The sequence below is a fragment of the Poromitra crassiceps genome (assembly GCF_964638095.1).
Source record: "Poromitra crassiceps genome assembly, chromosome: 10".
NCBI classification, from domain to species: Eukaryota; Metazoa; Chordata; class Actinopteri; order Beryciformes; family Melamphaidae; genus Poromitra; species Poromitra crassiceps.
In genome coordinates this window covers 41,776,868-41,921,046 of record NC_139631.1, presented here as the reverse complement: position 1 = coordinate 41,921,046, position 144,179 = coordinate 41,776,868, and the positions used below count along the sequence as shown (strand labels likewise).

Genomic DNA, 144,179 nt, shown 5'->3' with positions numbered 1-144,179 from the left:
CCTACATAACAGAACATGATAAAAACTAACTCTTTTAGACAGAGAAAGCACACATTCTATTAGTTCTTTTGAGATATTTTGTGTTCACAAAGTCCTAGCAGAAAATAATCCTCGGCTCTTGAAAGATGAGCCAGAATCCTCAAAAAAACCCATTGGCAGAAGCTACCTACTGTATTGGATAAACTGTTGGCAGTGAATGTGTTAATTGAGTACACCCATCTTCCTCCCACTGTTTCCTGCCCTCTGGCAATTTTGTCAGGGTAAATGTCTGGTTGTCCTCTAGGGACTTCATCTACTCATCCATCGCTTTTCCCCACTTTTCTGATTCGGTTGATGTCATGGCCTCTTTAAAGGTCAGAGGTACACCGCAAACCGCTCTGTAGCAATAATCTACGCTGGTGAGTGTACTATCATCCTCCTCACTATCTTCCTGAGCATAATCTCTCAGGTACCCCGGGGCTTTACGCTCCCTGTTGGGATATCTCCTACTGTCTGAGGCGTGTGGCGTCACCCTAGGGTGCTCCTCGCCATCATCCTCTGGTGCTGACTGTGGACCGTCAGTCTGTACATCTGTGCTCAGCACACTAGGCTGTGGGGTCTCTCCCCTCTCCTCACTGTCTCTCTCCGGGTCCAGCTCTAGCTCCTGTGTCTGAGTCTCGCTTTCACATGTTGTCACGGTGACAAACTTGACCAGTCTGTGCTTTTGCACCTTCTCTTTGTCGGGGTAATAGACTAGATACGCGGGACTGCCCTTGTCATGTCCTACAAAATGCCCTTTCTCACACCTAGAATCTAATTTACCCATGTCCTGCTGGTATGCATAGCACACTGCCCCAAATTTCTGCATCCTAGCTAAATCACACCTTTTTCCTGTTAGTGCTGAATATGGCGTAGTGCCCGTGTGCTTGTTAAAACAGCGGTTTCTGGTATGGGCTGCTTCCTGGATGGCATAGTGCCAAAGGCTCTTAGGTAGCTCACTGTCGATAAGCATACATCTGGCCATCTCGATGAGAGTGCACCCTTCTCTTTCAGCTGTCCCGTTCTGGTGAGGGGAATAAGGACAAGACGTCTCATGTTTAATCTTGTTCTTTCTCAGTAGTGTTTGAAACTTGTTACTGGTGAACTCGGTCCCGTTGTCTGATCTAATGCATTTCACAGTTCCATAAGGGGCTACATCTGCGGGATACTTCTCAGTGGCTTGAACTGCATCGCTCTTTGCTTTCAGGAAATAAACAAACACCGCCCCTGTACACACATCTGTAAATGACTGCATAGGGGAGAGTGGGGTGAGTTGTGCCAGGGGGGAAGTTGTGCCACCCCTTGTATCTAGAAAACCATAGAAGAAATTGGTCATGTGACCACACATTTTTGAAGAGGCATCCATTTTACTCACTCTGCAAAGAAGGGAGGCAGATGGCACAAGAGCTAAGCACATTTAAGTTAAAAAAACTGTGTTTTGCCTCTCAAAGTAAATTTTTTATGATCAAGGTTTATTGATTGTTGTGTCTGAACAATTATAGACACACTTGAAAACATTTCACACATGTTAGTGTTTTAGTAAGCTACAATATGAGGCTATACTGTTAGCATGATGTTAGCTATATGCTACAAGTTTTTTTAAATGGTGGGGATGGGGTGATTTGTGCCAAAAGGCCTGGGTTAAGTTGTGCCAGTGCAGTTGCAGTTGATTTAGTGAATTTTTATTTCATTTTGTTCTTAAATGTTTAAATAGACCTTGTTGAAGAATATTGCAGTATTGGCAAGTGCCTGGCTCTGTGATAGTTGATTTTGAACATAATTTTTATTTCTGAAAATGTTAAATATGTAGGTCAACTGCTGCTACCGTTTAGCCTTGTTTAACCCTGTTATAGTACACTGGACTTTAGTGTTATCTTTATTTTGTCTTGCTTTGATATAGCATTACAGTATATGAGATGAAAATGTTCTGTTTTACTTCAGTAATCAATGGCACAATTTACCCCAACGTATTCTCTCCAAAGGCACAACTTACCCCGCACCGGGGGCAAGTTGTGCCAAGAGACCACTTTTTTTTTGAAAAGCCATATTTTTTAAACTGTTTATTTAAGATCCAAAGGGAGTGTTCCCAGTGGTGCACAACATCCTGAAATATATTTACATATTCTAGTTGGAGGCATTACTGTGTCAAGCCCTCACTTTAAAGACACCTCAAGTAAAAACTGGCACAACTCACCCCACTCTCCCCTATACTTGAAGCCATCTATGGACTCATTGTTTACTGGACCAGCTAGATCAGTGTTCACCAGCTCAAGTGGTGTCTTTACTTTATCGGTCGGATCTCTGCTCCTTGTTTGTGTAAATTTTCCCTCAATACATACTGCACATTCTTTATCAGGCTTACACTTTTTACCCTTGATATGCATGCCTACAGTTACATCCTGCAGCTTTAAAATATCCTCATAATCAGGGCCGCTGGAAGTCACTGTAAGCAGGGGGTGCTGGGAGGAAGGGACTCTCGGTGGGGCCCTTGCCCACCGGGAAAAAAAAATACGTTTTTTTTTTACATTTTTTTGCCATATTTAGAGGAATATCTCATTTTAAATTAACATTAGGATACTTTTGTGATGTAATTATTCAGTATTTTCTCCTTTTCTCACTCATTCAGAGCAAAGATGGAGACATATAGCATGATGATAATGCTCTATATCTCCCTATTTGCTCTGAATACACCAGTTAACATGACACAGACTTAACATGATAGAAATATTATCAGCAAACTTAAAGGAGGACTAACCCCCTAGATATGTATTAGAACAGTGATTTGAAAATACCTATGGAAAAAACCAAGAAATGACATATGCTCTTGTCTATACTGGACTCTTTGGCTGTGTTCGAGTCGAGATTCTTTTTCGGAAATCGACGCCATTACAGTTTGCCTACTGCCTCAAAAATAATTTATTTGAGAGGGGCAATATCTCTATAAATATCAACAACTAGCCAACGCTGTTGGTCTGTATGGAAACAGAAAATCTGAAAATGGTTTTAAGTTATATCAATTTGGTAATTCAGTGGCGAACTAGAAATTTAATTATTTTTCTGCATCTATCTCTATGGAAACTACTCAAACTACGTTACGGGAGCAAAGTGACATGGGCTCGTTAACAGCAGCACACCCACAATAGGACAAACCTCTCGCTCTGGGGTAACACAATGCGAGATTTCTCCACGTAATTCCCTCGTCTAACTAGCGATAAACCGCGCAATGAAATCCGTTTTTAATTTGCGTTTTGGGGCTTTTCGTGATTCTTGTTGAAAGTTACAGCACCTATGATTTTTTCTCTCAGGGCGCAGAGCAGGACAGAGCTCTTCTCCTCCTCGGAGCACACACACACAGACAGAGCCAGTTGCTCTGCTCTGCTGACTGAAAGCCCCCGCCTCTCACTGCTGCTGTGTGCAGTGTGCGCGCGGGTGCATGAGCGAGCAGTCTCCCGTTTGACTGGCCGAGAGAAAGTGCTTCCAAGTCGGACTGATAGCCGCGGAAATGTCAGACTGTGCACAGAGAGCACTGGAGAAAGTGCTCCAGACAGCAAAACACACACACAGCGAGTCAACCCCCCCCCCCCCGTTGCTTGTACACAGTGACGATATTACAGTAGCCGATGTGTTTAGACCAGCTTTGTCACGTTGTCACGTCGTAGTATAGCGTTATATTTTACATGTGCGCTAAACTGCGACCATATTTGTTTGCGGAAATATCAGACTGCTCTCTCTGCTCTCAGAGAGCCCAGCTGCTGTTGGCCTGCTGCGCGCGCCCGCGGAGCTTGGGGCTCGTCCATGTTACAGTACGACTCTCTCCCGCCTGCCTCTGGGCTGGAGACAGTGCTTGCAACTCGGACTGATAATATAAACATCATCATTCGAGCTTATCCAGGTAAGATATCAATAAAGTAATGACACATTCAGCAGGAAACTAACTATAATTAAGACATGTGCCAACTTTGACGACGTTTGGTTCAGTATTTTAAGAGCAAACTTCAATAGAAATAGGCTTGGAGTTCTGAGGAGCCGAAAGGGTACAGGGGGGGTAGGGGAGTAATTATCTTGAAATCCCATAGTCTTTGGGTCACCGTGACGTCACGACGTGTCAAATATCCCATTCATTTGAGAAAAAAAAAAAAGGCAGTGTTTGACCTTAAGAGGGCGCTTATGCCAGGTATGCTGCTGAAAAATGATACAAATGGTAAAATGGCAACAGTTTGGTGTCAAATGTGGAAATTCTGACCAGAATTCTTCACACATCACCCCCAAAGTCATATATATTGGTTAAAAGCTGAAAAAAAGTGTTTTGGAGGTAAGTTCTCCTTTAATGACTAGACTAATTATTCTGATCTGAATGGCATATATCAAGAAACATTGACTCCTCTCTTTGCTGTAGTGGGAGGTGCATTTTTGAGTATAGGCTATTAAAATAGCATGTCAAGTTCACATTTCTTTATTGCCAGATTAAACAATTCGTATTGGTTGTTGGTTGGTTCAACACAACATGTGCGCGCATGCGCGCTTCTTCTTCTTCTCTAGCCTACAAGCATGTAACTTCCTTGATTGTTATTGTTGATAATTCTATTTAAATAGGCTACATTTTCAGTATATCAATAATGCAATCATTTCCCGAAACATTCTTAAACAAGAAAGGAACATAGTGCACTGCAAAATATTTTTAATTACATTTGTAAATATATATATATATATATATTAATCTACTTCCCGCGGGCCTGCTCATAATTGCAGTGACCCATGATCTCATGCCATGTTTGGATATCATGGCTGACATGACACACATTTGCAAATAGTACAACTTTTTACATACATAAATGTCAAACCTAGTACCATCCGGTAACACCATAACATCTTTACCGTCATCGAAGATCACCTTGGCGCCGTTAGTGGTAGCAGACTTCACAGAGAAGAGTTCTTGGGGGTACGATGGAATGTAAAGTGCGTTCTTTAGGGTCACATTACACCGTCGCCCCTCACTGTCTATCAGACATACCTGTGCGTCTCCCTTGCCTCGCGCCACCCCGAAGGTACGCTTCCCGTCGGCCAATTCCATGCTGTGTCTCTCCGGCTTGAAGGTGCTATCAAAGTTCTTGAATCGTCTCTTGTCGTTGATTATGTGAGACGACGCCCCCGTGTCGACGATCAATCCTTTTCTCGGGGGTCTGTCGGTGTTGTCTCGGTAGGCTGGTATCTTCTGTTTGGACTTTGAGGGTGTGGTCTTCTCCTCCCGCAGCTGCTCGGATGCCAGCTCGTCCACGACCCGCCTCACGGTCGCTGCTATCTTGTGCGTGCGCGCACCGAGCGCCATCAGCACGGTCTTTCTTTGTGCACGCCTTGTCTGTGTGCCCCTTGCTTTGACAGGAACTACACCACACTTTCTTTGTGCAGTCATCCTTTCGGTGGCCCTTCTCTCCGGATCGCCAACACACCAGCCCGTTGCGATCTCCTTCCCCTTCTAGGGGTGAATCGTTTGGCTGGCTTTCTCTTTGGCATCGCTTGGGCCTTCAGCACCCTTTCGCCCGTCTCGTCTGAGGCTGGGGCTGAATCTTCTGAGGCCTCGAAGTTCCTCAACTTCGCCTTGAACTGTCCCAATGTCAGCTCCGCGTCACCGTGTGTCACCATCAATGTGAATGGCTTGTACTTCTCCGGTAATCCCCACATGACCATCGCCATCATTAGCCCCTCACTCAGTGCTTCGCCCGCGCTCCTGAGCGCTGTAATGATCTGCTCAGCACGGATAATTTACTCCGTTACAGTCTCGTTATCAGCTTTCTTCAGCGCAGTCATTGTTATGTACACGGTGACAATTCGGGGTCTACCTTTTCCGATGTAGTGATCCCGTAATACTCTGAGACTTTCTCGGCCCTTGTCCTTTATGTCTCTGAATATCAGTCCCAAGCTCGTATTGTCGAGTAGCGGTGCTAACTCACAATAGGCATCTCCATTCAGCTTGTCATCTAAAGCCTTCCGTTCCGTGGTCATTTCTCCAGAGGGTGCTTTAAGGATTGTCTCTTTCAGTCCTATTCCGTGCATGCAACATAGCATCCTCTCTTCCCAGAGTTCATACTCCTCTGCGTTCCCGTCGAACGTGGGCCACTTGCTCTTGTGCCTATTCGCCATGGCTTATTTTTGTTTGTAGCTTTCGGTAGCTTAGCTTAGCTCTTGTTGTTAGCTTCTCTCGGTTCTCCCGATGCTAAACTAGCTCAACACTTGGCTAACTAGCTACTCCTATGCTACTGCGCGTGCGTCAAACTTTTGAATGATTCGTCGTAGTCTGGGCCCATAACCTGTTAGCATAGTAGACTTATACCTTTTGTCTACTTGCGCAGCGGGAATGTGAATATTCTATAAGTTCATAAAGATCGCACACAGATAGACGGTTGTCTTTCTTTAGCCAGCTCGGCATGGTTTATTTTGGGCAGAACAAATGACTGCTGCTCTCTCTAGAGTCAGTCAGCCAGAGAGAGAAAGGGGGAAGAGTCGCCTCCTCATATAACATGCATGACATCACAGTCATGCCACAGTAGTATGGGAAATGCCCAGCGTAACAGCGTCACCTCCTGGATAAAGTGAGTAGTCGCAGCTACTCACATAAACAAATGGTACACACAGTAACACACTAGTCATACAATACACATATCTCTATATGTCATATGTTAACACTTATTTTCATCAAACCAAGATTTAAGTTTAGCCATTTCATTTCCAATATTTTCAATTTTCAATAGCCATCAAGAAAAGCACAGCAGCTCACAGTATGAATGAATGAACTGCCCCTAATCAGACACACAGAGTGGTGGCATAACTAACAAGACCAACATCAGGACATCCAAACAAGTTCTGACAAAGAGCAATGTCATTGGACCACATTGGACAAATACATTTGCATATTTCTCCCCGCTTGTTCCTTCCAAACTTTTTACATGAAAGTAACTAACCAAAATAAATGAGTGGTGGGTGGAAATAATAATTAGCCTATTCTTATTTAAACATGCAGTTTTGAAACATTCAATAAAGAAAAATTAAAAATAGACTATGACTCGACACCCTAAGTGATACACACATGTTATGGGAGTGGTATATATACCCCTTACATCAATTTCCGTGTTAGTAGAATGGTTAGTTCCTTGCTCTGCTCTCCCCTAGGAGCGCTGGCTCCGCGGTAATGCGAGCAGTAAATCTCTGTTTTCTTATTTTTTTACATCAATTTATTGGGGGGGACACATTTTATCAGGCTTAAATATTGGGGGGGATTTGTCGTGACGGATCACGTGTGACAGACCACATGACCGACCACACACAGAGGAGAAGGAACACTGACGGACCACGTAGCCTATACTATACGTGACAGACCACACTGACCACCTGACCGACCACACACTAAATGGTCCGGACCATAGTCAGAGCGTCTGTACGCTGACTGACGATGCATTATGATTTTATGAACACTGACGGACCACGTAGTAGCGTACGTGACAGACCACACTGACCAGCTGACCGACCACACACTGATGGTCCGGACTATGGTCAGAGCGTCTGTACGCTGACTGCAATGCATTAATGAACACTGACGGACCACGTAGCCTACGTGACAGACCACACTGACCACTTGACCGACCACACACTAAGTGGTCCGGACCATGGTCAGAGCGTCTGTAGGTTGACTGATGCATTGTGATGAGAAGGAACACTGATGGACCACGTGACAGACCACACTGACCAGCTGACCGACCACACACTGATGGTCCGGACCATGGTCAGAGCGTCTGTACGCTGACTGAAGCATTAAGAGGAGAAGGAACACTGACGGACCACGTGACAGACCACACTGACCACCTGACCGACCACACACTAGCAGGCCCGTAGCTACCATTGAGGACACCGAGGTCATGACCTCGGTATTCCCGGTCCCCAGATCTATTAATCTGTCATTGATGTTTTAATGCGACAGTTGATCGGAAATGCAACAATTTGCTTCCTCTCTGTGTGCTATAGAAGGAAGAGAGATAACTCACAACATTCAGATTTTGCATTGAGGCTAGATTGGGGCTAGACTTTGGGGACAGTTCTATTGAAGTGAATGGGTAAGTAACTCCCCTGTAAGTGATGTTTGTGTAGATGGGCCATTGTATTTAATTGAGCAGTATTCTGCCATGTGACCTGTATGCAGAATATAAATTATATCATATGGGGAGACATTTATTTTTTGTATCATTTTAAAGCAACAGCACAGTAAAGAGGATATTAATCTAACATGATGTATGTAGTTCTTTATAGATCTAGCCTCTTAATTCTGCTCTCAAAGTGCACCAGATTGAAGCATTTTACTTTAAAATGGACAAAAGTTTCTATCCGGGGGCGCACAGCCCCCCCTGGGCCCCCCATGCCGCGCTAAAATGACCTCGGTATTTCTCAAACCCTGGCTACGGGCCTGCACACTAGTAGTCAGGACCATGGTCAGAGCGTCTATATGCTGACTGCAATGCATTAAGAGGAGAATGAACACTGACGGACCACGTAGCCTACGAGACAGACCACACACTGACCACCTGACCGACCACACGGTCCGGACCATGGTCAGAGCGTCTGTACGCTGACTGATGCATTGTGACGAGAAGGAACACTGACGGACCACGTGACAGACCACACTGACCACCTGACCGACCACACACTAGTGGCCCGTGGTACAGTGACGGACAACACCAACTGGTCCGGACTATTCGCTTTAGCACCCCCTAGTGGTACAGACCAATGGTCTGTACAGACCACTGAAATGTCTACAACCCCTGCTGGAGGCTAGTCTACCCAGTGTGGATATTCAATGTGTATTCCGTAAAAAAAACCAATAAAAATAAGCCCAAATAATTTGCAGTGCACAATAAATGTGTTTTCACAGCAATATAAAATTGAGAGAAGGAATTATGACCTGTTTAACTCCTAACAGCTTGCTATAGGCTATCAAGGTTATTCTTACTCTGTGGGAAACGTTGTTACAGTGTTATCCTGAGTCTTACCCATCATCACAGCTTAGACAACAATGCAAAGCTATGTTACAAGAGTAAGCATTGGTGTTCAGGTTCTTACTTCAAGGGTCACATTTTGTGTTCATGCTGCATTCGTTTATAATTCAGAGGTCACAAATTGCCACTTGCTACTAGGAAGGAGTTGCTACTCGCAAGCACATGATTTCTCAACCCCTAGTGGCTCGTATATGGCGAGTAGTGGACTTAAATGTTAACTATCACATACCTGCAATTGCTTCAGCTTCAACCATTTACCCATTATTATTATTAACACAAGCAAACACACAAACCTGAATTTGATCAGTTTTTGCATTTTTGCACATAGCCTATTCCTGCAAAACAAAAGTTTCTCATTCTTAATAAAACAGCTGTATGTTCAGAAAAAACAAACAGTAGTGCAAACGGTATTTTGATTTAGGCCTACCGGTAATACAACTTCACATTGGCATGTAGGCTTACTCATTCAATTTTCTTTCAAAAAAAGATAAAGAATGATTAAAAATAATCTTTGTCATCTGAGGGATGAAGAGCAGGTTTTGTTGGAGCTATGTATGTACATTTATGTTGTAAAAATTACATTTTTGAGTGTTTGTTGACTGATCTGAAAAGGTGCAATAATAAATCTTCAGAATGTAGCTTTGTATGTGTGTCTATATATAAAATGTAGTTAGTATGTGAGCTTTGTTTGTTTATTTCAAGTTCTGTGTTCAGCCACAGTTATGCCGTTTTACGTGCGATTGGGCTGAAAACTGGTAGGTGTGTAAAGGGCACCCATACGGGTGACCTGATGGAGCCGGATGTTTTAATGAGGCTAATTAGCGAATTATGTGATGTCATCAGTGATGATGTCATCAGTGATGATGTCAAAAGTAACAGCAGGAAACACCAGCACACAAAAAAGTATTTTTGAAGGTTTAATACCTGTAGTCTGGGTAGGGCAGCAGCACAGCACAAACAGTTTCGGCACACAGGCCTACCTCAGTGTTGGAGGAAGGCCTGTGTGACATCATCATCAGTCTTATGCCTCCTTGTGTGTGTGACATCACTGATAGTCTTGTCACAATGCCTCCTTGTATGTGTGTGTGTCACACAAGGAGGCATTGTGACATCACTGCTGCAATAAAGTGAGCAACACACACACACCTGCGCGTGCGCCAGAGGGCAGGCGAGGCCACGCAGCATCGAAGGCATCGAACGCACCTAGTGTGTATATCTATCTATCTAGATAGATCGATCTATCTATCTACTGTATCTATCTATCTATCTATATCTAGAGATACTGTATATATACATGTAGATATAGATCTAGATATATAGATAGATAGATTTCAGTCTACCCACTTCTCCAGGGACCACTACACCACTGTAAAGGACCCCTAATTCAGTCCACATCAGGGCAACAGACGCCATTTGATGAGATTTTGCCTCTCAAACTCAAATCTGAGAATATTTCTTGATGTGAATGTTGTCTGAATTTCCTTGACTATCTGTATTGTAATTAAATAAGAGTGAAACTATGATCGAAACCGCAATTCATCTACATTCTCTAATTGTTAACTTCATAATGAAATAATAGACCTCCAGGAACCCCCCCCCCTGCCGTGTGTGATAACAAATCTCACTCCAAGCTGAGACGTACAGTAAACCCACTACAATTAACTAGACTACATCACTGATTTCACCAACAAACGTTGCAACTTAACTATGTATTCTTTACTATAATTATTGTGCTTGCTGGTAGGCAAGCACAATCTTGGAATCTCTCATACTTCTCCTTTTTATTATTCAGATTTTCTTGTTCCCAAAAGTTGTGTTCACCATTTTCTGTTGTGTTAGACACTCAATATACAACATCATACATGTGCATAACTGTATAACCGGCTATTACTACATCTCCCTTTCTAAGGAACAAACAAACAGTCCCACAACTTCAACAAGCCTACACAGGCCTGGGTGGACTACCTGAGCCTGTGACTGAGGGTCTATGGCCTAGATCCTCGATCCTTTCTTCCACCTTTTCTATTGAGAGGAGTTTCCTATCTATCCATCTATCTGTCTCAGTGTCTGTCTCTTTATCTATCTGTCTATGTATCTATCTGTCTGTCTGTGTCTGGATTTGAGTGTGTTTGCTCGTGTGGCGCTTTCATAGACAGGTTAGGATTGCATCGCACTTCACAGAGACATACTGCCTGGTTTTGAACTGCCCGTGAGAACAATGAATGAACATCTAAGTCTGCCTGCTCCGGATTAAAACTAAATCTTTGTTTTTGCGGTCTACTCGTTTCTTTTGAGCACGCCATGTGAAATTACTTATATCTCACATTTCTCCGAGCCTCTCGCCTCTACTTTGTCCGTGTGTCAGACACTCTCTCGCCTGCAGCACTGGAACAGGCAGAATCGAATCGGATATTTGATTGGCTGAGTAGCATCACGTGTGATGATTTACAGCACATGCATTGGTCTGTGAGCTTCCTGACAGATAAACCAGTACCGTAAAGGCTAGAAAAGCATGTGCCGGTTAAAATAGAAAAGCTCCTTGAAATGTAACAATTCTCAATGATTTGTAGGTTATAGGGCTCGGTCCGGATAGGACGGCGTCTGGGTCCGGGTGCGGACCGGCGTCCGGACTTTGAGGATTGCTGTGCTAAGCTTATAGCTATGAATTGTGGTTACAGAAAAGGAGGCAAATACTTACCAGCCCTTTAGTGTCCAGGAGCCTTGGAAACACTGAGAGTACGGTGTCTGATTTTTCGGGATTGCGGATCAGGTTCTGTCGATACTCGAAGGTCTCCTTCATCTTCTGCAGGATGATGTCTCTGTCTCTGATGTGGTTCATCATGGATATTACTTCTTGGCAACGCTCTTCATCTAGCTGCCCACCAATCTCAGGCAGCTCCCTCTCCTGTCCCTGCCCACCACCTCCTTCCGACTGCTTTTTTGGTTCCTTGGAGACAATTTTAGTGCTTCTCTGTACTGTCTTGAGCCGCCACGTTATCCATCCAGAGCCCCCTCTGTGCCTGGCGGCAAAAAAGTGTTCCTTATCAAGGACAAGACATAGTCAAGTTAAACTTTTTACAATCAGCGAATAGCAGGAACCCCCTTTTAAACATCAAATTCAAGGACTTTTTAAGGACTTTCCAGGCCGATTTCCCTCAAATTCAAGGACCTAACACACACAGTAGATCAAGGTTAATTATTGTGCTTGCTGACAAGCAAGCCACAATCTTAAAGTCCGACATACTTATTATTATATCTGCCACAAAGTTTGTCGCGTAATAACTCCCACATCTTTCGCAACACATAGACATGCCAGACCTCAAATGAGCGGCTCATTGAGGACATGTATGCTATGACTTTTCTAAGGGTTTGGTCAAGCGGTTTGGGCGCTATTCGCCATTAAGTGCAATTTTTTTCCCCATTGACTTGCACACACACATATACAAGGAGGCATTGTGACAAGACTCTGTGATGTCACACACACAAGGAGGCATATGTGACAAGACTGATCAGTGATGTCATAGGGGGCACACACACACACACACACACACACTGATGATGTCAGTGATATAATGGGGCACACACACACACAAGGAGGCATTGTGACTGTGATCACTGCTGCAATAAAGTGAGCAACACACACACACCTGCGCGTGCGCCAGAGGGCAGGCGAGGCCACGCAGCAGCCAAGCTACGGGCGAGCCAAGGCATCGAGCGCACGTGTGTGTGTGTATATATATAGATATATATAGATATAAATAATAAATTTATAGATATAGATATATATGTATGTATGTATGTATATATATATAGATATAGGTGTGTGTGTGTGTGTGTGTGTGTGTCTGTTAGGGTTGGCACGATGGACGATGGCATCGACCATCGTGATTGGCCGACCCCCCATCGACCTCTGAGCCTTCTACATTGGATCATCGTGATTAATTATCTGTTCGAAATAAATGTGTGCCGTTTTAATAATAAAATATATCAAGTCCACTTACCGTGACGCGTGGGGGACGCGCCGGCAGCATTAAACGAGCGCCCCCAGTTCAGACTCAGAGAAGCCTCCCCTCCCCCTCCTCCGCTCTAGTGCTTCTCTGCACTGGGTGCGCTTGTTTAATGACGCCGGGGCGTCCCCCGTGCATGAGAAGTCAGTTATTTTGTTGTGATAACTTTTAAGACAAAGAAGAAACTTCACGTTCTTTCCTGTTTACAACCCAAAGTGAGTACAAGTCTTCAACTGTGAATTTAACTCACCTGTTTCCAAAGTGAAAGTTGAAGTTGATACAGCACTAGCAATATTGAACGGCGCAAAACAAATAGGCTAATGTTAATGTTACAGATCCTGACCAACAACATGTGCGTGTGTGTTGAATTTAACTAGCTGGCAGAAAACTGACAGAATTACTGGCAGATTTTTTTTATTTTATTTAACCTTTATTTATACAGGTGAATCACCTTGAGACCTGGATCTCATTTTCAAGTGCGACCTGTTCAAGCATAATCTGACGCTGCCAGATGGACGGTTTAGCTCCACATTACGTTTCACTAAACCAGTCGATCTGGGAATGCAGTAACCCGACCCGCTGACGGAGGCGGGCACTTTTTCCAAGCTACTTTTGGCAGGTGATTGGATGACCCATCTGTCTATCACCGCTGGTGCGTGTTAACACGTTCACTGCCGTCGACGAGTTAACTCGTCAAAAAAACAACAACGGTTGACTGCCGTCGACGAGTTAACTCGTCAAAAAAAAAAAAAAAAAAAAATTGATGGTGGGACGTGGATCAAACCCTTTTACATCTCCTATAAAAATATGGGAGCTATTGAATGTGTATAACCTATTTTACCGACCCACTAAGTGGCGACAGTGCTCTCCAGACTAGAGAAAGCCGAGCAAAAACAGCAGGAAAAAGCGTGAGGAATCCATTCTCATGAAAATGGTTTGGCGAAAACGCTTTCGCGCTGGCGCTGGGAGCTGGCGCACAACGGTGGGGGATTCCAAAAATAGACTCTGGGTGCAACACACTTTGAAACACACAGCAGAAAGCCCAGAATCGCACGCAGCTTCATCCCAGCTCACAACAAACGAACGAGCCAGATCGAGACTCGCCCGACGAGCGGCCGCCAGCAGCCAGGCAGCACAGACAGGCAGCAGAGACTCGCCTGTGACACACGCTGCAAAGCAGTGATGTAACAATATAGCAACAGTCCAATCAATAAGTTTGATACAGCACTTGATACAATGCGTACAGCTTCACAAACCCCATCCCCAGTCGTTAAACACCTGCCTGTTATGCCAAGTTTTGCACCCCTGCCGGCAAATGCATGCATCCCCACCTCACGGGAGCGCGCACATGTCTCCTCCTGGGATCGAACCAGAAATCCTTGGTATATGAGACAGATGCTCTACCAATGAGGCTAAAAACACATGAAGCCTCACTTCCTTGTCTCAAGTATGTAGGCATTGGGTAAGAGCAAGAGAGCGAGCAGGGGGGAGGGGAGAGAGACACAGCTCGCAATGTAAGCCAACATTACTGTTTAAAAACAATGTCATCTAATCTTTGTAGGCAAAAAAAATTATTATTATTATTGTTAGCTGTATGAAATTCCCCATGCCAAGTCAAAACAGCCTAATATGATCTGGTAACTGTGTTTGAACCTAAGTGTGTGAAAAGTAAATTAACAGGAGGATGCACTATTCAGCTCTGCCAAGTTTTGCATCCCCTCCTCGGACCAGGTGACTGTTAGCTCTTCACCACCTTGGCGTACACACACACTGTCTGACAGTCTTCATTATCGATCAATCTGTCGATTATTGTCTCATTTAATCGATTAGTCGTTTCGTCTATAAAATGACACAAAATGGTGAAAAATGTCGATCAGTGTTTCCATAGCCCAGAAGTCGTCCTCAAATCTCTTGTTTTGTCCACAACCCAAATACATTCAGTTTAATATCATAGAGTATCTTGGTAATCAAAATCTTGCTCATGTGGTTGATTTCATAACTGCTTTGCGTGCATATATTTTTTAGTTCTATTTTAACTAGACAAATAAATGTTGTATATTTTGTACTCTTAACTGTTGTGGTTATTTTGGGCTCCAGAGAGTGAATTGGTTCAGCCATTTATATAGCTTATATATATTACCCCGATCACAAAATGTACTACAATGAAAATTTGTGTGGCTGCTTTTCCAAGAATAACCTTCTGTCTGCATAGTGTGTGTGGTCTGAGAGAGTCAGAGTTATCACCTAGTTCACAAATATATCTCTATAGTTTCATATTCAATACATTAATATGGCACACATACAACCTTGTGAGTTGTGGCGGTCATTAATATTGCTGCTTTGTAAAAAGTGGATACAGATTGTGATATTAATCAATCCCCCCCACCTCCACCCCCCAGGTGTGGACACCTTCTGTGATGGGACCCAGGACGGAGCGCTGTGTTATGGCGCCGTCGGAGGGGCTGTGGATGTCGGACTGGTGATGACTGAAGATTTCACATTCGATTGGAAGAAAAATAAGAAATATACCATTCTCTCTGTGAGAAAGAAGAAGGTTAAGGCTGTGGGTCTAGATGATTCTGACAACAAATTCTCCTTTACTCTGAGTAATGGAACATTTAGGATAAGTAACCTCAACTATGCTGACAGTGGTGAATACGAGCTTATAAACTACGATCCCGAGTCATTTCATGTAAGGGGACGGCGAAAACTAAAACTGTCCATACAAGGTAAATGATGTTTGGAGAAATTAGTAATAATGATAGACCGCATATGCCAGTACCTCATTGTCACCTCATTGGTGCATTTGTTTGCGTACCGCAAACAAATGCACCCCAGCAAATAGCCTACTGAAATGCTACTGTAAAAAAAGAGAGAGAGAGAGAACTGCCATTACAAAAACACAGTTGTACATCACTGTTGTTTGAAAATCTTGTTAATCCAATGTTGGTGATTTTCACATTAATCAAAGGATTATCTGAGCGGGTAGAGATTTTTTTTAAATACCTTTAATGAAATGTTTTATGAAACCCTTTTAAAACACACTGGATACACTTAAAACTGTACGGTGGTCAGGATAGATAGATAGATGGATACAGTATACAGTACAGTACAGGATTCATCCCCGTAGGGAAATTCTGGCGTTACAGCAGCAGTAGCATCAATGACAGCAACAACTAATTAAACAATAAAAAGTTACACAAATTCCCGTAGGTAAGGTGCAGAGCAAAAACAGCAGTATCAACATATTGCTAGAAAGAAGCAAGGAACAATACAATACGTAAATATGCAAACTACAATATATACAACTTTACTTCCACCGCCGTTACATCTTTCGTTTCCCGGAAACTAAGTATATTAAATAATACTATTATTTCTATGACTAAAGCTGTACACTGTTTGATTATTTATATTATAATTGCAATGACTATGCCGTACCGTACCCTGTATGGCGTATTATATTACATGGTAATATAGCTATGACTATGCATTGTGAGTGTGCAAAGTGCAACGTGGGCATGAGTGTGCACTGTGCATGTGCAGTATGGATACAACATTCAGGAGGGTCATTATAGGAGGGTGGGAGGGGAGGGAGGGGAAGGGGGGGGGAGGGAGGGGTATAGGAGAGTAGGGCCCTCCTCTCTCGGCATGTCCAGGAGTTATTGTATATTGTTATTGCGGTGGGCACGAAATACCTCCTGTAACGGTCCTTGCTGCAGGGGAGCTGACGGAGCCTCTGACTGAAACTGCTCCGTTGTCCAGCGAGCAGGTCGTGTAGGGGGTGTGTCATGTCATCCATGATTTTGAGTATTTTTTGGAGCATCCTTCCCTCCACAACCACCTCCAGGGGCTCCAGAGTGGTCCCCAGCACAGAGCCTGCGCTCCTAAAAAGTTTGTTCAGCTTGTTAGAGTCGCCGGCTCTGATGCAGTTGCCCCAGCAGGTGGCTGCAAAGAGAATTGCACTTGCTACCACAGACTGGTAAAAGATATGCAGCATCTTGCTGCACACGTTGAAGGATCTGAGCCTCCTCAGGAAATAGTCTACTCTGCCCCTTCTTGTAGACAGCCTCGGTATTGCATCTCCAGTCCAGCTTTTTTGTCCAGGTGAATGCCCAGGTATAGTAGCTGTCCACACTCACCACCTCCTCACCCCCGATGGAAATAGGGTTCGGCTCCATGCTGGTCCTCCTGAAGTCCACAACCATCTCCCTGGTTTTGGACACGTTAAGGAGGAGGTGGTTTTCTCCGCACCAGTCCACAAAGCGGCCCACCAGTTCCCTGTACTCTGCCTCCTCTCCATCCCTGACACACCCCACAACTACAGAGTCATCTGAATATTTCTGCAGATGACAGGATACTGAGTTGTATTGGAAGTCAGAGGTGTATAGGGTGAAGCTAAAACAAGGCTGTTCCTGAAAAGTTGACATTTTGGAGACGTGGGGCTCTATCTTCCCCCTGGCCTTAAACGCTAATTTAACGCCTGGCACAGCGCTATTAGTGGGCGTGGTCAGGCGCATTCCCTAATTTGTCCTCGGCGATAAAGCCGGCGTTAACCATTTAACCACGCCTTTTAAGCGTAGAATTATTCACAACTGTAGCCATTGGCGAACTGCAGTAAACAAATCACACTCTTCTCTTTCAAGCTCCGATTCCACGGAGCGATCCAGTCCGGTCAGAAAACCCCGACCAAAGTGCTCTGAGCTCCCCCCTCCCTCTCTGCCCACCTCCATCGCCGTCTGTCCATTATGCTCCTTAAACAAATCTCACAGCAGTTTAAATACAGCAAGCATGTAAATACGCTACACTATAGCAAGATCAAAGTGAGAAGAATGTTCTAAACGCATCGGCTAGAGAAATATAGCCTATTCCTGGATGTCATGATGACATTAGATTGGTGAAAGTTTGGACAGAATCATTGCATCGTTTTCTCTCGCTGCCTTTTTCTTCTCCACCTCTGCACGGCAGACAGGTAGGATGATGCAACAGCCTCTGAATGACAGGGGCTCAAAACTACAGTATAACAACTTTTTTCATCGGCCATTGTGCCTGCCTAGTGCCTACATATAAATTAGTGGACTTTCCCCCAAAATAGTCATGGTTCTGTCATTCTGTGGTGTAGCCTACATTTCAGATCTGATGCTTGCAGTGCGCTATAGGGGCAGAAATTGATGTGCGAGAGAGAGGGAGTGAGAGAGAGGGGGAGAGAGAGCGTGAGATAGCGGCAGAAAGAGTGATTGAATAAGGCCGTGGGTGCATCCCCGGGGCGGCGCACTGAATAAGGCCTGGTTTTGAAAAGCGCTACGGTGGGGATGTGTTTGGCGGCGGGGGCCCAAAACTCGGCATAACACCGATATGCTATCGACGACTGCTATCATCCCGCAGAGATGATAGTATTCACCTTATGTAGCCACGCCCATTTGACCCGGTTCTGTGGCCGTCCTACGACTTCCGGCTAAAGATAATAATAAAATAAAATAAAAAATGGCTGCGCTGCTCCAATATCATCTAACTCTGAATTAACTAATAATTTAGCCAATTGTATGTAACATACCAAATAAAAGCAAACGGCAATGTCTAAGAATGCAACGCCATGTAACTGGCTCGTTAAGTCTCGCATTCCAGGGAATTACGTTAACGTCTGCGGGTCTTTATTAACGTTAATGGCTCGCGCTGCCTCGGAGGAGAGAAAACCATCCGAAACTTTCTTTGTTGGAGTCCAGGTATGTTTTACAAGAAAGTGCTCGTCATTGTCGACGATAACGTTATCTGACCTGGCTAACAGTGGATACTCCGCTTGCTTGCTGTGTACCGAGCTCAAAGTAGTAGGCTACGTTCTTTGTTTTACACCCTGCGCTGTCCACTACAAAAACGACTCTCTTCTTCATGACGTTCTTTCATATTTGGCGCCGTGACCGCCGGAAGTGTTAGGTGGACCCGGAAGAATTTGGCCCACTGTAAGGTCTGAACATAAGGGGCCCTATCGTTGCATCGGCGCAGTTTCTAGGCCGAGCGGCAGGCGCAGATCAAAGCAGTGGGCGTGGACAGGCGCACTTGATATCGTCGTGCTGGCGCTAGATGCAGCCCAAAGCATTACAACCACGCCTTTTAGGCGTAAAATTATGCACTGTCATGCTCATTGGATAAGTGCAATAAACGAATGGCACGCTTGCCTTTTTAGCTCCAATTCCACTGGTCCCGCAAAACCAGATGAAACCCAAGCCTCTGATCCCCCCCCCCCCCCCCCACCTCCCTTCATCCCGTTTGTCTCCATATATCGGCTATTATTCCATATTATGATGCTTCTCAAACCAATCTAACTGCAGTTTAAATACTGCAAGCATGTAAATACGCTACACTATAGCAATATCAAAGTGAAAATAATGTTCTATGCATCAGCTAGAAAAATATAGCCTATTAGATTGGTGAAAGTTTGTCCAGAAAGATATCATTTTCTCTCGCCTGCTGCAGGAAGGATGATGCACATAAATATAGCCTACATTATGTCAAGTCATTGCATAAATGTGTTTTTATTGTAAAACTAAATGTGAAATAGGGCCAAGTTATTGGAGGGACATCACAGTATAGCAGATGCCATTAGAAGCGCGTTCCGAAGCGCGTTCCGCTGTTACTTCTCTAAATCACGTTAACTCGACAAGGGGTATATATAGGCCCAGGAGGACATATATGTTTCACATAGGGTGGTGTTTTCATTTCGATGTTTTATTTGGTCCAATATTGAAATGTTGACAATGGCAGGCTGTGTTACCATTACACATTAATTTAGAACTACCTTTTATATCTATTTTGGCTCATTTGGTTGCTATTTAGTAGCGAAATGGAGAAACACAATGCATGCTGGGAACTCAGAGAGAGAGAGAGAGAGAAGGGTGACAGAGAAGAGGCAGTGAAGGCACAGAATAGGCCTGCTTTTCAAAAGCGCAAAGCGCTAAATGTACGCCAGGTCCCAAGATATCACTAGGCTGGTATTTAGCACCGACACGCCCACTTTGGGACTGCGCCACGCCCATTCGGCCTAAAGCGCATTTGGCAGCCTAAAGCCTATTGCTATCTTGCCGAAACAGGCGCAAGGCACGTTTTTTTGCGGTTAAGGCCCGTAATAGCGCCGATGGCCTGTGGGAGAATAGAGCCCAAGGTGAATAAGGCAGGCGCAAACAGGTGCGCAAAAAGCAAATAGCGCCTGTACCAAGATAGAGCCATAGGTTTTCACACTACACTGACAACATACTGACTTACACTATATGACTCAAAGAAATTGCCTTGACAAAAGATTCTGACAATGTCCAAACTCATCTGAGTCTATATTTCCCCCAGAACCTGTATCCACTGCCGAGCTGGTCTCTACCTGTCTGTCCCAGGGAGAAGCGAGCAGGCGGGTGCTTTGCTCCTCTAAGGCCGGGGACAGTCGTCAGTACAGCTGGACTCTGGACGGACGCACACTGAACAACAGTGAGCTTGTCTCTGGTGATAACACGGCAAACATCACTCTGAAACCAGGTCTGACCGGACGGCTTGTCTGCTTGGTCAAGAATAACGTCAATAATGCCACTGCAAGCATGTTAATGTGTAAAGGTGAGTCAGAACATATGAAAACATGTGATGTTGATGAGCCAGAACATATGAAAACGTGTGATGTTGATGAGACAGAACATACACTTGTGATGTTGAACGTGACACTGATTGATTAATATGGTAACCTGCGTGCTGCATTTGCCCACAGAACCATTGGATAAATGCACAGTGGTGGTGAATGACCAGTGTCCAGCTCTCAAATACACAGATGCATGGTACATTGGTGGTAAGTGATGAACAATTCACTGATCTCATTTTCTTTTTCTCCTGAGCACATTTAGCGATCAGCAGTCTAACACCGTATGTGATCTCTTGCCATTTGAACAGGACACATCGCGCCCATCGTCGCTGCTTCTCTGGCTGCGCTGATCATCATCTTAGTGGTTGTGGTGGGAGTCTGCTGTGTTCTGATTAAAAAGAAGAAAAATGAAGTCATCGCAAGTACGGAACAAGGTCCCAAAACCTTTTTTCCACTCGTCATCGCTGCATTCAGAGCGCATTAAGGATTTGCTCTTTTGAGAGCATGGCTTAACACTGAGCACATACAGCATCGTTGCTTGCTGTCACTGGGCCTTTGTGATCTCTGTTCCTCTTCTCCACAGGGCAGCGCCAGCCGAGATCACCGAGGCCTGCAGACGCCCAGGCAGAGTCCGGCGAGGTAGGGTGGGCCATACTCTGCATTTTTTTGTAAATCAATGGAGAGGGGTGTTCAAACTATGTATTTTGGTGTGTAGAACACAAATCTGAATGTATTTTCTTTTTTTTCTGATAAGCCTAACCTACATCAATTTGCAATTTATTGTTTATTAAGCCGACACATGGCAGGTGAATAGGGTACGATTTTTAACTAATAGATATAACTATGAAACTTCCCCTTTTGATTACTTACATTAAGACAGTTTAAGAAGTTTTTTGAACCAATGAACCTTCACCCTAACAGGAAGGGCACAAGCCTCCTGCAGTCTGGGCTTACTGCACACATCAGTAGTCCCTCATCTGATCGACTATCCAGGCACTCTTCCAGTTTTCACCTTAGTAGCAGGGGCGTAAACAGTACTTCCCTTACAAAATCCATCCCCGCGCTGCCCCCTCCCCCCAGCCACCTTTACTTAAGATGTCCCCCTTTAATGTAGGGCCCCTCTCCCCCCCCCACCCCACATATTCCACTAGTAGTGAGCTTATCTAATGGGTCCCCCTCGTACCATATTAGCTCCCAACCCACTCAACCTGCTTTTATCAATGAGTTTACTCTAGATCACTGGAATATTAATGGGTGGACCACCCGCAAGCGATCTGAGGAAAAATATTTTATTGGACCATAACCCCAATATCATTTCTCTTAAAGCAGCTACGAGCAAGATTTTCGATTGTTATTAAACAGTATAATTGCAAAATTGATGCATCACAAAATAACAGTTTGTGTTGTACTTTGAAAGGGTTTTTCATTCCTTGAATCAAATTGTACATTATCAGCTTTATTTTAGCATGCAAAAGTAGTGCGAGAGACCCATTCCTGGCTGTTCATTGGCTAATGAGTCTTGCATTTTGGTCCTCCGCTGACGCCACTCTCTCTCTAGAGGACACTAGCATGCATGGTCAGGTGTTGCACACAAAGATCATATATACGGAAGATGAACACTCCAACTAACTTTACCTGTGATTCTTTTTACATGTGTTGTCTGCGCAGCCCACCACACAACAGCTTTTAGCTATGTTTAATTCAAGGAAAATGACGATGGTGTGTGGAAGTGAACGGAGCTTTTCCCCCCTGATGGGCGTGGCCTATTTCATGCAGTGTCTCTATGGACACAGCCTAATACAGCATAGATGTAGGATACATGCAAGATGGAGGACTGTTTCCATGGCTACCGCTGGTGTGCTCTCCTGCCTTGTAACCTTACTGAACTTAATATTATTGTATTATTTTTTACAGAATGCCACCTATGCAAACATTCCTCCAGCCTCCAGATCTCAGCCAGACTCCATCTACCAGAGCCTCAATCTAGCCACCATGGACCAAGACCAAATATACTCTACTCTGCCGCAAGGCCAGTTTTAAGGTATTTTCAGACCAAATGGGAATAATCAGTGTGAATAAATTGCATGGCGATTAAAAACAAACAAACAAACATTTATCTCTATGGGACTATTCACACCAAATCAAAATGCTGTGCAGATTTTTTTTCTTTTTTTTGCCATGGAATTTATTCACATGTATTATTCTCTTTTGTTCTAAAAAGACCTTGAGCCTGCTATATTAGGGTGGGCTGGTACTTGGATGGTAGGTAGCCCAGAGGTTTGAGAAGCGGACTATCCTGAAGTTTGCCGGGGAGGGGGATTAATAAAGTAGTATTCTATTCTGGATCAAAAAACAAACTCATCAGGATAAGTCTATTAGCCTATTTCACATCCCACCCAAATCAGCCTTTTTGTGTCTAAAACGCAGGTGCAAAGAAGGTCCTGTTTGCTGTTCCTCCGCTACAGGGACAGCTGGCCCTGTCCCGGGGCTCTAATAGTCGTAGTAGTCAGACTAATGGGGATCCATAAAAAACAATAAACAATAAACAATACATTTCAAAGATACATAATTTATTGGCAACAAATGTCAGAACAATGCGTTTCACAGATGCGTTTCATCAAATTCATTCATAAAATGAGGGTGATCTCACACACCTTTGTAGCGGCCGTGTGATAGAACGGCCCGCCCCTAAACGCATAACTCAATCAATCAATTAGCACTGGTAGAGAATCTAAACATGTACAACATGTATTAAAATTTTTACAAATATTTGCCAATATAGGCTATATTAAAAACATAAATGTGACAAATCATCTCTATATATAGAAACATAGCTACATCTTGTGTGTGTGTACATATATGTACATATATATGATAATATATGTATGTATGTGTGTATATGTATGTATATATATGTGTATGTGTATATATATATATATATATATATATATATATATAAACACATATATACATACATATATATTTATATAATATATATATATATATATATAATGTATGTATATATATATATATATATATATATATATATATAGTGTCACTCTGCTCTGTGTACAGTATACAGTAACTAAGGAATCTAACAAAAAGAGAAAACATTTTGAAAAACATTTTACATATAAAAAAAATATTGTATGTATATATATATTCAGTGTTTCCCCTACCATTCTACATGCCTGGCGGGCCCATCAGGCCAACGGCGCCCCCGCCAGGCCAGAAAAGAATTGGAAAAAAAATCCTGCTCTCCCCAAAATCTCAATAAACCTTTATGGCATACTATTACTACTGGTATTGACAGTGTTGACAGTAATAGAAGATGCGAAATCATTCAAAACAATAAGCATTTTGCTTTTAGGAGCATTGCGCCAGCGTGCAGCGCTTTTCCAAAACGTTGTTGCCTGGGAAACGCACATCCCATAATACAACTGTTCACATCCCATCACTTAATAGTATGATGATACTTGGGATGCCATTGCGAACATAGATGCGAACAGGTTAGCTAAAAGTTTAGCGTCGCCAGCGAGGGCCCCGACCGTTGCGGTCGGGGTACGTTTCGAAATCCCTCCAGGCCTGAAAATGTTTCTAGGGGAAACACTGTAAGTGTCACTCCGCTCTGTGTACAGTATAACTAGGGAGTGTCACTCTGCTCTGTGTGTACAGTATGTGACTGTAGGGATTGTGACTGGGTCCATGTCTAGGGGAGTGAAGGAATAACCACTTTACAACACACCTGTTCTGGGCTCTGTGATGAAAGGAGTCTACTTTTTTTGCCATGAATCTCATCACTCCTATTTAATTTGTAATAAAGGACAAAGTAAAGAAAGAGAAAAAAACTCTCCTCGAGGTACAACACCCTCAAACTGTGATCAGCTGTGCTGCTTTTGTGTTGGAGAAGCAGAAGCACACGTGTGACAGAAATGTGATTTATTTTGTGAGTGAAAATCTGGACAGAGGAAAGTGCATTAGTGATGCATCTGCATGACTCAAAAATCATTGAGGTGGCAAATGCTTCACTCCCTCAAGCTTTGACTTTTGAATTTAAAATATATGTACATATTATTCTTTGTGTAGGCTAAATGTTTTTATTTGATATTTGATATTATTGATATTTGTCCAGAATACCTGTTTCGAAATACCCCTTTCCACAAAAGTACATGTCGTGGTGGTCGCAGTAATAATGGTTGTTTGTTTGCACCAGTTTCCAGTTTTGGCATTTTGTTTCCAACAAGATGCCAAATGAAAGCTGCATCCAGAGATTCCAATAATATCATTCTGATCACTCTATGACCAAAACTCACTGAACTAGCATCCGAAGAACAACACTTACTGTCACGACAGGCGGCGGGCGGTACTGTAATAGCGTACTTTGAACATCTGTATTTTAGATTTCAAGCTTCTTGACTTGCGGTACTTGCCTTTTTAATGTACTCTCCTAAGTTATCTTAATATGTTTATTGATGTTATGCACTGAACACCAAAGTAAATGTAGCCTATGTGTAAACTTAAGCCCAATTTATGCTTCGTCTGCCGACACTTTTGAAATGGTCGCAGACAGAAATGAGGACTTGAGTCGACACTTTCAAGTGTCTGCGAGCAGTGTCTGCTACCTGGTGAAATGTCTAGTGTCGCTGACTACGTCACATAATGTCGCGCAAGTCTGATTGGCTATATAGACGGGCACGCGCGACTTCCTTGTTTTAGTTTTCGCTTAAATGAAATTAATGAGCGTGTCCCCGGTATTTTTATCAGCCTGTCCTTGATGTATGACTTCGTGAAAATCACAAAGAACACCGTGACCAACTTCCCAGAGAGAGAGGAGGTGATTGAGTGGTTGTGTGTCGTTATATGCGGCTGCAGTTACATCTTGCCTCCGACGTGGGTTCACTGACAGCATTCCCTCTCTTGCCTGTCTGCACTGCACTAGTTCTCTGCCTCCCTCTGTCTCTAGCGTCACGTGACCGTTGCGCCGTGGAGAGAAGCATAAATGCAGCAACATGAGCGACACTTTATTTTTCGTCTGCGACCATGTGCTGAGCGACACTTTATAATAAGTATAAATTAAGCTTTACTTTGCAATAAAGACAATTCTGATTCAGGGGGGGGGGGGGGGGGGGCAGCTTGTCACTCAAACGTGAAGGATTTTGTTTTCACCACGCATCACGCAACCACTTGTCCTCAGGAAATAGTAATCCAGTTCCGACCTAAACTCTTGACGCCGTGTAAATTGCAGCCAGTAGATTGCTCCTGACATACAGTAGCCTACACAGACAACCAGTCGTCCCCCCACGCACCGGGCTTCCCTCTCTCAATAGCGGGGTGAATCTTTCTCACACCAATGTTACAGTAAAAGCTGTGCCCAAGTTTGACTGGAAGGGGAAATAAAATCATTATGGGGTTCATAGTTGAGTGTAACACTGCCAGTATCCGCCATCAAAGGCATTTATTCGGGCCAGGAGCCATGAAGATGACTTAATTTACGCCTTCTGGTCAGAGACTGCTGTTTTTGGTGAAAACGACCTACATTAATAATAATAATAATGGATTTTATTTGTATAGCACACTTTCAAATCAAAACTGACATCTCAAGGTGCTTCACAAGACAAAGTACAAGCACACACAATAAAAATAAAAATAAAAACACTTAAACTTCAGAGGATTTAAAAACAGGCCCTAGTCGAACACACCGTGAAAAAGGTGGGTCTTTAGGCTGCTTTTGAAGGCAGCAAGGGAGTCCGAGGCCCGGATGGATCCTGGGAGCAGATTCCACAGGCGTGGCCCCAGTGCACAAAAGGCACGATTTCCCATGGTTGAGAGCCTTGTGCGTGGGATTGCAAGCAGATTTGAGGTGTCGATAACTAAAGAACGGATGAAGGTAGAATCAAACTTTTTTTTTCATAAAGGTCGAGGCTCTCTTCTTTCTTTTGGGATATTCATTCTTTATGTAGTCATAGAAGAAAATATTCTGTGGGTCTTGGAAAATTAATGAAAATTATCAAAAACCCTGGCTAGTGACTTTTTCTGAAAAACGTGGCAGAGAATGGTTAAGCACCTTATACGGCTGGTAATCACCTTGTAATATTGAATGTTGATTATATAAGTATACTTTGCTTTTTGTTTCCATTCCTGTGTCTGAGCGTGTTTGTTTGTTTTATCTGTGCATTGTTCAGAAAAATTTAAAATAAAATATATCGCCTAAAAAAAAAGAATAAATCTTTGTTTCTTCAACGCTGGTTCGATAACATCTTATCCCAATTGTTCAATCCTGAAGGTTTTCTTCTCACTTATGAAGAATTCCTTACTGTGTTTATGTTTCCTTCACTCCTAAAGAATATGCAATGGTGTTTGGAGCTATTCCATCAGGTGTTCTAATGCTTAGGAAAGGATTCTCATCCCCTATACAGGGGCCTCGGCTCCTATGGACCTACTTAGCTCCCCTGTTGGGAAAACCTGTGGTGCCGTGTCTATGTGCGGACAGGCCGCAGTGCCGACAGGTCGCAATGCCGATAGCCCACAAGCAGAACCAGCTGAGCGAGGCGGCGTGCAGCGTGTCGGTGGAGCTAACCTCTCCCAGCCCCCACGCCAAACCTAACCTCCCCCCATGCCTAAACCTAACCTCCCCCAGACCCTAACCCAAAACCTAACCTCTCCCACCCCCACGCCTAAACCTAAGGTCGGCATAGCGGGTGGACACCAAACCTGTTTCTCATCGCTCTCTAAAAATAATAACAGAGCTATCCGCTCTCTGTTCCAAGAAGATGTTGCTTCGACCTCTTATGTTTGTGTTTATTGGAATAATTTAGTCACCGGTATTACAGTAGTTGGTCTGAGGTGTGGTCAGTGCCCCATAAAATTCTACTAACCAATCAAGTTAAAGAGGTTTCATTTCGTATAATTCACAAATACTATCCAACCAACTGCTTCCTGAACAAGTTTATGCCTGATATTGATGTAAACTGCCCATTCTACAAAGATCAACCAGAGAATATTTTTCACCTGTTGTATTGTTGTGTTGTATTGCGGGCGAGTCTAGGAATCGAGCGCGCCTATAGCGCGTGAGATTGCTAGTATACAAAAAAGCTGTGGAAAGATATCTCCAGATTAATTATTGACAATGTTTGTGAAGACTTTTCTCTTTTATTTGAAAATGTTTTATTTGGTTTTACGGACAAATATATTAAGTGTAAGAAGTTAGAACCAATCCTACATAATCAATATGATAATGATCCACAACAGACAGACGCGTGATTTCTATTCGCACATAGGATAAGCAATAACCACTCCCTGTGGAGCCGGGATTGGCCAGGAGCATTGAAGCTTGGGACTAAAGCACCTGGGGTTTTTCATCTTTTAAAATAAAGATGTTTTAAAAACTATTGCTTGTTACATTTTCAGTGCTGTACCTTTTCTCTGGGTAAGAATTGAGCTTAACTATGAACGTGAACACAACACCGTTTATATTATTGCATGTTTTTTTAGATTGTGTACATTGTGTAGATTACAAGTATTATGCTTATTATTATTATTATTATTACTATGCTAAGGAAGGTAGGTGACCATAATTCATTTCAATGTCCACTCTCAATGTCCGCTCTCGAAATCGCTGTCCGTTCTCAAGAGCTATTCAGTTGGTTCATGAAATCGCTGGGCTGCGTGCCCTCCAGTGTTTGTGGTGTGGGAGATTCCAGCTGTCAAAAGAAGAAGACAAAAGACTTGCTCCTGGCCAATCCCGGCGCCACAGGGCGTGGTTATTGCTTATCCTATGTGCGAATAGAAATCACGCCTGACATGCAGGCTGACATGAAGTGAAGTCTGTACTACCGATATGGAGCTCGCATTAGGAGCACGCTGATAGGCTTAGCTTGTAAACATCTACGGTGGCTCGTAGTGGACAAACATCATGACATTGCGTAACGTTATAGCCCCCACATGTCCGTCAATTCGTGTGCCTGTTGATGAGCGATTTAAACAGAGCGACAGAGCGATCCAAAGGGTTGAATCAAGCGACAGAGCGAAAAATAAATATCTCGGTGTGAACACAGCTTAAATCTGGCTTCCAACCCCCCATATTTTTTGGGGGGGAAAAAACCCGCCAAAATCAAGAGTTCGCCCCCTCAGATTGTTGGCTTGCATGACGCCCCTGGTTTTAACCAGTGGAGGCTAAACTCACCTAAGCTCGGTTTACCCTATATAGACTGATATAAATCATTATAAGGTGAATTCAGATTATACATCATAGGAAGTAGCATCAAATGTAAGTTATATGAGGATATCTTCAGGGGGAAAAAGCTTAAATTATTGAATAAGATTTTGTTTATATTGTGAACTGTTTTCCTTATGATGATCAACAGTCTAAAGGTCACAGCTTAGCCACTTTATTTTCACTACATCCCTGACTGTGACACCAGTCGTCCCCTAGAGGGCAACCTCTACCCAAATGCGCCCTCATCCCCATTCTCCCGACAGCCAAACTGAGGCAGCCTTACTTACCCTGCTGCCCTAGGACATGATACACACTCATTAAAGCAATAGTCAGTCATTTTCTTTGCCTAATTGATCCAACTGCTGCCCAGCAATGTGTGCTGTGACCTCTTGTATTGCAGTGGCGACAGCAGCAGCAGTGCCTCAGAGAAAGACAAGCTATTTGCCATCATGCTGTAGCTGTGTCCCTGCCTTGACCGGCCGTCTGTGGCCAGCATGGAGTACACCTGTTGGCCAGCGGTGGAGGTCAGGGGCTCAGCGGTGCTGAGGTGCGGCTGTAATCACACTGTCCCGGGCGCGCGGTACTGGGCCTCGTTGCAAGACATCTTAAAAAAATCAATGCAGCGTTTGTATCTAATCAGGAAATTGGATTCATACAAAATAAGCAAAGCTATTCTGGAGACTGTCTAGAGGAGTCTTATTGAAAGTGTTTTGACCTTTGACATGTGCACATGGTACTGTATGGGAATCTAGGAGGAACTAAGAACAGAAATAGACTGTCCCGAATTACAAACATGGTGATTAAAATTATTGGGAAAGAACAGGAATAACTGGGATGTATCTATAAAACACGGGTGGCACGAAAAGCCAGACAAATTGTGTGTGACCCTGTACATCCTCTTTTTAATGAGTTCACAAAACTGCCCTGCAGGAAGACGCTACAGATTTCCTGCAGCAACCAAGAACATCTACAAACAATCTTTCATACCAAACGCAATAAATCTGCTAAATTCATAAACGTCAGACTCATCCACATCAGAGCCATGTCCGCTATCGCTGTCTGTATTGTGCTGTTGTCCTGTTCTATGTTGTATTATGTATCCTTTTGAAGAGAAACTCCGCACATCTCTCAGGACAGGTGCGCCGGGCAAAGACAAAAAGTCCGTAATTAGTGAAAAAAGAGTCCCGCACACTGTTAAGTTGCAATCAAATTTGTTTTAATGTGACGTTTCGGTCACCGACCTTTTTCAAACAAACATTTAGCAGAGGTGAGAAACCCAGCTTAAATAGGGGCTGGCTGTTTAGTTGCAGCCAATCCAAGCTCCCCACGGAGACTGGTGTTCAGCTCTGACAAGACAAGTCAATTAACTAAAAGGTACAACACTGAGTGATCTGTACAAATATAAACATTTTACAAATACACTTCAATAGGTGAATAAGTTAATAAGGTGAAGCTCCACAGGGAAATAGACAGAAAGACAACGATAATAAATAGACAAAAAGGCATAATAATACAGTGGTTAATTTAGGCCAGACTGTCTTCAATTAGGTCCTGAGCAACAGGGACCCCGCAGTGAAAGGTTAGAAGGGGAGACCTATGCACAGATAGCCTATACACATGTGAGTGAGCTTCACAGTAAACAAGAAAAAAACATGAATAATCACAAGAGATAAATAGACAATAAATGTAAGGGAGAACACACAGAGACTTTTATAAATAATCCATAGTGTATTTCCATACATGTGTGGAAGTGGACACAGTCGACAGGGGTTATGGGGAAAGAGCCTGACTGTTCTGTGCCCAGCACACACATGTAGGGTTTAGGCTCCTTGGCTCCTTGAGGAGGAATGGAAAATATTTAAAATATATAGTAGAAAAATATAGAAAAATACAATATAGATATAAAGACAGGGATCACAGAAACATGTTAAATAACAGTTCATCATTCAGTCCTTTTGGTGCCAGTGTTTGTAATGTGTGGATCCAGAAAGATTCTCTTTGTTTTAGCAGTTTGTCGTGGTCACCGCCTCGAGGTGGCAAGGTGACCTGCTCCACACCGCAGAAGCGCAACGTAGAAATGTCATGGTGAGTAGTCATTGAAATGCACAGAGATGGGATAGTCCCGGCGGTCATCTCTCCGTATAGTGCTTTTGTGCTCACTTATTCTTTGTTTAAGTTTTCTAGTCGTTTTCCCAATGTAGCTCAGTCCACACTCATAACCCCTGTCGACTGTGTCCACCTCCACACTTGTATGGAAATACACTATGTTAGGAGAAGTCTCTGTGTGTTCTCCCTTAAATGTATTGTCTATTTATCTCTATTTACCCATGAGAGTTCGCTGATACACTACGTCAGGGATACTCAACTTGCTTTGCCCGGGGGCCACTTTCGTGAAATGATAGAAGGCCAGGGGCCAGTTAATAAACAAACAATATACATTTTTCTGTAGCGGATTGTAGGTTTTTGGGGTGTCAGCCAGAGTTTAGTCTGACAATGTTGTGCACACCGGATAGTTAGTTAGGTTAAGTTAGTACATACATAAGTGCCTGGGTAGCAAGCAGGCGGCGGTATTTGACAATTCATATTCCAGACTGAAATGCTATAACAGAAGTGGAGTATTGGCCAGAATGACATGAACATTTGGACACTTATTCAGCGGGTATCTTGTATGTTGTATGTTCAGGTGCACTGTAATTTTTTTTTTTTTTTTGCAATTCCATCGCGGGCCACACAGGGGGCGCGGCCCGCGGGCCGCCAGTTGAGTATCACTGCACTACGTTACTGTATGCTGCAGATGTCTCTCTGGGTCTGGGACACGTTCCCTCAGCCAGCTAGGGTAGGAAGCGAACCGTTCACTTGGCCAGTGATTGGCCAGTGGTGGATTCAGTGTTCCCCAATTGGTAACGACTTTGCGATCAGACGACAGGGGAGAGGCCCAGCCCATTTTTCTAACCGCTCTCTCATTGGCGCTACGAGCTTCAGTTTCAACCCCCCTAGACCCGCCCTCAAACCACAGAAGTGGCTGTGAAGTGGCACAGACTAATTTATGTAGTATGTGGAGCGCAGAGATTCAACGTTATATTTGAGTCTGGGGAGAGACGACCAAAGTAGTTACCTCCATCAAGGAGGTTATGTTTTCACACTGCCGTTTGTCTGTTTGTTAGCAGGAAAAAGTACTGGGCTGATTTTCATGAAACTTGGTGGAAGGGTGTATGTAGTAGCATGGGCCAAGGAAGAAACCATTACATTTTGGAAGAAACCATTACATTTTGGAGAGGATCTGACTCACGCAAGTATAGATACCAGGGGTTCATCAAGCCTTGAACAAATGCTTAAGAAAGAAGAAAAACGGGGGTACGGTGGTGCAGTGGTAAGCGCTGTCGCCTCACAGCTCGAAGGTCCTGGGTTCGATTCCCACCTGGGACGCTGTGAGCGCTGAAGGAATGCGTGCCCGTCCGCATGTCCTCGAGTGCCCACCGCCCGGGTGGGGTCGTCAAAAGGGCCTTTCTGTGTGGAGTTTGCATGTTCTCCCCGTGCCTCCCGGGGGTTTCCTTCATACAGGAACCCCCTTCACCAAAACATGCAATATCCTGGTTGCTAATGTGGTTCCTCTGGTCGTTAAGGGCGCCTGTTCAGAGGGAGGGGAACTGGTTGGAATAGCGTGAACCTCCCACGTGCTATGTCCTACCGGTGAAGCTTCCTCTGTCAGGTGAAAAGAAGCGGCTGGCTAACTGCCCATGTCTCGGAGGAAGCATGGAGCCAGTTTCGGCTCTCCCCAGATCGGCAGAGGGTGGAGTAGCAACCAGGATAAATAAATTAAATTAGCACTAATGGGGGATAAAAAATCGGGGGGGGGGAAATATATATAAAAAAAAGAAAGACGAAAAACACTCATGCAACTGATGACATCATAGTCGGGCAATTGCGTGACATCACTTCCAGTTGAGTGACATCACTCGCCAGGGATGTCACATGGCATTGTAACATCATCAGTGGCTATGACATCATCTCTGCTCTTTGGCATGCGCAGCTCACATTTGCCCAACTTTGCATCACAATGATGTCACAACGTCTATGACATCATCAGTGATATCACAATTGCTCGAGGGTAGCCAAAAACCGCAATTGCTCAAGTGACATCACTGATGATGTCACAATGCATATGACACATAGACTGTATAATATGACATCATCAGTGCCTATGACATCATCAGTGAGGGCATAAGATGATTTTGGTCAATACTGATGATGTCACAATGTCTATGACATCATCAAGACTTTGAACGTCATCAAGAGCCCTCCACATTAACAACGCCGCTGCGTGCTACAACAGGAACGCTTTATCGCGCTGGCTATCGTTATGATCTTATGATGTCACTGATGATGTCGTAGGCACTGATACACGAGATGGATTCAGCTAGGTGAGCTTTCTGGATATTCATCAAAATGGAACAATTGCAAATAATGTACATTGAACACACACAGCCACACACACACACACACACACACACACACACACACACACACACACACACAGCTTGACCTACAGGTGACACTTTTTACATAAGATGGATTTCACCACTCAGCCATTCAGTCACAACACCTATGACAGGACACACACAACACACATTGTTTTACATTCAATGGATTTGCCCACCTCAACTGCTGAACTAAGGCGACTACACTTTTTAACACCACATGGATTCGCCCAGGTCAACTACTGACCTCCAAGTGCCTACGAGCAAAATCACGCATAGAAGCGACTGCAGCACTTAGAAAGTATCAGAATGAAAACAATATTTCTCGGGCATCTAGTTCTGTTCCAAGTAAGGGTGGAGGAAGGAGGCCTGGAGGACTGTGTTCTCCCATATTATTTTAACATCGTCCCAATAGAGAGGCAAGGTGAATGCCTAACAGAAAACAGAAGGAGATTGGAACATGGAATGGAAGGCCACTGGCTCCAGAAACCTAACCTACCACACATTGGTATTATTTATGCCCTCCAAAGACAAAGCCATCTCTGTCATGGGTTTCTTTGTTCTTTTTTTGTGTAAAATAGTCAGTAGCAACAAAATGATACTTATTCAATCAACATTCATCAGCATTAAACATGTTCTCAGGTGCTGATGCTTGTTTTCACATTGAAATACTTTGACTGTCGACTACGGGCTGTCAGAGCCATAGATATAAACACCTGTTTACATCTATGGTCAGAGCGCTGTCCATGGTTCTGATGTCTTGCTCTATGACCTCTCTATTTCCCACATATACAATAAATAGCCTAATACTCAACTGTAAAAACCAACACATGGTGGTCAAATATAGCCATATGCCTAATGGTGTGTGTGTGTGTGTGTGTGTGTGTGTGTGTGTGTGTGGTTTGTATCTATCATGCATGAGGATTCTAGGCTCACAGGAATATGTCCTTACAGCTGTTGCCAGAACACTGTAACTCTGTGTTAGAAAGTCAGTAGTGACTCACTTGTTCAATGTGATGATCCACAGAGTCACCAGGAGGAATGGCTTGCTTGTTTGTGTCGACCCAGGGGCACAATGGATTCAAGAATTATTCAGATCGCCCCCCAAAATACAGAGGTAATGTTTTTCTGTTGCTTTTGATAAATCATTGCAGGGTTTGTTTGTTTTTTACCACGGCGCTGGGCCAGCAGCCCGCCGGGTCATAAGGTGGAAGAGTCAGGATAGTCAGTCAGTGAGTCGGTCAGTCATGGGTGTATAGTGAGAAAAGGGCCGTAGGGATAGGAAGGTGCTAGAGAGTCAGGAGTCGAGGGGTGGGTAGGTGGAGTGGCTAAGGGGATATGGGTGATGTTGGTGGGGGAGGGGTCATAGGGATAGGAAGGTGCTAGAGAGTCAGGATTGGAGGGGTGGGTAGGTGGAGTGGCTAAGGGGATATGGGTGATGTTGGTGGGGGAGGGGCCATAGGGATAGGAAGGTGCTAGAGAGTCAGGATTCGAGGGGTGGGTAGGTGGAGTGGCTAAGGGGATATGGGTGATGTTGGTGGGGGAGGGGCCATAGGGATAGGAAGGTGCTAGAGAGTCAGGATTCGAGGGGCGGGTAGGTGGAGTGGCTAAGGGGATATGGGTGATGTTGGTGGGGGAGGGGCCATAGGGATAGGAAGGTGCTAGAGAGTCAGGAGTCGAGGGGTGGGTAGGTGGAGTGGCTAAGGGGATATGGGTGATTCATGCAGGATGTAGTTAAGTGCGCCTCAACCTCTGCAGCCAAGCAGGCTGGTCTGGTGCTTCTCAGAAAAGGCAACTTCAGATACTTAGATATTTGGATGTAATCCAAAAGGTACTGGAGCACACAGATCAAGTGTATAATGAAGTTTGTTTTATTAAACTAACGTTTCGACACTACTGTGTCTTCATCAGAGTTATACAACAGCACTTTACATTTGTCTTTTTATAACCTCCTCCCATAATCAGAAGTGATCCAGCTCAGGCTGGAGGGAGGGGGAGGAGGTGATAAGTGGAAGATTGCATTATTGCCATGTAAACATTATTAACATGACAGAGATATAATTCATGTACATATAAGAAATCACATCAATGCAATCCACAATGGATAAGTCAAAACAAAAAGATAGTTTTAGAAATACAACATACAATACAACAATGCATCCCCATAGAACATCCCTCAATAGAACATTTAGGAGGAGGGGGGGGGGGGGGGTGTACGAGGAACCAATCAAAGCAATTCAGTCAAATCGCTGCGTCTCAATGAAGAATTGAATCTTACTTGTTTTTTGTAAATTCCTAACCATGTTTCAATGTCTTTTATTAACACTAACCATTCCTGTAGCAATTTTTTTAATTTTCTACTTTTCTACTATTTAAAATGTTCTATTATTGTTATTTATAATTAATTGTTGATGAATTTTTCATTGTTACAAAGCTTGAGATATATGTATGGGTAACTCACAACAGGGCAGGGACTTTTATTGGAAACTGATGGTTGTCATTTCCCTCCCTCTCCTTGCCCACTAGATGGAGACATGGCCGGCTTTGATTGGTTCCTCGTACACCCCCCCCCCCCTCCTCCTAAATGTTCTATTGAGGGATGTTCTATGGGGATGCATTGTTGTATGTTGTATTTCTAAAACTATCTTTTTGTTTTGACTTATCCATTGTGGATTGCATTGATGTGATTTCTTATATGTACATGAATTCTATCTCTGTCATGTTAATAACGTTTACATGGCAATAATGCAATCTTCCACTTATCACCTCCTCCCCCCCCCTCCAGCCTGAGCTGGATCAGTTCTGATTATGGGAGGTTATAAAAAGACAAATGTAAAGGGATATGGGTGATGTTGGTGGGGGAGGGGTCATAGGGAGAGTGGCGCTGTATGTCTTAAAGCAGTGATTCCCAACCTGTGGGCCGCGGCCCCCTGGTGGGCCGCGAAGGTATTGCAAGTGGGCCGCCAAATCATTTCCAAAAAAGTATGATTTTTGAAAAAAAAAAAAAAAAACAATTTTTTTTTGAAAGATTTTGAAAAATCATACTTGAAAAAGTATGATTTTTGTTTCTTTGATGTTATTGCTTTTGCTTGAATTGAAGTTTCATCTTTACATCATCTTTATATTGGGTTTGTGTTTATTTGTAACCGTATCGATTTAATGGGCTTTCTTCTGATATTTGGATTTTGTTTGGATCTGATATTGGATGTCAAATTGTTATGAGAATGCATTTTTCCATTGTTGAAGGATACCGTTATTTATTAATCATTTGTTAATTAGCCTGTTACAGACAGCCCCTTGCTTGTCATTTCTGACATCTGTGTGGTGCTGATGGACAGCTCCTTGAATGATTGGTGTGTGTGTGTGTGTGTGTGTGTGTGTGTGTGTGTGTGTGTGTGTGGACAGCTCCTTGAAAACTGTAATACTGAAGGTGTTGCAACATGTTACAGGTGCTGTGTTAGTGACTGTGGAGCTTCCAACATGTTTCTCCTGTATTCAGTTCAGTCCTTTATGTTCAATTTTCAATAAAAAAGTGCTCTGAGAACGCATTATATGGCCTTTGTATTTATGGGGTCGGAGGTGGGCCGCGAACATTTTTGAGACATAAAAGTGAGCCCTGAGTTGGAAAAGGTTGGGAACCACTGTCTTAAAGGTTTGCACTTGTTTATCCAGAACCCCGGTAAGAACAGCAGTGCCACACAGTTAAGATGTTTTTTTCTTTTTTTTTACAGGAGCCGTCAAACTCCACCACTGTGACACCCACTGCTACCTGCAAGTCCAAATATTAACATTTACTTGATGTCTTTTGCAATGTTAACCTGTGGAAACACTTCATAAGTACATCCTGTATATAATATATTGGCTTAGTGCTTCATCAAAATCACCCTGCAAGTGCTCAATGTATTAGAGAGATTCTCATCATGTACTTACCCTGCATTACTGTGGTCTTATAATCAACAACTAAGGTGTGCGTTTGTCCTTCATGAAGTTCTTAATAAAAAAAAACACAAAAGACTGTATTTTATCCTTATCTTATCTGTATCAAATTACATAATCCCCCTTTATTTCTGAGGTAGGGTATAACTGCAAAACACAAACTTAGCAATGAATGCATATTTCCTCTTTATTTGTAAACGAAAAACTGAAAAAGAGCATTGCGATTCATTTTTCATCTCACCGATTCGAATCTTCACACATTTGTATCGATTTCTAACTGTCTTGCAATGTATTGTTACATCCATACAAAGTGCTTTCCAGTATTATTTTTTACTTTAGTTTACACACAAAATATGCATCTAACTGTATCCATGATGTTGAATACATGTATTGCTGCAGACATGAGTTGTATTTCATCGCTGTGTCGTATTCATCATTTGTCTTCATGGCACAAGAAAATAAAAGCTCACAAACAAGAGGACTCTTCAAAAAGGTCCTTTTATTGTGTACAGGAGGTGGGAGAGTGGAGGTGTGGAGAGACCATGATACAATACAGGAGGTGGCAGAGTGGAGGTGTGGAGAGACCATGATACAAGTGCTGTTGCGTGTTGAGCATGCATGGTTTCAACTGAGGTGTACAATAACTGCTGAGAAAACAAATACAACTGAGGTGTACAATAACTGCTGAGAAAACAAATACAACTGAGGTGTACAATAACTGTTGAAGTATGTCGTGGGCGCCTAACAGCACAGACACACTGGAAATGGATCCGACGCGGAAGCGAGGCCAAGCAAGAGAAGAGAGCGCCAGTTTGACTACTGAGCGACGTATGTTGTGTTTCTACTTTCGGTTTTAACCCCAACCATAACCCCAACCATAACCAAGTTACCTTGTTGCCTAAACCCAACCAAGTTGGTTTACTTGCCTAAACATAACCAACATTGTTTGATTAACGTGAAGAGAGGATTCCCATGTGCACAGCCAGTAGAAAGATCAGGTGCTGGTCGGTTGCAGGAAAAACATAAATTGAAAAATTAAAGGAACCACCGCAACACTGAGAATGACTTAGTGATATTTATTTATTGTGAACTATAAATAAATATCAGTAAGTCATTCTCAGTGTTGCGATTGTTTGATTAACGTTAGAAAAGGCAGCGAGGCAACTTTTTGTTTCAAATTTGCTTTCGAGATTGTAGCCACGTTTTCAGACATCCGACGTATTTTCGTTCAGAAATGTTCATATTTTACATTTCTGCGGATTCCAAAAAACATACAAAGCCGACATTTTATTCTGGTGATTGAGTTGATCAACTCCACCCAAAAGGTTTCTCCTCTTCCACTGACCTGAGAGGTAACTTGATGGCGATGTAGCGGTCGATGGCGATGGCCAGCAGGCTGAAGATGGAGCTCTGGGTGAGCACCAGCACAAAGCAGGCGATGAACAGGCAGCCGTAGAAGTTGGAGCAGAAGCCCGTGCTGATGGCCATGGCGAAGGGGATGGCCAGCACGCCCACGGCGATGTCGGCCACCGCCAGCGACACCACGAAGAAGTTGGTGATGCTCTGCAGGTTGCTGTTGAGGCCCACGGCCCAGCACACCAGCACATTGCCCAGCACGGAGAAGGCAGCGATCAGCAGCTCCAGCAGCATGTACAGGGCAGACCAGGGGTCAGAGTGCATGGTGACGCTGACGAGGAGGAGGGAGCACGCCTCGCCTCGCCTCAACCACCATCGCTGCAGCCCGGCAGCCGCTGCTCACACGGTTCCTACGCAGGAGAGAGGAGAGAGGGGTGGGGAGGAGATGATCATTATAAAGTAAAGTTGGTTGTTTCTGTGCATTCTTGCTTTTAGCTCAAATAGAGACTGAGGACAATCTCCCAGCCTTTGTTGTTAAAACTGAGTGAAACTATACGACCGCCCCACCAATATATGCCTCCGTCAACAAGTGAGCAGTCGACATCCACGTCTGTCAAGATTTTTGAACCCAATGTGAAGGAATTCCGTCAAGGTGTTAATGAGATATTGCGTTAACGAGCTTGGGAATGGCGTTCGTGAGGTCACAGTGACCTTGACCTTTGACCACCAAAATATAATTAGTTCATCTTCTTTCACAAAGAAGGTCATCATGAACAATGTGATTTGTCCAAACACACCAAGTCAGAAAGAAGCAATAGAAATGATGACATTAGAAAAGGTAGCCTTTGGATTGCAAGATGAGACAGAATATACTGAAACTTGGGCACCACTGGAAAGATACTTAAAAGTTATGAGTATTTTAATCTGTGATGTGTCTAAAAGAAAAAATGTATGAAAAAGTTATAATAATGATTCATCATGATGTACTACTGCAGAGATGAAAGTAACCAAATCACTCAAAATATCTGCAAAACTCATTTTCAACTTTCTTTGGCTCATTACCAACAATGTGTAGCAGCGACATGTGAAGGTTTCTGCCAGACCACCACACACATTCAGAGAGAGAGAAGACCACCACACATATTCAGAGAGAGAGAGTAGGAAGAGAGAGAGAGAGAGAGAGATAGTGAGTGCAGGGAGAGAGAGAGAAAAGAGTGAGTTCCATCACCATGTTGATCAAATCAGAGAGAGAGAGACACTGAAGGTTAGTGCAGAGAGAGAGAGAGAGAGAGACTGAAGGTTAGTGCAAGAAGAGAGAGAGAGACTGAAGGTTAGTGCAGGAAGAGAGAGAGAGAGAGAGAGAGAGAGAGAGACTGAAGGTTAGTGCAGGAAGAGAGAGAGACACTGAAGGTTAGTGCAGGAAGAGAGAGAGAGAGAGACACTGAAGGTTAGTGCAGAGAGAGAGAGAGAGAGAGAGAGAGAGAGAGAGAGAGAGAGAGAGAGAGAGAGAGAGAGAGAGAAAACATTACATTATACATTGTAATATAATGAAGACATTGCTGTGATAGTGTGGAGAACATCAGTAGCTTGGTAGCGTTGCTTTACAGTTCATCATTCACCATGATACAGTCAGCTTGAGCCTCTTTGCAGGTCACATGACTACTGATGTGTCAGGAGGAGGAGCCTGTGGAGCCACAGAGGATGCCTGAGAGAAGGGGGGGGAGAGAGAGGAGAGAGAGAGGGGGAGAGAGAGAGGGGGGGAGAGAGAGAGGGGGGGAGAGAGAGGGGGAGAGAGAGGGGGGGAGAGAGAGGGGGAGAGAGAGAGGGGGGGAGAGAGAGGGGGAGAGAGAGAGGGGGGGAGGGGAGAGAGAGAGGGAAGGAGTAGTCTCTTAGAACAGACGAGTTGGCTTCCGCAATTTTCAAATGCTTCCGCCATACCGTCTGTACTTCGTAGGGGAGAATCATGCACCAACCGGAATGGGAAGTAGAAAGGCGGGTCTTCCGCTCATTAGTCCAATCAGAATCCAATATGCCGCATTTTTCGTGGACCCACGTGTCGTGATTGGTCGGATTCTGTCGAACTTCTTTCCTGTCTGAAGGTTTTTTTCCCAACTTCCTTGTGCATGTTCTGGGGGTGTAACGTCCAGACTGTATATAGCTGCATTCGCCGGATGTAGATGAGACAGTCTGTTTTAAGAGACTAGGGAAGGAGGGGAGCGAGAGGGAGAGGGGGGAGAGAGGGGAGAGAGAGAGAGGGGAGAGAGAGGGAGGGGAGAGGGAGGGGGAGAAAGAGGGGGAGGGGAGAGAGAGAGAGGGAGAGGGAAAGAGGCTTGTTTTGGGTCTGTGTATACACTTTATGATTAGCAATACAAAACAGGTTTTAGCCTTTTTCCCCCAATATTGTATTTTAATTTGTCAGAACAGTGCATAGACAAGACAAACGAACATGCTCAGACACAGGGGGGGACATACATACAGTATATACAGTATATTATCAACATTCAATATTACAACATGATTACCAGCTGCATAAGCTGCTTATGTGCTTGTGAGAGATATTGTGCCTGATGGGATCCCACACAAGAGTCACCCCATCAAGGTACTGTAGGCTAGAAACAGCTGTCATAGACTTTGATACAAACCTGGGAAGCTGTTCTATGAACATTCAGCTTTGGTTTTGCTGCTGCAACATGGGAGTCACCAAACTGAATTAGATGAGATAGATAGAGAGATAGAGAGATAGAGAGAGAGAGAGAGAGAGAGAGAGAGAGAGAGAGAGAGAGAGAGAGAGAGAGAGAGAGAGAGAGAGAGAGAGAGAATGGACAAGAGGCTGTAGGACCGGTTGTATGATTGGTAACACCTGGCAAGTTTTTCTCCCTTAGCAGTGCTAGGTTTCAACAGCTACTGAATATATGTTGTGTTCATGGTGTGAAATGTGATGTTAAATACAATGCTAAAAAGAGTGTTGTTACTGTATGAGGTAGAACAAAAGGAGACAGGGATCTGACTTCTCCTGCTTTATATTTGTCAGAGGCTCAGAGCATGCTCTATCTGTGATCAAACTAAATGTCTGGGACACTTCATCACAGATCACATGTCTGATGATGATGATGATGATGACGACATGTGTAAACAATGCCATGTGTTTATGTACAAGCAAACATGGTAAGGAAATTCCACTCATGTTCTGATACTGCCCCCTTGTGGGTGAAGCATAACAAAGCAAGCATCCACAAACTTCAAGTTGCTTATAATGTCTGACTGTAATGCAGGAGTCAACACTTTTCAGCTGCTCATGAGAAATCTGATGATGTACAAGTTTATTTACAGGGAAAAGTCAAAAGTTTTAGAATGGGGATTTCACTTAAATGAATAAAATAAGGTCTGTGGTTAACAAACGTTTCTGGGAGCGATAATTTGAGGTCAGCAGGATAATCTTCACCAACTTGAATCACTTTTAGGACTTTTGAAACGTAAATGCGTTTTTTAACGCAATTTTTAGAAGACGCTTCAAATTCACGTTTGTGAAGATTATCCTGCTGAACCCAAATTACCACTCCCATAAACTTTTGTTATTCATATTCTCAAATACACTACTGCCGCATGCGCTGGGACGCGTCATCAGTGATGTTATCTGGGGTCGTAAGGTGTTTCGGGTCTGTCAACATCATACACCCTCGCCCAGTAGACCCAGCCGAGGCCAATTAAGACCCCGACTCGCATCCCAGAAGCCGCTCACGGATCAGCCTTACTACTCTGTCTGCAACGTTGCCCGCGGGGCGTGATTTCTAACCCCACATAAGATAGGCAATAACCACGCCCTGTGCCCGCCTACGCAGCACAGTTCTTTACACTGTAAAGAACTTTCCGGCCCGTTGCTGGACGCGTGCGGTTCACCCTCCAGGTGACTCTGTGAGATTTCAGCCATGCCATCAACTCATCCTTTGTTGACAAGGCCATCCGAAGAGTGGCCCTGAAGTTAACGTGGTCAGCTGTCTCACTAAGGGTGTCATAACAGCACACATGGTATGAATAGCCGTCTGGCATAGAGGCCTATCAAACACAAGAGTAAAAAAAAAAAAAATTATTTTTACATACCTATAGCCTATAATATAGCTACCATTAGCCTTTTCCAGTTCACACCCAATTGACCCATTTTGTGTCTAAGATGCAAGCAAAACTAAAATGGCAAAAATGAAAGAAGTTTACTATGGTATTTATTTTATAGGCTACTATTCAAAGCAGACCTTCAAAACAGGAAACCCAGAGATATTACTCTTGGGGTTGATGCAGGTTGATAGGATTTTCTCACAGGGCTTTCTGAGGAGAAAGATAATTATTGCCTCAAATATCAGATTAAGACGAGATGAAAAAAGTTGTGCTATAAGAACAATCTAACTGTGTTAGTTTTGCTAAGAAGTTTTGATGGAGAAAAATTAGTTAAAACATTGTTAATTTACCCTTTTACCGAAATCATGTTGTAGCGGCACGCTGAGCTGCATGCAGGCTGAAGCCTTGTCAGTCTGCTTGTCACGCACCAGGAGCTTGTCAAGTAATCACCGTCCCATTGGCTCACGTGAGCGGCCAATCCCGGCGCTTGACTGCTGCGTAGGCGGGCACAGGGCGTGGTTATTGCCTATCTTATGTGGGGTTAGAAATCACGCGCCCGCGGGAGGGGTAAGAGAGAACGCCCAATCCGCTGCAATAGAGCTAGTGCTACGCCGCAGTATTGGACCTTCGGTGCATGGAGGATCTAGGCTCTGTGGGTTTCTCCCGGCCGTGCTCCTCCTTCGTCTCACCAGACCCTCCCGTGGCAAAGGCAATCCAGAGGCTGAGAGGATGCCTCAAGGACGCCTCAAGAGGGCCTGTGCGCTGCACGTCATTTACCTGCGTCGAGCACCTCGCTCTAGCCTGAAGGACCCCAGGCCGCGCCGATCTTTGCGCAGATTTTCAGGAGGCTGATCCGTAGCGTTTGTGGATTTCTCCCTCACGAGAGAGCCAAGATGGGGTGCTAATCCCATCCCGTACCGGTTGCCGTCTCTCCGGCCGTCAACTGTCTCTCCAGCTCGTCACCAAACTATACTTGGTTGTCACCTAGTCTTTCCTAGGTGTCACTGGCCAGAGGCAAGCCAGGATTCTATATTCTCAAATACACTACTGCCGCATGCGCTGGGACGCGTCATCAGTGATGTTATCTGGGGTCGTAAGGTGTTTTGGGTCTGTCAACATCATACACCCTCGCCCAGTAGACCCAGCCGAGGCCAATTAAGACCCCGACTCGCGTCCCAGAAGCCGCTCACGGATCAGCCTTACTACTCTGTCTGCAACGTTGCCCGCGGGAGGGGTAAACGAGAACGCCCAATCCGCTGCAATAGAGCTAGTGCTACGCCGCAGTATTGGACCTTCGGTGCATGGAGGATCTAGGCTCTGTGGGTTTCTCCCGGCCGTGCTCCTCCTTCGTCTCACCAGACCCTCCCGTGGCAAAGGCAATCCAGAGGCTGAGAGGATGCCTCAAGGACGCCTCAAGAGGGCCTGTGCGCTGCACGTCATTTACCTGCGTCGAGCACCTCGCTCTAGCCTGAACCACACACCACCTTATTTTATGCACTTAACACGTTGAGTGCCAAGGACGAGATATCTCGGCTTACATAAACATTTTTTTTTTTGACGGTGGGACATCGATCAACCCCTTTTACGTCTCCTATACCAGAATTGGAGGAAGAGAATGTGTATAATCTATTTTACCGACCAGCTAGGTGGCGACAGTGCTCTCCAGACAGAGAGAAAGCACAGCCGCGGGTCCGCGGGAGAAAGCCATTCTAATTTTCAAGGAAATAGCTGGGCGAAAACGCTTTCGATTTCACACACACACACACACACACACACACACACACACACGCGCGCGCACACACACACACTCGAGTACCTTTGAGCATAAATATGACCAGAATCGCAAAAGCTTGATCAAAGCTCTCAACCAAAACTCCAAGAAGCGAGCGAGTCCAACCAGACTTCCTCAAAGAGCGGCCGCTCAGACAGGCACAGCCGCACAGCAGCTGCAAAGCAGTGAGACTAGAGCTGTCGCGATTCCTCGAGTACCTCGAATAACTCGAATAATTAAATTGATCGAGGCCAAAATGATTCGCCTCGACAGGGCATTTAGAGAGACTGTTTCTCACGGACGCTTACTGGTGTGGCACAGCGCTCTTCCTGTGTAAACACGTGAGGACACATGGCAGACAGACCAGAGAGCAGCTATAGCGACTAGCGAGCGGACCCCGCAAAATGGAACGATGCGACGGAGAAAGCAGACAGGAGGAGCCGGGAAGGGAAGAACCAGGGCCGAAAAAGCGACCGAAACTGTCTAAAGTGTGGGATCATTTCACGCTGAAAAAGGACACGAACTCAGTGGTGTGCAAGTACTGTAAGACGATCCTTGCATATCACAACAGTCAATGCTTCAGCACCTGAACCGTAAACATCCAGTCTACGCATCCACCACCGCATCTACGTCGAGCGGAGCAAGGTAACGTAACGTTAACTATACACAACGCTAATGTAAATGTATGCTAATGATTGCTACTTGATATTAAGACTAGTAGTAGTTGTGCTGCTGGCTTGCCACGTTGCCAATATGACTATTAGTAACTGCATTCACGCTGCATTTTTTTGATGTGGCTTGCCGTTTTCTGTGAGAAATACAAAGCTCAACCTAACGTTAACCTAACGTTAGCGGCTAATTTAACAGCGTTGTGTGTGTGTGTGTGTGTGTGTGTGATCACACTAGCCTGTTGGTGTGTGAGAGAGAGAGAGTGAGTGTGTGTGTGTGAGAGAGAAAGAGTGTGTATGTGGAGAATGTACATGGGACATTTTGAAAAGACTGAGGGACTGCAGCTGGTGCGGCTAGGTGAGCTAACGTTAGCTGCCACACCGCACGTGTAGTGAAAAGCTAGCCTGTTGCTCAGGCTAGCCGCCGTGGAGTTTTCCCCAGCGTAGAGGAGCATGGGGAAAAGCGTCGGAGAATGACGGAGGAGCAAGCCAGAGAGAAGCGGTCGGCCATGCGGCGCTGTCCGGTGGAGAAGGGGGAGCTGGTCGGTGAAGGAGCCCAGGGGCAGGCGCTACAGGAGCGGGCCCAGGGTGAGCGCGTCGCCGGAGGTGCTCTGGAGCTACGTGCGGGAGAGCCGGCGTCCCTGGAGTTCAGCTGGGTCGCCATGGACTGAGTTCGGGTTAAACGTGCCCTGTTGTTCTGAACTGTTCCGGGTCTATTATTTGTTTCACCATACTGTTGACTTGTTTTATTTTGTTTTTATGTAATGAGCATGTTTCACTGTAAAGATGATTGAATTGACTGTGTGGCTTCCTGACTGGAGAGCTGAGAAACGTACTGCAGATCCCTGACCTTGGTGTGGGAGCCTCCGATCACCTCTTCATACTTTTCCCTCGGAGAGCGACGAGGATGTAGGTGGAGAGTAGCTGGACGAGGAGCCGCTGCTCACGGGGACACTGGGACTGTTCAGGTGTTGCGGGGTCGGGCCGGGGAGCCACAGCGGAGTGTTGGAAGGAGTATGAAAATGCTGTATAGTGTATAATATGTGTTTGATTTGTAATGTTTATTCCAGGCTTAATATAGAGTATACTGTACAGGAGCTCGTTACATTTGGTATGTTGGCGAAGCGCTGGGAATGGTGTAGCATAAAGCTAAAGTAGCTATTAGATAGCTAGGATGGTTTGGATGTGTGTTAAGGTGGACACGGTCGCATGAGCCCAAAGGGACCACGTGTAGTGGGGTGTAGGCTGCACCCCTATGTTCTGAAAGGGTTGGGGGTCTGATCAACCTGTGATTCCTTTTAATCTGTTTTACAGATAGTTCTCAAACTGAACTCAAAGATTAGATCTTTGTTAGCTGGTCCAGGGGGCAAGATTGGGGAGTGTCTTACGGAAGCACTGTACTTAGTGTGAAGTGGAGCTTTGATGCAGGATGATTTTGGTGAAATTCAGGGGGGGTGAATGTAACGGGTTTAATCTGGTTACGTATGAATTTAACCAAAAACACCACCATTTCCTCGTTTTGTAGGCTATGTGAATGTCTTGTTTGAGTGTTCTGTTGTTGTTGCGTGTGAACACACCCCAAGTGGTGTGTCGCTTAGTGCACATGCGCACAGCTCCAGGAAGAGAGTCGTATGGGAAGATGGCAACAAGACCAGGTGTGTCGACGATATCTCCGCCTGAGTGAACGTTATTATTTATAGTTTATTGTTGATTTTGTATCAGTGTATGCAGCAGTTTATTGTTTTATTTATTTTGTGATCAGTAAAGAGTTTGAGACCCACTACAGCTGCCTCCTGCCTCATGAATGTCGCCACACAGTATGTAAAAGCCAGAACACAACGCAGACGAAACACACCGGCTACACGTAGACTTTGACTGCTATTTACACTGACAGATAGGATTCTTCCAAGACCCACATAGAGGCCATTTACACCTGGCACTAACATGTGTTTTCTGTGATCAGATTGCAATCGGATAGTGCTTGACCACTTGAAAGTACAGGTGTAAACGCCCGCAAGACCCTGAAGACGGATTGCGATCTGATCGGCCAAACCACCTCCGGAGGTGGTCAGGGATGCATTGTGACCACATTGAACACAAGTGTAAATGCAATGTGTCCTCTCAATCCGCATACAGCAACTGTATGTGCAGTGCTGGTTCTGACCTCCTTGGTGCCCTAAGCAAGAGGGGCCCCTCCTAGCTGCCCTTTGCCATCGCCACACAGTCACACCTGACCCCTCAGTGCTTCCATTACAATCCTCCCTCCTGTACTGTACAAATACATCGCCTGCTGTTGCATCCGGCCCTTTTCAAACTGCTCTCCCCCAGATCTCCTGTTATACATGTTCAAATATAAAACACTTTTATACTCTGGCTTAGCTGAATACTTGATGGTCATTATTTAATGAGCAATGTGCATCCATATTGCCCAGTATGCCCATTAAACATTTTTAATTTAATATGTAATCAATAGCTATTTAGTCAATGTCACTCCCTTGCTTTCCATCTTGAATTAGTCCAGACTTTTAACTAAACCTTGACTGAGTCTGATAGACTAAATAAATAGTGTTTTTGTTATTGTTTGTGTTTTCCAGTTATTTTGTATTGTGTCTTGATTTTTTTGTGTGCACCACCACCAACTGTGAATATAATTTCTTCTCTCGAGAATATTTTCCATCATACATCTGTCTATCTATCTATCTGTCTGTCTGTCTGTCTGTCTGTCTGTCTGTCTGTCTGTCTGCCTGTCTATCTATCTATCTATCTATCTATCTATCTATCTATCTATCTATCTATCTGTCTATCTGTCTGTCTGTCTGTCTGTCTGTCTGTCTGTCTGTCTGTCTGTCTGTCTGTCTGTCTGTCTGTCTGTCTATCTATCTGTCTGTCTGTCTGTCTGTCTGTCTGTCTGCCTGCCTGTGCCTGTCTGTCTGCCTGCCTGCCTACCTGCCTGCCTGCCTGTCTGCCTGCCTGCCGGCCTGTGCCTGTCTGTCTGCCTGCCTACCTGCCTGCCTGTTTGCCTGGCCGTCTGTGCCTGTCTGCCTGCCTGCCTACCTGCCTGTCTGCCTGTCTGCCTGCCTGCCTGTGCCTGCCTGTGCCTGTCTGCCTGTCTGCCTGCCTGCCTGCCTGGCCGTCTGTGTCTGTCTGCTTGCCTGCCTGATTGCCTGCCTGCCTGAGAGCAGCCAAAGAGTGTTCAAGGCAAGAATTGACATTTACTTTTTGAGAGTGCCGCTTTGGCACAATGGGACAACAGGCCAAAATGGCAGGTCTGCTATGCGCTGGTGTTCCAATGGATGATGTATTAGTTGTCACTTCTTATCAATGTAAGTTCTTTTGTGCAATTTTACAGTGTTGGGGGTCTTATGCTAGATGTGTAGTGAGCGTAGAGGGCGGACTGGCTCTGTCTATGTGGATTGAGAGGACACCTGTTTTGGGTGATCAGATTGCCATCAATCTGATCACCCAAAACGCATGTTAACGCCAGGTGTAAATGAAATCAGGCTAATGTGGTCAAGATCTATATAATGCAATCTGATCAGAGAAAATGCATGTTAGTGCCTATTCAATTGAAGCCAGTTGAGGTCTTGTAATTGAAGGAGGAACTCACTGTGAGCCACAAGGTGAAGGCTTTTTGCCACTGATATGATGTCTGTAATGACTGGTCACTGTGAAGCCAGTCTGATATGATGTCTGTAATGACTGGTCACTGTGAAGCCAGTCTGATATGATGTCTGTAATGACTGGTCACTGTGAAGCTAGTCTGATATGATGTCTGTAATGACTGGTCACTGTGAAGCCAGTCTGATATGATGTCTGTAATGACTGGTCACTGTGAAGCCAATCTGATATGATGTCTGTAATGACTGGTCACTGTGAAGCCAATCTGATATGTCTGTAATGACTGGTCACTGTGAAGCCAGCCTGATATGATGTCTGTAATGACTGGTCACTGTGAAGCCAGTCTGATATGATGTCTGTAATGACTGGTCACTGTGAAGCCAATCTGATATGTCTGTAATGACTGGTCACTGTGAAGCCAGTCTGATATGATGTATGTAATGACTGGTCACTGTGAAGCCAGTCTGATATGATGTCTGTAATGACTGGTCACTGTGAAGCTAGTCTGATATGATGTCTGTAATGACTGGTCACTGTGAAGCCAGTCTGATATGATGTCTGTAATGACTGGTCACTGTGAAGCCAGTCTGATATGATGTCTGTAATGACTGGTCACTGTGAAGCCAGTCTGATATGATGTCTGTAATGACTGGTCACTGTGAAGCCAGTCTGATATGATGTCTGTAATGACTGGTCACTGTGAAGCTAGTCTGATATGATGTCTGTAATGACTGGTCACTGTGAAGCTAGTCTGATATGATGTATGTAATGACTGGTCACTGTGAAGCCAGCCTTCTGTATATAATGTTTTCTATTCCCCCTGTCAGCATATACTTGAAAAAGGTCTTGTACCCAAACGTTGTATACTAAATCCCTGTTTGAGCAAGTGAAGACAGTGCGCAGGTGTCCCTTCCTCTTCTATGTAATAAAACATCTAAAAGCAAAAATCTGTCTGTGGTCTAATTTGTGTCAGTCTACGGGTCCTTGCTGTGAAAAGGTTTGAGAACCACTGACACACTGTAAAGAACTTAACAGTAAAATATATAAACATTTATTTTTATTGTTGGTAACTGTAAAACTCAACCTCAAAGTCAGATGAAGGAAGCATTTCATGTTTTCCAGGAGATATAAAACTACTAGCTACATGCTAACTACGCTGCACAGCCCAGTTGCTAGACTAAAACAACAACAGCAACTTGACATGATTGTAACCACCAGTTCAGATGTAACTGAAGTTACCTTGTGAGTGAAATCCACAACTGCATTTATACGATTGTGTCACCAAGGCCATTCTGTCCCCCTCAGCTGCAGAGACACTTTCTGTAATAAAGTGATGCAACACAGTCACTGCCCAACGTTATGAACACATTATACTGCTATAGTGCCACTACGTTATAAACACATAGCCTACAATGCTAACTGCCACCACATACGTTATCTGATTAGTCTGCATGATTGAAAACAGTAAAGTGTATTGTGTCAGTCAGGGTCATGCTGTTAATTTGAACATGGATGTGCCATAATTATTATTCTACCTTAAGATAGAGGCCATGCCATCTTTTTGGCGAACAGATGGCCCAAACACATGCAAATGCCTTGTGCGTTTTCTTACTACTAGACGCTATGATCTGAAATCATGTACAGTATTACAGTTACAGTAATAAACAGACGCCAGTGCGTGCAAATGGCCGTGTCATCATCAACATTAGCTTGTGTGTTTTCTGACTAGCCTAGCATTAGCATTAGCTATAGCATTACTACCCAGACCAGACACCATGATCTAAAAGAAACAGCCAACTTTAGTCGTTAGCTAGCGATTGACGTTACAGAGCTATTTACATTTAACGTCACGTCAAAGACTGTGGTCAAAGATGCGCCCAATTTTATCACCGATAAAAATGCAGATAGCCAAAACTTCGCTTCAGTTCAATGTTAACGTTAATTCAATTCCAGCAGATTAGCATGAAAACGAACATGTAGAAACGTGTTACCTGAAATTGACCTCCGCACTTGCCTTATTGATGAAATATTGAGGTCGCATGTGATTGGCCGACTTGTGCAGCGCATCCCTTCTCGAACGTTGATTGGTTCTGACAGAGAGGCGGGGATTTGGACAAGTTTAAAACGGCGACACTGCCGTTTGAGAGATCAGTCGGTCGCTAGTTCTCTCTCGAACAAGAAGTATTTCAGTTGTCTCTTGAGCACCCGTTGAAAAGCTGAAATCTGAAACGATGTATGTCACCACCACTGATGACTATCATGAGGTTGTCTGGAGCAGCACCTGCAGCTCCAGCAGCCCAACACATCTCCATGCCCCGGTCGACTCTGGGTTCGACCCAGATGGCTCTAGCGGCAACAGCAGCGCTATGCGCCATTGGAGCCTCCCGGACGTGCTCTGCAGCGCCTCCACTGATTACTGGCTGCAGGCCGTTATGGGCGAGGGCTGCTTTGGTAAAGTTGCCCGGTACTGCAAGAGCGACACACAGACGGACGTGGCTGTGAAGGTCCTGGGGAGGGGGGCTCATGCCTTAAAGGACTATAACAGAGAGGTACGTATTTTATTATTGTGATGATCAATTTCGCATGATGACTTAAATTGTTTAAAATCAGTTGTATATACCCAGCTGTCAGTAAGCAGAGTTAGTTGTTGTTGTTTAAAATAGTTTAATTTTAGTTTAGTTAATCATGCTTTTTGACCTGTAAACTAAATTATATGGCTGGCTATGATGAAACACCTCAATGCTGACTTTGACATATAAATGTATACATTAAGAAAATCTGCATTTCATGGGTTGAAATGGCTCACTGTGTCATCTGCTGTAAAAAAAGAAAAGAAAAGACAAATATTGTTGTTTATTTCAGTTATGCAATGCAATGAACCTGGCTATCTTCTCATCTTCTCTCCCCAGCGGGCGATGCTGGAGACCATCAGCATGTTGAACACAGACATGTGTCACCTGGTGAAATGGCATGACTGCTTTGTTCACCAGGGACACCCCTGTCTCGTGTTCGAGATGCTGGACCGGACCCTGGACAGCCTGATCAGAGAGAGAGCGTTCCAGCCCCTCACTCTCACTGAGATCAGGCCCATCATGAAGCAGCTGGTCCAGGCTCTGGCAGGCCTGAAGTCAGTAGGGCTGATCCACGGGGACATTAAACCAGACAACATCATGCTGGTGAATGCCGTGGATCAGCCCTACAAAGTCAAGCTCATCGACTTTGGCCTGGCCGCTCCTGTCGCCTCAGTCAGCCCTGGAGACACATTCTCTGCTCTGATTTTCAGGTATGTTCTATTGAGAGTTTTGTAGCACTACTGTTCATGAATAGTTGGGGTTCTTCTATCATTCCTCTAGCTTCTAGGATTTGTTTTTTTTACATTTGACTACAATTCACAGTTGGTGTCAACATTTTGTTTATTTGTTTGTCTTATGTTTTGTCTCTGGTCTTCCACCTTCAGGGCTCCAGAGGTCATCTTGGGCCTCCAGCCTACTGAGGCCATAGACATGTGGGCCCTGGGTTGTGTCGTGGCCTACATGATCCTGGGTACCCCCATGTTCATGTACAATAATGAATATGATGCCGTAAGTACATACCTATGCCTATATTTGACTGTGCAGTTACTCATAAGACCACCAGGTGGCTTCCTCCACAGAGCCATATGGAGATGTGATGTAGAATCTATGCTAATGTGCTGCTGTATTGTCTTTCCAGATGAGATGCATCGTGGACACACGGGGGGTTCCAGAGAACAAGATGCTGGATGCTGGAGTCTACACCTCCATGTTCTTCAGGCAGGATGAGGGCATCTGGACACTGAAGGTATTGTAACACCCTCCTGCTTTGGCTCTGCCTGTTTTTTCTTTTTCCATAATTCTTTGAAGATTGTTCAAACATGTGTGAAGAAGTATCTCATAGGCCTACATTCTGTTTCTTTAGTCACCTGAGGAGTTCACCGGGCATGGCGGGCAGAGGCGCACAATAGACATCCTGTCCCCATGGAAGATGCGCTTCAGGCAAGAGTTGCTATATGTAAGTGCCCCCTGTTTTCTTAAGAAAGTGTGTGTGTGTGTGTGTGTGTGTGTTTCAGCTTGAAAGGTTAACATTCAAATGGAGTTTAATGTGTTTAGAATCTTTACTGCTCCTAAAGTTGGTGTAGTAGTAGTCCAGTATTACTGTATGTGTGTATGTGAGCCACATATCAAGACCAGCATTGATTTGGTTTTCATTGTTTAAATTAAAGACGTGTCAAGTGCCAAATAGAAGGAAGGAAGGACAGACTGACAGACACAGACTGACTGACTGACACAGACTGACTGACTGACTCACAGACAGACAGACTGACAGACACAGACTGACTGACTGACTCACAGACAGACTGACTGACTCACAGACAGACTGACTGACTCACTGACAGACACAGACTGACTGACTGACTCACAGACTGACTGACTGTCTCACAGACAGACAGACAGACTGACTGACTGTCTCACAGACAGACTGACTGACTCACATACAGACAGACTGACTCACAGACTGACTGACTGTCTCACAGACAGACTGACTGACTCACATACAGACAGACTGACTCACTGACTGACTGACTGACTCACAGACTGACTGACTGACTCACATACAGACAGACTGACTCACTGACTGACTGACTGACTCACAGACTGACTGACTGTCTCACAGACAGACTGACAGACTGAACCTCCCTTCCTTGCTTGCATTTGGCACTGACAAGTCTTGTAACAATTGCTATGACTACCAATTAGACAGACAGACAGACTTGAATATAAATAGTGTTCATTTGCTGCTTTTCAAATGAGCTGTGAGGTGAATTTGACTGAACTGTCATTGACTGTGTTTTTAAATGCAGCGGAACCCAGAGGCAGCAGGTCCAATTGAAGTATGGGACAAGATGATGTTTCTCAACCTCCTGGAAACCATGCTGGAAGTGGACGTGAGGCAGAGAGCAACACCCGCTGAGGCTCTGCGGGATCCATTCCTCCACCTGGGACACCTGGAGGACCTCTACACCAGGCACAGCTCTTAGTAAGTGTGTGTGCCTGTTGTGTGTCTTGGTGTGAACGCTGCCTGTTGTGTGTCTTGGTGTGAACGCTGCAGTGTGTATGCCTGTTGTGTGTCTTGGTGTGAACGCTGTTAACAGACAAAACACATGGTTGGACAGGGGCTTGATGGATGGAGGGATGGATGATAGGAATGATGGATTGATTGAGTGATTGATTGATTAATTGATTGATTGATGGATGAATTGATTGACTGTCATATTTCTTACAGTGTGAGAGAGGCCTTCCTGACGATGGATGTTGCCATGACAACTGCCACCACTGGCCCAGCTGACGGGGCTTCCACCGCTGCCCCCACTGTGGTCAAGCCAAAAAGTAAGATCCAAATTTGATCTGTACAAATGTATTATTTCTGCCTCATAGTATGTTTCCTCATGTTGAGCAGGGTGACCATTTGACTCAACTTCAAATGACTTTTCTTGCAGAATTCAGACCTGTTAAGAAGCTGCGCAGATTCGGCTCCAGGGTGTTGAGGGCCCTCTGTTGCTGCTTTCCCCAGGCTGAGGAGTGAGGAGGAGTGAGGACCGTGCCACGCTCATCGCCTTCAAAGAGATCACCGCCATGGCCGACCGCATCAACCTACCTAGCAATCCCATCGACAGAACAAACAAGGTCTTCAAACAAGTTTTACCAACAGAAGAGCCTGAAAGGGCGAGCCAACGACGCCATCGCATCTTCCTGCCTCTACATCGTGCCTGTAGACAAGAAGGGGTTCCAAGGACAGGCGCTGGAGACGAGCATGGACCGCATCACCAGGAAGGCGGTGGAGCTGGACCTGCTGCACGGCAGGAGCCCCAACTCTGAGGCCATCTCCATGACCTCACAGGCCTCGGCTGACGACAAGACCCAGGACCAGATGGGAGAAATAGCTGGAAATAGCTGGTGTGGCGGAGGTGACCATTAGATAGTCGTACTGACTCATGTAGCCGCGCACCACAGACCTCTTCCCTCCAGACTCCAGATTTGACCAGGGGCGGCTCTAGGCACAGGCCATATACTGTAGCTCTAGGCACAGGCCATATACTGTAGCTCTAGGCACAGGCCATATACTGTAGCTCTAGGCACAGGCCATATACTGTAGCTCTAGGCACAGGCCATATACTGTAGCTCTAGGCACAGGCCATATAGCTCTAGGCACTCGCCTAGGGCGCTGCGGTCACCAGGGGGCGCTGCACTGGTTGGATGCGTAACGGACGATATTACTGTCTCTCAGAGGCTAGGCTGCTCGTTTTTAAAGCTACAGTGAAGCTACTGGTGTCATATGAAACTAGAAGTCCTAATGCATCCAGTGGTTAAATGTTATGCTAGCTTGTCAGGAAGGAGGCTAAATAGTCCTCCAAAGTTATGCTAAATTTTGGCGAGGGAAAAACTGGCATGGCCATTTCAAAGGGGTCAAACCCCCCCCCCCCTCCAATCAATTCTCGAGTTGTCAAAAATGGTTAAATCTTGCACCAAATCTGTGTAACAAATGGTATCAACCCAGATATTGCTGCAAAAAATGTGACATGGCTGTCGACAAACTGCCCCAACTGTGAAGATGCTCTGCATACAGTGACCTCTGCTGTACTTATAGGATTATATTATTTTGTCTTTTTCTTTATTTCCCTCCTAACTTCAGCTTTTGTTGAGTCACTCTTGCAGGAATACAGAGGACACATTCCAATGCTTAAACATTTGACAGATTGCAGACTGTACTTACAGTATTTCATTTGAGTGTATATATATATCTCTCTCATGTATATATGTCAAAGTGAGAAAATGTAATTGGTGTTTGCAATTCTAGGCTGGTTCTCATACTGTATTCACTGTATATATATTTCCTTTTGTAGAAAAAATGGCCAGGTTATATTTTGTTCTGTATACACGATATTATTTCTTATATTTATAAGATTATATTCACATTATTTCTGTATATATTTTGTTCTGTATACATTATAGTTTATTTTTGTTGGAAAAAATGGCCAGGTTATATTTTGTTCTGTATACATTGTGTATATATTATTTCTCACATTATATTCATATTATTTCTGTATATATTTTGTTCTGTATACACAATGTATATATATTGTTTAAGATTAAATCTTTGGTTACTTAAAATATTTGTCTCTACTTTGATCTTTGATAGACTTCAATATCCCTTGAGAGAAGACCTCCTTTACAAACAAAGGCCTTCTTGTCTTCTGCTAGATATTTGGATGTATAAAGACTGATGTTTGACATAAAGAAGTGGTTCATCCTCTGGGTTACCTCTGATCATCAAGGTGTAGCCGAGGCCAAAAGCCAAATATGATTCAAAATGCTGAAGTATCCCATAACGATGTGTTCATTGGCAACAGCAGCCTACAAATAAAAACAATCCCAGATTTAATATTTGCCCTATAACTTCTAGGAATGGGACAAACATTGCAAATTAGCTTTAGGCTAGAAATGTGATATATGACAGAAGACCATTTCCTGTGAAATCATAGAATCTAGTTCTATGTTTGTGCCCTGAATAGATTTTTTCCCTAATTTAAATTTCATTTAGTGTTTATTTGTATAGGGACTCCCCATACAAATAAACACTAAATTAAATTATATATATATATATATATATACACATAGATACATATGTATACTGTACATACACAAGTTGTGGAGGTTGGGTACTCCCTCAGAAGAAGCCTACCAGTCTACAGTGACCTGAAACCTTCTTACTACCTATTGTCTATCTTCTTACCTGTTTACCCCTGACATGACTTTTAACCAGTTCAACCAGCATCTCCAGCAGATGACCATCACATTGCCTGTAGTAGCAGGGGTGTCCCACATCTCACACAAACACTTTTCACGTTATTTTCCAGAATAAGTTTCTTAATGTCTTTCTTCACTGTGCAGCTCATGAGAAAGCCAGCGGTGAAGAAGTTACCCAGAGAGCCACTCAACCGCAGCCTTGAAACTCAAGTCTCTCCTGGGTCCAGAGTTCCTCAAACTGCAGCCTGACTCCAAGCTGGAGAAAGCAGACATCCCCAGGGCCCGGTTGATCAAAAGGGTTCATCCGGATAAGACTGATCCGGATTTGGAAATCCTATTTTTTGCTATCCAGGATCACGTAATCCATCTTATTTTTGTGCTGGTTTTCTCAAAGCAACGTCGGATTGGATTACTCTGATCCGGATACAAACTTTTCAGGATTACCAAATCCAGATAACCAGTGCTCGAAATGGGATCGGCTATCACAATGTAGGCTACTAGCTATGTAAAGAACAGGTAGAATAGCCAGCTTGGATTTTGGGGGGGGGGGGGGGGGGCATTTCTGCCTTTATTTTAGATAGGCCAGTAGGCAGACAGGAAAGGTGAGGATAGAGAGAGGGGATGACATCTGGTAAAGGACCTTGGGTCGGATTCGTGAAGAAACCTAGATATTTAAAAGTCAAAACATTTTGAAGTTGCGAGGTGTGAATAGAGGTAAAACTATGCGTTTGTTTTATATTTAGTAAAAAAAAATCATCAACTTCGTTTTCTCCGGATTTAAAACTAGTTTTAGTTGCTGAAGTTGTTTCTATTTCCTTAAAGGGATACTCTACTTTTTTGGAAGTTTAGCTCATTTGCCACATCCCCCCCCACATAACCAAGATACACCATATGCCTTACCGGCACTGTCCGCTCAGTTTACAGTGAGCTACAGTTGTGAAGTTAGTAATTATCGCCATAGAATGGAGGCTAATGGTACAGCTGTTAAAAATCGGCCAAAACACACATCTCACGGCGCCAAAATACATGTTGTGCTTCGGGTACTCGCGCAGTCAGCGCCGGCGATTTCGCTCGAGCATAATTTGCGTTTTAGGCCATGTTCACATTACAGGCAAATCTGATTTGCTGCTAAAGTCATTAATCATCATTCTCTTGATTGGTTTCCCAAATCGGATTTGGGAGTGTGTCCGCACTGCCACAAATCTGATTTGGGCAAGTGTTCCAAGTCGGATTTGTGTGTCCAGTGTCAGACTTCCATATGTGGTTTGCGACAAGTGACACAAATCAGACTTGGAGCGTCCAGACTCATAAAACCAATCTGGATAGAATCATTAATAGTTCATTAAAGTTCACAAATCAGATTTGGCCTCCTAGTCTGAACATGGCCAAGTGTTTGTTGAAAAGGCAGCTATGCCACCGCCGTTTAGGACGATCAGTACGATTTAGATTATAGCCATCAATTGAAATGTCATTATCACAAATAGATTTGTTTAACCAAGTCTCGGAAATTACAATTACATCGGCATCGGTTGTCTGCGCCCAGATTCGAACAAAATCTATTTTTGGCAAGAGACTTCGGACATTTAGATGAATAATGCCAAGACCAGATCTGGCATTGAAGTCAGAAGGTGTCCGAATCAAATCAGAACCAGAACCAGGGTTCGGGTGGACATTACCAGATAACAGCAGCAACACAATCATGCATCTTAATTTTGCCATTTTAGGGGGAAAATACACTTTGAATTAACATCGGAGCATAGGGTGGAGTAGAACAGTGAGTCCGTGGTTGTAGTGAAATATGTTTATGAAATATGAATGAGAGCTTAGTCAGAAGAGTCAGTTCAAGGCTCCTCCCCTCTGAACTTCCTCACAGCTCTTCCCGTTTCTTTTTCCGTTTGACTTTGGCCTGTGTGCTGCTCCCCTCCTCTGAGAGCACATTGTCACCATTACACCTTTCAGAGTGCATCTTCCTCAACGCCTGTTCACTCTCCTCTGGATTCCGCTTCCTCTTCTTCTTTCTCTTAGGAACAGCATTCTCCTCTTGCTCTTCTTCTGCACGTCTCTTCTTCTTCTTCTTCTTGGGCGCCTCGTGCGAGCGGGGAGGCTCTGTGGAGGCAGAGCAGAGCTTGGGCACCTCGTGCGAGCGGGGAGGCTCTGTGGAGGCAGAGCAGAGCGTGCTGGGCAGCAGAGACGAGGCTAAGAGATCTCTGACCGACACCGCCGCTTCCCTCAGCCGGCTCTCCTGCTCACTGTCGCTGTCACTGTGAGCAGTGGACAAAATGGACAAGATGGGACAAAAAAGCACACAAAAATACAGTTAAACGGATATAATATTGGATTGTTTTTTGCAGATATCCGATATGCCGATATTTTCCAGCTCTTGGCTTCGGATTGCCGATGCCGATTTATACACAAATGTTTTTCCACCTAAATTTCCGAGAACAACTGGTCTCTCCTGTACAAGTTATTTGTATAGTCAAGTTAAAGTTGCATTCAGCAATGTTTTTGTGTTAAAATAAGTGTTAAATGGTAAGTGTTTGGTCAGTGACTTGAAACCACCAACCCCCCCGCTGTCCTCTATCTCTCACGGATGGCGGTATTGGATTCGGGGTGAAAAAATACATATAGTCCTATAGAGGCATCGCGATTGGACCTTCCGTTTCTCAGAAAATGTCAACTTTACTCTGATTGGATCAAAATTGGCGCCGACCTCAAACTATCCAATCAGAGAAAAGTTGACATTTTCTTGGAAACGGAAGGTCAGATCTCGATCCCTGTAAACTCTACGAGTTACGGTTGTGGAGATACGTCCGCCCTGCCTGCAGGACTACAGGAGAGAGATAGAGGACAGTGGGGGGTTGGGGGTTCCAACTTACTGACCAAACACTCTATTTCAGTGATTGCTGTCAGAATATATAGAGCCATTTAACACTTATTTGAACACAAAAACATCGCTGAATGCAGCTTTAAGTCAAGTCAAGTTGTATAGCCCTAATCCACAAGCATGTCACAAGCCATTTCTAAACATGAAGTCTGGAACATGGCCGGTATATCAGGGCAGGGTAGTTACAGTTTGACCCTTCTAGACATGAGTGATCGTTGTTTCTATACATAAGGTAGGACAGGGATGGGGATGTGTGCTGCACGCACAGGTCTCCATTTTGTTTTGTAACTCCTTTGTTACATCGCCCAAATGCCGCCGGTCAAAATAGTGGTCGCTCTAACGTTAAACGGTGGATGATTTTACAAGTGGCATTCAAGTCATATCTGACTGGTTTTCAATTTTTCTCTCCCCACAAAAGTTAGGCTGTATGTCTGGAATATATAATGCAACACCATCGCCCTCTTACATTTTCATATAAAAGACAGACAGGTCGGGAGGAAAATAAACCATTCAAGCCGTTTGCAGCACTTGAGGAAACCGTGAGTTTGCTCGTTTGATTTATTGATATGTGTGATTGCGTGAACGATTAATGAATACGTTAACATTAATAGCAGGCACTTATCACACAATAGCCTAATGCAGTAGTAGGCTATCATCTCCTTGTTGCATTTTTAAACTGGCAGATGGGGGGAAAGAAATGATTATTAAACTTTTACTTGTTTACTCACTAATTTGGCTCTCTTCCAAATAATCCAGCCACGTACTGTAACTACGTCCATTCATGAAATTATTCAATAGCAGCACGGGGACATTAATGGTCTGTAAAGTGCCATTTAACCACCCGCCCGCTCACGGCATGATCCGGAACATGAGCTGGGAGCTGCTAAACTACATGGCTCTGCCAGCCATGTGGACCTTGTACTCGGCCACTAGGGGCTCTGCCAGTGATGTGGACCTTGTACTCGGCCACTAGGGGCTCTGCCAGTGATGTGGACCTTGTACTCGGCCACTAGGGGCTCTGCCAGTGATGTGGACCTTGTACTCGGCCACTAGGGGCTCGGGTGGTAATGATCCGCGCGCTCACAGCAGATAATTGGTGCTAAACATGCAATTGGAGTAAGTTCTGGTTCTGATCAGGAGTTCACTGCATGTTTACAAATGGCTTCAGAGGGCTTTACAGAGAACATGTGAGGTGGTCTGCAAAAACCCTTCACATGGTGGCAATTTGACTTTTTCTTTTTGACATTTCCATTTATTAGAAACTCTCCTTGATATATAACGTTTTGAATGAGTGAAATAGCTCTCTCGCATCAAAAGTTATGACTATTTTAATCTGTTATGTGTCTAAAAGTAAAACGTGAGGAAAAATGGCTAAACAAATGGTTAAACACTCCACGACGTTGTATTTTATACAGTGGCATTCCACCAAAACCATGAAAATAAATATGTACTTTCTCTTTTGTTTTATGAAAACAATTATTCACCAAGATGTACTACAGAGTTGAAAGTCCCCTATACAGTGCCTGCACCTATACAGTGCCTTCCTCTTCAGTGCCTACTGCCCAGGTGGGGTATCTCGTCGTAAGGGCCTTTCTGTCTGTGTGGAGTTTGCATGTTCTCCCCGTGCTCCCCCAGGGGGGTTCCTCCGTATATAACCCCCCCCCCCCCCCCATTAAAAACATGCAGAAGATCAGATCGCCATCGTCATCCGACCAGTGACGACAACATCCGAAGTTGGTCCGCGGGCGCTGTACGAGAAAAGCGACCACTGCTCCTGGCCTGCCCCCCGGAGGAAAGGACAAGCCAGGATGGGTTAAATGCAGAGGACAAATTTCACCGGCCACCGTCAGCATGTGTGTGTTTGTGGCCCTCCGTGCATGTGTTGATGTGTAACCGTGTGACAATAAAGACGGGCTTGTCCGTCTGAAATCGTGTTTATCGTGTTTAAAAGAAACCAAATCACTCAAAATATCTGCAAAACTAATTTTCAACCTTCTTTGGCTCATTACCAACAATGTGTAGCAGTAACATGTGAAGGTTTCTGCAGGCACACCACACACGTCTAGCTACATCCAGCTAAGCACTAACAATAACCAGGGTGGACCAACCTTATATTAGAGAGAGGGAGGGAGGGGGGAGAGAAGGGGACAGAGTGGGGGGGGGGGGGAGAGAGAGAGGGGGAGAGAAGGGAGAGAGCAGGGGGAGGGATTCAACGCAATATTTGAGTCTGGGGAGAGACTAAAGCCCAATTTATGCTTCGTCTGCCGACACTTTTGAAACGGTCGCCGACAGAAATGAGGACTTGAGTCGACACTTTCTAATAAATATAAATTAAGCTTAACTCATCTAATCTAATCTCTGTAGTGGAATTAACAGATTATTATGCCTACTCTTATCATGATGGCCCACTGGCAGATGCAGACAATGATTTTCAAAATACGGTCTACACAAAAGAAGCAGAACCTTGAGCTGGGAATGGGCCGGCGCTTCACAGGGGGTGGAGGATCATCAGCTGTCTGTCCTGGGACCGATGTCGAAAACAGACGAAATCCTGAAAGAAAAACAAAACAAAATGGCCATTAAAGGAACAGCTCACCCTAAAATCCAAAATACATATATTCCCTCTCACCTGTAGTGCTATTTTATCCATCTATATCATTTTGTGTTAGTTGCCTCAGTTTTGGAGATATCGGCCGCAGAGTTTCTGCCTTCTCTCAAATACAATGGAACTGGATGGCACTCGGCTTGTGGTGCTCAAAGTGCCAAAGAAATACATTTGAAAAACTCAACAGCAATGTCTCTTTCCAGAAATCATGACCCTGTTAAACCACAGACCTTGTTATGAGCAGTTTCATGGAGGAACTATTTTCTTTTGACTGAACTACACCCGCTAGCTGCTAGCTAGTTCCTACATGAGACTGCAAAAGAAAATAGTTCCTACATGAAACTGCTCACTACAAAGTCTGTGCATTATATTGAGTAAGAAGGTCATGATTTCTGGAAAGAGACAATGTTGAGTTTTTCAAATGTATTTTTTTGGCACTTCGAGCACTACAAGCCAAGTGCCATCCAGTTCCATTGTATTCAAGAGAAGGCAGACATCTCTGCAGCCGATATCTCCAAAACTCAGGCAACTATCCCAAAACGATATAGACGGATAAATAGCACTACAGGTGAGAGGAAAAATATGTATTTTGGATTTTAGGGTGAGCTGTCCCTTTAAGCAACGAATGACAGCATCTTCTTTGACTGTATAGAGAGCCAAAGTGAAACATCACCTCCTGCTTTTCTCCCTGTACCAGCGCTGCAAAAAATATAAATGGCGGTGAACGGAGAATAAGGTTACTTTTTTGATCCCGTTTGAATTGTGCCACGTGGTGCCTACGTTAATTTTGTAAATTTAAAACATAACTTTGCATGGCAAGAAAGTCAGTTTGTCGTCAAACTGAAACGTAGGGGTTAGTTTCATATGAAAACTACATAGCTCGTGGAAGCTCGTGGCATGTCGCCGGTCTTTAGCTTTGCCGGTAGAGAAAGTGACATCACTTAAGCGACAGTGTATGTAGTCTTTCTGATTTATAACTTCTAGTGCAACAGTTTGGCGACAAACTGCAACTTTCTTGACATGCAAAGTTACGTTTTAAATTGACAAAATTGGCGTTGGCACCCCGTGGCCCAACGGGATAAAAAAAGTAACGTTATTCTCCGTCCACCGCCATTCATATTTTTCGCAGCACAGGTACAGGGAGAAAAGCAGGAAGTGACGTTACACTTTGGCTCTCTAATAAGAGCAGCAAGTACCAGCACAATTAGACACTTTACCTTCAACATCATCATCATCATCGCCACCGCGTGTTGATTCTGCGTGGGATGAAGTTCCCGGTTGCATCTCTGAAATGCAACTGCCGGTGCAGGTTAGAAGGATTTATCCATACATCAGCTGTGATTGTATGTGTGTCTATTCCAAACTTCATGACGAGACGATCATTTTGAAAGACTAAACATTCCAAAGTTAAAAAAAAAAAAGAAAAAAGGTACCTGTCAAGGAAATGTCCCAGCTTCTTGGCGACGTGTGAGCGAAACCCTTGGCTGACCTGCAGCTCATTGCCATCGTGTTCATGCTCGGACACAACAAGGCTGGTTTCACATGGACAGCATCATGACAACATTAAAAAACATCTTCCATGTCTCATATTCACATCATAATATCAAGCAGAGGGTTTCAAAGTAGGAGGCGGGCCTCCCCACGGGGGCTCCAAGCTCCACGTTTCAGGGGAGGCTCAGTGAATGGAAGTGAAGGAAAAAAATACATTAGTTATCACAAGGAGATCACATAGAATAGCCTAAATGTGTGTGATTTGGTTATAGTGATAGTTCAGAGATATGTCATTTGGGGGAATTTTACTGTTTTTCTCGTTTTTCTCACTTTCAGAGTCAGAAACTAATAAATGCCATCATCAGACAGACCTTCTTATGTATTTGGTGTAATCTGGAGTCAAACAGTAATATCAGGCTATCTTGGCTCATTTGTTGAGTGTCTGTGGGTCATGTGACTCATGTCAAATAACAATCATGATCCAATCGGCATCCAAGAATTGAGCGAGGGAGGCACCTTTTTCCAAGCTTTGTCTACGGGGAGGCCCACAGTCTGAGACTTTGAAAACCCCTGATATAAAGTATACATCTGATGCATCAATAACATTGTCAGTCTTTTACATGTTGTGATGGCTTGCTACATCATGTCGGCTTCCACATCCATTAAAAGATTGTGTGTGTGTGTGAGTGCGTGCTTGCTTGCGTGCGCGTGTGTATAGATCCTTTCCAAAAATTTGAAGATCATGGAAATACCATGGATGACCGTGGGCTTCACCGGATTGTCAAGCAAAGACAATTAAAAAATCTGGTGGAGATTCAGAGGGAGTGGACTGAGGCTGGAGTCAGTCATAACTGACAAGTAACTGCTGATTTTCTTCACACTATTCTAATTTCTTGAAATACTGTTTTGGGTGTTTTCTGGAGCTGTAGGCCAAAATTATGAAAAAGTGAAACAAATAAAGGCTAGAAATATTTCACTTTGTGTGTAATGAATCTATAATCTATGACAGTTTCACTTTTTGAAAGGAATTATGGAAAAAAACTAACTTTTCCATGATATTCAAATTTTTTGGAAAGGATCTGTATGGATCTGTATGGATATATATATATATATCCATAATCGTATCCTTAATCGGCCTCGGCTGGGTCTACTGGGCGAGGGTGTATGATGTTGATAGACCCGAAACACCCCACGACCCCAGTTAACATCACTGATGACGCGTCCCAGCGCATGCTGAAGCATTGTATCTTGAACCGTATGAGTATGGCTCCCATGGCCAGTGACACTTAGGAATAGTCTAGGTGACAACCAAGTATAGATTGGTGACAAGCTGGAGAGACAGTTGACGGCCGGAGAGACGGCACCCGGTACGGGATGGGTTTAGCACCCCAGCCTGGCTCTCTCGTGAGGGAGAAATCCACAAACGCTACGGATCAGCCTCCTGAAAAGCTGTATAAAGATCGGCGCGGCCTGGGGTCCTTCAGGCTAGAGCGAGGTGCTCGGCGCAGGTGAATGACGTGCAGCGCACAGGCCTCCCTGAGGCATCCTCTTTGTCTAGGCTGCGGCATAGTAGGATTGCCTTTTGGGAGGGTCTGGTGAGACGAAGGAGGAGCGCGGCCTGGATTAACCCACAGAGCCTTAGCCCTCCATGCACAGAAGGGTCTTTCAATGCTGCGGTGTAGCACTAGCTCTATTGCAGCGGATTGGGCATGATCAACCCTTCCGCGGGCAACGTTGCAGACAGAGTAGGAAGGCTGATCCGTGAGCGGCTGCTTCCGGGACGCGGGTCGGGGTCTTAATCGGCTGGGTCTACTGGGCGAGGGTGTATGATGTTGATAGACCCGAAACACCCCACGACCCCAGTTAACATCACTGATGACGTGTCCCAGCGCATGCTGAAGCATTGTATCTTGAACCGTATGTATATATATATATATATATATATATATATATATATATATATATATATAAGATTTGAGCTTTTGCGACAACCCTCCCACTCTCCTGGCCCCGTCTTGCAGGATCCCAGCCCCAACGTGACCCTACTACTGTACTTTGTGTATATATAAAATATATACACTCGTGCAGTAGTTAGGGTCACATAGCGTTCTCATAGGCAATAAGGGGGAAAGGCTGTTCAAAACACTCTCCTACCCGTCTCCGACGTCCGATTGCCGATCCGAAGATATATGATAGTCCTCCTACGGAAGCCAGTAATTTAGCCGGTGCTGTTAAAAATGATACTGCTGCGTGAAACAACTGTTTAAAAGCAGTCTTTCCACAGCTTGTGCTGAATTTACAGCAGGGTGTGTTTGATCTCACTATCATGGTGCACCGCTTACACGCGGCGAGCAAACAACACATGCAGTCACACGGAGACGGCGGCTCAGTCAGTGATCAACGCAAATCCAGCGCACCTGGGAAGCAAAACATGTCATGAAATACTCAAACTCCCAATGTTCTCCTCTCCTAAATACGGCAATCGGACGTCGGAGACGGGTAGGAGAGCGTTTTTAACAGCCTTTCCCCCTTATTGAGTATGAGAACGCTATGTGACCCTAACTACTGCACGAGTGTATATATTTTATATATACACAAAGTACAGTAGTAGGGTCACGTTGGGGCTAGCAGGAGCCTGGTGTTGGGGTTGTTAGGCTGATTGGGTGCACCTGGGCCCAGTGCACTCAGAGACTTCAGACCATTCAGTTTCTCCCTCCTCACTGAGGCATCTTTTGTTCTGTTGGTTTAATGTAGTTTGTGTTGTCTAGTTATTATTTTTAGTTCATAAAATATTGTTTCAGGTGTGTGTTAACTTACAACCTGGCTCAAGGAAGTAACAACTACACAACACAAACTACATTAAACAAATGGACAGAATAAAAGGTGCATACATCGGTGAGGACTGGATGGAGAGAGACTGAATGTTCTTTATAGGTCTTCTTAAGCCCAGTGAGTACACCAGGCCCAGGTGTTCCCAATCAGACCCCAACACCACCAGGCTCCTGGAAGACAGGGCCAGGAGAGAGGGAGGGTCATCACAAAAGATGAAATCTTCAGATGGGGAGCCTGGGACAAAATATTACCAAGCGGGGGTCTATGGTCTAATTGTGTCAGTTTAGGCCAGGGGTCGTTGACGTGAAAAAGTTTGAGAAGCACTGATCTAGATCAGTGCTTCTCAAATGGGGGTCCGGGGACCCCCAGGGGTCCGTGGCACTTTGCCAGGGGGGCCGGGGAAAGTTTTCAGGAAAATACAAATAAAAACATTTTTGTTTTGTTTTGCGAAAGCTTCATAATTCAATGAAAATATGTTATGCTTTAAATCTAAAATGGTTCATGGATTACATTATAATCTAACAAACCGATTAATTTAGAAGTCAAGCACGTTACCGTGGAAACAATTAAGCTTAGCCCAAAATCACAAATCAGAATGAGGGGGTCCCCGGTATATTTTCTATCTTGTAAGGGGTCCTTGGCTGAAAAACATTTGAGAACCACTGATCTAGATACTGTGAGGGCAACTCACAATACAAGATGATGTTATTGATGAAGATCTGTGGATGAAGCTACCTTTAGATTAGAAGGGATCAAGATGTGATTAGTTAACTCACCGTCGTGATTGTGTGCCGTTGGTCTTCCTGTCTGAAATGAACACATAGAACAGCAGTCAATTTAAAATGCAGAGTTTAATTGTATGCTTAATAAGGAATGTTATTTGCACCTGTATGTCAAATACGCAGAATTTTAAATGTTTAAGCACGTCTAAAGTATGCACACGACATGTGCACCTATGTGCAGTGAATATGCCACTGTCTCTGACTTGTCTTATCACTATACTGCCTTATTGCTTGTTGTGTCTCTTGTTGTTTTTGCACTCATATGCCTTGTTATATTTGTACTATTTGCACTATGTTGTAAACGGAGTCCACAGCACACGAATTTCACACGTGATACTTGTACCATGGAGTGACAATAAAAATCTTGAATCTTGAATCATGGTGGAGTGTAGTTACTGGAGTGTATTTTTTAATACTTGAATGGACTAGCTAATTCCTTTACAGGCAACATTTATGCTGGTTTTGTTAGGTTTGGTTACATTAAGAATATGTAGTAATTCAGTTAAAATAATGCATTTTATTATGTTTGAGTGAGCCAGACAGTCAATATGCAGCACCAACCAACCAGTTACACACTTATGTACATGGAGGCTGAGTCTCGCGACGAGGCTAGCGTAGCGCTAGCTATTGCTTGCTAATATTGTGTCTATCGAGGCTATTTGCTATTTCTACTGTAGTGAAACGTTGACTTCAAAACGTTGTAGCCTACCTGTCGCCTTGTCAGGCCGTGTGTCCCAAACTGCCTCCTTACATCTCTGAAGAGCTTCATCCTCACTGCTGCTGCTGCTGGAGTCACAAACAGCAGCCATCCTTCCAGCGGGGGCCGCCATGACACACACACGTGCCGCGTTGGTGTTTCCTGTTTTTCAGCTAAGGATTGTGGGTAATGTAGTCTGCCCGCCAGGGCGAAGTAGATTTAAAGGCATATCCCACCCAAATAGGCTAGCTACTACTTCTGCCCAAATAATCATGTGCAGGAACCCTGACTGCTGCAAGAGGCTGAAACACTGCTGTTCTCTTTCAGGCACCAGAACAGTTCAATTCATTACATCAATTATCATATTAATCAATGTTATTATATCACTAATTAATTAATTTCAAGTAATAAATAAAGTGATCTCTGAAATAGCAGTGTAGCCTCACATTTGTATCCAATTTCAGTAAAGGCAGTGATTGGTCTTTTCGAACCATTCAATATGTCTTCTTCAAATGTGATACTGTCTTGTAATGCTAACCCTGATAATGTTTCACCCATTGAAAATGGGAATAATTCACTTTGAAATAAATGTTTGAAATAAATGTTGACTTCACCCTATGGGGACAGACTGAAACGATTGGACAAAGTCATCTAAATAATTTGGCGAAATTCAGATCAAGTGCATCGAACTATTCCTCATTTTGTTGTGGGCCCCTTGGAGATCATTAAAGCAGTGGTTCTCAAATGGGGGTCCGGGGGACGGGTCCTTGAGGGGGTTCCAGGGGGTCCCCAGCCAAAAGGGGGGTCATTTATTTTAGCTATAATTCCATTCATAAGTAACACAATGACTATTTTGGTCATGGGTTTTATACACTTTCTGTAATAAAACATCTAAAAGCATCAATCTTATCATATGGGGGACCATGGGACAAAATCCTATCAAATGGGGGTCCGTGGTTTAATTTTGGTCAGTTTAGGGGTCCTTCACGTGAAAAAAATGTGAGAACCACTGCATTAAAGCAGTGGTTCTCAAATGGGGGTCCGTGGCACTTTGCCAGGGGGTCCGTGAAAAGTTTTCAAGTAATTTATTTTTTAATTAAAAAATAAAATGCTACATGTGAATTATTCTTTCTCAAACTACTTTCTACATGGTGCTAGTCTATCAAAATATCTTGGCTGTCATTGATTGTGTTGCATAGTGGTTTTCTGTACTGTTGACAAATTGTGATATTGTAAGTCGCTTTGGACAAAACAAAAGTGTCTGCTAAATGACGTAATGTAAATGTAATGTAATAAAAAAATATATATATATGTTTTTTTTTGCAAAATCTTCATAGTTCAATGAAAATAGTTTATGCTTTAAATCTAAAATGGTTCATGGATTACATTCTAATAACAAACCTATCAAATTAAAAGTCAAGCACGTTACCATGGAAACAATTAAGCTTAGCCCAAAATCACAAATCAGAATGAGGGGGTCCCCAGTATATTTTCTATCTTGTAAGGGGTCCTTGGCTGAAAAACATTTGAGAACCTCTGCATTAAAGGACCTGTTGGCCCCAGACCCAACTTTGAGAACCACTGGCCTGCCTTTACTGGCACAAGCCTACTGTCTGGACAAATGAAGGCGGCCAGACTCTGGTCTTTCTCATTCGGCCAAACAGCCCTGGATGCCTGATTGAATGTGCAAACGGATGAACACAGATCACACTTTGGTACCAAAACAGAATTTATTTGCGTAATCAGACTAGAAGTGAGGAAGCTCACTAGTCATAACTATAGACATTTGAACTGAAAAAAGAAAAACGTGAACGGACACAAAAAGGGACCATTTTAAAAGAAATTATGGCTTTGGTTAAATAACATTCTACTAAAATGATTTGAAAAGACAATTGTTACAAGATCTCTTAAATAGAAGGAGAAAAGATCGAAGGCTCTGGAATTCCCTGAACAAGACAAAGGCCCAATACCTATTACATGACACGATTAACAATGTACTAAAGCTGTATAGAGACCCAAGCCCGGTGGTCATACAGTAGGTGTTACTCAGACCCAAGCCCGGTGGTCATACAGTAGGTGTTACTCAGACCCAAGCCCGGTGGTCATACAGTAGGTGTTACTCAGATGCTGAGGGAAATGACTCTTCTTAGTCCTTGGATTGATTCTAAAAGACCACCAGGCTTTCATTTCAACATTTCTTCAGTGGACAGACTACAAATATGAAAAGATCATCCTGGACTAACTAATGTGTCATCAGTATTATGCTGGTTTTGCCAGTGTTAAAAAAAGACGTTGCATTGATACAATGGCCCAGACAGCCTGTTACTTAGAAAAAGACGCTGAAATACAAAGTTGAACTTTGTTCATCCACAATTGCATAGTATTCATGGGATCACACATACAAATGCACATTTTATGGGTTTTCTTTGTGCATTATAGATTATAGAACATTCATCAGCTTCTCAATACAGTAATGACAGACTTGAAAAACACCAAAGTATCTTAGCGATGTCTTACCAGAGGACCCCTCTCTCTCTCTCTCTGAATGAGTGGTTATTAAACAGATGCAATGCTTTGCTTACAATGTGGTTGCATCAAATATTTACAAGAAGGTTTCAGGATGTAGTCAGTGGGGAATTATGCTGGTGGCAACCTCAGGGACAGTAAAGCTAGTGTGATCTGTGTGAGGTTCTTCTTACTACAATACACTCCCAATGTCATATAAAGATGTAGCGACACATGTTAGGTTTCTCACAGTAGCAGCACTCCTTTTGCTTGTCCAATCCACGTTAAGAGGATTTGCGCACTGAACTTGTGATGCACGACAGCCAATCAGGGTGAGCCGTTTGATGGCAGAGTGCATATAAGCAGCAGCTGCCTGCAGGTAAAAAAAACAGGTAACGTCTCGTTTGTAACTAGTAACTTTGCTTTAGTAAGCGTTTGCGCTGATATGCTGGCACTATTTGTTAAAACACAGACTCTTTATGTGGGAGTGTTTACTGTCTGTTTCGAGGCTGAATGAGTGATTCAGTTCGTAAAAGTCTGAAGACACCACCATACACTTCACACGTACAAAAATACATGTGAATGCTGACTCAGCCCATTTCCAGTCAATGCTACAATGACATCATGAGTTTATTTGTTCTGCTTTACAAAATGATGTCATGAGTTCATCTTATCTGTTCTACTTTACAATGACGTCATGAGTTTATCTGTTTCTGCTTTACAAAATTACATGAGTTCATCTTATCTGTTCTACTTTAAAATGATGTCATGAGTTTATCTGTTCTGCTTTACAAAATTACATGATGAGTTCATCTATCTGTTCAACTTTACAATGACGTCATGAGTTTATCTGTTCTGCTTTACAAAATGACGTCATATCATGAGTTCATCTATCTGTTCTACTGCTTTACTAAATGACGTCATGAGTTCATCTTATCTGTTCTACTTTACAATGAGGTCATGAGTTTATCTGTTCTGCTTTACAAAATGATGTCATATCTGTTCTGCTTTACAAAATGATGTCATATCTGTTCTGCTTTACAAAATGATGTCATATCTGTTCTGCTTTACAAAAAAAAAGTCTCCAAAGCCTTTCCCCTTCAGCAGTTGTAAAAAGGCTTTTCATTGTATGGTTCAAAAACAACAGGTCACCTGCTCCCTGCTATATTCTTTTGAATTCTATATGGTTTCCTACAGACACACTCAACCAGTGAGCAACAACCTCAAAACACACATAGTATTTCATGTGTTCCTACAGTGTTCAGTAAGATTTTACCCCCATTCATAAAGCAAAGATCAACTAATAATTTTTAAAAACACAATGTTGTGAGAATCAGAGAAAAGCACGACAGGTTTTGGCCTGTAGAAACTGATTGGGGGGGAAAAGCGTCATCTGCATGTCGCTGCTGTTGTGGACAAACCTTGTAGCTTCAGTTTTTGGTGATTTTCATGTTTTGACTAGAACTGCAGATTGTCATGGTCCTTTCAAAGTTTGAACAATGTGCACCAGCCTTGGGCCCATAAAGCCATTCCAAATGCCTAAATCCCATGGCACACCAATCAAATACTCTGTTTGTTTGGTGTGCCACAGCTGTCTGTCCTTGTTTGGAGAGGTTTGGTCAGATTCCACATGGTCAATCCTTTAGCCCATGGCACATCCAACATTATCCTATGGCCATGGTGGCACAGGATAATGTTGGATCGATGTGCCATGGGCGCAAGAGTTTCACAAACAAATGGTTTTCACTCTGAATATAGGGACGTTGTTCCAAATTCCTAAAGCTGAACTTTTTGAAGATACAGGATTATCCTGACAACAACAACAACAACGGCATGCTGCCTTAACTACACGCACATTCTTAAACCATACACACTTCCATCGTCGTCATCAGAACACAGACAACCTTCTTAGATACAAACACAATCCGTCCGATTCCCACTCTAGCTGTGCCAAAGATTGCTTTCACCTCAGACACGTATCCAAGCCCTGCTCCACATCTCCTCCCTAGATGCTTTCACCTCAGACACGTATGCAAGCCCTGCTCCATACCTCCTCCCTAGCTGAACAGCTTGACGAAGCAGCCCTGGCAGTAGGGCTTGTCGTTTTGCTCCTTGAAGGTGCCCTTGTTCAGTTGCTTGAGGCAGAAGGCGCAGACAAAGTGCTCCGGGTGGAACTTCTTGGACATGGCGGTGATACAGCGGCCGGTGATGGGCTTCTGACAGCCGGAGCAGAGGGAGCCCCGGCGCTCGTGGTAGTGCACTTCACAGTAGGGCTGGCCGTCGTGCTCGAAGAAACTTCCGTTCACAAATGGGGTGAAGCACTCCTGCAGGGCCAGAAGAGGGCGATGAGAAGGTGAAAACTGTGCTGTGTCTGACTGTTTGAACAGAACGGACATAAATATATCTCTTCATGCCTTTTAGACCAGTGGTTCCCAAACGGAGGTAGGTGTATTTTTGACTTTATTGTATAGGACAGTGGGCAGACAGGAAAGGTGGGGAGAGAGAGAGGGGATTCAATTGTTCAATGTGTTATCATTACTACTGTAATTTGCTACTGTTGTGTCAGCTAGAATTAGCTAGACGTATTTTCTGTGAAGCCCTCTGGGACATGCTTGTGAATTAGGGCTATACAAATAAACTTGACTTGACTTGATGACATGCAGCAAAGGACCATGGGTCGCATTCGAACCCGGGTCGGCCACACTAACGACTGAGCCTTAAGTGCCCGGCATGGTTATGCGCAGCCACGACTTGGAGCCTTGCCGACGAGCGGCGACAGCGAGACTGTGGATACTCGAACGTACCTCGTCCAAAACGTTATCTTGTCGTTTACCAAGAGCTTGCAATCATGTCGGTGGGGGAACATTTTATTGTCCCTCCATTTCAAAACGCATTCCGGTGAGCCTGCAGAAGGCTTTGCTAGATGAGGGACAAGCACTGTTAAATGAGGAAATGGCATTTCCTCATTCCTCACAACAATGACTTGACGCCGCGGAGTCACATTTTCGAGGAGCTGCACGCCCCCTACGCCCAGCTGCGGCGACCCGCTCGGCAAAGTTGGCACGTCTTCATAACAGTCAGTTTCTTGCTGGATGTGTCATTACATTATTAATATCTTACCTGAATAAGCTCAAATGCTGTTACAGGATTATCAGTCCGAGTTTGAGGCACTTTCTCAGGAGCCGCTGCTCCTCCGGCGGCGGCCCACTTGGGGGCGCTGTCTCGGGGGCACAGAGCCTCTCACTAACACTAACATTACTCTGGTCAGAAACCACCTGGATCTGCATAGTTTAAATCCGTTTGCAGCCTAGAGATCATTTGAAAACATTTTATTGGTCTATTTACGTCAGACGAAACAAACAACAAAGTCAGAAATACACGGCTCGTCTGCCCGCGTCTCTTTTCCGGGTATATACTCTTTGCCTGGGGGGATGGAGATGGAGGTAGGGGGTTCGAGGTTTGAGCGACAGTTTGGGGGCGAATGGAATTACGAGACTTAGTCACAAGATCGTTTTAATGCTTTTCCACTCGTTAAATTTTGTAAAACCCACACAGACGTGAAGGGTGAGCAAGCAACGGCATTGATTCATGACAAAAAATAAAAATGTGGAAAAAATGGACATACGTTAGACAGCGACGATATTATGTTTGGTCGCAATGGATGACTTAGGTCTCCTAGTTTCTTCTGATAACAGGATCTCCACTGTAGCTTTAAAACTGACCCTGCTACAGCCATTTGATTACCCGCGGAAATCGCCCACCTGCAGTACCTCCACAGCCCAGTTTGGGAATCACTGTTTTTAGACCACGTGACACTAAAAATATACAACATATGAACAGCAGCATGGTAGAAACACATATATACATATAGATATATATTATAGATATAGATATATAGATACAGACCCTGCAAACAAAACACTCAGGATGCCAAAGGCAGTTGAGCGCTGAGATGTAGTTCTCCAGAATGGCTCTGGCACAGCCGCCACATTTAGGTGCAAACATGTCAAAGTAATCCTTCCTGCAATAAGCCTTTCCGTCCTTCTCATGGAAACCTTCATAGAAAACACAGGAGAGAGAGAAAGAGTCACCACGAGATGATGGAAATATTAAATTTTTTATTACATAATATTACAAATATTATCTGTCATTTTATTGAAGATTGGGTACATATTAGGGTTGAGGTATTACGGTTGAGTTTATGTAAATAGAAAATATAATTCATTTGAAAACTAGAACGACCGCACCGCGGATATATGCCTCTGCCAACAAGTGAGCAGTCGACATGCATGTCTGTCCAGACAGTTCATCCTTGAGTCCAAGTGGATGTTTGAGGCAAATTAGATGAAATTCCGTCAAGGCGTTCCTGAGATATCACAAGCATGAAACGAGCAGTCATGATGTCACAGTAACCTTGAACTTTGACCACTAAATCTAATCAGTTCATCCTTGAGTCCAAGTGGATGTTTGAGGCAAATTAGAAGAAATGCCATCAAGGCGTTCCTGAGATATGGCGTTAACGAGCTTGAAAATGGTGTTCGAGTGGTCAGTGACCTTGACCTTTGATCACCAAAATCGAATCAGTTCATCCTTGTGTCCAAGCCGACGTTTGAGCCAGATTGGAAGAAATTCCGTCAGCCGTCCCTGAGATATCACGCTAACGAACTTGGGAATGGTGTTTGTGAGGTCACAGTGACCTTGAACTTTGACCACCAAAATCTAATCATCTAATCATCATCTAATCACAAACAAAGACCACTTTTATTACTTTTGATGCGTTTTCTGAAAATCGCATAAAGAAAAACACATTTACACTTCAAAAGTCATAAAAGTGCTCCTCGTTTGTGAAGATGATCTTGCTGAACACAAACTTTGCTGTTTTATAAACTTTACTTAACGACAGACCTTATTTCAAGCATTTAACCGAAATCCCCACACAAAAATCCCATTGCCTTCAACACGTACAAGGCGGAAGTGCTACTTCCAGACTCATTCCTGCGATACTCTATTGCAAACATACTTAACCCATTGACACCTGATGCAGCGTTTGTGTGTGTATCCCTTTAAGATGCGGTTCGCGGTCTTAAAGGGATACACACACAAATGGGGGATATACACGCAAATGCTGCATCAGGTATCAATGGGTGAATGCAGAAAGAACACAGTACCTTCTGGGCCGAAGAAGGATCCACACTGAGCACAGAAGAAGTGCTCCGGATGCCATGTCCTATCCAACGCCGTCACAACTTTCTGAACACACAACATGAGAAGGTTTAGTGCTGGCTGATTGTGAGCTATAATGAACATAATTACATCTGTAAAACAGCTAGAGAGACTATGTATACTGTGCAGTAAAAATATATGAATACTATCTTCTTTATTGACAGAAAACTATTGATCAACATGCAATGTGAACCTGTTCTATGCAAAAACTGAAACTTAATAAACATCAAAGTGTAAAAAATACATGTATATATGTGAATACTACGTGTTCATGTGTTTCACTAACATCCAGTATAGGTCCATTGCAGTAGTAGCATCGTGGGGAGAACAGGTTGTGGTAGTCTTTCTCACAGTAGGGCTGTCCGTCGCGCTCAAAGAAGTTCCTGGAGCCGATCTCCTCTTGACAGTGTGTGCACACAAAGTGCTCAGGGTGCCATGTGCGTCCCATGGCAGTCACCACCTTTATAAGTACAGTGTAAATACGAGAACTGTGTGAAACTGGATCTTTTTTTTAACCCTTATTTTACCAGGAAAGTTGATTCAAAGGATATTCTTAAAGACTCTAACGGCCCAGGGGAGAACACGTTACATAGACAATCACAGCTTAGGGCTTCCCAGTGTTAGCACAGTCTTCTACTATTATATTGTCTACTGTGCAGGTCTGCTAGAGCAGCTGGGGATTGAGTGCCTTGCTCAGGGGCGCATCAACAGCAGTTGAAGGAGGGGACACATTTGCCATTCAGTTAACGTCACCCAGATTTGCCCAATTGGGGTTGAAAACCAGTGATCTTACAATCTGACTTGCTTCTAAAAACCATTTGGCCATCAATCAACCAATGAAAACCATATCTGGCCCCATATCTACTGTATTTGTATAACTGACCTTTATAAATAAAGGTTAAATAAAAAAAAAAAAAATTGTACAGATATGATGTTAAGAGGAGCTAAATGAGCGTAGCCTCTCACCTGGCCCACAATGGGCTTACAGCAGGCCCCACACACTCCTCTCACCTGGCCCATAATGGGCTTACAGCAGGCCCCACACACTCCTCTCACCTGGCCCATAATGGGCTTACAGCAGGCCCCACACACTCCTCTCACCTGGCCCATAATGGGCTTACAGCAGGCCCCACACACTCCTCTCACCTGGCCCATAATGGGCTTACAGCAGGCCCCACACACTCCTCTCACCTGGCCCATAATGGGCTTACAGCAGGCCCCACACACTCCTCTCACCTGGCCCATAATGGGCTTACAGCAGGCCCCACACACTCCTCTCACCTGGCCCACAATGGGCTTACAGCAGGCCCCACACACTCCTCTCACCTGGCCCACAATGGGCTTACAGCAGGCCCCACACACTCCTTTGGCCACCGTCTGCACGCCCAGCTTGTTGAGGTCAGACTGCAGGCTACCCAGCATGTTGTCCAGCTTGTTGACCTGTGTCGGGGGGCCACCAGGAACTCCACCCTTCCCTTGGGCCATAATCTGCAAACGGTCGAACGGTGAAAAGGGTTGAAAGTGTCCAAGTCTGTCGCACAGAATAAAATATTTGAAAACACAAAAAAAGCACTACTTCGTTATATCAGAGGTCAAGAAGAGGTCAAAAGGAAAAATGAATGAATCAGAAAACAGGGTAATGTTTAGGTATGCGAGAAACAGAGAGGAGAAGAGACAGCGGTTCCTGCCTGCATTGGAGGGAAGATGGGGTCGTACTCTGTTTGGCAGCCAACTGACACCAGGACTTTGGGGGCCACTGGTGGCGGCATTGGCTCCACGGGCGGAGGTCGGGTTGGGACTTTGAGGACGGGGGGAGGGGGCTCTGCTTTGGGGGGAGGAGGTCGCTGCACTGGGGCCGGTGGAGGCGAGGGTTTGACAGTCTGCCGAGGTGGAGGGGGAACGTGCTCGTGGACATGGGGGGGCAGTCGAGGGGGGGAGGGAGGAGGCGGAGGAGGAGGTGGAGGTATGGGAATAGGGAGTTGCCTTATGGGGAGCGGCCTCTTGGGCTCCTCTACGACCGGGGGGCGGCGAGGGGGAGGGGGGGACGGAGGGGGGAGCACCTTCCTCTGAGGGACAGGCGACTCTGGGGGGATGATGATCTGAGGAGGACAGAGGAGAGAAGAACAGAGACACAGAAGAGAAGAACTGTGCAGGATAGAAAACCACAGATGAATGAAGCCAACCAATAAACCTTTGGGAAGACTCAGTAACAGTGCTGCACACTGAAGCCAACCTTGTCGACCTCGCCGCCGGGCCCCTCGGGGCGGAAGCGCTGGGGTTTGGACGTGACGATGACGCCCTCGGTCAGCCAGTCGTCGGGCTGTTTGCGGCGCCGCTCCGCGCGGCCGATCCCCAGTTTGCCTTGCAGCTCCTCTATGAGGCGATCCTGGGAATTGCTCTTGTTGACGATGATGGGTCCCATTTTCCTCCGCAGGTGAGCGTCTCGGTACATGGGATGCACGTTGGGAGTCTCCTTAGTGCGCCTAATCACTGATTTGATCTAAAGGGAACCGTGAGGCACCTCATCATATATGCTCTTGTCAACCCGGTACCCATTGAACCAACCATCACATCCAAACTGTTGACAGGCCAGAATGCAGTGGGAGGTTAGGGGACGTCCTGTGAGGGTCAGTGGGCTAAGAGTAACACTCCATGCACTTCTTACATGCTGAGGTCGAAAGCTTTCAAAGCCTTGCCACCCCCCACCCCCTCTAGACACGCCCCCTGCCCCCTCTAGACACCCCCCCACCCCCTCTAGACACGCCCCGTGCCCCATCTAGACACGCCCCCACCCCCTCTAGACACGCCCCCCACCCCCTCTAGACACGCCCCCTACCCCCTCTAGACACCCCCCCACCCCCTCTAGACACGCCCCGTGCCCCATCTAGACACGCCCCCACCCCCTCTAGACACGCCCCCACCCCCTCTAGACACGCCCCCCACCCCATCTAGACACGGCCCCCACCCCCTCTAGACATGCCCCCACCCCCTCTAGACACGCCCCCCACCCCATCTAGACACGCCCCCCACCCCCTCTAGATACAGCCCCCACCCCCTCTAGACACCCCCCCCACCCCCTCTAGACACGCCCCCCACCCCCTCTAGACACACCCCCCACCCCATCTAGACACGCCCCCCACCCCCTCTAGACACACCCCCCCACCCCATCTAGACACGCCCCCCACCCCCTCTAGATACAGCCCCCACCCCCTCTAGACACCCCCCCCACCCCCTCTAGACACGCCCCCCACCCCCTCTAGACACACCCCCCACCCCATCTAGACACGCCCCCCACCCCCTCTAGACACACCCCCCCACCCCATCTAGACACGCCCCCCCACCCCCTCTAGACACGCCTGTAAAGACCTCTAGGGTCCTTTACGGGCTTCATGCCAAACTGGTGCAACAGGTGATTGGGGTTCGGGAAATTCTGGCCGAGAATCCCATTTGAACAACATATAGGACATGCTGCTGAAGACCAACACGACCAATCAGTGAGTCATTTGTTACAGCGATACGGTCATGTGACTACTCTGAAGGGATGGTGCGTAAGCAGAAACTCTTGATTAATAGCCAGCTGGACTCAATCTTATAAACCAGTGGGTGCAGAAGCAAAACTCTAGCAAAGCACCCCGTGTCAGTGTCAAGCAGGCCAAGGCATGGAGACAAGACGCATACATGTCCAGATGCTGAGACTCTGTCCAAGGTGGCGGGCTGCAGAAGGGGCAGGTCCAGGGCGATGTCGGGGGTCCCGGGACACGAAGACGTGGGGGTCATGGACTCGTCCATCCAGCTGGCCTCGGTCAGCGGGGTCATGCTGCCGTCTGTGTACGGCCTCTCGGTGTAAGGTGTCAGGGTGCCGTCCAGCCCGTCGCGGAGGGACACGGACAGCTCCTCGTCGGCCCAGTCCAGGTCCCCGTTCCCGTCGGGGCCTCCGTCCACGGAGCCGTCCGTGGTGGTGGTGGTGCTGGCGAACATGTCGGGCTGCATGCTGCTTCTGTCCACAGGCAGGACGGGCTCCTCCTGCACCTCCCTGCCCAGCAGACACGCGGCGTCCAGGCTCAGCCGCGGTTCCTGCTCCGCGCGCGCTGCTGCTGCTGCGGCGTTGTTCTGCGCAAAGCTCATAGCCAGCAACTTGTCCAGAGCTTCATTCAGAGAGGGCTCCATCGCGGTGGAATGGTGCCGAGCGAAGGGGCTGGCTCTGTGGGTCGGGGGAGCCGGCTCCATCAGCTCTCTGCTCCCGGAGATCCTGGGGCTGCCGAAAGACGGCGAAGAGGGCGCCTTCGCCGAGGAGACCGGGGAGGGTGAGGACGTTTTCGAGGCAGCGAGAGCAGGGGACGGAGACATAGAGACGGCAGCGGGCAGAGGCGAAGGAGTCTTAGGGGCAGAGACAGGAGGAGTGAGCTTTTTGGTAGAAGGTGGAGTGGAGAAATTCAAATTGAAGGACATAGTCTCCGGTGCATAGGAGAATTGACCAGCAGCGGTTGAGGGTGAAACCCGTTCCATCGAGGGACTAGGCGACGTGGAGGACTTGTGGTCCAGGACGGTGTTAACCGAGGTCAGCGAGGGGGTGGTGGTATTGGAAGGACTTGAGCTATTTGGCAGCAGGTTGGAGTTAGGGCTAGCACAATGAGAGAGGACTATCAGAGACTTGAGTTGCGATGACAGCAGGGTGGCAGAGACATCTATGACAGAGTCCAGGTCCGGCTCGCTGGCTGCAGAGAGGGAGGACACAGGGCTCTGGGCAGGCAGAGGGTTTGGACGGGCCACTGACATGCCAGCGTCCCCTCCGTCCTCGTCTATGTGCAGCTCCAGACCAGCAGGCAGAGAGAAGAGAGGGGAGTCACAGGCAGGCGGCTGGGACAGCCTGAGGAAGGGGGAAGCCACAGGCGTGACGCCAGAAGAGACTGGAGGATGAGGAGAGGTGGAAGGGGCTCCTGCTTGGTCTAGCAGAGAACCCAAAGAACTGGGCTAGAAAAGAGAGAAAGGGCAGAGTAAGAGAAACCACAGGAAGAGGGCAGAGAAAGGAGCAGGATATGAAAGTATTGTCGGGGAAACAGACAGAACAAGAGGAAAAGGCTAGAGGAGACCTCTTAGCTTGAGATGTGTTGAGAACGTGGAGGCTTTTGTACCTTGAAGTCCGACAGAGACGCCATGAGCTCATCAAGCTCTCTTGTGGCGCAGGACGCTGAAATTCGGGCTTGTTGCTGAGAGGGCGTGTCCAAATCAGTGTGGAGAGCGGAGGGGGTGGGGCTGCAACATACACATTCAGATGATGTAATCACATGTCAACCACTGAGGCCTTACAGAGGGACTCAGTCTATAGTGTGTTTTACAGCCATTCCCAAACTTAAAGTCCCTGGAAACCAGAAATATTTCTTTATTATTTAGCATTTTGAGTTCATCACATCACAGGACCCTATGTTAATAAGCCACCAGCCAAATTTGAACGATGATGAACGTCGCAAAGTATATAAATTTAGGTTTGACAGGTGTGGCAAAACGCATGAGAATCGATAATTTTTTAGAGTGTATTTTCTCCCGCGGAATGTGTGGGCGTGTCCCGTCTGCAGCAGGTTTTCCGAGAGAGAGAGAGCGCGAGACAGAGGGGGGGAGGGAAAGAGAGAAAGAGAGATCGACGTGTGTGTGTGTGTGTGTGTGTGTGTGTGTTTGTGTGTGTGAGAGAGAGTAACCTCGCGTCAGCAGCCTGTGTGTCTCTCTCTGTGCTCTCTCTCTCACTAGTCCCGAGAGAGAGAGAGAGAGAGAGAGAGAGAGAGGGAGAGAAGCATAGCGCTCGCACACAGAGTGGGAGGGAGACGGACAGCGAGGGAGCGCTGTCACTGGGGGCAAAGAACGGACAAAAGGAGGGTGGGTGCGGATTGCGCGCGTGTACAAAGGTTATATAGAGCTTATGACGTCATAAGCTCCTGCGTTTTAGCACCTCGCGCACTGCTGTCTTCAATGAGGAAGTACTTTGTAGAATCTTGTAGAAAAGTGTCGATTTTAAGGCTTTGGGTTGAAAGTAATGTATAATAATTTCGGAGGCACAAAATTACTAACATAAGACCCTAAATAACATACCGTAGTTAGAACGTTTTTGTGGATTTTGGTTTCCAGGGACTTTAAGAATGCCTTGGACCTAGGGATGCACCGATCCACTTTTTTCACTTCCGATCCGATTCCGATACCTGAATTGGGATATCTGCCGATACCAATATTTTTCTTGAATATACAGTATAGGCAAAGATTTGGCCAATTAAAGATTTTTTTTTTAAATATACCTTGCAAAAAGCAGACAAAACTAAGAAAATATACAAGGCAAAGAAGGATACTATTATACATTATGGCCATAAATTATGGCCAGCGGCCCCCTGTGCGGCCCGCGCTGGAATTGCAAAAAAAAAAAAAAAAAAATCCAATTCCGATCCGATCCGTGAATTAGTGCCAAATCGGCAGCCGATACCGATATTGGATCGGACCCGCCCCATCCCTACTTGGCCCACTTTGAAATGTGAATCTCTTCCTCCTCCCAACCCTTTAATCCCAACTCTGATCAACACACCAGAATAAGATCAAATATTTCCCTATATGTTTTTTTTATTTCATTAACGGAGCATGTGAACGTGGTCATCCAGTGCAGATTAATCATCCACGAGCATCATAGCAATGTTTATGGTTTCTTCACTTTTGGAAGAAAGAAAGTCACATATCTGACCCAGGCACATCACACACTGCACAAGCAGGATGAAAAAGAGCCATCACAGAATTAGTGACACTCCCAGTAAGCAATAACACACTGTACCTCTCTCTAACACACTGTACCTCTCTCTACCACACTGTACCTCTCTCTAACACACTGTACCTCTCTCTAACACACTGTACCTCTCTCTAACACACTGTACCTCTCTCTAACACACTGTACCTCTCTCTAACACACTGTACCTCTCTCTAACACACTGTACCTCTCTCTACCACACTGTACCTCTCTCTAACACACTGTACCTCTCTCTAACACACTGTACCTCTCTCTACCACACTGTACCTCTCTCTAACACACTGTACCTCTCTCTAACACACTGTACCTCTCTCTAACACACTGTACCTCTCTTTAACACACTGTACCTCTCTCTAACACACTGTACCTCTCTCTACCAGTATAACACACTGTACCTCTCTCTAACACACTGTACCTCTCTCTAACACACTGTACCTCTCTCTAACACACTGTACCTCTCTCTAACACACTGTACCTCTCTCTAACACACTGTACCTCTCTCTACCACACTGTACCTCTCTCTACCACACTGTACCTCTCTCTAACACACTGTACCTCTCTCTAACACACTGTACCTCTCTCTAACACACTGTACCTCTCTCTAACACACTGTACCTCTCTCTACCAGTATAACACACTGTACCTCTCTCTACCAGTATAACACACTGTACCTCTCTCTACCAGTATAACACACTGTACCTCTCTCTAACACACTGTACCTCTCTCTACCAGTATAACACACTGTACCTCTCTCTAACACACTGTACCTCTCTCTACCACACTGTACCTCTCTCTAACACACTGTACCTCTCTCTAACACACTGTACCTCTCTCTAACACACTGTACCTCTCTCTAACACACTGTACCTCTCTCTAACACACTGTACCTCTCTCTAACACACTGTACCTCTCTCTAACACACTGTACCTCTCTCTAACACACTGTAGCTCTCTCTAACACACTGTACCTCTCTCTAACACACTGTACCTCTCTCTAACACACTGTACCTCTCTCTAACACACTGTACCTCTCTCTACCACACTGTACCTCTCTCTAACACACTGTACCTCTCTCTAACACACTGTACCTCTCTCTACCAGTATTTCCCTCCCTCCCTGTGTCTGTGTGTCAAAAACGGACAACTTTGGAGTTATATTACACCCACTTCCCAGCTAGCTAGCATAACATGGCTGGCCTGGTACCTACGTATTCGTCTGGACGTCTGCCCACCAGGGGGCCGTGAAGGTACTCACACTTTGGGAATCACTGGTCTATGATTTGGGTTCAAAAATAGATTGCAGGAGGGGTGCGGTGGTGCAGTGGTAAGCGCTGTCGCCTCACACCTTGAAGGTCCTGGGTTCGATTCCCACCTGGGACGCTGTGAGCGCTGAAGGAATGCGTGCCCGTCCGCATGTCCTCGAGTGCCCACCGCCCGGGTGGGGTCGTCAAAAGGGCCTTTCTGTGTGGAGTTTGCATGTTCTCCCCGTGCCTCCCGGGGGTTTCCTTCATATAGGAACCCCTTCACCAAAACATGCAATATCCTGGTTGCTAATGTGGTTGCTCCTCTGGACGTTAAGGGCGCCTGTTCAGAGGGAGGGGAACTGGTTGGAATAGCGTGAACCTCCCACGTGCTATGTCCTACCGGTGAAGCTTCCCCTGTCAGGTGAAAAGAAGCGGCTGGCTAACTGCCCATGTCTCGGAGGAAGCATGGAGCCAGTTTCGGCTCTCCCCAGATCGGCAGAGGGTGGAGCAGCAACCAGGATAAATAAATTAAATTAGCACTAATGGGGGATAAAAATGGGATAAAACATTGTGCCGTTCTGGTATTCTTCTTTCTTTTTAGCTTACAAAGAGGTCTACAACCGCAGGGTTATTTATATAAATGTCAGTTGAGAGCTCAGGTGTGGTGGACAGACGCTCTTTACCTGGGTGAAGGCACAGAGCTGTGGTGGACAGACGCTCTTTACCTGGGTGAAGGCACAGAGCCTTCCAGCTCGTCCAGCAGGCTCTCCACAGTGGGGCGGCCCTCGTCCAGTCTGGTTCCGTTCCTCTTGGGTTTGTCCAGAGGAGGGGGACTCACCATGATGTCAGGCCCACTGCCGTTCTCATAGTGGGTGATGCTGCAGGACGGTAGGGGCGGAGCCGTCTCCTCTGTGGGCACATACATAACACTTCTTTCCTTTAACTCAAAGTTTTGAACCGGGCGTCCGGGGTAGTGCAGCATTAGAATCCCTGCCTGCCAACATGAGGGTCGCAGGTTCGAGCCCTCGTGTTACCTCTTGGTTTGGTCGGGCGTCCGTACAGAGCTGTCTGCTGTGCTGAGTGTGAACAGGGTCATGAGCAAAAATGTAAAAAATAATAGCTGACTGGTGGAATGAACTCTCAAGTTACCATACGTCTATTAGAAGAGTAAAGGCAGATACTCAGACTTAAAATCTGGCTTTGCGGTGGTGGTTTTAGCGTAACCTATGTGGGGTTTGGCATAACCTTCGTTATTTTGAATCCCACATAGGTTACGCCAAACCCCACATAGGTTACGCTAAAACCACCACCGCAAAGCGTCCTACCTGTAGTTGGCCAGTCGGCAGGAAAGTATCGCGGGACTTTACGAGACTTGGTGACCGAGATCACGTTTGAGGCAATTTGATCCCTGGGAGACTCCAGGAAATGGCCTGTGGCGAAATATCACTCTGGTGGATGTTGAGGGATCACATTACGACCATATGTGGCGAAAACGGGAATAAAAATAGCTATTTAGATGCAGGAAAGACAGGCTCACACTTGGCCCCAAATCAGCTCCATTTTACAACTGACTTGGACGCTATTGATCTCAAAACAACGCTAGGACGGCCAGAAACGCCGCGGACATCGCTGGGTGAGTGGCCAAATCATAATTATTGCCAGGAGATGGGTCCAGGTAAAAAAAAAACGAAATTCTCCTTTAAGCTACAAACTCAAACTTTAAATGGGTCACCACCTTTAACACTGTATTACTCTTATTCAACTTTTAGATATCTTTTGTGATATCTCTTGAGAAATTGCAGTTTACATTTTATGATTTTTTTTTCAACCTTTTTAATGGCAGCCTATGGAGCCAGCGTACAGTGTGTGTACCTGTGTGGTAGTAACAGGGCAGCAGGCCTTGTGTGTACAGTACCTGTGGTGGGAAAGGAAGGGGAGTTTTGTTGCACGGCGTTGAGCTCCAGCAGCAGTCTGTCCAGCTCTGATAGGTTACTGCCCAGGGCCGAGGTCATGGCTGCCGTCGACGAGTCTGACGACTTCTGTTTGTTTGGAAAACTGAAGGAGAGACAGAAAGAGACTGGCAAATGTCAGTGGATTGCAGTGGGGGAAAAATGACTATGTTCACATGGATCGCAATATGTTCCGATATTAACCTGATTAAGACAATACTCTGAATAAGACAATGCCATGGAAACAGCATGTTCTGATGACCTTAACCAGAAGAATAAGGCCATAGTCAGAGTAAGAAATAATCAAATTAAGACATGTGGAGTAGGGAGTAGCATAATCGAAAATCGATAATTGATCGTTACGGAATCACGTCGATCATGTGGAATTTTTATCGATTTTTTTTTTTTTAGCACATCTATTTAATAGATGTGCTGTGGATTTGATTTCACTACGTGGTCGCAACCAGGTGAGGGCGCAATCTAACTAGTTTTAGGAGTACGGGCCGGGTGGAGCTGCACTCCGCACTCAGCGGAAATGAAGCAGAAGCAGAAATGAAGACACTGAACAACTTAACCCATTGATACCTGATGCAGCATTTGCATGTATATCCCTCATGTGTGTGTGTATCCCTTTAACACCGCGAACCACGTGTCTTAAAGGGATACACACACAAATGCTGCATCAGGTATCAATGGATTTGGGATTACAATTTATTTCCAAAATGATGAGGAAAAAAATCTTTTGAAAAAAGTCATTTCATAAGCCCATTGTTAAAATGGCACGTGCACGCTGCAACTAGTTCCTCCCGACAGGTGTCAACTGTTACATGACTGATAAATGGCTCAAAAACAGCAGTTCAGTGACAAATCTATTTTGTATGGATTTACTTGTACGTCTGCATATGACACTAAAAGTGATAGAACACATTTAGGAGCATCATCAACAGGCATGAGTGAGGGGGACTATTGGCAAAACAGCTCAAGATGGACATGAGACAAAAAAGGTTGGGAAATGGGAACCACTGATAGGCTATGCTCTGTAGTCCTGACAGGAATTTGAATGGGATATTCTATAAGCAACTCATGTAAACATCTTAATCTAAATATTGTCTTATTTAGATTACGGTCAATAGTCAGATTATTGCAGTCCATGTAAACATAGTAGGGGTGTCACGATATTTCGTCGCACGATATATCGCGATATCGAAACGTCACGATATGCGTATCGTCAGAAAAAAATTATATCGTAATTTTTTTTTTTTTTTTTTTTTGCTCCTGAATAATAATAGAACTAATTTAGCAGAATCAACACGCATGAGTGAGGGGGTAGACTACTACTGGCATGGCAAAACAGCTCAAGGGGTACATAAGATCACATAAGTTTAGGGACCATTGAGCATGAGTTATTTAAGAAATAGATTGTATACTTTATTTTTCTTTCACCATGCAACAAACATTTAGTTTGTGACAGAGTGACACATTCTATTGCAAGAGAAGCATTATCTTCCATGTTGTTTTACAGTTATTATAATAACAATTTCCAAAAACAGCATTTGTTTTGTATTTTGTGTATTTCAAATGAAAGACTATTCTTCCAGTATTTTCCCAGGGCTCCCTTGAAAAGAGGTTTCGATTTCAACGGGACTCACATGGTTAAATAAATGATAAATAAATAGATAAAAATTATTTACTTTTGTTAAAAAGAATATTGTTAAAATATCGTATCGTATCGTTATCGTGAACCCAATATCGTGTATCGTATCGTATCGTGAAATTAGTGTATCGTGACACCCCTAAAACATAGTCAATGACAGGTGATGCGATCAGCTGAATACCATGATGATGATATGAGTCACCTGTAGACGTGGTCCTCTTCAATGTGACACAATGGAGGGCTGCTACTGTCTCTGGACCATGAGCTCTTCTGGGCTGAACCTAAAGACTGCAGAGATACCATCCAGTTACACTGACCCACTGAGAGACAGCAGAGTGCAGAGATACCATCCAGTTAAGCTGTGTTCACACCGAGATATTTATTTTTCTCTCTGTCGCTCGATTCAACCCTTTGGAATCGCTCTGTCGCTGTGTTTAAATCGCTCGTCAACAGGCACAAGAATTGACGGACATCTGGGGGCTAGAACGTTACGCAATGTCATGATGTTTGTCCACTACGAGCCACCGTAGTTGTTTACAAGCTAAGCCTATCAGCGTGCTCCGCCTAACGCAAGCTTGTGTAGCCTATCTATTAGGGGTGGGGGAAAAAATCGATTCACCTAAGTATCGCGATTTTTAATGTCACGATTTTTTGGATCGATCTTTTATTCCAGAATCGATAATCGCAAATTAAAAAAAAAAAAAAAAAAATTTTTTTTTTTTTTTTTTTTTTTGGGTGCTTGCAGTCAGGCCACTCACTGAACAGCAGGCCAGGCGCCGCCTACTGGTTTACTAGTGGTTTTATTACTTTATTAGTTAGTCTGAAGTAATAATTACACTTCAGGGTTAAAGTGGGTGCATCTCATTGTAAAATTGGACCCAAATCTGGCTTCAAACGGCCCAAATTTCACGCGCGTTGGCCCATATCGGCCTGGCCTGCTTGGTATCTAATGCCCGGCCTGAATTATGATCCCAGTCCGCCCCTGTTTTTAACTATATCGCCCAGCCCTACTCATGATATATAATATACAGTCTCTAGTGTATGATTCAACTTTTCCCATGTTCTAATCTAGTGTAAAAAAGCAAACAAACTGAAAAAATAAAAGAAAAAAATAAACAAAAATCGCAATAAATCGTAATATCGAATCGCAATAATCGTAGAATCGCAATAATCGTGAATCGCAATATATATCGAATCGGCACCAAAGTATCGTGATAGTATCGAATCGGGAGATAAGTGAATCGGCACAGCCCTACTATCTATACCGGTAGTACAGACTTCACTTCATGTCAGCTGTCAGCCTGTCAACGCGGTTTGTTGCCACGCTAATAAACCAGCGGTTTGTTCCAAGCCAGTGTGATCCTTGACTCACACGGCAGCCAATCAGCGTTTAGCAGCAAGTGACTTTTGCCAGCGAAATTTCGCTCGAGTTGGGATATTTCATCTCGGGCGACGAGCAAATTTTCGCCCTATCGCTGTCGCTCGGACGCCCAGCGATTTTTCTCCCGGGCGAATATGCGCTCAATCGCTCGTTTGCATTGACTTTGTATGTAAACTGGATGCCAGCGAAAAACTTGAATAGGTCGGTGTGAACGCAGCTTTACACTGACCCACTGAGAGACAGCAGACTGCAGAGGTACATGCAGTTACACTGAGAGACAGCATCACAAACAGGAAGAAATAGATCATGTGACTTTATCATGCCAGGAGTTTGTCTTACTAAAGCACTTCATGACCAAGCTGTTTGTTAAAGGGCTTCACAGAGAAATGTCACTTGACTAAGGTGAGTTGAGCGTAATTTATGCTTCGTCGCTCGACACTTTTGAACACGTCTCTCGACAGATATGATGTCAGAAGAGACAGAAAAAAGTGTCTCTCCACACTTTTCTTTGGTGTCGCCTACCTGGAGGATGTTGTTATGTTGTGCACACAGTCATATTTTGTCATGCAATGTGATTGGCTAGAGAGAGCGTTCTGTCAGTGTAGTGGTGCACTGTGATTGGCTAGAGAGAGCGTTCTGTCAGTGTAGTGGTGTGTTTGACAGCCAGCCTTCCCGGGAGGCATGCATTTTTTTGGCTAACTAGTTTTAGATGAAACCACGCCCCAAACTCATTTCATTGGTCGTTACAACTGCTTCTTCCTGGAAATATGCGCCAAGTAATTTTTTGGGGGTTAAGAAGATTAGGGTTAGGGTGGGGGGAAGTTCAGTTCAGGTTGTGCTTGTGGCTTAATGCGTAAGGCGCTTGCCTTCCAATCCGACGACTGGGGTTCGATTCCTGGTCAAACCATAAACTTTTTTAACAAGTATTTTTCTTATTTTCAAACATTAGGGTTAGACATTAGGTTTAGGCAAGTACAACAATTTGGTTAGGGTTAGGGTCTGGTCGTGGTTAAATAAGAAAACCCTAATCTTAACCACATATTTTTTTACTTGCCACACGTTTTTAGGAAGGAGCAGTTGCGGCGACCAATGAAATGAGTCCAGGGCGGGGTTTCATCTAAAACTAGGTTGACAAAAAAAATAGACGCGCCCGGCGTAGCAGCTTCCCCCCCCGGGGGAAAAGCGACAGGGCTCGGGGTGTGGAGGTCTGGAGGAGAGCGGAGTGATTCTCTGAAAAGAGGACGTCTGTCAAAAGCGATGCGGGGAGATACAGACACGAGGAGCGGCCGTTACGTTTGCATTCAGGACTCGTTTGACAGTCATCTGAACTCAGAGGAAGGAGAAGATATTACAGCAGTTAACAAACCGTTTGTCCTCGGAGTGAAGCTGTTGCTGAAAGTTGGGGGGCGGGAGGGGCCGGCTCGCTGTTACCGCGGAGACGACTGAAAACCTTTCGCCTAAGTATAAATTAAAAATGTTGTGCGACTCGTTTACTTGTCGAGAGACACTTATGAGAAATGTTGAGCGCTCTGTCATAAACCCCCTTTAGGTGTGTGGTGGGGCAGAGATGTCATGTGACTGACCTGCTGAGAGGAGTGGTGGGAGTCCAGGATATGTAAGGTCATGTCTACATTACCCCGTATTTGATGGGTCGGCACTTCGTTTGCACATTATTGTCCACACTACCTCTATTGTTCTGAGCCGTTTGATGAAACGTAGGCTTTGGTGTCCGGCTATCTCACCCGTCTGCGGGGAAAACGCAGACGTTTGGAATTCCCCATTGTAGGCTATATAGGCCTAGAGATTTTCATATTCTGAAATAGAAGTGTTGTCAGGATTATATGGGCTGCTCCCTGAAACGATGGACATTCAACCTTTCAACTATAGGAATTTGAAATAGGCTACTGGCACTCATATGGGCCTACTGTAAATATGGCTGGCAGCTAAATAAAAAAGGTCGTTTTTAGCCTTATTTCGCCTATTTTATGTTTAAGAGAAATAAATACAGTAGCCATCCTGTTAACGAGATGTCCGTTATTTCAAAATGCCGTGATGTCTGCATCAAATAGCCTATTCATAGCTTTCAAGGGGCGTTACGTGCTGCCGGGAACGCCCACCTGACGGTAAAAAAAAAAAACTTGTTCATTCCGCTGCCAGCCGAGTCGACTAGTTTCTCACGCTGTGTTTGTTCAGCCGTTTGTACACACGTCTTTGTGGCCAACATTTCATCAAAGGTAAGCTCAAGTAATGTTACAATAATGATTAAAATACCCCGTTAACGTTACTTGAGCTTACCTTTGATGAAATGTTGGCCGCAAAAACGTGTGTACTTTGATGGTAGAAAAAAAGCCATTTGCCCTCCCCAGCGACTGAACCACGTCTAATCGCACAAATCCACAACCTCCTCCTGTCTGAGTTTTCTTTCTCCGACGGGATTCTGTAAAAGCACAAGCCAGGCGTGTCTCCTTGTCGGTTAGTGCAACCGATAGCACAACAGGTATCCGGCATTTTGGCTGAACAAACACAGCGTGAGAAACTAGTTGACTCGGCGGGCAGCGGAATGAACAAGTTTTTTTTTTGACCGTCAGGTGGGCGTTCCCGGCAGCACGTAACGCCCCTTGAAAGCTATGAATAGCCTGACAAACGCACAACTTGATTTAAAAATGAAAATTTGTTTGTTCTGATTTTATTCCAAATATTCCGACACTTTACTTTCACTTCCGTTCCGGAGAGGAGAAAGGATTGTCGGCGAGTGGTCATACACTCATCTCAACAAGCCATGCGCTTGATGCATCTCGTCGCCTTTGATCTACTATAAGCGTGGTTGACACAGCCGAAATTAAGGGCCGCAATCCGGAAATTAGGCTAGGGTTAGGGTCCACGCGAGCCAGCAAGCAACAGGTTATGGTTTGTTTTGTTCATTTTGAATTAGCTTTAACTCGGTTTTGTGCCTTGATTAAGCCATTCTATAGGCCCGCCTATTGATGAAAGGAATGTGGGCGTGTGTTATAGACTATAGACTAAAGTAGTGTGGGCGTGTGTTATAGACTATAGACTAGAACTCCTTTGATGTCCAACAGCGGTGCGCAACGAGATGAAAGCCTATCTGCCCGTCACCAGCACAATTTTGATATATAGGCCTATTGAAATAGAGTGGATTGCTATCTACCTCTATGTTCTATTTTGACTGTTAGGCGCATTGTATATGTTGTATCTTGCTAATAGTATAATTTTTTGTCATGTATCTTGATTGTTTAGACATTAGGATTTTCCTTTAATTGCTGTATTTGATATGTACTGTGTGCGCACAGGACTCTGTGTGCCCAGGGACTACAGATGCAAATTAGCTTTTAGCTATCTCTGGTGCAATATATTTATTGTGTACTGTCCCTGCTTCAATAAACAATAAAGAGAAAGAGAAAGAGAAAGAACTAAAATTTTCACACATCATCTATTAAATAAGCACATTTTCTTTGTGATGTGTAGGCTTGCTATATATATATATATATCGTGACGAATGAATGAATTTGCAAAAGCGCGGATTGGCTGCACAAGCACAGTGCGCTTCTCGTCACCTCACTTCACAACATGGGAATAATATTTGCTTTTATGGAAGTCGCAGTTTGTCGTCAAACTGAAATGTAGGGGTTAGTCTCGTATAAAAACTACATAGCCCGTGGAAGCTCGTGTCATGTCGCCCGTCTTCAGCTTTGTTGGTAGAGAAAGTGACGTCACTTAGGCGACAGTGTGTATGTAGTCTTTCTGATTTATAACCTCTAGTGCAACAGTTTGGCGACAAACTGCGACTTTCTTGACATGCAAAGTTATGTTTTAAATTGACAAAATTTACGTTGGCACCCCTGTGGCACAATTCAAACGGAATCAAAAAAGTAACCTTATTCTCCGTTCACCGCCATTCATATTTTTTCAGCGCTTGGTACAGGGAGAAAAGCAGGAAGTGACGTTCACTTTGCCTCTCTATAATAGGTGTTGCCCCACGCCCTTATATGCACGTGAGTCTCATTTATTATAGAGTTAATATAATGTAGGCTATAACTATAGTCTACTTTACTTTTCAATTAAAAAAATATATATAGCCTAAATATATGCCTTATGTTATTTAGCCTATAGCCGTTTTCAGAGGAGCTGTGTGGACATAGAGAAGGATCAGTGTAGATAGAACGCTTCAATTGACATATTCTGCCCGTTTTCTGGAAAACGGCCGAGTGAAGACTTGACCTGACAGAGAGATGTCATGTGACTTACCTGCTGAGAGGAGTGGGAGGAGTCCGGGGTATCTAACAGGGAACCGTTCAGAGCCTCGGCTGAGGGAGGGGGAGGCACCGGGGGCGGGGCCGACACATCCTGGTAGGAGTGTCCTCCGGTAGGGATGGAGTAGGGCGTCTCGTCAGGCAAGAACACCGGTCGCTTTGAGATGTGTGACGTCGTCGATTCCAGGTCCGCCAACAACGCGTCTGAAAGAGAAGAGACGACAGATCCAAAGTTCAACTACATTTAGCTGCAGAGAGCACAGAAAGCTTATGGCTCGTACACACGACCCCATCAAGCTGTGTTCACACCGAGATATTTATTTTTCGCTCTGTCGCTCAAGTCAACCTTTTGGAATCTCTCTGTCGCTCTGTTTAAATCGCTCATCAACAGGCACACGAAATGACGGACATGTGGGGGATATAACGTTACGCAATGTCATGCTGTTTGTCCACTACGAGCCACCGTCATTGTTTACAAGCTAAGCCTATCAGCGTGCTCCTAATGCGAGCTGCATACCGGTAGTACAGACTTCACTTCATGTCAGCTGTCAGCCTGTCAATGCGGTTTGTTGCCACACAATAAACCAGCGGTTTGTTCCAAGCGAGAGTGATCCTTGACTCGCTCTCACACGGCAGCCAATCAGCGTTGAACAGCGAGCGACTGATGCCAGCGTATTTTCGCTCGAGTTGGAATATTTCATCTTGAGCAACGAGCTTTTTTTTTCTCCCTGTCGCTCTGTCTCTGCCGCTCGGACGCCCAGCGATTATTCTCCCAGGCGAATATACGCTCAATCGCTCGTTTGCATTGACTTTGTATGTAAACTCGACGCCAGCGACAAACTTTAATAGGTCGGTGTGAACGCACCTTCAGTATTTAGCTGCAGAGAGCACAGAAAGCTTATGGCTCGTACACACGACCCCGTCAGTCATCAGTCTGTTCTTTTCACACCACACAACTTGCTGTGTCTTGTCACTTTATGACCTCACATGAGTCTTCTTCTTCTTCTGTGGTGTTTTATGGCAGTTGGCAGTGTCTGCCTCACTACGCTCTGCTCTCTCGACACGACCAGATATTTAGCAGGCTAGATATCCGTCGGACCTCTGTGACACGGCGTGCGCCCATTTGCAAGCGGCGAGCCGACGCCATTTGCCTCCGATCTGGGGGGGAGGGTTTGTCGTAAAGCTCGCCGAGGGCTCGGAGCACCTAATCTGAACTCAGCATATTAACTCATTGAGTGCCAATGATGTCGATCGGCGTCAAATCAAATAGTAACGTAGAGTGCCAATGACGTCGATCGGCGTCAATTACGTTTTTTGACGGTGGGACGTGGATCAAAGCCTCATGCATCTCCTGTAAAAATATTGTAGCTATTGAAGGTGTATAACCTATTTTACGGACCCATTAGGTGGCGACAGTGCTCTCCAGATTAGAGAAAGTTGAGGAAAAACAGCAGAAAAAGCCGTGATGAAAGAGAAACCGATGCATGAGCCAGAGCGGCACAGATTGCTCTGGCTGGAGCCAACGTTAGCTGCGAACAGCAGCCAATCCGCTCCCACAACTGAGCCCCTCTGTCTCTGCTGCATAGTTTCTCCACACGATTAGCCGCCAGAAAATAAAACCAAAGCCAAACCATTCTCATGAGAGGCGGAGCGCTCCGAAAATAGACTGGGTGCAGCGCACTTTGAAACGCGCAGCAGAAAGCCTAGAATCGGACGCAGCTTCATCCCAGCTCACAACCGAAACCCCAGAAACGCAGACGAACTCAGCGAGCCCGATCCAGACTCCCCCGACGAGCGGCCGCCATCCGAACGTGGATCCGCAGGCAGCAGAGACTCGCCTGACACACGCAGCAGAGCGAGCAGAGCCACCAGAGACACTCCCACGGAGGAGGAGTTTGGAGTTGAGGGGGGTGGGGGTGCTGTTTATTGAAGGAAATTACTGTTCAGATGTTTCAGGTCAGAAAATATTAGCTTCAGAGTCAGTGATTTGCTTGAAATGCTTCATTTCACAAAAGGCTCATTATCTCAGCTTCTAGATGGAAACGTCTGTTTTTGCTGAAATCAACCTATCTTCTCTGGCTGATAACTAAAGAACGGAAAATGATATCAATAAACTTTTTTTTGCTGATGATAGAAGAGAGTCTCATCGTTCTTTGGGCGTGTTCGGTGTTTACATAGTAATATCACACAATATTCTGTGGGCCTCGAGAAATCACTGAAAACGCTCTGAAACTGGCACTGGGAGCGTCCGTTCTCCAAAAGTGGCTGGCACTCAATGAGTTAAGAGAAAAGCGTCATCTCCATAGAAATGCATGAGAGGTGTATGTCAAAAAGAAATGGGGGGGATATTGCTGCAGTTGGCCTTGGTCAGTGTTGATTAGCCAATCTTTCACATCCTTTTAAATAACAAGCAATATGTGACAGTACTGACACACTAGTTCATCATCATGTCATGTCTTCCCGTCACAACCAACACTTGACAGAGACATGCGTGACCTGTTTTTACAGGGGGTTTGACCTGTGACCTGAAACATGGCTGGCTTTAGGACCTCGAAATACTTTGCCGGGGTTTATGGGGGCTCTGAGGCGACGGCTGACTGTCAGTCTGTAAACTGACAATGCCTGTGTGTGTGTGTGTGTGTGTGTGTGTGTGTGTGTGTGTGTGTGTGTGTGTGTGTGTGTGTGTGTGTGTGTGTCAGTCTCTCGTTCCAACCTGTCACTCAACCTCCTCCTACCCTTCCCAGGGCCCTTTCTCAGAAAGGCTCCAGCACCGAGGTTACTTCTCTGTCATCGTCACAGCACCGAGGTTACTTCTCTGTCATCGTCTTCTCATGTCGTCACAGCACCGAGGTTACTTCTCTGTCATCGTCTTCTCATGTCGTCACAGCACGGCAGCACACTCAAACCCACCTGTCACGCCTAAAGCCATTAGGCCTGGCTAACATATCCCTCTGAAATCCCCAACTTGACTTTCCAGCAGTCCTCTATAAATACACCTCTGCTGTCACTAAGTTGCTACCTGTCGGTCTATAGGCCCCCCCCCATCTGTCATTCTAGTTGTCACCTCCGTGAAGAATCCATTCACCTCTTTGGCTCCATCTCTGCTTTATGAGCGTGAGTGCGAACATCATAACAAGACGGACAAACACACAGAGACAGCCAGGCAGGAAGCAGCCAGGCGGAGGGAGCGCGTGTCCCAGCCAGGCCGGGGTGAGGGGGTCCAGCGTTACCCTGCAGAGTGAGTGGCCACTGGAGGAACGCAGCAACAAAATAGACTCTGACATCACACAATCCATCCATCCTCAGCCGGTCCAGAATAGCCTGCCGCACAGACGGCCTGCATACTGTTACACTACAGTAGCCTGGAACCATGACAATCTGCTTCAAGCAAACACTTGACTTGGCCTTTCAACTCAGGAGACCACAGAGCAGAGCAACGGTTGACATTATCAAGCTGGCACTTTTCATTGTAGACGATGTGTGAAAGTTGCCTCGTCTCTAACTCCACCCCCCAACCCACCCCCAACCTCTTCTAAAAAAACCATTTTGTAAAACAGTCGAGTAGCTGTTGAATTTTGGAATGCGCCGCCAATGGATGCAAATTGTATTTCCCGTCATGTCGGGGAGGTATTTCAACAAGCAGAATGACTGAAAAATAAGTGTATGATTGACGCATTGAAGAAAAAATAACGAGCTTAATCATGTTCAGTTTAAAGTTCTTCATTCATGATCATTGAGTGACTTCAGTCATGTATTTCATGACCACTTTAATAACAGTCATCTGGCTAACTGAGTACTACGGGCTAATCCTGATTCCCCAAAATACTCCACTGTTTTTTCAAACAATAAATTATCAATCAATCCTAAACGAGAAACAAGGTAAACTCAGACTACGAGATTAATCTTAACCTACAGTCCCACATGTCCTTAGAGGCAGAATCCACTGTAACTTCCAGTATGGACTGAGTGGACTGAGTGGACTACCCTTAAGGCTTGTTGAAAATGGTACACTGCCTCCTCAATCAAAAAGCATGAACACAAAATATCAAGTCATTGTTTAGGCGTGGGACAGACTATACAACTTGCTTCTTCGTCTGGATCAAGACTCTGATAACAATAAGACCAAGGTCGCCTTAACAACACAATGCTTATAATTAGACCAAAAACGTTCAGCATTCAAAACATTCAGGATTGGGTCTTTACATAGAAAGTCCAATGTCTGTACTCACATTTATCCCCCCTGACGTATATCTGTATCCACTGGCCAGCGTGCATGAGAGTGTGTGAAGCACACGGCAGCTACAGACACAGAGAGATAACACACTGCTGGTCTGTAGGGGGCGTGGTCTGAGGGCCAAACCTGGGTGACAATATAAGAACTCACTCCTTTCAACATACCATCTAACAACAAACTCACTGGAATCTACCTCACTGACACTTAGGCTATTCTAGCTCTTTCAACATACCATCTAACAACATACTCACTGGAATCTACATCACTGACACTTAGGCTATTCTAGCTCTTTCAACATACCATCTAACAACAAACTCACTGGAATCTACATCACTGACACTTAGGCTATTCTAGCTCTTTCAACATACCATCTAACATATTCACTGGAATCTACATCAGTGACACTTAGGCTATTCTAGCTCTTTCAACATACCATCTAACAACAAACTCACTGGAATCTACATCACTGACACTTAGGCTATTCTAGCTCTTTCAACATGCCATCTAACAACATACTCACTGGAATCTACCTCACTGACACTTAGGCTATTCTAGCTCTTTCAACATACCATCTAACAACATACTCACTGGAATCTACCTCACTGACACTTAGGCTATTCTAGCTCTTGAGCACTACTAGAGCACCTTCACCCTACAACTCCCCATTAGCACTATGAATGCAGCATAAAGGCTTGTATCTCATCTGTTAAACCATCTTGAGATGGTAGCTTAAATTGCTGAAAGACAATATAAAGTTATAAGTTTATAATATATATTATAAACTTATATTATAATATAACTTTGAAAGATCAAATCAAATAAGATAATAATGAGTAGTGATGTACGCATATGAATATTTTGAATATGTCGATAGTATAAAAACAAGTATGTCTATGATAATAAAATGTTGTACATACTAAAAACACATGTAAATGCTGTGAATTTGAAAACGTAATGTTCTTCCTTATTTCCAAAACATTTGGAAAAGCCCATAAATCATAGATTCAGCTTACAGGGCCCCCATAAAATCACAAGTAGCTAACAGTGTTAGCTTTAAGCTATTTTTAGAACTTGTAGCAAGTGTGTAAAGTCCGGATTAACTCACATCTGTGAAAAAGTTTGGATCATAAATCAATGGGCGATAACCAATATTTACTTTTGCTCATCGGTCCAATTCCGATGTATTAAAAAATGACCGATACCAATATGATTGCTGATGTATCATGCATACCTATAATAAGCGTAAGAAATGTATCCAATAAAAGTGTCCATTAAACTAGTGTGTCACAACTTCCTACAGGTTCATCACTTCAACAACCTAAAGCAGTGGTTCCCAAACTTGGGGTTGCCTGGAATTCAAATAGGGTCGCCAGATTATTTTTTTTACACCACACACAATTTAATATTACCGAATATGATTAGGGTCACTTGCGATTTTGTTTTGTTTTGTTTTCAGTTCAAAGTGATAATCTCTTAAGATTTCAGTTTTGTTCTCTTGGGTGACACCTATGGCGGTGGGTGGTAATTGCAGGTGAGATACAAACCGTGTAATGTCACATAATGGACATAGCCTCAATCAATCAACATTGTGAGTGACTTTTTTTTTATTAAAATCTTTTAGAGATTATAACTTTAATTCAGGATTAGGAGAATGAAGTCAGAATTCTGAGATTAAAGTCAGAATTCGAAGTTATTGTCAGAATTCGGAGAAAAAAGTCAGAATTTTGACTGATGATATTATCGATGGTCTACTGGAATTTGAAATGTCTCGGGGTCCCTAGATTTTTGTGACGTCAAATTAGGGTCACAAGCCAAAAAAGTTTGGGAACCCCTGAAACATATTCTTTCAGACCGCACAGAGACCCTGTCCAGGAGACCCTGTCCAGGAGACGCTGTCCAGGAGACCCTGTCCAGGAGACACTGTCCAGGAGGTAAATGTGTAAGTCATGCAGTTTGACATAAACCACATGGGAGCAGGAGCCTATTTAAAGCTGTAAGCTCAGCAAGTAGCCCAAGACTGTGCAAATGTGCAGAAATATCACGAGCAGCTGAAAATAATCTGCACCTGGTGCCGACATGCTGAACAAGGCCTTACCGAAGTGGACTTTGTCACTCATAAAACAAAGCCTCCAGAAAGACAAATAGCACAACTGTCTTGGGACAAAGGAATAGATTACATTTAGATTTAGACTGACTTTTGCTCATGTAATTCATCTGGGCAAAATGCAATACAATAAATTACATTACATTCCAAGACTGACTAATTATGGTGATGTATTCCTGGAAAGAAGGCGACTTGATGGCCCGACTCCAGTGAAGACAGCTGTAATGCCTGTGCACGTCCTAAACACGTGTAGACAGAGAGGAGGATCTCTCCACTTATTATAGCCCCGCCCCCACGACCCCCCCACTGATGACATAGGCACAGGCCCACAGACAGACAGGGGACTTCCATCAACAACATGAGATGAAGTGTTTCAATAAAACCATTAATGACCAATAATGCAATATGCCTGTATTCATTCCCTGGTGGGAAATAGACTGTGGAGGACGCACCAACATCACTTCAGCTTATTATAGTTTGGGATAATAAAAGCGACAACTGAGCATCAGAAAAATAGAATGGGGGGGGGGGGGGGGGGGGGATAAAAAACAAAAACAGGGTGGCACGGTGGAGCAGTGGTAGCGCTGTCGCCTCACAGCTAGCCTAGAAGGTCCTGGGTTCGATTCCCACCTGGGACGCTGTGAGCGCTGAAGGAGTGCGTGCCCATCCGCATGTCCTCGAGTGCCCACCGCCCGGGTGGGGTCGTCAAAAAGGGCCCTTCTGTGTGGAGTTTGCATGTTCTCCCCGTGCCTCCCGGGGGTTTCCTTCATATAGGAACCCCCTCACCAAAAACATGCAATATTCTGGTCGCTGAAGAGGTGCCTCCTCTGGTCGTTCGGGGCGCCTGTTCAGAGGGAGGGGAACTCGTTGGAATAGCGTGAACCTCCCACGTCCTACCAGTGAAGCTTCCCCTGTCAGGTGAAAAGAAGCGGCTGGCTAACTGCCCATGTCTCGGAGGAAGCATGGAGCCAGCTCTCCCCAGATCAGCAGAGGGTGGAGCAGCAACCAGGATAAATATCGGGGGTCGGGTATTACTAGAAAAATAAAAAAAATAAAACAGAATTTGGAAAAAATAACACGGTAACAGATTTATTATGGCCATAAATGTGTACATGTGTATGTTTCAGACATCAAATCAAAGTGACTTTTGATTTTTTTAATGAATTTGTTTTCTAGATCAAATATCTGTTAAAGTCAATATTGTATGTAGTTGCATTTAGTACTCAGAAGTTCAGAACTGGTATCAGGAAAAAAAACTGCATTGCTGAATCTCTTGTGTGGCTTTGACTATGCAGCCTGAACGAAACACAGAGCATTGGTTAAGTGCATCACTTTGACATCATGTACTGCCTGCAGGGCACAAAGTGAAATGTTCCTGGCTGATGTGTTGGCCTGAGGAGGGCAGTGTTGAGTCTGACATGAGGATGGCCGAGGGGCCGTGGTCTGAGGCAAGTGAAAAGCATTAAGAATGCAAACAAGCACTCAGTGTAAGCCAAGCAACAGGCACATCTTTTCCATTGCAGAGGGGGGGTCAGAGCTGTGAGGGGGGGTCAGAGCTGTGAGGGGGGGTCAGAGCTGTGAGGGGGGCTGTGAGGGGGGTTGGAGCTGTGAGGGGGGGTCAGAGCTGTGAGGGGGGGTCAGAGCTGTGAGGGGGGCTGTGAGGGGGGTTGGAGCTGTGAGGGGGGGTCAGAGCTGTGAGGGGGGGGGGGGGGTCAGAGCTGTGAGGCGGGGTCAGAGCTGTGAGGGGGGCTGTGAGGGGGGTTGGAGCTGTGAGGGGGGGTCAGAGCTGTGAGGGGGGGTCAGAGCTGTGAGGGGGGGTCAGAGGGGGGGTCAGAGCTGTGAGGGGGGGTCAGAGCTGTGAGGGGGGGGGTCAGAGCTGTGAGGGGGGTTCAGAGCTGTGAGGGGGGGGTCAGAGCTGTGAGGGGGGGGGTCAGAGCTGTGAGGGGGGGTCAGAGCTGTGAGGGGGGGTCAGAGCTGTGAGGGGGGGTCAGAGCTGTGAGGGGGGGGGGGGGTCAGAGCTGTGAGGGGGGGTCAGAGCTGTGAGGGGGGGGTCAGAGCTGTGAGGGGGGGTCAGAGCTGTGAGGGGGGGGGTCAGAGCTGTGAGGGGGGGGGTCAGAGCTGTGAGGGGGGGGGGGTCAGAGCTGTGAGGGGGGGGGGTCAGAGCTGTGAGGGGGGGTCAGAGCTGTGAGGGGGGGTCAGAGCTGTGAGGGGAGGGTCAGAGCTGTGAGGGAGGGTCAGAGCTGTGAGGGGCAAAGTCCAGTTGTGCTCCTCTGACAGCATCCTGACTCAACGGTCTATTTTTATACCATATTTAGAGGAATAAAAACGGTCATCAAAAAGGACAGACCGGCCTCGACGCTAATAATTCAGAGACACATTGATAAAACTATAGTGACTCTTTGACAGGCAAACAGTAACAGAAACCTCCCTCTCAGGGCATAAACAACATGGATGCTGTTGAATAAACAGCCATGGAGTTGTGTGGATACTGTACACATTCTTGTGGTAGTGGGTACATGTTGTGTCCTGCCTGTGTGGCCCCTCCCCTCCAGGCCCTGCCTGTGTGGCCCCTCCCCTCCAGGCCCTGCCTGTGTGGCCCCTCCCCTCCAGGCCCTGCCTGTGTGGCCCCTCCCCTCCAGGCCCTGCCTGTGTGGCCCCTCCCCTCCAGGCCCTGCCTGCCATAGGCCTGCAGTCTTTATCAGATGGGCGGGAAGGTGCAGGGGGAATTCCACACATTCCTCTGTCCGCCTCGGAGAAACAAAGCAGCCAGACATGAGGATGGTGGCATAGAGGAGGGGGGACATGAGGATGGTGGCATAGAGGAGGGGGGACATGAGGATGGTGGCATAGAGGAGGGGAGAGGGAGGGACATGAGGATGGTGGCATAGAGGAGGGGGGACATGAGGATGGTGGCATAGAGGAGGGGAGAGGGAGGGACATGAGGATGGTGGCATAGAGGAGGGGGGACATGAGGATGGTGGCATAGAGGAGGGGAGAGGGAGGGACATGAGGATGGTGGCATAGAGGAGGAGAGACATGAGGATGGTGGCATAGAGGAGGGGGGACATGAGGATGGTGGCATAGAGGAGGGGGGACATGAGGATGGTGGCATAGAGGAGGGGGGACATGAGGATGGTGGCATAGAGGAGGGGAGACATGAGGAGGGGAGAGAGAGGGGGGACATGAGGATGGTGGCATAGAGGAGGGGGGAGAGGGGGGACATGATGATGGTGGCATAGAGGAGGGGAGAGAGGGGGGGACATGAGGATGGTGGCATAGAGGAGGGGAGAGAGGGGGGACATGAGGATGGTGGCATAGAGGAGGGGGGACATGAGGATGGTGGCATAGAGGAGGGGAGAGAGGGGACATGAGGATGGTGGCATAGAGGAGGGGAGAGAGGGGACATGAGGATGGTGGCATAGAGGAGGGGAGAGAGGGGGGGACATGAGGATGGTGGCATAGAGGAGGGGAGAGAGGGGGGGACATGAGGATGGTGGCATAGAGGAGGGGGGACATGAGGATGGTGGCATAGAGGAGGGGAGAGAGGGGGGGACATGAGGATGGTGGCATAGAGGAGGGGAGAGAGGGGAGGACATGAGGATGGTGGCATAGAGGAGGGGAGAGAGGGGGGACATGAGGATGGTGGCATAGAGGAGGGGAGAGAGGGGGGGACATGAGGATGGTGGCATAGAGGAGGGGAGAGAGGGGGGGACATGAGGATGGTGGCATAGAGGAGGGGAGAGAGGGGGGGACATGAGGATGGTGGCATAGAGGAGGGGAGAGGGAGGGACATGAGGATGGTGGCATAGAGGAGGGGAGAGAGGGGGGGACATGAGGATGGTGGCATAGAGGAGGGGAGAGAGGGGGGACATGAGGATGGTGGCATAGAGGAGGGGAGAGGGTGGGACATGAGGATGGTGGCATAGAGGAGGGGAGAGAGGGGGGGACATGAGGATGGTGGCATAGAGGAGGGGAGAGGGAGGGACATGAGGATGGTGGCATAGAGGAGGAGAGACATGAGGATGGTGGCATAGAGGAGGGGGGACATGAGGATGGTGGCATAGAGGAGGGGGGACATGAGGATGGTGGCATAGAGGAGGGGGGACATGAGGATGGTGGCATAGAGGAGGGGAGACATGAGGAGGGGAGAGAGAGGGGGGACATGAGGATGGTGGCATAGAGGAGGGGGGAGAGGGGGGACATGATGATGGTGGCATAGAGGAGGGGAGAGAGGGGGGGACATGAGGATGGTGGCATAGAGGAGGGGAGAGAGGGGGGACATGAGGATGGTGGCATAGAGGAGGGGGGACATGAGGATGGTGGCATAGAGGAGGGGAGAGAGGGGACATGAGGATGGTGGCATAGAGGAGGGGAGAGAGGGGACATGAGGATGGTGGCATAGAGGAGGGGAGAGAGGGGGGGACATGAGGATGGTGGCATAGAGGAGGGGAGAGAGGGGGGGACATGAGGATGGTGGCATAGAGGAGGGGGGACATGAGGATGGTGGCATAGAGGAGGGGAGAGAGGGGGGGACATGAGGATGGTGGCATAGAGGAGGGGAGAGAGGGGAGGACATGAGGATGGTGGCATAGAGGAGGGGAGAGAGGGGGGACATGAGGATGGTGGCATAGAGGAGGGGAGAGAGGGGGGGACATGAGGATGGTGGCATAGAGGAGGGGAGAGAGGGGGGGACATGAGGATGGTGGCATAGAGGAGGGGAGAGAGGGGGGGACATGAGGATGGTGGCATAGAGGAGGGGAGAGGGAGGGACATGAGGATGGTGGCATAGAGGAGGGGAGAGAGGGGGGGACATGAGGATGGTGGCATAGAGGAGGGGAGAGAGGGGGGACATGAGGATGGTGGCATAGAGGAGGGGAGAGGGTGGGACATGAGGATGGTGGCATAGAGGAGGGGAGAGAGGGGGGGACATGAGGATGGTGGCATAGAGGAGGGGAGAGGGTGGGACATGAGGATGGTGGCATAGAGGAGGGGGGACATGAGGATGGTGGCATAGAGGAGGGGGGACATGAGGATGGTGGCATAGAGGAGGGGGAGGGGGGACATGAGGATGGTGGCATATAGGGCTGTGGCGATTCACTTATCTCCCGATTCGATACTATCACGATTCTTGGGTGCCGATTCGATTTATATTGCGATTCTTAAGTATTGCGATTCTACGATTATTGCGATTCGATATTACGATTTATTGCGATTTTTGTTTATTTTTTTCTTTTATTTTTTCAGTTTGTTTGCTTTTTTTACACTAGATTAGAACATGGGAAAAGTTGAATCATACACTAGAGACTGTATATTATATATCATGAGTAGGGCTGGGCGATATAATTAAAAACAGGGGCGGACTGGGATCATAATTCAGGCCGGGCATTAGATACCAAGCAGGCCAGGCCGATATGGGCCAACGCGCGTGAAATTTGGGCCGTTTGAAGCCAGATTTGGGCCGTTTGAAGTCCAATTTTACAATGAGATGCACCCACTTTAACCCTGAAGTGTAATTATTACTTCAGACTAACTAATAAAGTAATAAAACCACTAGTAAACCAGTAGGCGGCGCCTGGCCTGCTGTTCAGTGAGTGGCCTGACTGCAAGCACCCAAATTTTTTTTTTTTTTTTTTTTTTTTTTTTTTTTTGCGATTATCGATTCTGGAATAAAAGATCGATCCAAAAAATCGTGACATTAAAAATCGCGATACTTAGGTGAATCGATTTTTTTCCCCACCCCTAGTGGCATAGAGCAGGGGGGAGGGTGGGACTAATTATTGTAAATGATGTCATAATTTTCAAATAGGCCTTGGGGTGTCGGTCTTGCGTGGGGCGCTTACGTGACATCAACCCACAACTTAGGTTTCACTTTGAGAAACATGTGGAAGAGGCCGTCTGAGAGAGAGACAAGTCATCATAAAATAAAATAAAATAAAAATATTTCATGTATATGGCTACTAGCCTCCTCAGCCACTGCATGTAACAGATCCCTTCACATCCAACCTGTCCTGAAACTGGAGAACACACAGCGAAAACGTTCAAAACAACGCTGTGATCAGATGTACTGGAGCAGAACACATTCCACCAGAGAGAGAGAGATAGCACAGGGTTCTAAGGTAGAACACATTCCACCAGAGAGAGAGAGATAGCACAGAGTTCTAAGGTAGAACACATTCCACCAGAGAGAGAGAGATAGCACAGGGTTCTAAGGTAGAACACATTCCACCAGAGAGAGAGAGAGATAGCACAGGGTTCTAAGGTAGAACACATTCCACCAGAGAGAGAGATAGCACAGGGTTCTAAGGTAGAACACATTCCACCAGAGAGAGAGAGATAGCACAGGGTTCTAAGGTAGAACACATTCCACCAGAGAGAGAGAGATAGCACAGGGTTCTAAGGTAGAACACATTCCACCAGAGAGAGAGAGATAGCACAGGGTTCTAAGGTAGAACACATTCCACCAGAGAGAGAGAGATAGCACAGGGTTCTAAGGTAGAACACATTCCACCAGAGAGAGAGTGATAGCACAGGGTTCTAAGGTAGAACACATTCCACCAGAGAGAGAGATAGCACAGGGTTCTAAGGTAGAACACATTCCACCAGAGAGAGAGAGATAGCACAGGGTTCTAAGGTAGAACACATTCCACCAGAGAGAGAGAGAGAGAGATAGCACAGGGTTCTAAGGTAGAACACATTCCACCAGAGAGATAGCACAGGGTTCTAAGGTAGAACACATTCCACCAGAGAGAGAGAGATAGCACAGGGTTCTAAGGTAGAACACATTCCACCAGAGAGATAGCACAGGGTTCTAAGGTAGAACACATTCCACCAGAGAGAGAGAGATAGCACAGGGTTCTAAGGTAGAACACATTCCACCAGAGAGAGAGAGATAGCACAGGGTTCTAAGGTAGAACACATTCCACCAGAGAGAGAGAGATAGCACAGGGTTCTAAGGTAGAACACATTCCACCAGAGAGAGAGTGATAGCACAGGGTTCTAAGGTAGAACACATTCCACCAGAGAGAGAGATAGCACAGGGTTCTAAGGTAGAACACATTCCACCAGAGAGAGAGAGATAGCACAGGGTTCTAAGGTAGAACACATTCCACCAGAGAGAGAGAGATAGCACAGGGTTCTAAGGTAGAACACATTCCACCAGAGAGATAGCACAGGGTTCTAAGGTAGAACACATTCCACCAGAGAGAGAGAGATAGCACAGGGTTCTAAGGTAGAACACATTCCACCAGAGAGAGATAGCACAGGGTTCTAAGGTAGAACACATTCCACCAGAGAGAGAGAGATAGCACAGGGTTCTAAGGTAGAACACATTCCACCAGAGAGAGAGAGATAGCACAGGGTTCTAACGTAGAACACATTCCACCAGAGAGAGATAGCACAGGGTTCTAAGGTAGAACACATTCCACCAGAGAGAGAGAGATAGCACAGGGTTCTAAGGTAGAACACATTCCACCAGAGAGAGATAGCACAGGGTTCTAAGGTAGAACACATTCCACCAGAGAGAGAGAGATAGCACAGGGTTCTAAGGTAGAACACATTCCACCAGAGAGAGAGAGATAGCACAGGGTTCTAAGGTAGAACACATTCCACCAGAGAGAGAGAGATAGCACAGGGTTCTAAGGTAGAACACATTCCACCAGAGAGAGAGAGATAGCACAGGGTTCTAAGGTAGAACACATTCCACCAGAGAGAGAGAGATAGCACAGGGTTCTAAGGTAGAACACATTCCACCAGAGAGAGAGAGATAGCACAGGGTTCTAAGGTAGAACACATTCCACCAGAGAGAGAGAGATAGCACAGGGTTCTAAGGTAGAACACATTCCACCAGAGAGAGAGAGATAGCACAGGGTTCTAAGGTAGAACACATTCCACCAGAGAGAGATAGCACAGGGTTCTAAGGTAGAACACATTCCACCAGAGAGAGAGATAGCACAGGGTTCTAGGGTAGAACACATTCCACCAGAGAGAGAGAGAGATAGCACAGGGTTCTAAGGTAGAACACATTCCACCAGAGAGAGATAGCACAGGGTTCTAAGGTAGAACACATTCCACCAGCGAGAGAGAGATAGCACAGGGTTCTAAGGTAGAACACATTCCACCAGAGAGAGAGAGAGAGCACAGGGTTCTAAGGTAGAACACATTCCACCAGAGAGAGAGAGATAGCACAGGGTTCTAAGGTAGAACACATTCCACCAGAGAGAGAGAGATAGCGCAGGGTTCTAAGGTAGAACACATTCCACCAGAGAGAGAGATAGCACAGGGTTCTAAGGTAGAACACATTCCACCAGAGAGAGAGAGATAGCACAGGGTTCTAAGGTAGAACACATTCCACCAGAGAGAGAGAGATAGCACAGGGTTCTAAGGTAGAACACATTCCACCAGAGAGAGAGATAGCACAGGGTTCTAAGGTAGAACACATTCCACCAGAGAGAGAGAGATAGCACAGGGTTCTAAGGTAGAACACATTCCACCAGAGAGAGAGAGATAGCACAGGGTTCTAAGGTAGAACACATTCCACCAGAGAGAGAGATAGCACAGGGTTCTAAGGTAGAACACATTCCACCAGAGAGAGAGAGATAGCACAGGGTTCTAAGGTAGAACACATTCCACCAGAGAGAGAGAGATAGCACAGGGTTCTAAGGTAGAACACATTCCACCAGAGAGAGAGATAGCACAGGGTTCTAAGGTAGAACACATTCCACCAGAGAGAGAGATAGCACAGGGTTCTAAGTAGGGATGTTCATTTTGAAAATTTTCCAAAATCGATAATCGGTGAGAATTAACGATCAATTATCGATTATCGATTTTATTAATACTTAGAAAATTTTCAATATTTTCAATTTTTTTTTTTTTTTTTTTTTTTAACAAAATGAATGCCTATGGCAGAAAATACGAAAGACAACGTGTTCTCCTCAATGAACTCTTTATTTCAATGTGTCTCCTCTCCAACACTGCTGTCCCCGGCGCATGCCGGTGTGAATTTCTCATGTTTAAAACAGTTTTGTTGGCACAAAGGCCCGTGCCCAGCCAGAAAACTAGAGACTATATGAAGCTCCACCTCACGTTAGTCGGCTGTGCAATGGAGTGGGGCGAGGAGGAACGATTTCCACCCAAACCTAGTCCAAAATTTTTTTTTTTTTTTTTTTTTTAATAATTAAAAAATCGATCCAAATGCCACAGGATCGATTCCAATCCTTAACGATCGATTATCGATTTTCGATAATTGATGAACATCCCTAGTTCTAAGGTAGAACACATTCCACCAGAGAGAGAGAGATAGCACAGGGTTCTAAGGTAGAACACATTCCACCAGAGAGAGAGAGATAGCACAGGGTTCTAAGGTAGAACACATTCCACCAGAGAGAGAGAGAGATAGCACAGGGTTCTAAGGTAGAACACATTCCACCAGAGAGAGAGAGAGATAGCACAGGGTTCTAAGGTAGAACACATTCCACCAGAGAGAGAGATAGCACAGGGTTCTAAGGTAGAACACATTCCACCAGAGAGAGAGATAGCACAGGGTTCTAAGGTAGAACACATTCCACCAGAGAGAGAGAGATAGCACAGGGTTCTAAGGTAGAACACATTCCACCAGAGAGAGAGAGATAGCACAGGGTTCTAAGGTAGAACACATTCCACCAGAGAGAGAGAGAGATAGCACAGGGTTCTAAGGTAGAACACATTCCACCAGAGAGAGAGAGAGATAGCACAGGGTTCTAAGGTAGAAAGCCAGAGAGGAATGCCCTGAACACAAACCACCATCTGTGAAAATGAAAATAATGCACAGACAATTACAGGAGGCAGAGTCTACAAAGTGCAGCGTGCTTTAAATTCCTGCATGAGGGAGATGTGTCAATGTTTTTACTGCTCACTTTTCCCACAGCGAGCGAGCAGGCGGGGCCACGAGCAGCAGCAGGGCCTGTTCAATCGCTTCTATTAACGCGCGCGATATGGCGACGGGCCACCGGGGGCCACGGCTCACCTGTTTATAGCTAAGAGCAGAGCCTGTGATCAGCCCCACGCCGAAACCCTATCCCATCAGCCCCCCCCCCCCCCCCGACATGATATTTATATCAAACAAGACAGTGAGGGAGGGGCCATGGAGAGGGGGGGGGGGGGGGGAGGGGCCAATCACACAGATAGGGAAGGCTGGGTGGAAACCAGTGGGGGAGAAATAACCAGTGTGAGTGAGTGAGTGAGTGAGTGAGTGAGTGAGTGAGTGAGAGAAAGATGGACAAACAGCTAGCAAGGAGAGAGAGAGAGAGAGAGAGAGAGAGAGAGGGCAAAGTTGAATGAAATCTCCAGGTTGATGTAAGATAGTGTGTGTGTGTGTGTGTGTGTGTACAGTAGTAACCACAGACACAGAGCCACACAGTGTGTCACACATAGAGCTGCAACGATTAATCGATTAATCGATTAGTTGATCGACAGAAAATTAATCGACAACTATTTTGATAATCGATTAATCGTTTTGAGTACAATTTCAAGAGAAAAGGTCTAAATTCTCTGATTCGAGCTTCTTAAATGTGAATATTTTCTGGTTTCTTTACTCCTGTGTGACAGTAAACTGATATTATCTTTGAGTTGTGGACAAAACACGCTCTCAAATGTCTCAAAGACATTTGAGGGCGTCATCTTGGGCTTTGGGAAACACTGATCGTCATTTGCTACCATTTTCTGACATTTTATAGACCAAACAACTAATCGATTAATCGAGAAAATAATCGACAGATTAATCGATTATGAAAATAATCGTTAGTTGCAGCCCTAGTCACACACACACACACACACACACACAAACACACACACACACACACACACACACATACATCCAGGATGAATGAGTGTTAGAACATAGTATCAGAAAGACTGAAGCATCTTGGGGGGTGATGACTTCAAAATAAACATGGCTAAAAATAGCCTCCCCAAGCAGCCCCGTATCCGAAAGACGACACTCCCCTGGAGAGAACGCTGGGCCAAAAATAAAATCACTTCCCCACAGAGAGAGAGAGAGAGAGAGCAGTAAATCACATGACAGCCATGTCCTAAAGACAGACTCAGGAGTGTGAGGGAGGGGATGTCACATGACAGCCATGTCCTAAAGACAGACTCAGGAGTGTGAGGGAGGGGATGTCAGGGTGAGATGAGCCTGACAGTCTTCTCTCTTTTTGTGCAAAAACACAAACGACTGACGACAACAACAACGCCCAGCCGTCCTCACCGCCGGCAGCCATCTTAGAGGAGGGTTGGACATGGCCACCTCCCTCCTCCACTACGCTTTGGATGCTAGGTTGATCTCCTCCACCGTCTTAGGCACTGAGGCACATCATCAAACAGCAGGAGTTTTCCATTCTAAAATCTCGCTTTCTGGGAAAATACTAGTTCAACTGTGCGAATAGAGCGCAACAGTCACGTGACTTTTCGTGACGTCACACTTTGCTCCCAGAAGTAAGTTCCGCAGTCATTTTCTCCATAGACATTTAGATAAACCCTTAGATAAGGAGTTTTAAGGCTGGAACCAAGCTGAATCGTGAGTGAGTGAGCATAAAACATTCGGTTTAAGCGAGAGAAAAAAATAACAACGGGGGAAAAAAAACGTTTTTTTCCACGTGACTGTTGTGTTCTATTCGGGGTGGCCGGGTAGTGCAGCGGCAGAGGGTCGCGGGTTCGATCCCCCCGTGTTGCGTGCGGCTTGGTCTGGCGTCCATTTGTCCACAATTGGCCGTGTCTGTGAATGGGAAGCCGGATGAAGGATAGGAGTCCAGGTCGCTGCACTAGCGCCTCTTCTGATCGGTCGGGGCGCCTGTTCGCGGGGGAGGGGAACTGGGGGGAATATCGTGATCGTCCTGCCGCCGGGTGAGACTCCTCACTGTCAGGTGAAGATAAGCGGCTGGCGACTGCACATGTATCGGAGGAAGCATGGTGCTAGTCTACAACTCTCCCCAGATCGGCAGAGGGGGTGGAGCAACGACCGGGACAGCTTGTCAAGGGGAATTCGTGAAGTACAATAAGGTCTGAAAACTGTCAGCATTTTGGGATTTAAAAAGAATTACATTTCCTGCCCAGGTCATAGACAGTGTCCCTGCCTGCCTGTGGTCCACACTAGGCATGGGTCGATTTCCGGTTTTACCGGTTCGGTTCGGTGTACAAGCCCAAACCGGTTTGATCACGTGCGAACCGAAAAAACCTAAAAAAAAAAAAAAAAAAAAAAAAAAATTGCCAGTCCATTCTGATTGCACTATTGTTCGTATTAGCCTCTTCTCAAGTTGCACTAGTATGCAAAAGTCTTATTTTGTTTATTATGTTGATGTTTGAAGAAAAGTTAAGCTGAATAGTTATGAGAAATAAATACAGGGTGTGTTTGTTACACAGGTGTCCTGCTTCTTTTTATTCAGTATCATTGCTGGTTGACAATACCAGCTTAGAGGTGTATTATCGCTATCAGGTGGACTGAAGTTGCACTACAGACAGTTATGGGCCACACTCGGGAGCCCTGCTTAAAAAAAAAAAAAAAAAAAAAATTACAAAAAAAATCGGTATACCGGTTCGATCCGGTTTAGACGGCAATATCGAACCGGTTTTAAAATTTTCAAACCGACGCAGCCCTAGTCCACACTGAGCTCTGGTCATAGACAGTGTCCCTCCCTGCCTGTGGTCCCTCCACACTGAGGCCTTTGAGCGCGCCCTGGGGTGTCCCAGCTTGAGTCATGTGGGAAGAATCCAGCAGAGAGACTCCATTACTCTGAGCCATCAGGGAAAGAATCAGCACTGTTGTCTGATCCAGCAGACAAGGCCAGAGAACAAACAGCCTGGCACTGCAGTGTGCTGACAGGCCAGAGAACAGGGGAGGAGTGGAGACAGCCTGGCACTGCAGTGTGCTGACAACACCATCCCAACAGCAGGATCACAGAGGAGCTCAAATCAAGACAAGTCGGAACTCCCAAGTTTCAACTCGGAATTTCCGATCTCTCCGACATTCACGCTGTTTTTAACCCATTGATACCTGATGCAGCATTTATATTAGGGCTGTGGCGATTCACTTATCTCCCGATTCGAGACTATCACGATTCTTGGGTGCCGATTCGATTTATATTGCGATTCTTAAGTATTGCGATTCTACGATTATTGCGATTCGATATTACGATTTATTGCGATTTTTGTTTATTTTTTTCTTTTATTTTTTCAGTTTGTTTGCTTTTTTACACTAGATTAGAACATGGGAAAAGTTGAATCATACACTAGAGACTGTATATTATATATCATGAGTAGGGCTGGGCGATATAGTTAAAAACAGGGGCGGACTGGGATCATAATTCAGGCCGGGCATTAGATACCAAGCAGGCCAGGCCGATATGGGCCGACGCGCGTGAATTTTGGGCCATTTGAAGCCCAATTTGGGCCGTTTGAAGCCAGATTTGGGCCGTTTGAAACTTTGAAGTCCAATTTTACAATGAGATGCACCCACTTTAACGCTGAAGTGTAATTATTACTTCAGACTAACTACGGTAATAAAGTAATAAAACCACTAGTAAACCAGTAGGCGGGGCCTGGCCTGCTGTTCAGTGAGTGGCCTGACTGCAAGCACCCAAAAAAAAAAAAAAAAAAAAAAAAAGATTTGCGATTATCGATTCTGGAATAAAAGATCGATTCAAAAAATCGTGACATTAAAAATCGCGATACTTAGGTGAATCGATTTTTTCCCCCACCCCTAATTTATATATCCCTTTATATATTTTTGTATTGAGTGATACACGACTAAAACACTCATATTCATCACGTCATATTCATGTTACATCAGAAGTGTTCTTTGTTTTGTGTTCACAGTAGTGATGTCAGTTAGATTTGGTTAGGTCAGAGCTATGGAATATTAAATCATCCATCTTTGCTCATTACATCTGCCTTACTTACTGTCATGTTACTGGCAAAGCTGTTTGAATTGTGCATTGGGGAGAGTTCTATTGAAGTGAATGGGTAGGCATGGGAAGTCTGTCCCACTATAAACCATTATCTGTGTCGTTTCACTTTATTGAAAATGTATATATATGTATATGTATATTAGGGCTGTGAATCTTCACTGGCCTCACGATTCGATTACGATTCAGAGGGCTACGATTCGATTACGATTATCGATGCATCTCGATGCATCTTAAATCGATGCATCACTTTTTTTCCGCAATACATGATTTATTTTTTCTCACTTTCTTTTTTCTCACTGTGTGGTTACTTTTAAAATAAAAGTGCATTTGGAATTGCATTGTATTATGATCCATAATTAAAATAAACAACTGCATGTATTTCCATTATATATTTTTTTAATAATCGATTTTTGACATTTGTGAATCGATGCAGAATCGTGCACGTCTGCATCGCGATGCATCTTATAATCGATTATTTTTGACACCCCTAATGTATATGTATAACATATATATTTTATATATTTGTATATCCCTCATTTAAGACCGCAAACCGCGTATGACGCAGTTCGTGGTCTTAAAGGGATACACACACAAATGCTGCATCAGGTATCAATGGGTTAACTGAGTTTAACAGCTAGCTCATTTCATTGGTAAAATAGCTGTTGAATTCAACACATATTGCTATAATCAGAGCAAAATATAAACAATAAAAACACATATTGCATAACTACACCTCAAAACACTTTGATGACCTTAACTCGGACACACCGGAGCTCTGAAATGATGAAATGAATTCCGACCTCGACGACCGTTCAATACATTTTTTACGGTGCGTCCCGGTGACTGACCTGGTAGAGTGCATAACACTACGTTCACACAGCAAACCTTAGTGCTCTAATCTGATGTGTTCCCCTCTAAAGTGACTCAGGTCAGTCTTTTTCATGACTGTGTGAAGGGTACAAGTCACATTGAAAGTGACTTTTTTAAAGACGACCTGGGCTACTTTCAAATGTGGAAAAACATCCGATTCGAATCTGATGTTTTGGAATGTGACTCCGGTGTGAACAGACATCTGGCCCATATCAGACTTCAATGTGACTTTTACGTCATTCCAGAGCGACCTTCGTCACTATTCTGCGCTGGCAGGAGGAGGGAGGACCAAGCGGGTAGATTGTGATTACAAACATGGAGGACAGCTGTGAGGGAGCTAATCAGTGGAGGGGCAGTGAGGTTTTAGACCTTATAAGTTTTAGCAAGAAGTAGCAGCTATTGCTCCACAGAAAGCCATCATTAAAATGTTGGCTCTCTTTCTCCTCCTCCTCCTCACTATCATCTGCTCCTGTATTCGCTGGCTTCCACTGCACAATAACTTGTAAATTAAACCGTAAACAACAGATGAAACAACATCGTCAGCTACCACCATGTTTACTGCTGTCTTCTTCCGGGTTAACGTAGAACAGCAGTGTGCTGCGTGTGACGTTATTGTTGTTCTTCTGCACATGCGGGTCACTTCAGGTCCGCGATCTGTTCACACTGGAGTCTGATATCTGGGCCACTTTTATAAAGTCTGTGTGAACAGCCACAGAAAAAATCAGATCTGATCAAAAAAATCAGATTGGAGCACTAAGGTTTGCTGTGTGAACGTAGCCTAAAAGGCGTAGTTCTTTGCGTGGTCGACCCGGGTTCAAATCCTACCCATGATCCTTTGCTGACCTTTCCTGTCTGCCTAACTGTCCTATCAAATAAAAGAAGGCAAAATGACCCCCCCCCCCCCCCCCAAAAATACAGGGTCCCCCCCGAGTTCTGAGTTGTCTTGAACATGGTATGTGGCCCCAGAGACCCGCCCCCTCCTGGCCTCCCACACTGACTCCTCCCACACTGACTCTGCTCATTGTTTTTCTCCTCTGTTTCCTCAGGATGTGGGGCAGGGTCATGAGGTCAGCCATGTGGCTCTCTCTTCCCCAGGCCCACAACAGGATGGGTGTGGAGCTCAGGAACTACACTGATTTACACAGTCAGCAGCCTGCTGTCCACCCACTGCTACACGCTGGGTTAGCATGAGATAGTCTATGAACACTAACTCTGCACTGCTACACGCTGGGTTAGCATGAGATAGATAGTCTAGTAACACTAACTCTGCACTGCTACACGCTGGGTTAGCATGAGATAGATAGTCTATGAACACTAACTCTGCACTGCTACACGCTGGGTTAGCATGAGATAGATAGTCTAGTAACACTAACTCTGCACTGCTACACGCTGGGTTAGCATGAGATAGATAGTCTAGTAACACTAACTCTGCACTGCTACACGCTGGGTTAGCATGAGATAGATAGTCTAGTAACACTAACTCTGCACTGCTACACGCTGAGTTAGCATGAGATAGCTAGTCTAGTAACACTAACTCTGCACTGCTACACGCTGGGTTAGCATGAGATAGATAGTCTAGTAACACTAACTCTGCACTGCTACACGCTGGGTTAGCATGAGATAGCTAGTCTAGTAACACTAACTCTGCACTGCTACACGCTGGGTTAGCATGAGATAGATAGTCTAGTAACACTAACTCTGCACTGCTACACGCTGGGTTAGCATGAGATAGCTAGTCTAGTAACACTAACTCTGCACTGCTACACGCTGGGTTAGCATGAGATAGCTAGTCTAGTAACACTAACTCTGCACTGCTACACGCTGGGTTAGCATGAGATAGCTAGTCTAGTAACACTAACTCTGCACTGCTACACGCTGGGTTAGCATGAGATAGCTGGTCTAGTAACACTAACTCTGCACTGCTACACGCTGAGTTAGCATGAGATAGATAGTCTATGAACACTAACTCTGCACTGCTACACGCTGGGTTAGCATGAGATAGCTAGTCTAGTAACACTAACTCTGCACTGCTACACGCTGGGTTAGCATGAGATAGCTGGTCTAGTAACACTAACTCTGCACTGCTACACGCTGAGTTAGCATGAGATAGATAGTCTATGAACACTAACTCTGCACTGCTACACGCTGGGTTAGCATGAGATAGCTAGTCTAGTAACACTAACTCTGCACTGCTACACGCTGGGTTAGCATGAGATAGCTAGTCTAGTAACACTAACTCTGCACTGCTACACGCTGGGTTAGCATGAGATAGCTAGTCTAGTAACACTAACTCTGCACTGCTACACGCTGGGTTAGCATGCGATAGCTAGTCTAGTAACACTAACTCTGCACTGCTACACGCTGGGTTAGCATGAGATAGCTGGTCTATGAACACTAACTCTGCACTGCTACACGCTGGGTTAGCATGTGATAGCTGGTCTATGAACACTAACTCTGCACTGCTACACGCTGGGTTAGCATGCGATAGCTGGTCTATGAACACTAACTCTGCACTGCTACACGCTGGGTTAGCATGCGATAGCTGGTCTAGTAACACTAACTCTGCACTGCTACACGCTGGGTTAGCATGCGATAGCTGGTCTATGAACACTAACTCTGCACTGCTACACGCTGGGTTAGCATGCAATAGCTGGTCTATGAACACTAACTCTGCACTGCTACACGCTGGGTTAGCAGGAGATAGCTAGTCTAGTAACACTAACTCTGCACTGCTACACGCTGGGTTAGCATGAGATAGCTGGTCTAGTAACACTAACTCTGCACTGCTACACGCTGGGTTAGCAGGAGATAGCTAGTCTAGTAACACTAACTCTGCACTGCTACACGCTGGGTTAGCATGCGATAGCTGGTCTATGAACACTAACTCTGCACTGCTACACGCTGGGTTAGCATGCGATAGCTGGTCTAGTAACACTAACTCTGCACTGCTACACGCTGGGTTAGCATGAGATAGCTAGTCTAGTAACACTAACTCTGCACTGCTACACGCTGGGTTAGCATGAGATAGCTAGTCTAGTAACACTAACTCTGCACTGCTACACGCTGGGTTAGCATGCGATAGCTGGTCTAGCAACACTAACTCTGCACTGCTACACGCTGGGTTAGCATGCGATAGCTGGTCTATGAACACTAACTCTGCACTGCTACACGCTGGGTTAGCATGCGATAGCTGGTCTATGAACACTAACTCTGCACTGCTACACGCTGGGTTAGCATGAGATAGCTAGTCTAGTAACACTAACCACTAACACTGCCGACACACTCGCTGAAGACATTCTAAGATCTTTACCATGCTGTGCAACCACGGTGAACATTTAAAGTCGAACTGAACCTGTTTGAGTCAGTTTCAGACTAAAAAAAACATAGTATGTCTAAGATGACAGGTTGAGAGGCGGGTCATAGTATCATGTCGATGATTTTATTTGACAATTCTGGGGACTGGATTGGGCTTTGGCCAATCCTGGCGTGTTCCGCCTCCAAATCGAGTGGGATTCAGTCGTGTTGTGGCGCTCCCCTCGGGAAGAGCTTTTTGACGGGAGGAGTGGAGCTCAGCGACCCGCAGGCAGCCAGCTGCCTTCGTGTTGCCGAGCGGAGAGTGCAGCACGTCGGCCTGGAATCTCCGAAGTGCGACCCCTGACAACCAAGCTCTCGGATGCGCGCGCCATTATCGCTGCTGTAACGATACGATATCCCTGGAATGCGCGTTTTAACGAGCCAGTTACATTTCTTTGCATTCTTAGAGATTATAGTTTTTGCTTTTTGTTCATGTTTCTAACAATTGGCCAAGTTAGTAGTTAGTTTATGGGATAAGAATTCTGCCAGATGACAGGCACTAGGCGCCATTTTCGACTTCATTTGGAAGAGAAAATGATCCTGAAATGAAGATTTGATTGACAGCTGCATGTCGTGATATGATTGGTTGAAATGGGGTAGAAATTTGATAGTACAGGGTGACGTCAGCAAACTGTACATTACTGTTATCAATGAAATCTTGAAGAATGAACTTTTGATGTGAAAAAGTGTGAAAAACGAAAGAAATTAGATTGTTGTGATTTTGTTTACATACATTATTAAATAGGTGCACTGCATACCCAGGTATTTGAACTAAAAGAAAAGAAAAGTCATTTTTGGGTTCAGCTGGACTTTAAGAGCACAGCCCTTCAGCCAGCCTTCAGTCCTCTTCCTGTCTGGGGAATAAGGCCATCCTCTGCAAGGAGATCAACTGAGGCCTTCACATGTAAAAGAGGACTGTCTTCAGAGTACTTGATGTTAGGGCTGGGTATCGTTCAAACTTTTTCGATATCGATACCGTTTCGATACTTGGATTTCGATACCGGTACCTGAACGATACTTTTTTCGATACCAATTTTTAGAAAAATCCATTTTAACAAAAATAAAACTGCATTACACGTTGAAATTATTTGACAAATCTTTAGTTCCCCCTCCCCCCCCCCAAGTTTTACAGCAGAAAAAAATAAAACTTACTGTATTTAACATAACTTTAAGTTGTCTAAACGTATTGCCGTCCCTACAAAGAATATTGGACTACTACAAAGGAAAGAAATGTAAAACAAATAAATTAGTACAATAGTTTTCAGTGCAAAACGGAGAGTTGCAGATCAGTGTTTAATGCTCACTGATGCAACAGAACTCTATTCTTGTCCAAACTGACGAGATGGCTCCACTTCATGCATGGCAGACTAGTTGAACATTGACTAGCCTATCAATAATGGCACAAAGTGAATCCCATTTATATTCAACAAACTATCATGAGCAGCCATCCAACAAAACATCTGACTCAGAGGAACAGCCCGGACTAGCTGCTCCAATAGCCCTCTGAGGGAATCCCCTTCCTCTTGACTAGCTGCTCCAATAGCACTCTGAGGGAATCCCCTTCCTCTTGACTAGCTGCTCCAATAGCACTCTGAGGGAATCCCCTTCCTCTTGACTAGCTGCTCCAATAGCACTCTGAGGGAATCCCCTTCCTCTTGACTAGCTGCTCCAATAGCACTCTGAGGGAATCCCCTTCCTCTTGAGTAGTTAGTCAATACACGCAGACTGGAACAGGAGGAGGAGAGGATGGGATCAGTGTTGTGGTGTCAGATCAGGTTTCTGTGTAGACTTGCCTGCCAGTCATCAGTGAACCTAGAGACACACAGGACCCTGCGGGGGCGGGATCTAGTGAACCTAGAGACACACAGGACCCTGCGGGGGCGGGATCGCTGGGGGTTTACTGGAAGGACGGACGACCTCGGCCGAAAACAAGTATTTGCAAATATTTCATATGGTTGGTTTTAGTCTACTTGCGACATCGGATGAAAGTTCAGACAATCATACTAAAGTATTTGGTAACACTTGAAATAAGGGTCATTAATTAACAGTTAACTAATGTGTCTACTAGTATTAATGTAATGTACTAATTGTGTGTTCATGTTAACTAAGGCAGTGGTTCTCAAAGTGGGGTCCGGGGAGCCCCAGGGGTCCTTGAGATTGATTTTTTTTTTTTTATAGTTTATGGTTAGTTAATGGTTAGGGTTAGAGATATAATAAACATGAACTAAGGGTTAGTTAATGTTTATTAAGCATCAACCGTTAGTGAATTAATTAATGCTGGCTCCAGGAGCAGCGTGCACAGTGACTGACAGTGCTGGCTCCAGGAGCAGCGTGCACAGAGCACAGTGACTGACAGTGCTGGCTCCAGGAGCAGCAGCGTGCACAGAGCACAGTGACTGACAGTGCTGGCTCCAGGAGCAGCAGCGTGCACGGGCGGGGCAGAGAGAGCATAGCAGTAGGAGGTAAGTCGTGACATGACCCAGTGAGTATTTGGGCCTTGGACCCTGCCTGACACAGTGATGTTAGACATTCCACAGCAGCCTCGCCCCCTCCTCCAGCCTGCTGCTCGCTCTGCTTAAGTGAGACTGCAGGCGGCCTCTCCGCCAAACAATCAGCCCTTTCACTGGCCCGTGGCCACTCCAGCATCTATAGTGTGCCCTGGAGGTATTCTCAGAGAGGGGCACACTCCAGCGTCTATAGTGTGCCCTGGAGGTATTCTCAGAGAGGGACACACTCCAGCGTCTATAGTGTGCCCTGGAGGTATTCTCAGAGTGGGACACACTCCAGCCTCTATAGTGTGCCCTGGAGGTATTCTCAGAGCGGGGCACACTCCAGCATCTATAGTGTGCCCTGGAGGTATTCTCAGAGCGGGACGTCACACTCCAGCCTCTATAGTGTGCCCTGGAGGTATTCTCAGAGTGGGACACACTCCAGCGTCTATAGTGTGCCCTGGAGGTATTCTCAGAGCGGGACGTCACACTCCAGCATCTATAGTGTGCCCTGGAGGTATTCTCAGAGAGGGACACACTCCAGCATCTATAGTGTGCCCTGGAGGTATTGTCAGAGAGGGACACACTCCAGCATCTATAGTGTGCCCTGGAGGTATTCTCAGAGAGGGACACACTCCAGCATCTATAGTGTGCCCTGGAGGTATTCTCAGAGAGGGACACACTCCAGCATCTATAGTGTGCCCTGGAGGTATTCTCAGAGAGGGACACACTCCAGCATCTAGTGTGTGCCCTGGAGGTATTCTCAGAGAGGGACACACTCCAGCATCTAGTGTGTGCCCTGGAGGTATTCTCAGAGCGGGGCACACTCCAGCATCTAGTGTGTGCCCTGGAGGTATTCTCAGAGAGGGACACACTCCAGCATCTAGTGTGTGCCCTGGAGGTATTCTCAGAGAGGGACACACTCCAGCATCTAGTGTGTGCCCTGGAGGTATTCTCAGAGCGGGGCACACTCCAGAGAGGTGGAACATGGTCTCTCCACTTAAACAATTCAGAAGGTCTTTTTATTGTCTTTCCTCTTTGGAACATCTGTAACATGCAACTGGAGCATTCCCTACACATCACTGATAGAAGCAAACGAAGAGCGCTGATGTATTCAGACTGAGGGAGCTTTATGCAGCCGAGGCAAATATAGCGAAGCGGCCAGCTGATGAAAAGTGTGAAAACAAAATGAGGAGCTCAGAGTTCAGTGGCACAGGTCAAAGGTCAAAGGGTCAGCGAAGTGAAGAGTTGACTAGTTCGTGAGGCACAAAAAATAGATTGAAAGCTGAACGGCAGCTTTTCACATAGCTAAGTTAGGAGTTAATGGAAGAATGGATCATGTTAGTAGCAGATATCAGGCTGGTTGATAACAGGCTATTGGGTCTTTATTTTGTTGTACATGAGAATTTCACAAGTCACACATAGCATGTAAGAAATCACAGCAACTGACTTCAACATCAAGCAATAAATAACCACTATTTTGAGTGAAAACGAAAACCAGCCAGCAGCCAAACTCTATAAATGTTGGCTGTGGCTGCCGGTACGTTTGTCTATTCTTCACTTGGGCAGTAGTCCAAAACATCTAGCTGGATGATGAAGTTAAGTTTCCTGCATTATCATCATATCTATGTGGGTTTTAGGGCACCTCTACATGCGTATGTGCAACAATAATAAATTAATTCATAAACAAAGAATTCCCTGCTTCATATAATGTTGCACTGATTCAAGATCAGCCGTTAATATACAACCAATGGAAAAGATGACCTTGACTTCACTTTTGTGTGTGTATAGACCAGCACAGCTACAACACAATCCAGTGTGTATCCTAACTAAGAACAACATGTCCTGTAGCAGGGGATCAGCATGATCACAGACCACTAACTACTAGCTTATTGTTTCACATGTTGGCAGCACCACTGGCACAAAGGGCTTCAGTCAGTCTCCTTAGAGATGTGAGTTTCTCTTTAGGATTTCACTTTATTCACAAACACAAAACCCATTCACGTGTCATCACATCTCCCCATTTTCCTGCGTCCCTTACCAACACGATTTCCTGTTTGTGTGTGTGTGTGTGTGTGTGTGTGTGTGTGTGTGTGTGTGTGTGTGTGTGTGTGTGTGTGTGTGTGTTGCCCCAATCACATCCTCCTTGGCTGTTGTATCAAGGCTTTACTATCACAAACAACCAGTGCATGGTGTGGTCAGTGCGTTAGTGTCATTCACAAAGTATGCTGTGTGTGTGTGTGTGTGTGTGTGTGTGTGTGTGTGTGTGTGTGTGTGTGTGTGTGTGTAGGCTTCCCTGGAGATACGACAGAGCACAATACAGTAGAAAGGCAGCCAGGCCAGGGTTTAGCCCACATTGTGCTGTATGGAGCAGTCTAATTGAGGAGGCCTGTGTGTGTGTGTGTGTGTGTGTGTGTGTGTGTGTGTGTGTGTGTGTGTCTGTCTGTCTGTCTGTCTGTCTGTCTGTCTGTCTGTCTGTCTGTCTGTCTGTCTCTCTCTCTCTCTCTCTCTCTCTCTCTCTCTCTCTCTCTCTCTCTCTCCCTCCTCTCTCTCTCTCTCTCCCTCCTCTCTCTCTCTCTCTCTCTCTCCTCTCTTGTCTCTCTCTCTCTCTCACTTCAAAGCTGGAATGAATCGCTTGGGGGCAAAAGTTGAGGAGGTTTGTTAACGTTAAAGCTGGATGTCAAAATGCCAGAGAACTATTCTCACCCTCTGGCGCACACAAGATAAGAAGCGGTAACACAACAGGCTGCCTGCGTTTCTAATGTAGGCTCATATATAGAGATTTAAAGTGTTTAAAAGGAGATGGTGGTGGTAGTGAGGAGCTAGCGAGTTCCAGCTGCTACGCGCTGATGCTTATTATGTAAACCAAAGTGGGTAAAATGTCAAACGTATTGAACGTTGAGCTACACTGCTGCCTGTCGCGTCAACATTAACGGCAGAATGTGGCGACCTGTCTCACAGCAAGCGGACTCAACTGAAGCAGAAAGGCCTTTTCTTTAACACAACTGCTGGAGCTTCGTCGTAAACCGTAAACGTAACGTTAAAACTCCTCCACCCTGCTTTCCGCTAAACGTTATTGACTGTGTAGGAAAACAGATGGCTTGTGTGTGTGTGGGGGGGGAAAGCGTACTTACCTAAATCGTCCATAATGGGGGACTGGCTTTAGGCTGTGCCAAGTGTGTTTTTCTCGATCTTTTCGGCTGCTTTGGAAGTCTGGGGTTTCCTCTGCAAACTTCAGCACACTTCTGCTCTCTCTCTGCTGTTCTTCTGTTCTTCTGGAAGTTGGTCAGGAGGAGTAGCTGCTCTGCTCTCGAGAACGCGCGGCGTGTACTTCACGAGTGCGCGCGCGCGTCCGCTCTCTGCGATGGAGGAATGAGCGACCTCTAGCGGCCAATGATGTCACTGACACGTTACAAGGAAAATAGAGGATCATGTGTTTTCAATCTCAGTGACTCACTGTTTCACTCTTAAGATAATGTGTTCTTCTGACAATACGAGGAACACATCTCTAAACTATGTTTTTCTCCCTTCAAATGCTTTATTCATAAACAGAAGTTTTTAGGTACACAGCCATCTTTCCCTCTTTTTTATTGAATTTCATTCATTGCTCAACTGTCTTGCTCTTAAATAAAACAATTAAAAAAGCAAAGGTTTTTAGAATACCGGGCCCTGAAGTCAATGACCTACTATTTTCTAATGTCTGTCCTTGTTTATTTATTCTCAAATTTTTGTTTTTGTAATAATCTCTCATTGCATTTATATTGTTTTTCATTCATTTTTTAATACCTGTACCAATTTTGTTGTCAGCTCTCCTGTATGGTGCTGTGTTCTTGTCTGTGCCTGACGCAATATGTACATCTTTTTTGTTGAATGGGTTCTATGGTCCCTCGTTGTATGCATACTTGCATGAGGTAAATTTATAATTTGGCAAGTAATTTAACTTACATGTAATGCAGATATAGTAACAACACTGTACTAGTAACCGTATAGTAACAACACTGAGCAGAATAGTTAGTAAATACATACAAAGAACTTCAAAAAATGCCACCCACTCGTCATTTGTAAAAAAAAAATAGACTACTCTACTCACTTCTTATGTTTATGTGGAATACTCTTGACACTAAAGACCCCTTATCTCTGTATGAAAATGTATCTCTAAGTCATAACAGACACACACACTCAACTAGACATGCTACTGCAGGTTTTACACTTCCAGTAGTTAGAACAAATGCAATGAAAATAACTGTCATGTTTAGAGGTATGCAGGAATGGAGCACCCTTCCCACACATATTACACAAAAGAAAAGCAAAAAACATTTTAAATTCTTGGTAAAACAGCACTTACTACTGTGATAATGCTATGTGTGCGTGTGTGTGTGTGTGTGTGTGTGTATATATGTATGTGTGTATATATATAAAGCATATTGAAGCATGTACATAACTAATATATAATATATATGGTGATGGTAATAGTTATATATATAATTATATATATAAGATATGGTAATGGTATATATAGGTATACATAATATGCGATGTAGTTTTATGTATATTCTACACATCTGTAATGGTATGTAGGTAATTTTGATGTATGCAATATCTTAAAAGGTACAGTATGTATGTAATATCCAAAATTGTAGTTTGTACAGAATGTAAATTTTTGTACGGAATGTAAATTTTGTATGTGAAATCTTGAAACTATGCAAGTTGTTTGACCCCAGGAAGAATAGCTGCAGCTCTGCTGTAGCTAATGGGGATCTTAAATAAAGACAAAGAATGAGAGGAAAACACATGGTAAGATACAGGACAATGTATTTATTATAATATATAGCACACAATACATACTTGTGTCTAAGTGTGTACCAAACATGTTGCAACTCTCATGATCAAATGTTAGCAACCTCATTTTGGGACAATATGCATACATTTCATACAAAGCTTTGCCCAAAATGCGGAGCCTTTGTGTGTGCTGTAATACTGTATAGACAGCCAATGATGACAAAGTAAACTAGACACATTTAACATTTAGGTATTATTGAATAGCACCTTAAAAGGAGAATTCCGGTACAACGTTATCGATACACTATAACGTGCTGAGCAGGTACAACGTTATCTATCGATACACTATAACATGCTGAGCAGGTACAACGTTATCGATACACTATAACATGCTGAGCAGGTACAACGTTATCTATCGATACACTATAACATGCTGAGCAGGTACAACGTTATCGATACACTATAACGTGCTGAGCAGGTACAACGTTATCTATCGATACACTATAACATGCTGAGCAGGTACAACGTTATCGATACACTATAACGTGCTGAGCAGGTACAACGTTATCTATCGATACACTATAACATGCTGAGCAGGTACAACGTTATCGATACACTATAACGTGCTGAGCAGGTACAACGTTATCTATCGATACACTATAACATGCTGAGCAGGTACAACGTTATCGATACACTATAACGTGCTGAGCAGGTACAACGTTATCTATCGATACACTATAACATGCTCTCAGTATGTTGGAGTCCAGGTATGTTTTGTACAAGGACGTATCTCAGTGTGTTGCTGTTAAAGGAGAATTTCGTTTTTTTTCAACCTGTGTATTTAGTCAAAACTACTGAGTGTTGAGTGTTACTGAACGCATCGATATGGGAAATATCGATACAGTATCGATTAGGGGTGGGAATCAGCAGATGCAGAGGCCTGGCATGGCATGGCCTGCAAAAAAAATAAATAATAAGTATCGATACAGTATCGGGAAATAAAATATCACGATATATTGCCGTATCGATTATATTGCCCAGCCCTAGCCTGGAACAGAGGAAATAGGGGCATGTGTGATCTCACTCAGTGATGCGAGACACATCTTGGTCTCACAGTCCCCGGATGGAAAACAGAGGAATGGATGGCTGGCAGAGGTAAATAGAGCGCGTCACATCATTGTCTCTATGATATAATAAGGATATGAGCCGCTGCGTGTCAGAAAATAAGCCCCCTACAGAGCCACATACAGTGAGTGATGGAGCATCGCAGCCGGTCAGATGACGAGTTTTTACCGTTGAAAGAACGAGGAAAAAGGCCAAAAGGGCAGACCAGATAAGGGGCCGGAAGGTTCTTGACGGATCACCAACATCAACTTGCCCCAGAAGAGGGTGGGGGGTGTTGAAGAAGAGAAACGCTGTATCAGCAAAGAGCGAAGCTGCACAGAAATCACAAACAAAACAAACGCAGCAAAAACATTGCTACCTTCAAAACCTGTGCCGGAGTTGATCCAGTCCAGCAGGAAAAGCAGCACGGGCCCCAAAAGTGTGAACCAGTAAGAAAGTGATTCAACGAGAGAAAGATGGAGACAGGTGGACTGAGGCCGAGCTTGTGAAGCTGCAAGAGGCTGTGAGATCCTCATCCTGCCCCAAGCATCTGGAATGACTGGGTCAATGTGGCCATGATGGTTGGCACACGCTCTGCAGAAGAGTGCCAGAAACAGCACATCTCTAGAAAAGAAAGCAGCAGGTCCGTCAGTTTATGGACGCAATGACCAAAGAACAGTGTTGGGCAAGTTACTGAAAATTGGTAATTAGTTACAGTTACTAGTTACTTCTCTCAAAAGGTAATTTAATTACTTTAAAGTTACCAGATACTTCAAAATAATTAGTTACTAGGGAAAGTAACATTTGCGTTACTTTTAAAAGTCTGCTTTGATTGTCTTATTAATGCACACATTATGTTAGTGTTGCTGTGCCACCGTGAGGCATTGAACATTTGCTTATTGGGGAGGCTTATAGCCTATCAAGGTCATTAGCCTCTGGGGCTTATAGCCTATCAAGGTCATGAGCCTCTGGGGCTCTGGCTGCAGCTCTCTCCCCGGACTAGGTCTGAGGATCAGAAACCGGATAATCCTCTGAAGTTGTACGTTATTTTCATGTCCTAAAGTAACTAGTAACTAGCCCAGTTACTATTTTAGTAACTGTAACTGAGTTACTGAATTTGAAAAAGTAATTAGTTAGATTACTAGTTACTGAAAAAAGTAGTTAAGTTACAGTAACTAGTTACTTAGTAACCAACACTGCCAAAGAAGACCATGACGATGTCTTCAGCAGCACAGCCATGATGCAGGGCAAACGATTCTAGCTCCCCTCCACGGCTCTCCTTTTCTGACCAGGACCCTGGGTTCTGGTTTTTGGACCTGGAACCCATCACCCCCCAGGTCAGCAGGCTTCCCCACAGTGAAGATCCCTCAGTGTCTTCATATCACCCCTGGCATGATGGGCTCTCCCAACAGGAGCAAGGACGACAAATACATCTATCAACTCCAGAAGAGGATGGAAAAGTATCAGTGCAATGACTACAATGACTACAATGACTACAATGACTACAAACCTGATCCTGAAAAGAAACACACCCTCAGTGAAACAAGACATGAGAAGATGTGGTAACACAGAAACGGGATGGGAGATGTTCCCAGACAACGATGGAGGATTGGCTGAAAGCGGAGAAGAAGAGGATTTATATTTCTCGGACAATGACTGATTGGAGGCAGAGTTTTTGCAGCTTATGATGAAAAATTGTGTAATTAAATCGTAAATTGAAATAAGTTTAAAATTAAGAAAAATCTGAATCTTTATTGTTGTCCGAAAAAGGGACAGTGATCCAAGGTTCAGAAAATGCAGTTGAAAATCTGTTCTGACTGCCATCATATTTAAGCATTCTTCTTCTTCTTGTTTTTTGTGTTTGTTTTGTTATTTTTTATGCGTAATAAACATCTGCTATTTGGCAAAAATAAATAAATAAAAATACATACAGGAAGTACCCACATCACACATGCTCCCATTTCCTCTGTTCCAGGCCGCTGCTCGGTGCGTTATAGTGCATCGATAATGTTGTAGTGCATCAATTTCAAACATTTATCTTCAAGATGAGTTTAAAAAAAAATCATAATTAAAGCTGGGAATAAGGTCCAGGTTGTAAAAAAAAAAAGCTGGATTCTCCTTTAAAGGGATAATTCAGATTTTTTTTCTGTGGGGTTGTATGAGGTACATAGAGTCAGTGTACTAACATGCAATAGAATGTAGGTGGCGCGGTCGCAGTTTGGTCAAATGGAGACCGGCTGCGTCAGGCAGGTAGAGCTGCCTGCTGAGTGTGGTGTGAACAGGGTGGTCATCAGCACACAAAAAAAACATCAAATGCTTCCATACCGCTCACCTGGTGTAATCCAAGTCTCCACAAGCCCTGATATGACAAGTTGACTTGAAAAGACATCATGTACACCCCGTTTCAGCTGAAATCTTCACAGGGGCCCTAACTGCTTCTGCTACTTCTTGGAGCAAAATGGCTACGGTGCAGATTTCCGCTAAAAACAGGGTGTAAATGACATCTTTTCAAGTCAACTTGGCGTTCTACTGTATGACTGTCAGCAAGTATCTCATACAACACATCACACAGTCCAAACTATCCCTCCCTACTACAATGTCATGATCATAATGCCTTTAGCCTACATGTCCTTACAAAATAAATATTCAATCATGATCTTACAAAATAAATATCTAAATTTCATTGTGCTCTTATATTTCAATATGATTTCCGCAGGATAGTGGATAAAAAACATTGCTAATAATTCTCAGAAGTCGACAGGTTTGAGCTTCCTCTCCTCCTCTTTGGTCAGAGGCTGCTGGGAGAGGATCTTGTGATGCAGGCGGTGATGCTTGCCGATGCCCAGCTTGGGCAGCCCGCGGTTCAGACCCTCCAGCAGCACGCACGACTTGCACAGTGTCTGGCTGGAGATGTAGCCGCAGCGGCTGCAGCTGCCCTGCACGGGCATCTTCACGCCCTCCCGCACCGACAGGTTCTCCCCCGAGTGGATGACGTCTATGATGGAGCTGGGCCGCACGCTCTCCAGGTCCTTCAGGAAGGTGCGCGCGTGGCCGCGGTAGGCGTTCGGCGAGTAGACGCACTCTGTGGAGAAGTAGTCCAGCTTTTTGAAGTAGGCGTAGAGCACGATCTCTTTCTCGTAGGCGTACTTGAGGGGCTTGCAGCGCGGCACCACCCCCTCGCCCTCGCTGGCCGTGGAGATGGCGGTGCAGCGGCGCAGGCGAGCGATGTCCCCTCGCAGGACGTTCATCAGAACGGTCTCCGCCACGTCGTCCGCGTTGTGACCTGTGTTTAAAAACACACACCACAGCCAGCTGTAGAGAATGATCACAACACTCCATCTTATACTTGATGCTATCTCACACGAGAGGGAGTTGCTGTATAGCGTCACTGCTGTGATTCAGTCGTAGATAATCACAGCGGTGACGATGTACAGCAACAACAGCACGACCTCGAGTGTGATATCGCTTTCATACAACCGCTGTACAGTATAAACAAAGCTATTCATCAAGTTATATATATTTTATAAGTAATTTGAGACAACAGATGATTTTCTGTCACCGGTCTCCACCAACAAAAAAAGTTCCCTCGGGATTGCACTACCAACTTCAAGTATATTATATATATATATATTTAGAACACGGCTCTCTTGAATACTCGATTCTGATTGGTCAATCAACAATATTCACCGGTCATTATTTCTCGACAACCAACCGCTGCTCTGCCACACCTGGATTAATCAGTTGGTAAGAGCATTTTGTCAGCAAGACACTACTAATTAGGCCAACCAGTTGCAGCTGTGGTGTCTTGTGTGCCAATTACGAATGAAACCGCTTTGTCGTTGAAAACGCTATTAAAAAATCTATTTGAATAATTATTTTTGTCAGATTATTGAATGATTTAGTTGTAGGCCGTGTTCTAAGCGGGATAATGTATATTGAGGCGGTGATTACTGGGAAATAATGACCTTCAGGTGAACGATTAAGCCCTCCGCTGCGCGTCGGGCTCAATCCACCTGTCGGTCATTATTTCCCCCGTAATCACCGCCTCAATATACATTATCCCTTACATATATATATATATATATATATATATATATATATTAAGCAATATCACATGAGAGGGAGTGCGGTTGTTGGCTAATATTGGCACTGCTGTGATTCGGTCGTAGGCCGAAGATAATCACAGCAGTGCCAATATTAGACAACAACAGCACGACCTCGAGTGTGATATTGCTTTTATACAACAGTTCTATTAAACAAAGCTGATTAAAAAAATGACAAAAAGCTGAGAAAATATATGATTTCTGTATTTATTCCTCCGCCAACAAAAATAGTCCCCTCAGCTTTCTGCTTTGCTGAAAATGTAGCCTAATCAGCCTAATTAACTGCAGTCTGTCTACTTTACTACTGTCTACTCTACAGCTGTGAAGTGTTTTGTTGATTAGAGCAGCTGTGAAGCGGAGTGATCTACACACAGTGAAGCACCAGTGCATTATCATGAAATAACGGCACTCGTAGGATCCCTCTTGTCCAATCAAATTGCTCGGCCGGAACTACCTGTTGTATAAAAATATATATATATATATATATATATATATATAGCATTATCACAGTAGTAAGTGCTGTTTTACCAAGAATTTTAAATGTTTTTTTGCTTTTCTCTTGTGTAATATATGTGGGAAGGGTGCTCCATTCCTGCATACCTCTAAACATGACAGTTCTTTTCATTGCATTTGTTCTAACTACTGGAAGTGTAAAACCTGCAGTAGCATGTCTAGTTGAGTATGTGTGCCTGTTATGACTTAGAGATACATTTTCAAACAGAGATAAGGGGTCTTTAGTGTCAAGAATATTCCACATAAACATAAGAAGTGAGTAGAGTAGTCTATTTTTTACAAATGACGAGTGGGTGGCATGGTAACTTGGTAGTGCAATCCCGAGGGAACTTTTATATATATATATATATATATATATATATATAATTATAATAAACCTGGTAGTGCAATCCCGAGGGAACTTTTTATATATATGTGTGTATATATATATATACCGTAAATTCCGGACTATAAGGCGCACCGGTCTATAAGCCGCACCTTCAAAGTTGACTATTTTTTTCTTCTATAAGCCGCACCGGTCTATAAGCCGCGGGTGTTTTAATGGTATTTTTTGTTTTTTTTACAGTGCACACAGTGTCCGCGGTGTGGTGAAAAGAGGGCAAGAGAGGAAATTAAAACAGAAGTGGATTTATAGTTAGAAAGAGTGCTAAAGAAGAGAGAATTCCGTTTTTTATTTTTTTATTTTAGTTACTCACAGTACTATTGACCAGTCCAACTCAAAAGATATTCGGCAGTTTCACTTTGAGCTCTTGTTCCGCCGCTGGGCACACAGTGTCCGCGGTGTGGTGAAAAGAGGGCAAGAGAGGAAATTAAAACAGAAGTGGATTTATAGTTAGAAAGAGTGCTAAAGATAGTCCGGTCTGGTTATGACGAGTCTCGCTGGGTACAGTACGCCAAAGCGATATCCATTGACTCGATGATGCTGTTGTATGTTGCGCGTTTCTGTTGCCCGGACGAAAAAGCGCGTACCCTCCCAGGTGAGGGGCTTCTTCCCCGCAGCCTGGAGGATGAGTTGACGGTCGGGCCAGCGGAGTAGGCAGATGAAGATGGCCCTCGGTGGCAGGCCGGGGTCTGGACGTGGCCGAGGCGCCCGGTGTGCCCTGTCCACCTCTGGTGGTTTCTCGCCTTCCTTCAGGTCCAGGATGTAACACAGGATTTTGCCACGAAAGCGTCCATGTCACCAATCTCAGCTCCTCTTTTACATTGATCAGGCGAATGTTATTTCTTTTACTCCTGCTGATTAAGTCATCAACCTGCGTGTGCAGGGTTTCGATTTTGCATTTTATCCATTTTCGGACTCACTGTGTTGTTTTTGTCCTCCAGTGCGCGGATGCGCTTTTCCGCATTATAAACTCTGTTCACGGTTGCCTTAGTTTCTTTAGTGAGTGAGTGGATGGACTTCTGCACGTTTTCAAACTTGTTTTCAAGCTGCTCAAAACCTCTGAGCGATGTCGGACTTAATCGATAGTGTTTCACGGAGTAAAAGTTTAGCCCAAGCGTGTATCTCCAGCCTCCAGCAGGTGAGTCATTTCCTCATTCATGGCGTGATTGCTTCGTCTTTTTCTTTCTGCTTACCTGTGTTGTGTTATGTTATGTTATGTTATGTTGTTAAAAGAGGGCAAGAGAGGAAATTAAAACAGAAGTGGATTTATAGTTAGAAAGAGTGCTAAAAAAGAGAGATTTTTTTTTTTTTTTTGGAAAAAATCCATAGATAAGACGCACCGTTATATAAGCCGCAGGGGCCAAAAAAGGCCAAAAAACGGGAAAAAAGCCGCGGCTTATAGTCCGGAATTTACGGTATATATATATATATGTGTATGTGTGTGTGTGTGTGTGTGTGTGTGTGTGTGTGTGTATACATACATACATGTATATATACAGTACATATACACACACACCCTTCATAATATTAAGGTCAAATGTATCCATATACCACTGTCCCTTACTAGGTTGAACGTGTTTGAATGCAACCTAATGAAGGTTACATTAAAACAGCTGTGAAGCAGAGTGTGATATTCATATAGTTAAGTATCCCTTTCCCTTGCTGTTATACTAAACTAGGGCGCCCTCGATTCCTCGGCTCGCCGGCTTCGCCCGCCCTGCAGCTCGCCCAGCTCGACCTGCAGCTCGCATACGCAGCTGGCTGCTCCTTGATGGCATACTTCAGGGATGCTGGATCACATGTCCTGGAGCTGGCAACATTCAGCTGTCCATGGCTGAAGACGGGGGTCTGAAGGCAGACTCGCACTTCTTTTTTCTGACATCGCTGATCACGGATGATGTCACAGTGGGATTTATGACATCACTGATGATGTCACACATCACAGGATTTATGACATCACTGATGATGTCACAGTGGGATTTAATAAATCTAAATCGATCTAATAAAACAAAAGCAAACGGGAGCTACAGTGTGCGGCCTTTCTTTGTTTATTTCACTGCAGTTTTTATTGGGTCCAGGCAGCACGTGCCTTTCAAACTGGTTGGGATCTGGGATGTGCGTATCTTTTTTCACTGTTAAGGTCCTTACACATCAAGAGCGATGCGAATATACAGCACGAAATTGCAATGCGAGTTTTGACCCACCTGTCAATCACAGCCACAGATGTGTACACGTCGGAAGCGAATTTCTGAAAAATCGACCGTGGTAAATAAATAAATAAATAAACACCGCAATAACACTCGGCGAAACTTCGCCGTTGGTATGCACGCCACGGTTGCATTGACTGATATAGGTTCGGAAAATATTATTGACGTGCGAATTAAACGTGCGAAAAAAACGCTCCCGATGTGTAAGGACCTTTACAGTGGAATTTATGACATCACAGGGATTTATGACATCACTGATGATGTCACAGTGGGATTTATGACATCACGGATGATGTCACAGTGGGATTTATGACATCACAGTGGGACAATCACAGTGGGACAGAGAAACAAAGAAACAGACAGACAGAGCCCCAGCTCCCATTTACTGTATATACTGATGATGATGATGATATCAGCATGCATGGAATGCTTCTTGTCCAATCAAATTGCGCGGCCGGATAACCGTTGTATAATTTAGCATTAAAGGATAAGTTCACCTAAAAATGAAAATTCAGTCGTTATCTACTCACATGCTGATGGAAGGGCGTTGGGGCAGGTGAAGTTTTTTAGCCCACAAAACAGTCCGTGAGTTTCACAGCAAAACACTGTTGTAGAATTCTCCTAAACAGTTGAAGTGGCTGTGACCAACTTTCAAAAGTAGAAAACCAGCCGAAAATAAAAACAAAAAACATAAAATGCTTCCATACTGCTCACCTGGCGTAATCCAAGTCTCCACAAGCCCTGGGATGCCAAGTTGACTTGGAAAGACGTCCTTTACATCCCGTTTTTATTTTTTTATTCTCTTTCTTTCTGGTCTGTGAGACGTAATGTTTCTTTCTACATATCATGGTGGATGTGGCCAGAAGATAGAAATGAGTTTGCAACACTTAGGATTTCCCTCAGTCGTCTTTTTTACTACACTAAAGAGGTGTGCATTGTAACCCGACGTGCAAATTAACCAATCCAGGCTCAGCGTGGCTCTTTTTAATGCATGCTGGAGAAAAAAAGCACGTTTTTAATGATCCTCTCCTTGCACTCCTGTCTTTATACTATAAGTGTGTGTGTGTGTGTGTGTGTAGAGTGAGAGAGCGAGCGAGTATACACACTATAGGTCTCTCTCTGTGTGTGTGTGTGTGTGTGTGTGTGTGTGTGTGTGTGTGTGTGCGTGGAGAGCGAGCGAGCAAGAGAGCTCTCTCTCTCGCTCGCTGTCTGTCTCACTCTCTCTCCCTCTCTTTCTCCCTGCCGAATCATACCACCAGTGGTTGGGAAACCGTAAAAAAAAAACGTAAAAACGTAAGCGTAAACGTAAAAACGTTGAAAATAAGTCATTTACACCAGTGGTTGGGAAACCACTGGTGTAAATGACTTATTTTCAAGTCAACCTGGCATCTCAGGGCTTGTGGAGACTTGGATTATGCCAGGTGTCAGGTGAGCAGTTTTTTTTTTTTTTTACGTTTGGGAGTTGGACCCCATCCACTTCAATATTTTAGGAGAATTCTGCAACAATGGTGTTTTGCTGGAAAACTGAATTGTCATTTTTGGGTGAACTTATCCTTTAAAAACCAAAAAGGGGAAAAAAACAAATTGATGTAATCATACTTTGATATTTCTTACCTGTACATATCTTATCCACTTTCAGCATGATGGCTCCTCTGTCTAGCGCCTGCCGTCTGAACACTCCGCAGAAAGTGCAGTTGTTTTTCAGTCCAATCTGCTTGACGATAGCGTCCATAGTCCAGCCGTACAGCTCCTGGTAAGACACGATCTTCAGCGGCAGCTCGTACTGCTGCTGGTTCCTCTTCACCGTCTCCAACGAGTCGTCCCGGTAGCCGGTGATGCCCTCGTCCACGGACAGCAGCGTCAGCTCCAGGCCATAGTTGTATCGCTCGTTCAGGACCTTCATGACGTGGGCGAGCACTGTGGAGTCCTTGCCCCCAGAGGCACCGATCCCTACGCTCTCTCCAGGTCTGAAGAGCCGCGCTGCGACGATGGTCTGGTGCACCTCCTCCTCGAAGGCCCAGAAGAAGCACTCCTTACACAGCGAGTGGCCGGTCTTTGGGCGTTTCAGCACGGCACGCTTCACAGCACAGCTGCTGCACAGGACAGGCATCCTGACTGTTGGACAAACAATTTGTTGAATAGACAAAAGAAAATTAAAAAAAAAGTAGGAGTCCCTCATAGATCAGAATAGGGGTTACCAAAGTTGTCCATGTCTAAACAGATGCACATTGAGCCACAAAAACCCTCATGTGAGAAGGTTTTTGTAAGATGATGCCTTGCTCATGGACAAGCATACACATCTCGTAAAACATCACTTCAGATCTCCTCTGAATCTCTACTATAACTCGAGGGCCGGAGGCGGCATGGCGCACAATTGCTCTTGTTCCTGATGATGTCATTTATGATGTCACAATTTCAATTGTGATGTCATCAGTGATGTCACGATTTCAACTGTGATGTCATCAGTGATGTCACTTGAGTGAGTGACATCACTCACCGATTAGATCACCGGCCCTCTCCAACCCCGGTCCGCCCTCTGCCGATCTGGGGGAGAGCCGTAGACTAGCACCATGCTTCCTCCGGCACGGTTGCCAGCCGCTTCTTTTCACCCGACAGCGGGGAGCTTCACCGGCAGGACGTAGCACGTGGGAGGATCACGCTATTCCCACCAGTTGCCTTCCGCCCTGAACAGGCAGCCCGACTGACCAGAGGAGGCGCTAGTGCAGCAACCAGGACACATACCCTCAATCCGACTTCCCACCCGCAGACACAGCCAATCGTGCCTGTATGGACGCCCGGCCAAGCCAGGGGTAACAACACGGGGCGCGAACCTGCGACCCTCGAATTGGTAGGCAGGGAATCTACCGCTACACTACCCGTAAGCCCCCACTCGGCACTTCTCAAACCTCTCTAGCAAAAATGGTCTCTATCGCGAGTCTCAACCCCTACCAATGCAAGATCAGAGCCAGAGTCACCAACAAGTCCAGCATCTGCACCTGGAGTAACTCTAGAGGAGAGGACAAGCTCTTCTCCTTTGAGAGTGTGGATGACAGTGGAGAGATCAGGATCACAACCTTCAACAAGGAGGTCGACAAGCTTTTCCCTTTAGTGGAGCAAGGCAAGGTGGACTAACATCAGTAAGGCCACGCTGAACCTGAAGCTGGCCAACAAGGTGTACTACATCAGTAAGGCCACGCTGAACCTGAAGCTGGCCAACAAGGTGTACTAACATCAGTAAGGCCACGCTGAACCTGAAGCTGGCCAACAAGGTGTACTACATCAGTAAGGCCACGCTGAACCTGAAGCTGGCCAACAAGGTGTACTAACATCAGTAAGGCCACGCTGAACCTGAAGCTGGCCAACAAGGTGTACTACATCAGTAAGGCCACGCTGAACCTGAAGCTGGCCAACAAGGTGTACTACATCAGTAAGGCCACGCTGAACCTGAAGCTGGCCAACAAGGTGTACTACATCAGTAAGGCAACGCTGAACCTGAAGCTGGCCAACAAGGTGTACTAACATCAGTAAGGCCACGCTGAACCTGAAGCTGGCCAACAAGGTGTACTACATCAGTAAGGCCACGCTGAACCTGAAGCTGGCCAACAAGGTGTACTACATCAGTAAGGCCACGCTGAACCTGAAGCTGGCCAACAAGGTGTACTACATCAGTAAGGCCATGCTGAACCTGAAGCTGGCCAACAAGGAGTACACAACGCTGAAGAATGATTACGAGATGACGCTCCGTGCTAAGAGCTCCTTGGCGCTCCCTGCGTTGACAGCCAGGGCATCATTCCCCAGTGCCCATCGCCGAGCTGGAGAACAGAGACAAGGATGTCATCATCGATGTGATTGGAGTGTGTAAGAGTGCAGAGATTTCCTGTATCACCATTAAGACTAGGGGTGGGGCGGGGGGGGGGGGGGTCGATACAGCATAGTATTGCGATATTTTGTGTGGCAATATATCGTATCGCACGAATGCAAAGTATCGTGATATTTTATGAAATCGTCAAGTGCATGCAACATTTTTATGACAGCGTTGGTCAGTCAGTCTGCTTGACAATCCCATTTTGCTGCAATAAATGAGATGAACAGACTGGAAACTGTATTTGATTAGATGTTGTTGTCTTTTTCCTTTGGGGACATCATTTGCAGTTGAACAAAGGTAATAAATCACAATACAGTACATCGCAATACTAGTACATCACAATACTATTGTATCAATACTATTATATCACAATACTAGTACATCGCAATACTATTGTATCGTGATTAAAGCATCATGATAATATCGTATTGCGGGACATCCCACCCCTAACTAAGACCAGCAGAGAAGAGAGGTCTCTACAAGAGAGCCTGCAGTTAATGGGCCTGACAGAGACGAGGTCAACAAGCAACGGGGCAAAGGGCGACGTTAAGGTTGCTGATGTCATTACCACTGATGATGTCATGTCAAGTGATGCCATACCCACTGATGATGTGGATGTCGTGGCATGAGTTGACATGAGTTGAGTCACAACCCCAAAAAAGTGTGCCCATGGCGCATCGTCCCCAGGGTCTCCACCCTGACCCTAGACATCTTAAATCCAATGCCAACACGTCCACTATGGTGTATTTGGAGGAAGGCACAGGCCCGCCGCACCCCATTACGCAGAGTACGCAGACTGCGTAGGGCATCATGTGACTGAGGGCACCAAAAAAAAAAAAAAAATTTTTTTTGGTGCCCTCAGTCAGGCCACTCACTGAACAGCAGGCCAGGCGCCGCCTATTGGTTTACTAGTGGTTTTATTACTTTATTCAGGGTTAAAGTGGGTGAATCTCATTGTAAAATTGGACTCGGCCCAAATTGGGTTTCAAACGGCCCAAATCTGGCTTCAACCGGCCCAAATCTGGCTTCAACTGGCCCAAATCTGGCTTCAAACGACCCAAATCGGGCTTCAAACGACCCAAATCTGGCTTCAAACGGCCCAAATTGGGCTTCAAACAGCCCAAATTTTTTGCCGCCGCCCTTCGGACGCCGGCACGCACGTCGGCCCGTATCGGCCTGGCCTGCTTGGTATCTAATAGGGCTGTGCCGATTCACTTATCTCCCGATTCGATACTATCACGATACTTTGGTGCCGATTCGATATATATTGCGATTCACGATTATTGCGATTCTACGATTATTGCGATTCGATATTACGATTTATTGCGATTTTTGTTTATTTTTTTCTTTTATTTTTTCAGTTTGTTTGCTTTTTTACACTAGATTAGAACATGGGAAAAGTTGAATCATACACTAGAGACTGTATATTATATATCATGAGTAGGGCTGGGCGATATAGTTAAAAACAGGGGCGGACTGGGATCATAATTCAGGCCGGGCATTAGATACCAAGCAGGCCAGGCCGATATGGGCCAACGCGCGTGAAATTTGGGCCGTTTGAAGCCAGATTTGGGCCGTTTGAAGTCCAATTTTACAATGAGATGCACCCACTTTAACCCTGAAGTGTAATTATTACTTCAGACTAACTAATAAAGTAATAAAACCACTAGTAAACCAGTAGGCGGCGCCTAGCCTGCTGTTCAGTGAGTGGCCTGACTGCAAGCACCAAAAAAAAAAAAAAAAAAAAAAAAAAATTTTTTTTTTAATTTGCGATTATCGATTCTGGAATAAAAGATCGATCCAAAAAATCGTGACATTAAAAATCGCGATACTTAGGTGAATCGATTTTTTCTCCCACCCCTAGTATCTAATGCCCGGCCTGAATTATGATCCCAGTCCGTCCCTGCTTGCATGTACAGTTTAACAATCGCTTGTTTGCTGACATGTACAGTAATTCTAACAGTTGTTTGTTTGCCACATGTAATGTAATGTGAGATACACTAGTATCGTTCATAATGAATGATTATGCAGTATTTCGTTTGACAGTTATTGAAAGTTTTGCGGGGGGGGGGGGGGGCACCACAAAACAATTACGCTTAGGGCACCCAAATGGCTTGCCCCTTTCGGAACTGCTAACATAGCTCACGCTACTACGCAGTCCCTTATTAGTACACCGCCGATGTAGCCTAAACAGGTCGCTCCGTCTGCAAAATTGTTCTAACTACTCGATAAAGTTTCGCAAATGAAATTTCAAATGTACTTACGGACAGAAAAGGGTTGTGTGAACCTCCGCGGATGATGTAGAAACACTAGCGACACTAATAAACATGTTTAATCCCTCACTGAACCCCAGGTCTAATTTCTTCAAAATGAATCAGCTAGAAACACTCGTCTTCTTCTGCGCTGCTGTCATGGGTGGTGCGCAAAGCAACCATAGCGCTCGCTATCACTTCCGGCCCCTGGCGGCCGGAAGTGGCACTTTTGTAGTCTTTTGTAGTTTTTTGTAAGATGCGCGCAGAAGAGTTTTGGAAGCGCAGGCAGGCTTCGTGTTCGCGATGTCGGAGCATACATGCAGCAATTGCAAAGAACAAATTAAAATAAAAACGAAAGGATTCAACAGAACATCGCTTAAATCATTATCCAGTCCGGCCACAGCTAGATTCTGTTGTGTTCTCATCTCAGCACTCTTTTTATCAATGGAATACATTTTCTTGATAAAAGGTGCTCAAACCAATTCACAAGGTCTATTCTAACAAATGATTTATACACTGCCTGTTCTTGTAGAAATAATATTTTGAATATTTTTGACAAACCAGCAGTATGTAGATTGAGAACAAAATTCTTCAAATATCCAGTTCCACCCAAAACAAAAGAAATTCACTACAAAATAATGAATGACTTCTACCCTTCCAGTGAATTTTGAAGATTAAGATTTGGATTTGAGAGCAATGAGTGTATATTCTGTAAAGGTGATATTGAAACAACTGAGCATCTTTTTGTTTCATGTTCTCACACCCAACTGTTCTGGAAATAATTCATCGATTGGTTACATGGAAAAAACACAGTAATGCCTGTTCTTGATTATAATAGTATTGTTTGTGGTGTAATATTAGAAGACAAAAAATTGGACCTAATGATCAATGTGTTACTAATCTTAGCTAAATTCTTTATTCATAAGGGCAAATATATCAAAACTCCACCCATCTTTACCTGCTACTTTAATGAAACCCAACTCTACATGAAGTCCCTGAAATTTATTAAATCGAATTTTACCAAAGACCTCTATTTATCTTTAACAAGTCTCTAGCCATCTTATGTTTTATTTATTTTAAATTGTTTTTATTTTTTTTCGTGATTTCCCCCTGTCTGTCCTGTATTATGTGTGAATGTGCTGCCTTGTGTCTGTTCATGCTTGTCGAAGTTGTATACACTTGTGATGATTGCCTTACAGTTGTAAATTAAAAGTCAATGGTTAAAAAAAACAAAACAAAAAAAACAAAAAAGAAACATAGCGCTCGCTATCACTTCCGGCCCCTGGCGGTCGGAACCGCTATATCAATCACATTACACATGAAGTCAGAAGCCCTCACCACGTGAGAATGGATGTCGACAGGTTAATTGAAGAGGTGTCACCTTTTCCATTAAAAGTGGAACAAAAGGCAATTTTAAAAGCATTGGTATACCGCAAAAATGTATTTGCTGTCCTGCCAACTGGATATGGGAAAAGTGCCTGCTTTGGTCTTTTTGGAAATTTAATGGACAAGGTAATAAGCCTGATTTTTACTACTATTTCCCTACTGATGATTACTTTGAAGTACTACTTGAATAATATTGTTGTAAAGTAACTAAACTCTACAATCTGTCATGACTTTGCCAATGTTTTTAATGTCATGTGTTTCTATTAATGTTTTTTAAAAATATTGTGGGGCCGGTAGTACATGTCTCCAATTCAGCTATTAAAAAAAAGTAACATACAGCCAGCCATGTGATTATTACAGTAATTTTGTTAATAGCTTCCCCTATTTTCCATTGTTTATCTTCCAGCGATAATTACAAAAAACTACAAAAGACTACAAAAGTGCCACTTCCGGCCGCCAGGGGCCGGAAGTGATAGCGAGCGCTATGGTTGCTTTGCGCACCACCCATGACAGCAGCGCAGAAGAAGACGAGTGTTTCTAGCTGATTCATTTTGAAGAAATTAGACCTGGGGTTCAGTGAGGGATTAAACATGTTTATTAGTGTCGCTAGTGTTTCTACATCATCCGCGGAGGTTCACACAACCCTTTTCTGTCCGTAAGTACATTTGAAATTTCATTTGCGAAACTTTATCGAGTAGTTAGAACAATTTTGCAGACGGAGCGACCTGTTTAGGCTACATCGGCGGTGTACTAATAAGGGACTGCGTAGTAGCGTGAGCTATGTTAGCAGTTCCGAAAGGGGCAACCAAATGGCCAGCAGCGGCCCTGGGAAGGCAGTTAACGGCTGTATTATGTACTGCCCTGCGAGGTGAACTAACTGCTGTATTATGTACTGCCCTGCGAGGTGAACTAACTGCTGTATTATGTACTGCCCTGCGAGGTGAACTAACTGCTGTATTATGTACTGCCCTGCGAGGTGAACTAACTGCTGTATTATGTACTGCCCTGCGAGGTTTTGTACCATCGTTAGTCTCTTGCACACCTGCTCACATATTGCATGCATGGGTTGCAATTTAATTCATAAACATTGTACATTATTATTCTCTAACGCTAACTGGAATGTGCGTTTGTCAACGAGCAAGGGATGTTAAATTACCACAGTTTTAGTGGAGTTGGAGTCATCTTCTCCATTATATTCTAACGTTATATCACTCATTCAATCTTTTCCCTGAGGCAAGGCAGCTTTACAGCCACAAGTAGAAGCTGCAGTTAGCGTAATTATCACCGCGTTAAAGTTAAAGTCACAACGTTATATAACTCAGCATGACAGACGGCCAACATTATAAAACGTAGCGTTAGCTAATAGCTACTGTACTAAGCTAGGTAATGTTAGCCAAATCCACATTCCACACACCCACAATGTATTGTCATTTTCATACCAAAATGTCCAAGTACACGATGCCTGGATTCGGAATGTCAAGGAGTTACAGTCAAGTCGATCCGCAGAAACGCACTTTAAATCATAACTTCACTTGTTTAACAATAATAATGTAGCATAAAGTAGCATATTGGGCTCTCTCATGTGTAGTTGGCTCTTCTTCACCAGCAGCGAGCGACTGCAAATCCGGAAATGGCGTCAACTAGTAGAAGCCTGTGCGGCGCCCCCTGTCGGCCGGAGTTTACCTACTTTACATTACATTACATTACATTAGTCATTTAACAGATGCTTTTGTCCAAAGTGACTTACAATATCACAATTTGTCAAGAGTACAGAAAACAACTATGCAACACAATCAATGACAGCTAAGATATTTTGGTAACACTTTACAATAACGTACACAAATAATGCAGTAGTTACTAGTAAACTAATCAGTAACTAATAGTTAGTTAATGAGTAGTTAATGTATAATTCCTCATTAGTCAATCACTAGTTAATCATAGTTAATGAGTAGGTAGTCATTAGTTAATGATTAGTATCTAAGTTCCTGAGTAGAGTAGTTAATCATTACTTAATGATTACTAAATCTCAGCTCGTGAATACAGTAGTTAATCATTAGTTACTGATTAGTCGGTCAGTTCCATGAGTAGAGTAGTTAATCGTTCGTTAATGATTACTAAATGTCAGTTTGTGAATATATTAGTTAAGGTCACCCTTTAAAAGGGTAAATGCTCGTAAAGCTCCGGGGCCAGACAACATCCCGAGTCGTGCGCTCAAAGTCTGTGCCCACGAGCTGGCAGATGTCTTCACAGACATTTTTAACCTTTCTCTGCTCCAGTCTGTCGTCCCTACATGTTTTTAAAAAACAAGGCCAGGTCGAAACCTGGCATAGCCCCGGTGCATGGTATCGTCACGCATTTTTTCCAAAGGTGGGTTGTATCATTTTAGATAGTTATTGTCATGCTAATGCTTGTGCAAGTGGTCATTTTTCTGATCAGTTTGTTTTGAAGTACTTATTTGACATATAAAAAGGGATGATTGACAGCTGTGGCAGCCAGTCTCAAGCCGTCATCTACATGCTACAGGCTCTTCACCTTATAGATCTGTTTTAGATAGAGAAGACACTGCTTGGTAAAACAAAAGGAAGACACTGCTTGATCTGTCTACCAGACTGTATATCGATGGACCGCAATAAAAAGGACATTGTTTTGAGAAAGCTGCGGGAAGTTGGTTGGGGACTTAAGTAAGTTCAGAAAATAATGTGTTTTATTAGTTACTCCAGCTACGTTATCGTTTATTTTAATACACAATGGTTTTAATGGAAGCAGACTAGCATTAACCGCTTGTCTGTTTTGCCGGTTTTTGTCGGCTTCATATTACTCTAACCTAACAACCGATAACGATAGCTGGAATAACACAATAATAGACACATATTTTCAGAACTTACCAGGTTTTCCAACTACCTGCATATGCCAGGAAATGTGTTTTATAATGTTAACTCCCGGGTCTAACCATAACATGGGGCCTACACAAGTGTACACAACAACCAGCCAATAGCTAATCGCTAACGCGTTAGCGTTAGCTTACAGACACTGGAGGTTTTATTTTTGGTATTAAAGCAATAAACGTTTTTATATGGATATCTCAGGGAGGTGCTTTGACTGTGGGGATGTTCGTTCAATCTTCACAAGCTCCTCTCTTAGCTGTTGTAAGGATATACAGAGAAGAGACCAGGCAGGCTGGCGAACATTGTGTAAAACAGAAGGAACACACTGCTTTATGTGTCTACCAGACTGTATATCGATGGACCGCGTTAGCTAGCTAATTAGCCATGTTAGCTGCCTCAGTAGGTAACGTTAGCCTATAGAGAGTATTTATCTGATGTTTATGTTAGCTACTCCTCAAACCTGCGGGTGGAAATGGTTTATGCGATGCGATGTATGTTGAAGCAAGACAACGTTTTAATGTACCTTGAATTTGAAAAATTACGACGGGTCGTGCTCACGCAGATCTAAGCCCTGGCCATCCTAGGCTCAACGCGAGACTCATCCGTCATTCGGATGAGTCTTGCGTTGAGGCTATGGCCATCTGTATTTTTACAAACGCCGAAATATTCCCATACAGCCGACGTTTTTAGATGGGGGAAAGTTCAGGGGGGTCCTTGCGTTCTCCTGCTTTATCACACACGATTGTAAACACACAGGGACAGCTCCTCACAGCTCCTCTC

General features: G+C 44.9%; 4 protein-coding genes across 6 annotated transcripts; all 4 read right to left on the bottom strand.

The window, feature by feature from the left end:
- Nucleotides 1–38,609: 38,609 nt before the first annotated feature.
- Nucleotides 38,610–38,981, bottom strand: LOC310784452 (adenosine receptor A2a-like; the record flags this gene model as incomplete). Its single annotated transcript, XM_083645444.1, has 1 exon — nt 38,610–38,981. The coding sequence occupies one exon, from the start codon at nt 38,979–38,981 to the stop codon at nt 38,610–38,612; it is 372 nt and encodes a 123-aa protein (XP_083501570.1).
- Nucleotides 38,982–57,219: 18,238 nt separating this feature from the next.
- Nucleotides 57,220–68,063, bottom strand: cUnh12orf43 (chromosome Un C12orf43 homolog). Of its 3 annotated transcripts, XM_083645146.1 has the most exons (7): nt 67,951–68,063; nt 67,236–67,266; nt 63,570–63,668; nt 63,354–63,433; nt 61,995–62,082; nt 58,782–58,908; nt 57,220–58,733 (listed from the first exon to the last, which is right to left on the bottom strand). In XM_083645146.1, the coding sequence occupies exons 1-7, from the start codon at nt 68,048–68,050 to the stop codon at nt 58,515–58,517; spliced, it is 744 nt and encodes a 247-aa protein (XP_083501272.1). In that variant the 5' UTR covers nt 68,051–68,063; the 3' UTR covers nt 57,220–58,514. The 3 variants fall into 3 exon arrangements, with proteins under 3 accessions (XP_083501272.1, XP_083501271.1, XP_083501273.1); XM_083645145.1 differs by having other exon boundaries at nt 57,220–58,908; XM_083645147.1 differs by having other exon boundaries at nt 57,220–58,908; nt 63,354–63,422.
- Nucleotides 68,064–72,493: 4,430 nt separating this feature from the next.
- On the bottom strand, nt 72,494–123,184 carry pxnb (paxillin b). The gene is made up of 11 exons (XM_083644831.1): nt 123,058–123,184; nt 92,934–93,142; nt 87,489–87,574; nt 85,599–85,738; nt 84,409–84,592; nt 80,799–80,919; nt 76,993–77,154; nt 75,953–76,126; nt 75,612–75,693; nt 74,350–74,498; nt 72,494–72,767 (listed from the first exon to the last, which is right to left on the bottom strand). Exons 1-11 carry the CDS (start codon nt 123,068–123,070, stop codon nt 72,501–72,503), a joined length of 1,587 nt encoding a protein of 528 aa, XP_083500957.1. The 5' UTR covers nt 123,071–123,184; the 3' UTR covers nt 72,494–72,500.
- A 5,369-nt stretch (nt 123,185–128,553) lies between these two features.
- Nucleotides 128,554–142,051, bottom strand: ctu1 (cytosolic thiouridylase subunit 1 homolog (S. pombe); the record flags this gene model as incomplete). The annotated part of the gene is made up of 3 exons (XM_083644832.1): nt 141,954–142,051; nt 134,626–135,126; nt 128,554–129,089 (listed from the first exon to the last, which is right to left on the bottom strand). Exons 2-3 carry the CDS (start codon nt 135,119–135,121, stop codon nt 128,554–128,556), a joined length of 1,032 nt encoding a protein of 343 aa, XP_083500958.1. The 5' UTR covers nt 135,122–135,126; nt 141,954–142,051.
- Between the last annotated feature and the right edge of the window lie 2,128 nt (nt 142,052–144,179).

What these genes read in the sequence shown, in the direction of transcription:
- cUnh12orf43 (XM_083645145.1), bottom strand. Translation starts at nt 68,050, where the DNA reads ATGGCTGCTGTTTGTGACTCCAGCAGCAGCAGCAGTGAGGATGAAGCT. An exon ending in TGATGATGATGATGTTGAAG is followed by an intron (nt 62,083 to 63,353) that starts GTAAAGTGTCTA and finishes TTTTTCTTTCAG; the next exon opens with GATTTCGTCTGTTTTCGACA. An exon ending in CGGCCCATTCCCAGCTCAAG is followed by an intron (nt 58,909 to 61,994) that starts GTTCTGCTTCTT and finishes CACTGCTCACAG; the next exon opens with TGACAGCGACAGTGAGCAGG.
- pxnb (XM_083644831.1), bottom strand. An exon ending in CCTCCCACTCCTCTCAGCAG is followed by an intron (nt 87,575 to 92,933) that starts GTAAGTCACATG and finishes GTATCTCTGCAG; the next exon opens with TCTTTAGGTTCAGCCCAGAA. An exon ending in CGTCTCTGTCGGACTTCAAG is followed by an intron (nt 77,155 to 80,798) that starts GTACAAAAGCCT and finishes GACCGTTTGCAG; the next exon opens with ATTATGGCCCAAGGGAAGGG.